The following is a 144,179-nucleotide window of genomic DNA, read 5'->3' on the forward strand; positions in this document are numbered from 1 at the left end:
AGCAAAAAAGCAAAAAGAAACCTAATAAATACTCTATATTTTATCCCCATTTCCAAGCTTTTTAACTTTTCGCTATTTCTCTTTATGTTTTATTATACTGTGTATATGTGTTGAAAAGACGTTGTTATACACTACAATTACAGTGTTATAACATTCTGTGTTTTTCTCTGTGCTCTTACAAGTGAGATTTGTACTGTCTGATGATTTCATCTTGTTCATTAACATTGTTTACTTTCAGATTTAAGAACTCCTTTTAGCATGTCTTAATAGGACAGGTCTGGTGTTGATAAAATCCCTTAGCTTTTGCTTGCACGGTAGAGTCTTTATTTTTCCTTCATGCTTAAAGGATATTTTCACCATATACATAAACTTCTTATACTTGCATGTTGATATATTTTTGTAGGTTTGGGAAATTCTCTGATATTATTTCTTTGAATTAACTTTCTACCCCTATCTTTTTCTCTACTTCCTCTTTAAGCCCAAAAACTTAGATTTTGCCCTTTTGATACTATTTTCTAGATCTCATAGCCTTGCTTTTTTTTTTTTATTTTTCTTCTTAATGCCTTTTTCTTTTGTCTCCACTGACTGCATATTTTCAAATAGCCTGTGTTTAAGCTCACTAATTCTTTGTTCTGCTTGATCAGTTCTGCTATAAACCAATTCTGGGAAACAGGGCCAACATGGTCGATTAGTAGCAGCCGTGGTTCGTGGCACTCATGGTGAGGAATGAAAGGGAAGAGTCAATACAGCACCTTCAACTGAAATACCCAGGTTCTCAGATTGGGAATAATTAGGGAAACAATTTGACACATGGAGAAGGAATAAGAACAGAGTGGGATGATGGCCTACCTGGGAGAAACATGGAGCCAAGGGAACCCACACCTCCAGCCAAGGGAAGTGGTATGGGAGAAATTGAGGCAACTAGGGTCTGGAGAGGATCTCCAGCAAACCGAAGCAGTCCTACAGAAGAGTGGCCAGACTGTTAAACAGAAAAACAAGTCAACAGAAAACAACAACAACAAACACAAAAAACCCCATCAAAAATCAAAAACCTTGAAGATCAAAGGTATATAAGCCCATAAATATGAGAAAGAACCAATGCAAAAACACTGAAAACTCAAAAAGCCAGAGTGCCTCTTTTCCTCCAAATCACCACAATACCTCTCTGGCAAGGGCTCAGAACCAGGCTGAGGCTGAGATGGCTGAAATGACAGAAGTAGGTTTCAGAAAGTGGGTAACACCGAACTTTCCCAAGCTAAAGGAACATGTAGTAACCCAATGCAAAGAAGCTAAGAATTATGATAAAACAATACAGGAGCTGAAAGCCAAAATAGCCAGTTTAGAAAGGGCAATAACTGACCTGTTAGAGCTGAAAAACACACTACAAGAATTTCACAATGCAATCACAAGTATTAATCACAGAATAGACCAATTAGAGGAAAGATTTTCTGAGATTGAAGCCTATCTATCTTTCTGCAATAAGACAAGCAGACAAGAGTAGAGAGAAAAGAATGAAAAATAATAAAGAAAATGTCCAAGAATTATGAGATTATGTAAAGAGACTTAATGTAAGACTGAGTGGGGTGCCTGAAATTGATGGGGAGAATGGAACCAAGTTGGAAACATACTTCAAGATATCATGTAGGAGAACTTCCCCCATGTATCAAGACAGGACAGTGGTCACATTCAGAAAATGCAGAGAACCCCAGGAAGATACTCCATGAGAGCATAATTCCCAAAACTCATAATCATCAGATTCACAAAGGTCTAAATGAAATAAAAAAATATTAAGGACAACCAAAGAGAAAGGCCAGGACTCCTACAAAGTGAAGCCCATCAGACTAACAGTGGACATCTAAGTGAAAACTCTTCAAGCTAGAAGAGATTAATATTAATATTTAATATTCTTAAATAAAAGAATTTTCAACACATAATTTTATATCCAGGCAAACTAACCTTCATAAGTGAAGGAGAAATAAGGTCCTTTTCAGACAAGGAAATGCTGAGAGAATTCGTGACCACCAGACCTGCCTTACAAATCTCCTGAAGGAAGCAGTAAATATGGAAAGAAAAACCTATTACTAGCCACTTCAAAAACACACTGAAGTACACAGATCAGTGGCACTATGAAGCAACCACATAAACAAGTTTGAAAAATAACCTGCTAGCATCATGATGACAGGATCACCTCTACACATAACAATACTAATCTTAAATATAAATTAACTAAATGCCCCAATTGAAAGACACAGAGTGGCAAGAAGGACATTACATAATGGGAAAGGGTTCAATTCAATAAGAAGAATTAACTATCCTGAGTGCATATGCACCCAACGCAGGAGCACCCAGATTGTAAAGCAAGTTCTTAGAGACCTTGAAAGAGACTTAGACTCCCACACAATAAAAGTGAGACTTAATACCCCACAGACAATATTAGACCGATTACCAAGACAGAAAATCAACAAAGACATACAAGGCTTCAACTCAGCTTGGAATGACGTGGACCTAAAAAATATATACAAAACTCTCTACCACAAAACAGCAGAATATATGTTCTCATCACCACACAACACTTACTCTGAAATTGATCACATAATTGGAAGCAAAAGATTCCTCAGCAAATGCAACAGAACTAAAATTATGACAAACAGTTCCTCAGACCACAGCACAAATTAGAAATCAAGATTTAAAAATGTACTAAAAACCACACAACTACATGGAAACTGGACAATCTACTCCTGAATGACTCTTGGGCAAATTATAAAATTAAGGCAGAAATCAAGAAGTTCTTTGAAAGTAATGAGAACAAACAGACAATGTACCAAAATCTCTGGGATGCAGTTAAAGCAGTGTTAAGAGGGAAATTTGTAGCACTAAATGCCCATAACAAAAAACTAGAAAGATCTCAAGTTAACAAGCTAACATTACAACTAAAAGAACTAGAGAAACAAGAGCAAACAAACCCCAAAGCTAGGAAAAAAAAGACTTAACCAAGATTAGAGCTGAACTGAAAACGATAGAGACCCAAAAAACACTTCAGAAAAATTAATGAATCTAGGAGCTGTTTTTCTGGAAAAAAACTAATAAAACAGATTGGCCACTAGCTAGACTAATAAAGAAGAAAAGGAGGGTGAAGCCATTGCCCCACCCTGCTTTTCTTTCTTATCCATGTGTCAAGTTGTTTCCCTAATCATTTCCAATGCAATATTCTATATATTTCAGTTGAAGGTGCTGTATTCACTCTCCCCTTTCATTCCTGTCCATGAGAAGATTCAAATAAACACAATTAAGAATGATAAAGGTGGTATCACCACTGAACCCACAGAAATACAATCAGCCATCAGAGAATACTATCAACACTTCTATTTACATAAACTGGAAAATCTAGAAGAAATGAGTAAGTTCCTGGACACATACACCCTCTAAAGACTGAACAAGAATGAAACTGAATCTCTGAATACACCAGTAACTAGTTCTGAAATTGAGGCAGTAACAAATAATCTACCAGCCAAAAAGAAAAAAAAAAAAAAAAAAAAAAAGCAACCCAGGGCCAGATGGATTCACAGCTGAATTCTACCAGAGGTACAAAGAGGAGCTGGTTCCATGTCTACTGAAACTATTTCAAAATAATGAAAAGGAGGGACTCCTCCCTAACTCATTCATTGAGGCCAGCATCACTCTGATACCAAAACCGGGCAGAGATATGACAAACACAAAAATTCAGGGCAATATCATTGATGAACACTGATGCAATAGTCCTCAACACAATACTGGCAAACCATATCCAGCAGCACATCAGAAAGCTTATCTACTACAATGAAGTAGGCTTCATCCCGGGGATGCTACGTGTGTTAAATACATGCAAATCAATAAAGGTGATTCATCACATAAACAGAGGTAAAGACAAAAACCACATGATTATTTCAAAAGATGCAGAAAAGGCCTTTATTTATTTATTTATTTCCCATTTCCATAGGTTACTGGGTCACAGACAGTGTTTAGTTACATAAGTAAGTTCTTTAGTTTTGATTTATGAGATTTTGGTACACGCATCACCTGAGCAGTATACACTGCACTTAATTTGTAGTCTTTTATCCCTCACCCCATTCCCACTCTTTCCACCAGAGTCCCTAAAGTCCATTTTGACATTCTTATGCCTTTGCATTATCATAGCTTAGATCTGACATACCAGTGAGAACATACGATGTTTGGTTTTCCATTCCAGATTTACTTCACTAAGAATAATAGTCTCCAATCTCATCCAGGTCACTGTGAATGCCAGTAATTTATTCCTTTTCAAGGCTGAGTAGTATTCCATAGTATAAATACATACCACAGTTTCTTTATCCAATCATTGATTGATATCCATTTGGGTTGGTTCCATGGTTTTGCAATTCCAAATTGTGCTGCTATAAACATGTGTGTGCAAGTATCTTTTTTTCTTAAGGGGAATATCATGTGCTTAATTTTAATTATCATTGAATATAAGGCACTACTCTAAGAAGTGAAAAGAAACTCAATAGTTCTTCATGTCACTATGAAATAGGTATTATTGGCCTCATCCTCATTTTACAGAGCAGAAAATGGGAAAAGGAGATAAACTGATTTTTTGTAAGGCCAAAAGATAATTATATGAGCTTGAGGTTGAAGCCAGGTAGTCTACCTGAGTACATTTCCTTAGCCCATGCTACAATCCCTCTGCTATAGTGTGCTGCCTAACTGGCTCACTCATCTCTAAAAAATTTTCAGATCAATCTTGGAATAAAATTCAGTTTTAGATAACAAATCAAGTAAAACCCATCAAACATTATTTTACCCTGTACTGTAAAGTTGAAGCACTTATTCTTCAATTTCTCTTTCTGCTTATCAAAAAAATAACTGGATAAACATTGGACAAAATCAAAACTGGTGAATAAAATTATTATTATTTTAAACAAATAACTTTTTTTTTATTATTTTACTTTAAGTTCTGGGACACATGCAGAGAATGTGCAGGTTTTTTACATAGGTATATCTGTGCCAAGGTGATTTGCTGCACCCATCAACCTGTCATCTATAGTAGGTATTTCTCCTAATGCTATCTCTCCTCTAACCTGCCCACCCCTTGACAGGCCCTGGTGTGTGATGCCCCCACCCCTGTATCCATGTGTTCTCATTGTTCAACTTCCACTTATGAGTGAGAACATGGGGTGATTGGATTTCTGTTCCTGTGTTAGTTTGCTGGGAATAATGATTCCCAGCTTCATCCATGTCCCTGCAAAGAACATGAACTCATGTTTTTTTATGGCTGCATAGTATTCCATGGTGTATATGTGCCACAGTTTCTTTATCCAGTCTATCCTTGATAGGCATTTGGATTGTTTTCAAGTCTTCGCTAATGTGAACAGTGCTGCAATAAACATATATGTGCATGTATCTTTATAATAGAATAGTTTATAATCCTTTGGGTATATACCCAGTAATGGGATTGCTGGGTCAAACAGTATTTCTGGTCCTAGATCCTTGAGGAATTGCCACACTGTCTTCTACAATGGTTGAACTAATTTACACTCCCACCAACAGTGTAAAAGAGTTCCTATTTTTCCACATCCTCACCAGCGTCTGTTGTTTCCTGACTTTTTAATGATCGCTATTCTGACCGGTGTGAGATGGTATCTCACTGTGGTTTTGCATTTCTCTGATGACCAGTGATGATGAGCTTCTTTTCATATGATTGTTGGCTGCATAAATATCTTCTTTTGAGAAATGTCTGTTCATATCCTTTGCCCACTTTTTTTTTTTTTTTTTTTCTTGTAAATATGTTGAAGTTATTTGTAGATTCTGGATATTAGCCCATTGTCAGATGGATGGATTGCAAAAAATTTTTCCCATTCTATAGGTTGCCTGTTCACTGTGACGATAGTTTCTTTTGCTGTGCAGAAACTCTTTAGTTAAATTAGATCCCAGCTATCAATTTTGGCTTTGTTGCCATTGCTTTTGGAGTTTTAGTCATAAAGTCTTTGCCCATGCCTATGTCCTGAATGGTATTGCCGAGATTTTCTTCTAGGGTTTTTATGGTTTTAGGTCTTGCATTTAAGTATTTAATCCATCTTTTTGTATAAGGTATATACAGTTAATTTTTTGTATAAGGTGTAAGGGAGGGGTTCTGTTTCCGTTTTTTGCCTTTGGCCAGCCAGTTTTTCCAACACAATTTATTAAATAGGGAATCCTTTCCCCATTGCTTTTTTTTGTCAGGTTTGTCAAAAATCAGATGGCTGTAGACGTGTGGCATTATTTCTGGGGCTTCTATTCTGTTCCATTGGTCTATATATATGTTTTGGTACCAGTACCATGCTGTTTTGGTTACTGTAGCCTCATAGTGTAGTTTGAAGTCAGGTAGTGTGATGCCTCCAGCTTTGTTATTTGTGCTTAGGATTGTCTTGGCTATACGTGCCCTTTTTTGGTTCCATATGAAATTTAAAGTATTTTTTTTTCTATTTCTGTGAAGAGAGGCAGTGGTAGCTTGATGGGGATAGACTTGAATCTATAAATTACTTTGGGCAGTGTGGCTATTTTCATGATATTGATTCTTCCTATCCATGAGCATGGAATATTTTTCCACTGGTTTTTGTCCTCTCTTATTTCCTTGAGCAATGGCTCATAGTTCTCCTTAAAGAGGTCATTCACATACATTGTATGTTGTATTCATAGGTATTTTATTCTCTTTGTGGTAATTGTGAATGGGAGTTCACTCATGATTTGGCTCTCTGTTTGTCTCTTATTAGTGTATAGAAATGCTGGTGATTTTTACATGTTGATTTTGTATCCTGAGACTTTGCTGAGGATTCTTATCAGCTTAAGATTTTGGACTGAGATTATGGGGTTTGTAAAATACACATTCATGTCATCTGCAAACAGAGACAATTTGACTTCCTTTCTTCCTATTTGAATGCCTTTTATTTCTTTCTGTTGCCTGATTTCCCTGGCCAGAACTTCCAAAACTGTGTTGAATAGGAATGGTGAGAGAGGGCATCCTTCTCTTGTGGCAGTTTTCAAAGGGAATGCTTCCAGCTTTTGCCCATTCAGTATGATATTGGCTGTGGTTTTTTATAAATATTTTTATTATTTTGAAATACGTTCCATCAATACCTAGTTTATTGAGAATCTTTAGCATGAAAGGGTGTTGAATTGTATCAAAGGCCTTTTATGCCTCTATTGAGATAGTCATGTGGGTTTTGACATTGGTTCTGTAATGTGATGGATTACATTTATTGATTTGCATATGTTGGACCAGCCTTGCATCCCAGGGATGAAACTGATTTGATTGTGGTGCATAAGCTTCTTGATGTGTTGCTGGATTTGGTTGGCCAGTATTTTATTGATGATTTTTTCATTGATGTTCATCAGGGATATTGGCCTGAAATTTTCTTTGTTGTGTCTCTGCCAGGTTTTGGTACCAGTATCTTGCTGGCCTCATAAAATGAGTTAGGAAGGATTCTTTTTTTTTTTTTTTTTTTTTTTTTTTCTATGCTTTGGAATAGTTTCAGAAGGATTGTTACCAGCTCCTATTTGTACCTCTGGTAGAATCTGACTGTGAATCGTCTGGTCCTGGGCTTTATGTTGGTTGGTAGGCTATTAATTACTGCCTCAATTTCAGCACTTGTTACTGGTCTATTCAAGGATTTGACTTCTTCCTGGTTTAGACTTCAGAGAGTGTATGTTTCTATGTATTGATCCATTTCTTCTAGATTTTCTAGTTTATTTGCACAGAGGTGTTTACAGTATTCTCTGATGGTAGTTTGTATTTCTGTGGGATAAGTGGTGATATCACCTTTATCATTTTTTATTGTGTATGTTTGATTCTTCTCTCTTTTCTTCTTTATTAATCTGGCTAGAGGTCTATCTATTTTGTAATCTTTTTTTTTTTTTTTTTTCTTTTAAAAACAGCTCCTGGATTCATTGATTTTTTGAAGGGCTTTTTCATGTTTCTGTCTCCTTCAGTTCTGCTCTGATCTTAGTTATTTCTTGTCTTTTTCTAGCTTTTGAATTTGTTTGCTCTTCCTTCTATAGTTCTTTCCATTTTGATGTTAGTGTGTCAATTTTAGATCTTTTCCGCTTTCTCCTGTGCGTATATAGTGATATAAATTTCCCTCTTAACACTGCTTTAGGTGTTCCAGAGATTCTGGTATGTGTATCTTTGTTCTCATTGGTTTCAAAGAACTTTTTCATTTCTGCCTTAATTTTATTATTTACCCAGTAGTCATTCAGGAGAAGGTTCTTCAGTTTCCATGTAGTTGTACAGTTTTCAGCGAGTTTCTTAATCCTGAGTTCTAATTTGATTGCTTTGTGGTCTGAGAGACTGTTCATTATGACTTCCATTCTTTTGCATTTGCTGAGGAGTGTTTTTCTTCCAACTATGTGGTCAATTTTAAAATAAGTGCACTCTGGTGCTGAGAAGAATGTATATTCTATTGATTTGGGGTGGAGAGTTCTGGAGAACTCTATTAGGTCCACTTGATCCAGAGCTGAGTTCAAGTCCTGAATATACTTGTTAATTTTCTGTCTTATTGATTTGTCTGGTATTGACATGTGTTGTTAAAGTCTCCCACTATTACGGTGTGGGTGCCTAAGTCTCTTTCAAGGTCTCCAAGGACTTGCTTTATACATCTGGGTGCTTCTGCATTGGGTACATATATGTTTAGGATACTTAGCTCTTCTTGTTGCATTAATCCCTTTACCATTATGCAATGCCCTTTTTTGTGTGTTTTCTGACCTTTGTTGGTTTAATGTTTGTTTTATCAGAGACCAGGATTACAACCACCACTTTGTTTTGGTTTCCATTTGCTTGGTAAATATTCCTCCATTTCTTTATTTTGAGCCTACGTGTGTCTTTGCTTGTGAGATGGGTCTCCTGAATACAGCCCATCAGTGGGTCTTGACTCTTTATCCAATTTGCCAGTGTGTGTCTTTTACTTGGGGCATTTAGCCCATTTACATTTAAGGCTAATATTGTGTGAATTTCTTCCTGTACTTATGATGGTAGCTGGTTATTTTGCCTGTTAGTTTATGCAGTTTCTTCATGGTGTCGATGGTCTTTAAAATTTTGAATGCATTTGCAGTGGTTTGTACTGGTTTTTCCTTTCCATATTTAGTGCTCCCTTCAGGAGCTCTTTTAAGGCAGGCTTGTTGGTGACAGGATCTCTCAGCATTTGCTTGTCTGTAAAATAATTTATTTCTCCTTTTCTTGCGAAGCTTAGCTTGGCTGGATATTAAATTCTTGGTTGAAAATTCTTTTTTTTAAGAATGTTGAATATTGGCCCCTACTCTCTTCTGGCTTGTTAGGCTTCTGCAGAGAGATTCGCTGTTAGTCTGATGGGCTTCCCTTTGTGGATAACCCGACCTTTCTCTCTGGCTGCCCTTAACATTTTTTCCTTCATTTCAACCTTGGTGAATTTGATGATTATGTGTCTTAGGATTGCTCTTCTCAAGGAGTATCTTTGTGGTGTTCTCTGTATTTCCTGAATTTGAATGTTGGCCTGTCTTGCTCGGTTGGGGAAGTTCTCCTGGATAATATCCTGAAGAGTGTTTTCCAACTTGGTTCCATTCTCTCTGTCACTTTCAGGTACACCAGTCATAGGTTTGGTCTATTCACATAGTCCCATATTCGTTGGAGGCTTTGTTTGTTCCTTTTTATTCTTTTTTTCCTAATCTTGTCTTCATGCTTCATTTCATTAAGTTGATCTTCAATCTCTGATATCCTTTCTTCTGCTTGATAAATTTGGCTATTCATTCTTGTATATGCTTCACAAAGTTCTTGTGCTGTGTTTTTCAGCTCCATCAGGTCATTTATGTTCTCCTCTGAACTTGTTATTCTAGTTAGCAATTTGTCTAACCTTTTTTCAAGGTTCTTAGATTCCTTGAATTGGGTTAGAACATATTCCTTTAGCTAGAAGGAGTTTTTTATTACCCGTCATTTGAAGCCTACTTCTGGCAATTCGTCAAACTTGTTCTCTGTCCAGTTTTGTTCCCTTGCTTGTGAGGAGTTGTGATCCGCTGGAGGAGAAGAGGTGTTCTGCTTTGTTTGTTTGTTTGTTTGTTTTGTTTTTGAATTTTCAGCCTTTTTGTGTTGTTTATTCCTCATCTTTGAGGATTTATCTACCTTTGGTCTTTGACGTTGATGATCTACAAATATGTTTTTTATGTGGATGTCTTTTTTGTTGATATTGATGCTATTCCTTTCTGTTTGTTAGTTTTTTCTTCTAACAGTCAGGCACCTCTGGTGTAGGTCTACTGGTGTTTGCTGGAGATCCTCTCCAAATCTTGTTTTCTTGGGTGTCACCAGCAGAGACTGTAGAACAGCAAAGATTGCTGCCTGTTTTTTTCTTGGAAGATTCGTCCCAGAGGGGTACCCGCCAGATGCCAGCTGGAGCTCTCTTTTATGAGGTGTCTGTCGACCTCTGCTGGGAAGTGTCTCCCAGTCAGGAGGCATGGGGATCAGGGACCCACGTGAGGAGACAGTCTGTCCCTTAGAAGAGCTCGAGCACTGTGCTGTGAGATCCACTGCTCTCTTCAGAGTTGGAAGGTAGTAAAGTTTAAGTCTGCTGAAGTTGCACTCGCAGCCGCCCCTTCATCCAGGTGCTCTGTCCCAGGGAGATGGGGGTTTTATATTTAAGCCCCTAACTGGGGCTGTTGCCTTTCTTTCAGAGATGCCTTGCCCAGAGAGGAAGAATTTAGAGGGGCAGAATGGTTATAGCAACTTTGCTGCACTGCGATGGGCTTCACAAGTATCTTTTTTTATAATGACTTATTTTCCTCTGAGTAGATACTGAGTAGTGGAATTGCTGGATTAAATGATAGTTCTACTTTTGTTCTTTAAGGAATCTCCACACTGTTTTTCATAGTGGTTGTACTAGCTTAGATTTTCACCAGAAGTGTAGAAGTGTTCCCTATTCACTGCATCCATGCCAACATCTCATTTTTGATTTTTTGGTTGTGGACTTGCATGAGTAAGTTGGTATCACATCGTGGTTTTGATTTGCATTTTCCTGATCATTAGTCATGTTTATCATTTTTATGTTTTTTTTGGACGATTGTATATCTTCTTTTAAGAATTGTCTGTTCATGTCCTTAACACGCTTTTTGATGGGATTGTTTCTTTCTGGATGATTTGTTTGAATTCCTTGTAGATTCTGGATACGGTCCTTTGTTAGATGTATAGATTGTGAAGATTTTCTGCCACTCTGCTCACTGTTTCTTTTGCCATGCACAACTTTTTAGTTTAATTAAATTCCAACTATTTATCTTTGTTTTTTATTTTTTGTTTTGTTTTTTGTTTTTGCTTTTGGGTTTTTGGTCATAAAATCCTTGCCTAAGGCAATGTTTAAAGGGGTTTTTCCAGTGTTATCTTCTAAATGTTTTAGTTTCAAGTATTAAATTTAAGTCCTTAATTCATCTTGAGTTGATTTTTATATAACGTGAGAGGTGGTGATCCAGTTTCACTCTCTTACATGGGGGTTGCCTGTTATCCCAGCACATTTGTTGAAAAGGGTGTCCTTTCCCCAGATTGAGTTTTTGTTTGCTTTGTCAAAGTTCAGTTGGCTGTAAGTACTTGGGTTTATTTCTGATTTCTCTATTCTATTCCATTGGTCTGTGTGCCTATTTTTATACCAGTACCATGGTGTTTTGTTGACTATAGCCTTATTGTATAGTTTAAAATCAGGGAATGTGATGCCTCCAGATTTGTTCTTTTTGCTTAGTCTTGCTTTGGCTATGCCGTCTCTTTTTTGGTTCCATATGAGTTTTAGAAATTTTTTCGAATTCTGTGAAGAATGATGGTTGTATTTTGATGAGAATTGCATTGAATTTGAAGGTTGCTTTTGGCAGTATGGTCATTTTCACAATATCGTGTCTACCCATCCACGAGAATGGGATGTTTCTATTTGTTTGTGTCATCTCTAATTTATTTCAGCAGTGTTGTGTAGTTTTCCTTGTAGAGGTATTTTGTCTTCATGGTTATGTATACTCCTAAGTATTTAAAAAAATTTTGCAGCTATTGTAAAAAGGGTTGAGTTCTCGATTTGATTCTCAGCCTGTTCGCTGTTGGTGTATAGAAGAGCTACTGATTTGTGTACCTTCGTTTCATATTGGGAAATTTTGATGTATTATTTTATCTGTTCTAGGAGCATTCTGGAAGAATCTTTAGAATTTTAAAAGTAAAGAATCATATTATCAGCAAACATTAACAGTGTTACTTTCTTGTTACTGGTTTGGATGCCCTTTATTTCTTTTGGTTTTCTGATTTTCCTGGCCAGGAGTTCCAGTACTGTGTTGAAGAGGAGTGGTGAGAGTAGGCATCCTTGTTTTGTTCCGGTTCTCAGAGGGAAGGCTTTCAACTTTTCCCCATTCAGTATTATGTTGACTGTGGGTTTGTCATAGATGGCTTTTATTACCTTGAGGTATTTTCCTTGTAAGCCAATTTTGATGAGAGTTTTAATCATAAAGGAACCTGGACTTTGTCAAATCCTTTTTCTGCATCTGTTGAGATGTTCATGTGATTTTTGTTTTTAATTCTGTTTATGTGGTGTATCACATTTATTGACTTGTGTATGTTAAACCATCCCTGCATCCTTGGTATGAAACCCACTTGATCAAGGTTGATTATCTTTTTGATTTGTTGTTGGATTTAGTTAGCTAGTATTTTGTTAAGGATTTTAGCATCTATGTTTTTCAGGGATATTGGTCTACAGTTTTCTTTTTTGATTGTGTCCTTTCCTTGGTTTGGTATTAGGGAGATGCTAGTTTCATATAATGATTTCAGGAGGGTTCCCTCTTTCTCTATATTGTGGAATACTGTCAGTAAGATTGGTACCAATTATTCTTTAAATGTCTGGTAGAATTCTACTGTGAATCCGTCTGGTCCTGGACTTTTATTGTTGATAATTTTTAAATTGCCATTTCAATCTTGCATCTAGTTAGTGGTCTGTTAAGGGTATCCAAGTCTTCCTGATTTAAGCTAGGAGAGTTTTATCTTTCCAGGAATTTATCTATCCCTTCTAGGTTTTCTATTTACATGTGCATAAAGGTGTTCATAGTAGCCTTGAATGATATTTTGTATTTCTGAGATGTCAGTTGTATTATCTCCCATTTTATTTCTTATTGAGCTTATTTGGATTTTCTTTCATTTCTTGGATAATCTTGCTAATGATCTATCAATTTTATCTTTTCCAAATACCAGCTTTTTATTTCATTTTTCTTGTGTATTTTTTGTTTGTTTATTTGTTTTAATTTTATTTAGTTCTGATCTTATCTTGGATACGTTTTTTCTTCTGCTGGGTTTGGATTTGGTTTGTTCTTGTTTCTGTACTTTCTTGAGGTCTGACCTTAGATTTTCTGTTTGTGCTGTCTCAGACTTTTTGATGTAAGCCTGTAGGGCTATAAACTTTCCTCTTAGCACCACCTTTGCCATACCCCAGAGGTTTTGATAGGTTGTGTCACTATTGTAGTTAATTTAGAATAATTTTCTAGTTTCCATCTTAATTTTATTCTTGACCCAGTGCTCACTCAGGAACAGGTTATTTAATTTTCATGTATTTGCATGTTTTTGAAGGTTCCTTTTGGAGTTGATTTCCAGGTTTATTTTACTGTGGTCTTAGAAAGTGCTTGATATAATTTCAATTTTCTTTAATTTATTGAGGCTCATTTTATGGCCTATCACATGGTCTATTTTGGAGAAAGTTCCTTGCATTGTTTAATAGAATATGTGTTCTGTGGTTGTTGGATGAAATGTTCTGTATATATTGGTTAATTCCATTTGTTGCATGATGTAGTTTAAATTCATTGTTTCTTTGTTGACTTACTGTCTTGATGACCTGTCTAGTGCTGTCAGTGGAGTATTAAAGTCTCCCACTATTATTGTGTTGTTGTCTGTCTCATTTCTTATGTCTATTAGTAATTGTTTTATAAATTTGGGATCGCTAGTGTTATTTGCATATATGTTTAGAATTGTGGTATTTTCCTGTTTGTGGAGGACTTTTATCATTTTATAATGTTCCTCTTTGTCGTTTTAAACTGCTTTTGCTTTAAAGTTTTTTTCGTATGATATAAGAATAGTTACTCTTGCTTGCTTTTGCAGTAGATAGTTGGTTAGTGAATTCTTACCCATTCTGCAATTCTGTATCTTTTAAGTGGAGCATTTAGGCTATTTACATTCAATGTTAGTATTGAGATACGAGGTATCATTCTATTCATCAGGCTATTTGTTGCCTCTATATGTTGGTTTTTTGTTTGTTTGCTTTGGTTTTTTAAATTGTATTTTTGTTTTATATGTCCTGTTAAATTTATGCTTTAAAAAAGTTATGTTTTGATGTGTTTCCAGGATTTGCTTCAATATTTACAGCTGTTTTTAGCAGTTCTTGTAGTGCTGGCTTGGTAGTGGCAAATTCTCTCAGCATTTATTTGTTTGAAACAGTCTGTATCTGTCCTTCATTTATGAATTTTATTTTCACAGGATACAAAATTATTGGCTGATAATTGGTTTGCTTTAAGAGGGCCATAATCCTTTCTAGTCAGTAGGGTTTCTGCTGAGAAATATACTGTTAATCTGGTAGCTTTTCCTTTGTAGGTTACCTGGTGCTTTTGTCTCACACTTCTTAAGATTCTTACCTTCTTCTTAACTTTAGATAACCTGATGACAATGTGCCTAGTTGATGATCTATTGGTGATGAATTTTCCAGGTGTTCTTTGTGCTTCTTGTATTGGATGTCTAGGTCTCTAGCAAGGCTGAGGAAGTTTTCCTCAATTACTCCCCCAAATAAGCTTTTCAAACTTTTAGATTTTTTTTCTTCCTCAGAAATGCCAATTGTTCTTAGGTTTAGTCATTTCACATAATCCCAGACTTCTTAGAGGCTTTGCTCATATTTTCTTATATATATTTTTTGTCTTTGTTGGATTGGGTTAATTCAAAGACCTTGTCTTGGAGCTATGAATTTCTTTCTTCTACCTGTTTGATTCTATTGCTCAGACTTTCCAGAGCATTTTGCATTTTTATAAGTTCAATAACTGATTTTATATAACTGATTTTATAATAACTGATGGTATTTTGACACTAGTATGTGGTTCTTGGAAACTCTTAGGGTGTCTGATGTAGTTTTCCAAGCTGAACTCTATGAGAGACTCAATGGAATAAACATCCTCTTTTTTGAGGCCTGTCTTAAGGAGGCAGCTATGGTATAGTGGACAGTGCTGGGCCTCAGAGTCAGACAGTCTTGGGCTGAAATTCAGCATATCACTTGCAGCTGTATATTCACAGAAAAATCATTAAACCTTTGTGAACTTCAGTTTCTTCTTTTGTTAAATAAAGATTGTAAAGGATGCCTACCACCTAGGAATATCATGAGTATTAAATAAGACAAAGTATGGAAGTACAAAAGCACATGAGCAATAATCACTAAATATTGGTTTTTCATCCACCTTCTCTTTCACTGCACTACTCCTTAGAAAGGCGCTCTTAAGGAAGGTAATTCGCTCCCACTGGAAACCACAAGGAAGAAAGGCTTTGTAGAAGATAGCCAGATGACCACACAGCTGCCCTCAGTGGGGATCCATTTTGTCCATACAGGCAGCATGTGAACTCCTAACACTCATGTGTACACAATTTCTGAGGACTTAAAAGACTAACTGCTGGGTATACAGAAACTTGCCAATCACACTGAGAACATAAAATGCAGCAGTATCATACCAGTCCAGAAATATGCAAGTGTTTTTAGTCCCCAGTGAAAAGGTTATTAACAATCACCTAAGAATCTTGTTTGACAGTTTGATAACTTGTCTGCTGCTTTGATCTATCTATTCACAGAGATCTGATTCCCCATGTCCTTCTGGGGTATAGAGTGGGGACTCACTGCTTTTTGACAGGCACAGACACACACTGAAATGAACTCCAAAACAGACAAGGGTTGCCTAAATGCTAACCCTTTCTATGCCTTTATTGTCATTTATAAATCAGAAGATTCAATTTCTCCTACTGTACCACTATTAATAATTTTATCAAATGAGAATGCAAGGCCCAGTTAGGATTTTAAAAATGCCTTTTCTCAGAGGCATGATAAATACACAAGCCCTGGCCTCTTACCGCCTGGTAATTCCAGTCACTTCTCCCCCATTCTGTAGTGGTTTCCTCAACAAACCCTTCTACAGCCTGTGATAGTATTTCCCAATATATCTTTTCCTATACACACCCCTGAGCCTTAGTGGTTTCCTCTGTCCTTTCTCCTTTGGTTTGAGTGATACCTTCTAAGTCTTCCTCCTCTAAGTTCTGCCTAGATGCTTTCTCTCCCTCTTTTCTCTAGGCTATGTAGGGTGTAGAGAGACTAAAAAGAAGAGAACTGAATAGGACTCAAGTTGTGTCTCTTTCTTTTGCACTGAATTGAGCAATTAAGTGGTGTGTGTGTGTGTGTGTGTGTGTGTGTATGAGAGAGATAGAGAGAGAGAGAGAGAGAGAGAGAGAGAGAAAGAGATTGATTATGGAATCAACCCTGGTTATGAATGTTTTTTAGAAAGTAAATTAGTAAAGCAACAGTAGTCTACTCAGAGATCAGTAATCATAGAATATTTTTTAAAACAGCTTTATTGAGGAATATTCTACATATTATAAAATTCATTCATAATTTCATGTATACAAGTCAATGATTTTTATTAACTTTATTGTGTGGGGCAGATATCACCATAACTAAATTTTAGAACATTTTTATCCTTTAAGTAAGATCCATCATGCCTACTAACATTTAATTTTTTCTCTCATGGCCATTCCAAGGCAACCATTAATCTACATTCTGTCTTGATTAGCATGCTTTTTATGGACATTTGATATAGATGGAATCGTACAATATATGGTCTCTTGTATCTGACTTATTTTACTTGACATGATTTGAGGTTCATCTACAATGTATCATGTGTCAAAAGTTCAATATTTTTTACTGCTGAATAGTATTCTATTATACGTATATACCACAACTTTTTATCTATTCATCAGTTGATGGACACTTGGGTTGTTTCCACTTTTTGGATATTATAAATAATGTTTTTATATTTGTATACAAGTATTGTGTGTACATATGTTTTTGATTATATTGAGTATATATCTAGGAGTGATATTACTGGACCATACTCTAGCTTTAGCTTTTAGAGAAACTGCCAGACTGTTTTCAAAAGTGGCTATGTCATTTTATAATTCTACCAGCAATATATGAAGTTTCACATTTCTCCATATGCTTGCCAGCATGTGTTGTTGTCAAGATTATAGAATATTAAAGATGGAAGGAAACTTGATTTTCCTACCTCTTAAATTATAGTAAAGTATAGCATTCAAAATTAAATAGTGTCTCTTTAGGTGGTCTCTTTCACTTGGTAAGATTATCAACACAAATACAGGCCCTGAAAGGGTAAGGCAGTACTCTTAACAAGTCTAGCTAGAATATGCTTGTATTTTAAGAAATTATGAACAAAATGAACACACACACACACACATACAATCAAATTCCTAAAGATTTTGCAGACCTCAGAAGACGTACACAGTTCCCTTAGGACCATGGAACCCTGTTTGATAAGTATTAGTTTAGAACACAACAGTTTCTAGGAGATTCTTATCTCAGAGAAGAATATAAATGGCATAAACAATTTCAGAAAAAGAAAGAGAGCTTGTACTATAACCCAGATCTCCTGTGTGACAAGTCAGTGAATCCCATCACTACTGATGTCACGTCCAATGATCAGAAACACATTTTTTGCTGTGCTCACTGAGAAAAGACACACAAGCAAAATGATTCACCAGGTTCTCTGAAAGTAGAGGAATAAACAAGGTGTTTGGATATATTTATGTTTATTGGCCAATATGAAATGTTTGCAGAGTGTCATAAACAAACACAGCCCTGTCACTATCTACACATGCATATAGCTCAAGATTTAACAAAATCTCTATAAACCATTTATGAGAAAAAAATAATTAAAATGTACCAATATTCAATGTAAAACACCGAAGACCTAGCTAGTAAGGTGAGGTTGGTAGGGAGGAGGGAGACAGAAGGGATTATGATCTCAATGTGACAGGGCTGTATGTTGTGGAGGGGTATGCTGTAGTGCTGAATCCTTTCCTAGCCTGGATCTGAGAATCTTGGAGGAAAAAATTGTTTTCCCAGACTCACTCCTGTCAAAATTCAAGTCAAAGTATATGGAGAGAAAAACAGTAATCCAAAAAAAAAAAAAACAAAACAAAAAACAAACAAACAAACAAACAAAAAACAATTCATTCTCAGCAAATACCTCCCCTTCCTTACAAACAAAAACTACATTTTTTTTTTTTTTTTGGCTAGTTCATTTAGAGACAACTTAACTACTATTTAGGCTCAAGGGTATGTTGAATATGTTTTTATCAAATGTACTTTGTGCTTCCACTAATAACCCCTTTGTAGAAAGATACATAAAAGCACAGTGCTCAAAGAAATAAGTCTCAGCATTGAAAAGGAAATCTGTAAAAAAAAACTCTCCTGAAGCAAATACTCAACTATGACATTTGCCCTGGCCAAACAGAAATTATAAAGAAAAACATCCTTCAATTCACCTTTACCCAAAATACCCTAAAATACAAAGCCAATTGCCGCCTCCAATTGCTGAACCTCAAAAAGTTGGCATTAAGGTGATGCTGGGTATGACTTGGGCTGTTCACATAACATTCATGCCATGAGCAAGCACACTGAAGAAGGTTTACTCTGTCACTTTATCACATTTTTGTTGTTATTATTATTATTATTATTATTACTGTGTTACAATCATTATCTTTCCTCTAGAGTGGCAGTGTTAAATGTGAGCTTGAACCACTGCCAGCCACATGGCAACCTTTGAATACCTGTAGTCCGCTCGAATCCAATAATCCTCTGTCTGGATACTACTTCTACGTACCCTAGAACTCAAAGTATAATAATAATAATAAAAATAAAAAAAAAAAAAAATAAAAAATAAAAAAAAAAAAATAAACACGATCAGTGTAAGCCAGTGAGATAAGAATAACCTGTTGCTGTTGCAGAAAAAAAAAAAAAAAAACCCCAAAACAGCAAACCTAAAGGCCAAGGCCTAAAACCTTGGTTACCACATATTTGCTAATACCTGTGTGGGGCCAGACTGCTTGCTTGGTACCGGCTTGTATTTCAATTGCATGTAATCCTCAGTCCAGTACAATGGGACCTTTTTGCTTTTTCTCAAGTGCTTTTAGTAATCTGATCAACTGGTTGCCCCAGGGGCCCTTAATCAGTGTTTGCAGATGGACTAACCCAAAAGATGTATTTAATAAAATTCTAAAAGCAAAACTCTTGCTGTAGAGAACACTCTTTTGCCAGAGCGAGAACCTGGTGATGAAGTGCACATTCTGTCTAATGTACTTAATAAACCACCTAATACTTGTGGGACAGGAACTAGCTGTACAAGTTTCAGACAGATTCTCAGGTAATAAAGAATACAACCTCCAAGGAGCTTGTTTTTCTCTGAGCATGAGATGTATAGGTGGGAGCTAAAGGCAAAAAGACGATTGAGAAAGAATCAAAGGGGAACAGTGGTGAGAGAGCTGGGATTGAATTGACATTTCAATAGAAAGATGCATACTCAGATGTCCTTAAATGGATTGGGGGCTGTCTTTGAGGGACTGCTTGGGTGTAGTTTGGGGAACCCAGGCCCCAGAAGGAAGATTATTTTGACTCAGAAATGTTCTGTAAGGTTCCAAAATGGCAAACTTCAACCCTTCTCCCTGCTGAGGGTGGTAAGCACCTCAAATACAGGGTGAGGCCCCGGGGATCTAAAGGGAAAATGTTTGCCCTGCCTCATGCTGCAACGCAGCAGTCTGAGACATGAGCTTGGGAATTATGGCACCAGCCTCCCCCAAGATAGATATTAATACGTGTGTGTGTGTATGTATATTTGTGTGTGTGTGTGTGTGTGTGTGTGTGTGTGTGTATGTTGAGGAGGGAGGCTGTGTGGAGGAGCTAAAAGGGGAGAAGGGCTTGATTTTGTCCCTAAAGTGCTAGGTAGATGTGCTGACACAATTTTGAGAGGCTTACCTGACCAAAAAATGCGGGCATGGAAACTCTACCTCATTCACTGTCCTCTCTCCTCTTCTCTATAATCAAGTTGAGCTAGGAACATGTCTGGTAGTCCCATGAATGTGGAATCTGGCTCCCCAGACTACAACAGGGAAGCAAGAAATGCTCCAGATCAGTCCTGGTGAATGGGACAGGATATGCCACATCTGTAGAGTATTCTGGTGGTATAGGACAGGATATGCCACATCTGTAGAGTATTAGCTCTTGCGGACACCCCATTTCAGGCCCCTGCTGCTGTTGTGGTATAGCAACAAGGAAGCAGAGTCCAGAGAGAACAACTGGCTGCCAGGAGCCAAAGAGACTTAGGAAGGGAGCAGATCAAGTTAGAAACATGTGATTAATGTCACGAGTACCCTTCTCTCTCTACCCCTCCAAATATCACAGGTTAAGCCAATGGTTGAGGATGTAATAGCAGAAACACATTACTTAGATAGGGATATGACAATTCTACCCTATTCTACATTGGTGAAACCATTTATCCTGAAGATGGGTTTAGTTCTAAGCTCCACATACTTTAGAAGAACCTAAAGTGGTATTCTCCAGAGAGGCAATGTTGTCTTCAAGCCTCTGCAGGGCTATCTTAAAGCACAGGAAACTGATGAGGTCTGTCTGGCACAAGGAACAGAGCCAGGATGGATAGGCGGGTACTATAGGGAAAGCTCTTTCTTACATTGAGCTCAAATCCACCAGTCACAATTGTATATGTTGTAATATACATTGAGTAGTAGTCAGCCCTCTGCCACCTCAAGTATGTGAGCAAGGACTACACAAACTCTTAGTGGGGATATTATAAAATGAACCCAAGCCTTGGAAAAAGAACTGGACTAGATAACCTTGAAGGTACCTAAGTTGACTGATTTGATATCAGTTATAACTTTCAAATTTGATATCACTTGTGACTTTCAAATGTACATTTGTTCACATTTTCTTAGGTTGGATGCAGGGAGCAGGGAAGACATTGGGAGAGCTGAAAATGTATTAACTGAAGAAATACAGAATTGAACAGTGCAAGATATTTGGTTAGTTGAAAACTGGGAATCTACCTACTCTTCTACCTCATGCTACATAAGCCTTTGAGAAACCAACATTGGCTATCAAATGGTTGCAATGGTGGAGTTGGACCAACTCTAAAATGTAGTTCTTGCCCAGTTCTAGCCCACTAATTTGCTCTGTGACTTTGAGAAACTAACTTTCCCTCTCTGTGTCTCAGTTCCTGCCTCTGTAAAACGTAAAATGAAGGGATATACGCACAAGGTTTGTATAGTTATTAGGGAATGGAGGTTGATTTGAAATGTAGGGTTTCCAGATGACAAGGCTTGTATATTTTTTTTTTCTACTGTGCCATATTGCTTGTACACATAAAGGGAGATACCTGAATATGACCCTTAGATAGTGGCACCCTGAGACAGCTTGAAAAAGGCCAGAATGGAGAGACTGGTGTCATGACAACCTTGCCAGTTCCCTGACAGCTGCAGACCCAGAAGTGTGATATCTATCTGGCTTAAAAGTATAGCATCACCACTGTTGCCCCTCCACCCACAAGTGTTCCTAGCTTGCTGCTGTTCCTCCACTCCTAGTAAACAATAATATTCCAGAGGGGAATTCCTTGAGGCTAGTCCTTAATTTCTGTTTTGTTTTCTGTTGTTGTTTTTATTTTTTCTGATCCACCTTTCCAGCTCACCTCATTAGAGTTAAGGGCTGGGAACTTCAAAGGTCACATTGAGCTCCAGTCTGTCTCCAGTGCTTTCGGTTGTGTTTCCCCTCAAGGTCTCAGCTCCAGTATAGGAGGCAGAGCTGGAAAACTTTTGCAGGTCCAGCTCTGTGCATTCGATGGGGTTGTGGACCCAGTGGGAGTGGCTCTCTGAGGCGCAGGAGGCCGTGGTAAAGGAATCCTGTGTGGGGAAGCCACTAGTCGAGCTGCAGTCGTCCTCGAGGATAGGGTTAAGTGGCTGGGTCTGAAAGATGCTCTCACTCATTTGGGGCTCAGGACTGGTCTCCTTGCTGGGTGCCATGGGGAAGAGAGATTCCTCCTCTGCTGTTTTATCAGCCTGAAACTTCAGCGAACCTCCTGCACCTCGAAGCAGAAAGCCACTGGGTTACCCAAAAGCAGGGGCTCTTCTCAACTGGGCACTCGGTACTGAGCACAAGATAGGGAAAAGTCTGGGAGCTGATTCTTCCCTTCCTCTCCCTGGGCACTAGAGCACGTAGCACCAGGCTGAGGTGACACAGTTCAGAAACATACTTACATTCGGGTATCAGATTGAGGCTACCTGGTACTGGATCAGGGAAAATAATCAATTTCTCTAGAGAAAAGGACACCTTTGTGGGAAACAGGAATTTGATACCGTCTCCCTTGCCATTTAGTCTGGTCTTATGTCTATGTACATTAAGTTATATGGCAAACTAGACTCTGCAGATGGAATTAAGGTTATGGATCTCAAAATAGGGAGAGAATCCTGGATTACCTTATGGATCCAATGTAATCCTGTGTCCCTAAAAGCAGAAGAGGAAGGCAGAGGAGATAGAGAGTATCAGAGAGATGTGGCATGAGAAGAACTCACCATTGCTAGTTTTGAAAATAGAAGGGGGCCATGAGTCAAAGAATGTAAGTGGCCCTAGAGGCTTACAGCTGGCAAGGAAATGGGACCTAAGTCCTTTAACTGCATAGACCTGAATTCTGCCACCTTTGTGCATGATCAAGCAAACAGATTCTCTCCCAGAGACTCCAGAAAGAAACACAGCCCTGCTAATATCTTAATTTTGGCATTGTTTGAGACTTTAAGCAGAGACCAAATTGAGCCTACTGAACTTCTGAGCTATGGAAACTGTGAGATAATAAGCTACTAAATGTGTGGTAATTTGTTATGGCCATGATAGAAAAGTAATACCCCCTTTATGCATGGGTCCAATTCAACATCAGGTCACAAACTGAGAACCTATGGGATGTGTTTGGCCTCTTTGCTTTGGTTGTGATTTTGTTCTTTATTCAAATTCATTGACTATGTTTTACACAATTTCAGTAAAAAAAATCCAGATTTCTAAATTCTCTTGAAAATGTAGAAGATCTTGCAACATTAAATTTTTCCACGTGGTTACAAAGAGCTGGAGCCAAGTAGTGGGATTCCCCTTTTGATAAGGAATGTGCTCTCTAGTTTGCCACAGTTGCTACTTTTCTCTCTTGCAATCTTACATTGGATCTAATTCACACATACATCTCATCCCTGTATGTGTGTAAGTCAGTGACTCCTGAAAAACAGTTTTCCAAAGTGAGGAAATGTTTAGCCTTCCTACCCCTTATAAAAACAGTGAGGAAACTGCCTGCCTTCATATTCCAAGCAGGTTACCACATTATTATCTTCAGGATAGAAGGAGAGCAGAAAAGGGTTACCCATCTCTCCTCTCCGGAAGCAGCTCTCTGATATTCTCTCCTTTTCATCTTCTTGACCCTGGAGTCCAAATGCTTCATTGTTCATGTTTCATGTCCACACATCCAGGGCCTAAGCAACAACTCTTATCTGGGACACTGGCCTCCAAAGTCAGAAACAGGAATGTCTACCCTGAGTCACAGTATCCCAGGAGCTAGCAAGAAGTAGACTTTGAGAAAAATCATAAAGGGACAACAGTGTTCCCCGTGTATCCTGCAGCCCATGAAATGCTATATTCATCTCCAATTAAGCCAGGGCACAACCAAATATACCTCTTGGGCTTTTCAAGATCAACTGCTAGGCCCCAGAGCCAAACTGACTAAGGCAAATTTACGTTAGCAGGATCTTCCCACACAAATACTGCTGCTTTGGACACAAAGATGAAAAGGAGTCCTTAGCACTCTTTTATCTAGTGAACTTTATCCTCCCTCTTATAAATCAACTTCATTCTCTGATCTGAGTTCCTGTTTCAGTGTCCCTGCCTAACTCTCAGTTCCCTTAATGGCACTGAAGCTGCACTGAACCTTGGTACTCTTGGCTGGAGTTCTAACTCTTTGCCTGGTCCTGACCAGCCACCTTCCCACCTCCTCCATCTTTTCCCTCAGTGAGCTGGATTTTCTGTCCCCCATTCTTGTCTAGTAGCTAAAGTTGTGCTTAATAGAAATAACAATGTTATTGTGACTTTAAATATGATTTTCCATCTGGAATTTTGCATGGCCATCTGATAAGGACTGGACTAGACCTCTTGGACATCAGTATTATCTGAGGGAAAAAGTCTAGGTTTGCCGACTCCTCTGGACATAGGGCTTTCAGTTATCCCCATTTGTGAAGTTATTATACTAATAGCAGTTGCCTTAGGCCTCAATCACTTTTATTACAGTCGTATCTCAGATATAGCCGAGCCTTCCTCATTCATGACATGCTTTATAATTTATACCTACTAGTATAGATATAAAGAATTGGAAAAAATCTCAGAAATTAACAAATCCAATCCTGTCTCTTATCTTAAAGATTAAGAAGAAAGAGGTCTGAAGAGGCTAGATGACTTGTCTAAGGTTTCATGGTGATTTAGAGGTAGATGTAGAACCTAGGTCTCCAGATTCCTTTCCTGAGGGGTTTCCCACCATACCATGTTCCTTTAAAAACCCCTGAAACATAATGAACCAGGTCTTCTAAACTCTCAGGGTTGGCTTCAGTAATCTCTGAAGTCCCATGCTTTCTATTGCAGCCCCAGATAGTTCCCCAGGCCAACAGAAGACTATTCATGGGGTTTTCAAGCATAGTAGAAAAGGCCCATTATCTCTCAACCCCAGAACATTCCTCTATTCTGCCAATAAGAGCCTTGTTCCTGATTCATGTGAAACATGAAACAGCCACCCTTACCACGCTGGCAATGTCTGTTGAAGAACTGCTTGCAGTAGAGGAAGAAGAGCCCCAGGAAGGCCAGGGTAAACACCACTAGCAGGCTGCTCACCAGTGCAACAAGTGCGGCCTCCTGAGGGGGCACTGTGGGTGCATCTGCCTCCACTAAGCTCAACTGGAAGGCACCTGTGAGACAGAAAAATGGGGGAAGTCAGTTAGTGTGGGCAGTAAACAATCACACTGACCCTGGGCCTGGACTTCCTCAGGCTGTCACCCTTCTCCCTAGGGACTTCCCCAATTAGGGTGGCTATGCTCATTTTGCTTCTTTCTAGAGCAGACAAAATCATGAAGAACAAGGCAAAAGAATTTGTATATACTGCTGGTATGTACAAATTAGTACAATTAATCGAAGATGCACATATCCTATGATATTTCTATGCCACATCTAATTATACAATCCAGATCAATGGAAAGAAGCTAAAACATTCATCAGTAGAGCACAAGATAAACAAATCATGATATAATCCTAAAATCTTACAACACTTAGAGACCTTTATGGATCAGTATGAATAATATAGAGGGGAAAAAGAAAGTTGAGAAACAGAACATAGAGCTTGATATCGCTTCTATAAAACATTATAAAATACATAATAATAGCATATATCGGTTATGAATATGCACCTATATCACAAAAGAACCCAAGTATTAAAACATTAGTGGAGAGTATGGCAGAGGCATGGTGCTCACCAATTATCCACATACTCCCATGTGTTCCCCTTATGCCCTTGCAGTAAGGCCATAAGAGTACTTCTGGCCAATGAACTGTGAGTTGAAATGACATGTGTCACTTCCAGACTGAGGCAGTTAAGAACCAATATGTCTCCTCCATCTCTTCCCCTGTATCATCGACCTGGAAGACATATGGTCTAGAGTGCATGGTCAAATGATGTAGGAAGGCCTTTGCACAGTAAAAAGAATAAACTTTTATTGTATAAATTCACTGAAATTTTGCAGTTTGTTTGTTACTGTAGCATAGCCTACCAACAGAATACATACAATTTCAGGATAGTGGTTGTATCTGAGGAGGTAGGGAGGTAACAGGACTCTGCGAGAATCTAAAAGAGAATTCCATTACCTCTGTGGAATCTTCATTCTTTTAAAAAATCTGAAGCAAATATGCAAAATGCTATGATTTATTAACTTTGGATAGATGCTGGGTAATTGCATTTTAATTTTACATTTTTCTGCACTTAAAAAATATTTCTACATGTTTGAAATTTTTCATGATTTAAAAAATATATCACTAATTTTAAAATAGTAAGTAAGCAAATAGATGGTAGACAAAAAAGACAGACGACCTAATAAATGGATAGTGATATAGGCATAGATTGGACCCTGGTTCTTCATTCAGCCTCTTACAATTCCTCAGCTCTAAGGGCTCCTATATACTTTATATAATAGTAATACCTCATAAGTGTACAAATATTATAATTTGTAAAGTGCTTCCTAATATCCATTTTATCATTAGACCTAGACACCCACCACAGAAAGTATGAAGAAAAATGATTATCATGACTCACCCTTTTTTCAGAGGTGGGAAATGAGGTTCAATGAGATTGAATGATTTGCACAGAGTTGCAAAAATCGTATGTTGTAAAACGAGAATTCTAATCTGATTGCCTTGCTACTCTACATGAAAAGGTATGAGGGGATAGGGGAAGTATTTACTACCCTATCTTGATGCCACCCCATGGAATGTGGAGAAAAGGGAAGAAGAGAACTGGGTACACACATTGAACTTCAGAGGTGGGAGTCTGCTTCGTGCACGGGATGCACTCTTGCTCCTGCAGGCCTCCAATGCGTGTCTTTCGGTAGAACCTGTGTTCAGAGCAATTAGGAATGGCAGGGTGATCAAACAAGCAATGCACGTGGACCAGTTCGTCCTGGGAAAGCAGCTCCTAAGAATCTTGCCAACCTGAAAGTAAGTGCCCACCCCTCATTCTGAGTTATCTGCCTCTGTGTCTTATTCTGACTCAGAGACCCAGACAGACACTCTACTTCTTCCCCCATTCATCACACCTTGTAGCCAAACGGAGACCTAATTCCACAAGAGAGGGGTGCACTGCTTTGCTACCAAGTACATCATAGCTTCTTTTAAGTCTACAGTGAGATTTACCTTGAACTTTGGTCTTCGGCTGAGAATGATGATGAAAAAGCTGTCAAGTACTCATCTGTGACTGACAATGTGCTAAGCACTTTATAGAGGGATCTTGGGAAGACACCACTTCTCTCTTCTTGGAGCTTAAACTGAATATTATGTTGATAGGTAGAATACTTCAACTAGGTTCTGAGAGTTCAGGATGGGAGAGACCTCCAACAGCTAGAAAAGCCCAGACAAGCTTGGTCTCATAAAGCAGGCTCACCTGGGCAGACAGTCCCCACAGACAGCATTAGAGGTAGCTGTGCAGTTGACCTTCTGAACACGATTGATGACAGCACAGGTGATGCAACTCTGACATCTGTGGTGGCCCCAACTGCTTTTGTACCTGCGAGGAGGGCAGGCTGTGCAGTAGGCATCTCCACCCTCTCCATAACCACAATCCTGTAGAGAGATGGGAGGTGTTAATATTGCTTTATAGGAGCTTGGAGATGGGATCACCTGTAGGACAAGTGAACATGCACAGAGTAGTATTGTTCAACTTGCAACCCCATTACTAAGTCATAAAACCCATTCACTAGCTTCCAGCCAGCATGGAAAGATAAAATAAAACAAAATAGAATAATATCAACTATAAGAGTATACAGAATGAAGTAAAGCTAAGTATTTGTATCAGTCAGCATAGGCTATGCTGTAGTATGGCAAAAATCAAACCCTAAATCTCAGTGTCTTAAAAGAATAAAAGTTTATTTCTCACTCATCATATTTGCCTACCAGGGGGTTCCTGAGGACTCTGCTGTACATCATCCTCAATGGGGTACCCAGGGTTACAGAAGCTTTATTTTTGTGCTTTTATGATTGAAACATTCTGAACTGTGTACAAGCTCTTAACGTTTTCCCCAAAAATGACCCATATTGCTTTACTCACATGTCCTTGGCCGTACATATCACATCATCATTAATAACTACAAAGGGTACAAGAAAATGCAATTCTACAATGTGACAGAATGTGGGGAGCTGAAATATTTGACAAATAGTCATAAGCACTACCCACATCAGTACTGTTTTATAAAAGTTTTCTAGATAAAATGCATGAAATTATACATTGAGTTGTGACAAAAAGTTATTTCTTACTCTAGGTCATGGTAAAAAAATGTTTGAATGCCAATGGTATAGATGAGAGGCAAACACTCTAGTTGGCTGTTATCTCAGCTCTGGTACTAAGTTTGGCCATACTCCTTCCCCCCAACCCCCAATTTCTGGGCATCAGAAGTCCCAACACTGAGTAAATTGGAATAAATCTTGTCTAAAGATTATTAAAGCTGACAGCCTAACCCCAACAGGAACAAGGTTCCTGCCTGATACCAGTCACAGCTCTTTCTCAAAGAAACAACTCTAGTTGTAGAAGGATATTAATTGTATGCTAGTTGTAGCAGAAGCTGGCTGGTTGTTCACTTAACCTATTTTTTATTTCTCCTGGGAACACCACTAGCCTAAATTCTTTAACTCCACTGCAATGAAGTGGGGGCATGTGCATCATTTTTAGCCAATGAAATACGGATACTAATATTGTTTGCATTCCCAGGCCTGACTCAAAAACATGTCCTGTGTGATACTTAAATTTTCTTCATATATTCATTTTCCAGTGCCTGCTGACACTGCTGGAAACCTTGGAATAAATATATTAAGAATGATAGAGGAAACCAGATAAAATGGAGGAGTGGGCAGCTTCAAGCTCTTATGCCCCCAAAGAAACACAGAAAAACAAGCAGGAACTGGCATAATCAATGTTGTCAGAACTCTGGAAAGCATTCAAAGGCTTACATGAATCATGTAAATGTTAAATCAAGAAAAAGCCACTTGAAAATAATAGGAAAGTAGTTTTCTGCTATTTTTACTTGTACTTGTTACATCCCTCACCGCAGAGCAGTGGCAATCCTAAAGTAGTGTAAGTCTTAAAGTAGTCTCAGCCTGTATTCCTAGTGTGAGACCTCAGTACCTGATTCCAGAGTGAGCTAAGCAAAACTTATTGACAAATTACTGTGTATGTCTGTCCTAACCTCTTTGAGGGCTATTTGACGGTCTGATATAAGGTATTTATGTATGTTCTACTCGATTCAGAATGCAGATTGGAAAAGTGATGGGCACTCTTTCAAGATGCTGCAAGACAAACTAACAAACCACAATGCCTAAGGCAATGATTATGGATTAAGAAATAAAACAGACTGTCTGAATCTGGAAGCAAAAGCTGGACGGGGGGTTCCTTTAGAAATAAGGACATTCAAAAGTATCCACGTGGAGGAATTTAGAAAGGTATGTGCATACAAGACACATGCTCACAAAATACTAGTGGAGACCTAAAGCTTACATGTCAGGCTGATCCCTAAGTTAAGTGCACATCTGGCTAACTGTTTAAGGAGTGCCTCAGCACAGAGCCAATCTAAAAATGTGATAGAAGTGTGTGACTATTTTTTCTTTTGGTGGTGGTTGTCATTTTTTAACTTTTAACATTCAATGAAATTGCTGTCCAAACATTAGCTGAACATGAGCTAAATTAGCATAGGTTTCAATGACGATGCACGACAAAAAATAGTCCCTACAAAAATAGTTTGGAAAAACACCTAAACAAATGGAGTGCTAGCCTAGGCAACATGGCAAAGCCCTGTCTCTACCAAAAATACAAAAATTAGTTGGGCATGGTGGCATGCACCTGTGGTCCCAGCTACTCAGGTGGCTAAGTTGGGAGGATCGCTAGAGCCCAGGAAGTGGAGGCTGCAGTCAGTAATAACCATGACACCACACTCCAGTCGGGGTGACAGAGTAACACCCAGTCTCAAACAAAATAATAATAATAATAATAATAATAATAATAACAGAAGGACTACTATAGCCTTCAACAACACAAATCTAGAAAAAAAAAAAAACAAAAATAAACAAAAATGAAACAGGTAAATGTGAGGAAAAGGGGGAATCTAACTTCCAGAGTTACTTCATTACAATACAAAACTGCCCAGTTTTTAACAACAAAAAGTAAATCACACCGTGTAAAAAGAAACAGGCAACTGTGGCCCATTCAAAGGAACAACAAAAAGAAAGAACTGAGACTATTCTTGAGGAAGCCCAGACATTGCACTTAGTAGACAAAGACTAAAAGAACCGTCTTAAATTTGCTCAAAGACAAACATGGACAAAGAATTAAAAGAAATCAGGAAACAAATGTATAAACAAAGTGAGAATATTGGTAAAGAAAAATTGTAAAAAGGAACCAAACATAAATGCTGGAGCTAAAAAGTAAGATAAATGAAATGAAAACTTCACTAGAGAATCTGAGTAGGTAAAAGAAAAAATGAGCAAACCTGAATGTAGGACAATTTAAATTATCAAGTCTGAGGAGAAGAAAGTAAACAGAACATAAGGAACTTGTGGAACATCATGCAGGTGACCAATATATGCATTACGGGATTCCCAGAAAAAAAATAGGGAGATGAGGAACGAGAATGACTATTTGAAGAAATAATGGCTTAAAACTTCTCAAATTTGATGAAAGACATAAATTTACCCATCCAAGATGCTCAAGAAACTCCAAGCAGAGTAAACATAAAGAGACCCGTGCTGAGATACCCTATCAACAAAATGTTTATAGTTGAAAACAAAAAGAAAATATTGAAAATGAAGAGTGAAATTATTTGTCAAGTAAAGGTATTCTCAGTAAGATTCAAAGCATATTTCTCATCACAAAGTGCAGAGACTTAAAGTCCGTGAGATGACATATATAAGTGCCTAAACAAATAAACTGTTAACCAAGAACTCTACATATAGCAAAAAAACTTCTTCGAAAATAAAGGAATAATTAAAATATCCCTAGATAAACAACAGCTGATTGATATCACTAGACCTGACTATAAGAAGGGAATCCTTCAGGCTGAAATGAACAGACAATGGACAGTAACGCAAAGCCATACAAAGAGTAAATATCTCTGGTAAAGGTAATTGCATGAAAAAATATGATTCCACTTATATGAAATATCTAGAATAGGAAAATTTGTAGAGATAGAGAGTAGAGGCTATCAGGTACTTTGGAGAGGGAGAAATTGGGTTATTGCTTAACGCATATAGAGATTGTATTGGGGTAATAAAAAGTCTTAGAAATAAAGGGGTGATGGTTGCATAACATTGTGAATATGATTAATGCTACTGAATTATACACTTACAGTGGCTAATACAGCAAATTTGAGATTATATATTTTACCATAACCTTAAAAATCATAATGCAGTATACAAAAAAACATGAATTGTAAACTTACATGGGTGAATTGCCTGGTAGGTGAACTGTAGTTTAATAAGGCTGTTTAAAAAATACAGAGCTCCCATAAGCCTGGCTTCCTCAATGGCTGAGAAGAATCCTCCTACTCCCCAACATGGATTGGAATTACATTCAGGAATAAACCCTTAACCTGTTATGTCACCAAACTTTAGTATTTGTTACAGCAGTTAGTATTACCTGAACTAATATTTAAGTTATACTTTCCCAGGAAATGGAAAAAGTGAGCATCAGGCAGGCTCTAAATACTCCTGCCATTCTGTCCCTGTGTTTGCCCACTCAGGTTTTACTCAATGCCTTGCAGCCTCACTCACAATGATCCCATCTGCCAATGGGATCTGATATGAGCGCTAGCCATTTTACTCTAAGTTTCTTGAAAAGGCAAAGGGTTTCTTGTAATCTCTGCTAACTTATGTGCACCATTGGAATGCTGATAGCTTCCATATCTGCTTAAAACAGTGAGCTGAGGGTCAAACTATTAGGAAATATAATGTAGTGACGAAAATCCCTGATCCACGGTAATGAAGACCTATCTGTAACTCCCACTTCTATCACTGACCAGCAATGTGACCTTGGACAAGTCATTGGGCCTGAATTTTCTCATCAATCCAATTGTAAACAATGCTATCTAACTTATAGGTTTGTTAAGATTACATGAGCTGACCAAATGAACAAAGGGAATATCTCAAAGCAATGGAGAATAGCTGGATTTTTAAATAGGTTATGTTGTATAACTGAATGACAGTATGAAAAATGATAAAATTAGATACATTCCTCACACTATACACCAGAGTAAATTCAAAATAGATCAGAAATTTATAGATAAAAATTAAAACCAAAAAGTACCAAAACAAAATATAAATAAATTTCTCTTTAATCTGGGAGTGGAGAAATTTTCTCTAACTGCAATTCAAAGTCCAGAATCAATAAAGGAAAGATAGATAGATCTAATTACATAAAAATTTTACAAAGTTTCAGGGTAAAAGATTCATAAGCAAAATGAGAAGATAAATAACGAACTAGTAAACAGATGTACACCATATCACAGACTAAAGATTTATATTCCTAAAATACAGAGCTAGTATAAATTAACAACAACAACCTTATAAGAAACTAAACGTACATTCACAGAAAAAGAAACACAAACAGCTCTTATTTAGATAAAGGATGTCTCTTAACCAGATACACACACACACACACAAACACAGAGATACATATATAGCTCTGTGTGTGGGTTGTGTGTAGTGCTTGTCACCATGCCTAGAACATAATAATCCTTCAACGAACAGATGAACTTTAGGTATTGTTCTTCTGGAAAGCAAGTTTTTATTCTGTCTATAGCAATGGAATCAGAAGACCTGTGCCTGACTCCTGACTTACTCACTTGCTAGAGAAGGAAATGACAAAAGCAAGCAAGCATTTATTGAAAGTTAACCAATAAGTTAAGTGACTGATTGATTGATTAATTGGTTAGCACTCCCTTTTATTTTATTGGTTAACTCAGAAAACATTTTTGAAGCAACTACAATGTGTGAGGATGCTATTCTGAATATTGTGACTAAATAATTGAATCAATCATACAAAACTCCACACACTCATGAATGTATATACTTGTTTATTTATAAAACTTTATAAGGGTGCATTATAATCCATGTTTCACAAATAAGCAAAATTGAGGCACAAATTGTTTGCCTGAGAAGCCTCTTCCCCATGGGCCTGAGATTCCCCACCCACAACTAGAGACAATAGGCTACAGGGGGCACCAGAGATTCCACCATAATTACCCAGCTCAAATATTTCTTTGTCCTGTGGGTCTGAGATTCTTTTCTCCCACATAGGAACAGGTGGCTGGGGTATATTGGCAAGTGGTATCCTACTAATAATAAGTAGTACAGTATGGGAAATGTTCTTTGACTCCACAACTCAGACACTTCTTTATGCTGACCTAGATGGACCAGTGACCTGGCCCAGGAAATCTTCTATACCTGAGGCAGCAAAGATAAACCCCACAGATTACAAATCACACTACAAAGCTCCTGGAAATTAAATAGTCTTTAGAACTGCAACTCACAAACATAGGCTAAAACCTGTATGCTAAACCTAAACAGATGGCTGCCTGATAAAGTAAAAGATTTAAATAGGACCCTGAGTCTCCTGACATAAATGACAAAATGTCCAGAACCCAATGAAAAAACACCCATGAAAATAAGAATAAGGAAAATCACAACACGAATGAGAAAAGTCAATTAACTGACAGCAACTCTTAGATAAAGCAGATGTTGGAATGATTGAACAAGGATTCTAAAGCACGTATAATAACAATGTTTTAAAAAAACAATTTAAAATTCTCTTAAAAATAGAAAACCTCATCAAAGAAATAGAAGTATTTTTTTTAAAATAAGCAGATGGTAATTATTGAAAATAAAATGACAGAAATTTTAAAAACTCACTGGATGGGCCCAGTAGTAGAGAAGAGACAGATGATAGAAACAGTGAACTTGAGGATAGAACGATAGAATTTATGCAATATGAACAACAGGGAGAAAACGGCAAAATAAAACAAAATGAACAAAGCCTCAAGAACAAAATATAAAACAATCATATTCGCAGAATCTTATGAAAATAAAAATTTTAAAAATGTTTATCTAAAAATATTTTCAAACAAATTGGTAGAAAACTTCACAAATTTGGTAAAAGACCTACAAGTTAAAGAGGATTAACAGACCCCAAAAAGAATAAATCCAAAGAAATGCACACCAACACACATCATAATAAAACTTTTGAAACTAAAGAAACTAAAAAATATTGAAAATAGCCAAGAAGAAATGACATCATCTATAGAAAAACATCCATTCAAATGATACGACAGTGTGTTTCTATCAGAAACCATGGAGGCCAGAAGGAAGAACTACATTTTTAAAGTACTGAAATAAAAAATACCGCCAACTGCAAATTTATATCCAGTGAAAGTATCCTCAGAAATGAAGGTACATAAAAACATTCTCAGGCAAAGGAAAACTAACATAATGAGTTGCTAGTAGGCCTACCCTTAAATAATGCTAAAGGGAGTTCATAAACAGAAATGAAATGATTTAAAAAACAGTGGAAGCGGTAAAAGAAGAAATCTTGGTGCATCAGGAAGGAAGGAACACTGGGAGAGAAAAAATATGGGTGTATAAAATGCACTGTCTTTCTCTTCATACATTTTATAAATCACAGTTGATGATTAAAGAAAATTTAACAAAAATTATATCTGATATTTGTGACAATGATATTTAAAAGTGGGGAAAGTAAAGGAATCTAAATGGAACAGATATTTCAATACTTCACTTGAAATGGCAAAATGTTAATACCAGCTGACAATGAAAAAGTAACGTGTTAGTTTTTCATGTAATATTCAGAACTACCTCTAATAAAATGATATAAAGAGATACACTCAAAAAAACTACAAATAAATCATGATGAAATCTCAAGCAAAATGTTCATGTAACACACAAGGAAGGCAAGAAAAGAAAAATAGAGGGACAAAAAACAGAGAAAACAAACACAGAAACAGAGAAAGCATTTTTTTCATGTGTCTGTTGGCTGTATGCATGTCTTCTTCTGCGAAATGTCTGTTCATATCCTTTGCCCACTTTTTGATGGGGTTGTTTGTTTTTCTCTTGTAAATTTGTTTGAGTTCTTTGTAGGTTCTGGATATCAGCCCTTTGTCAGATGAGTAGATTGCAAAAATTTTCTCCCATTCTGTAGGTTGCCTGTTCACTCTGATGGTAGTTTCTTTTGCTGTGCAGAAGCTCTTCAGTTTAATGAGATCCCATTTGTCAATTTTGGCTTTTGTTGTTGCCATTGCTTTTGGTGTTTTAGACATGAAGTCTTTGCCCATGCCTATGTCCTGAATGGTATTGCCTAGGTTTTCTTCTAGGGCTTTTATGGTATTAGGTCTAACATTTAAGCCTCTAATCCATCTTGAATTAATTTTCGTATAAGGAGTAAGGAAAGGATCCAGTTTCAGCTTTCTACTTATGGCTAGCCAATTTTCCCAGCACCATTTATTAAATAGGGAATCCTTTCCCCATTTCTTGTTTCTCTCAGGTTTGTCAAAGATCAGATGGCTGTAGATGTGTGGTATTATTTCTGAGCACTCTGTTCTGTTCCATTGTTCTATATCTCTGTTTTGGTACCAGTACCATGCTATTTTGGTTACTGTAGCCTTGTAGTATAGTTTGAAGTCAGGTAGCGTGATGCCTCCAGCTTTGTTCTTTTGACTTAGGATTGTATTGGAGATGCGGGCTCTTTTTTGGTTCCATATGAACTTCAAAGCAGGTTTTTTCCAATTCTGTGAAGAAACTCGTTGGTAGCTTGATGGGGATGGCATTGAATCTAGAAATAACCTTGGGCAGTATGGCCATTTTCACGATATTGATTCTTCCTATCCATGAGCATGATATGTTCTTCCATTTGTTTGTGTCCTCTTTGATTTCACTGAGCAGTGGTTTGTAGTTCTCCTTGAAGAGGTCCTTTACATCCCTTGTAAGTTGGATTCCTAGGTCTTTTATTCTCTTTGAAGCAATTGTGAATAGGAGTTCATTCATGATTTGGCTCTGTTTGTCTGTTACTGGTGTATAAGAATGCTTGTGATTTTTGCACATTGATTTTGTATCCTGAGACTTTGCTGAAGTTGCTTATCAGCTGAAGGAGATTTTGGGCTGAGACAAGGGGGTTTTCTAAATATGCAATCATGTCATCTGCAAACAGGGACAATTTGACTTCTTCTTTTCCTAACTGAATACCCTTGATTTCTTTCTCTTCCCTGATTGCCCTAACCAGAACTTCCAACACTATGTTGAATAGGAGTGGTGAGAGAGGGCATCCCTGTCTTGTGCTAGTTTTCAAAGGGAATGCTTCCAGTTTTTGCCCATTCAGTATGATATTGGCTGTGGGTTTGTCATAAATATCTCTTACTATTTTGAGATAAGTTCCATCAATACCAAATTTATTGAGAGGTTTTAGCATGAAGGGCTGTTGAATTTTCTTAAAGGCCTTTTCTGCATCTATTGAGATAATCATGTGGTTTTTGTCTTTGTTTCTGTTTATATGCTGGATTATGTTTATTGATTTGCGAATGTTGAACCAGCCTTGCATCCCAGGGATGAAGCTCACTTGATCATGGTGGATAAGCTTTTTGCTGTGCTGCTGGATTTGGTTTGCTAGTATTTTATTGAGGATATTTGCATCGATGTTCATCAGGGATATTGGTCTAAAATTCTCTTTTATTGTTGTGTCTCTGCCAGGCTTTGGTATTAGGATGATATTGGCCTCATAAAATGAGTTAGGGAGGATTCTCTCTTTTTCTATTGATTGGAATAGTTTCAGAAGGAATGGTACTAGCTCCTCCTTGTACCTCTGGTAGAATTCAGCTGTGAATCCAACAGGCCCTGAACTTTTTTTGGTTGGTAGGCTATTAATTATTGCCTCAATTTCAGAGCCTGCTATTGACCTATTCACGGATTCAACTTCTTCCTGGTTTAGTCATAGGAGAGTGTAAGTGTCCAAGAAATCAACCATTTCTTCTAGATTTTCTACTTTATTTGCGTAGAGCTGTTTATAGCATTCTCTGATGGTAGTTTGTATTTCTGTGGGGTCGGTGGTGATATCCCCTTTATCATTTTTTATTGCGTCTATTTGATTCTTCTCCTTTTCTTCTTTATTAGTCTTGCAAGTGGTCTATCAATTTTGTTGATCTTTTCAAAAAACCAGCTCCTGGATTCATTGATTTTTTAGAGAATTTTTTTTTTTTAGTGTAGTTTTATTATTATTATTATTATTATTATTATACTTTAAGTTCTAGGGCACATGTTCATAACGTGCAGTTGTGTTACATATGTATACTTGTGCCATGTTGCTGTGCTGCACCCATCAACTCGTCATTTACATCAGATATAACTCCCAATGTAATCCCTCCCCCCCCTCCCCCCCCCCTCCCCCCTCCCCATGATAGGCCCTGCTGTGTGATGTTCCCCTTCCCGAGTCCAAGTAATCTCATTGTTCAGTTCCCACCTATGAGTGAGAACATGCGGTGTTTGGTTTTCTGTTCTTGTGATAGTTTGCTAAGAATGATGGTTTCCAGCTGCATCCATGTCCCTACAAAGGACACAAACTCATCCTTTTTGATGGCTGCATAGTATTCCATGGTGTATATGTGCCACATTTTCTTAATCCAGTCTGTCACTGATGGACATTTGGGTTGATTCCAAGTCTTTGCTATTGTGAATAGTGCCGCAATAAACATACGTGTGCATGTGTCTTTAGAGCAGCATGATTTATAATCCTTTGGGTATATACCCAGTAATGGGATGGCTGGGTCATATGGTACATCTAGTTCTAGATCCTTGAGGAATCGCCATACTGTTTTCCATAATGGTTGAACTAGTTTACAATCCCACCAACAGTGTAAAAGTGTTCCTATTTCTGCACATCCTCTCCAGCACCTGTTGTTTCCTGACTTTTTAATGATTGCCATTCTAACTGGTGTGAGATGGTAAGGTATCTCATTGTGGTTTTGATTTGCATTTCTCTGATGGCCAGTGATGATGAGCATTTTTTCATGTGTCTGTTGGCTGTATGAATGAGAGAATAAAATACCTAGGAATCCAACTTACAAGGGATGTAAAGGACCTCTTCAAGGAGAACTACAAACCACTGCTCAGTGAAATCAAAGAGGACACAAACAAATGGAAGAACATACCATGCTCATGGATAGGAAGAATCAATATCGTGAAAATGGCCATACTGCCCAAGGTTATTTATAGATTCAATGCCATCCCCATCAAGCTACCAACGAGTTTCTTCACAGAATTGGAAAAAACTGCTTTAAAGTTCATATGGAACCAAAAAAGAGCCCACATCTCCAATACAATCCTAAGTTAAAAGAACAAAGCTGGAGGCATCACGCTACCTGACTTCAAACTATACTACAAGGCTACCGTAACCAAAATAGCATGGTACTGGTACCAAAACAGAGATATAGAACAATGGAACAGAACAGAGTGCTCAGAAATAATACCACACATCTACAGCCATCTGATCTTTGACAAACCTGAGAGAAACAAGATATGGGGAAAGGATTCCCTATTTAATAAATGGTGCTGGGAAAATTGGCTAGCCATAAGTAGAAAGCTGAAACTGGATCCTTTCCTTACTCCTTACACGAAAATTAATTCAAAATGGATTAGAGACTTAAATGTTAGACCTAATACCATAAAAACCCTAGAGGAAAACCTAGGTAGTACCACTCAGGACATAGGTATGGGCAAAGACTTCATGTCTAAAACACCAAAAGCAACGGCAGCAAAAGCCAAAATTGACAAATGGGATCTCATTCAACTAAAGAGCTTCTGCACAGCAAAAGAAACTACCATCAGAGTGAACAGGCAACCTACAGAATGGGAGAAAATTTTTACAATCTACTCATCTGACAAAGGGCTAATATCCAGAACCTACAAAGAACTCAAACAAAGTTACAAGAAAGAAACAAAGAACCCCATCACAAAGTGGGCAAAGGATATGAACAGACATTTCTCCAAAGAAGGCTTCTCTAGGTCTTTTAATTGAGATGTTAGGGTGTCAATTTTAGATCTTTCCTGCTTTCTCTTGTGGGCATTTAGTGCTATAAATTTCCCTCTACACACTGCTTTAAATGTGTCCCAGAGATTCTGGTATGTTGTATCTTTGTTCTCATTGGTTTCAAAGAACATCTTTATTTCTGCCTTCATTTCGTTATGTACCCAGTAGTCATTCAGGAACAGGTTGTTCAGTTTCCATGTAGTTGAGTGGTTTAATTGAGTTTCTTAGTCATGAGTTCTAGTTTGATTGCACTGTAGTCTGAGAGACAGTTTGTTATAATTTCTGTTCTTGTACATTTGCTGAGGAGTGCTTTATTTCCAATTATGTGGTCAATTTTGGAATAAGTGCGACGTGGTGCTGAGAAGAATGTATATTCTGTTGATTTGGAGTGGAGAGTTTTGTAGATGTCTATTAGGTCTGCTTGGTGCAGAGATGAGTTCAATTCCTGGATATCCTTGTTAACTTTCTGTCTCATTGATCTATGTTGACAGTGGGGTGTTGAAGTCTCCCATTATTATTGTATGGGAGTCTAAGTCTCTTATATCAATGATTTTTTAAATACTCTGTTATCTACTATATGTCTGTCTACTTAGGTTTCTTATGTGAGTAGACAAAGAACAATAAATCATAAGTAGAAAGAATAGAAAGAGAAGCAATCAGAAGCAGATCACAAAATTGGAAAGGCAAATGGGCAAATAAAGACAGTAAAGTTGGTACATTTCCCCTATCAAATAGAAAAAAAAGTAAAACCAAAATTCTCATAAAGTCCTCATAAATTAGTAATTAATATTAAAAGGAAGGCATAAAATTAATTGATGATGAAAATATGTATTATTCATTTGCGGTTAGGCTTCTGGGACATAGGGATTTGTTGCGGGAAGCCAGGGACCCCGAACAGAGGGTCGCAACAGGAATTCTATGCACTGTTGAAAATAAATGTAATGGTAGTGGAAACTGTCATAAACAAAATTCGGAAGTATTATCTGCTGATCTATTTCAAGAGTCTTAAAATCGTATGCATTATTTAGCTCGGCAATTATATGTCAAGAAAAATGTCCTGAGGAAATGGTGTTAATTTTCTGCAATGATTTACTTACGGCGATGTTTATAATTCATAAATAAAATTTAAAAGTAAATAAAAGTAACTTTGAAAAGGGCTGTCAGATGCTTCTAGCTGCTTATTCGAACAATTGCCCCTCTTTCTCCTTACTATGAAAACACTGATTTCATTCTAGGTAGCATGATGACCAGCCTCCAGAACGGATTCTTGATTGGTCTTAATCATACAATCCCATTCTCATTGGCTAGATACTTATTTCCCAAACTCTATTCCAGTTAGAGATAGCTACATCACCCAGTTCTGGACCATAAGATATAAGGAAAAATCTGTTGGACAGCTTCTGGGAAAAGACTTCTTCCCAAAAAAAGGCAAGCTATTTTGACCTTTCCCCTGATTCCTGACTTTGACTATTGTATGAAGATATGATGCTTTGAGTTTTGCAATCATGAGGCCACAATAATGAGAACAAAACAGCAAGAGGTCCAAAATTAAGGATGAAAAGGGGCTGAGTCCTTGATAACATTGCTGATCTGTCCAACAAGCAAAAAGACTGCCTGTCTCCAGACTTCATTATGTAAATAAATATACTTATGGTTCGTGTCATGGTTAAATTTTATGTTACTTTCAAGTTACTACATCTTAATTGATTCTGAGGTGAAATAATTGGCCCACAGCAAAGATGGGACTCATGCCCATGTGTATCTATATTACATATATGTAAGCTTTAATATCTATTTTAATGTCCAGCATGACCTAACCTCTGGCGATCTTTCCTTGGTACTGTGATCCTTTATCAATCATGTGGGTACCCCACTGTGGGACATATACCACGTGTAAAAACTTAAAATTAGTGCTTGTATCCCTTGATATGCCTGTGCCTTATTCTCTTCATTTTTAAAAATACGAAGGTAGGAATAAAGTGGGCTAGATAATTACTATGTTGTTTTCCAGCCACAGGTTCCTGTAACTGCCCAACCCAAAACCCTCCAAAGAGCTCCTAGTGCACTTAGAGAAAAAGGAAAATTTCTCAAAGACCTCAAGCCGCTATCTGGTCTGGTCCATACTTTTCTCTCTGATCTCTTTGTATACCACCCTCCCTCTCATTCACCATACACTCATTGCACTAACCTTTCTCCTTTTCCTTCAAAATGCCTAGTTCATTTTCACCTTGGGACTCTGCACTAGTATCCTCTCCCCAGAAGGTGTCTCCTTAAGGAGACCTTTCCTTGTTTCATAATCTGAAGTAGCCACCCAGTCACCCTAATTTTATTATTCTTACATCTTCACATCTAGATTCTTCATTTATCTTTGTATGTGTCTCAATTATTATTTTTTCACTAATAATAGAAGGTAAGGTCCGTGATGGCAATTAATTTTGTCTGTTTTGCTATATCCACGGTGTCTACAACCATGCCTGCCACTTTGTAAGTGTTCAGTAAGCAACTGCTGAATGAACAAAAATTGCATAAAATAGGGTGTGAGTATGCAGAAACCATCTGATAGCTGCTTGCTTCTGGCCTCTGTAGCCCCAGCTGCAGCCAAAATTTAATACCACCCCCAGGTTCAGGGACCAACAAGGGACCTGAGGAAAGAACAGTTAAGCAGATCCAGACTTGAAAACAAGTAAGTTACATAAAGTCTCTGCCTTGCTGGTCATTTTGTTCTGATCTTTACCTTTAATTGGGATTTTAGACCCTCCCTGGTTCCCTATCCCTAAATTCTCCATTGCACAGCTTCCTCAGTAGTGCAGACCCTCTAGAACAGAGGCCTTCTTGATTCTTCTCTCTTTCTCATTTCTAAGACCTGATATCTGGCTCTTGAACACCATGTGGTTGTGCCTTGCTTTAGTTGACAGATTTCCTTAATGCTGAACAGTCCTCATGGGTCTCTGCATTACACATCTCTTCTTGAAATACTCTGTTATCTCATGGAAACTTCCCTTGACCCTGATCCTGCTAGGCTGACTTCGTGCTGGAATCATGACTGCTATTGCATACTCTGTGGATCCCAGGTTTTACCTGCTAAACTGGATTAGTTATAAGTAAGGCTGACTCCCCTAATCTTGGTCTCTTTCAGTTGCCGGGCTGGTTCCTAAGATGCAACAAAAATAAGTGTACTGAATAGGAGAACTTACCTTGGATAGCTCCTGTCCAGGACCACACCGTTGGCAGGTGACACACCGTCCCCATTGGTCCCAGTACTCATTTTCTTGGCAATCCATGGTGGGAAGGCTGTGGGTACAGAACACAAGAACTAGAAAGCTAGTGGGAAGGGACTATAATTAGTGATTTCCATGTCACTTGGCTTCTGGGTCCACTTAATCTAGTATCTAGATCTGAGATAGTAGGGCCGAGGAAGCCAACACAAAGGAGTTAATGCTTATATAGCTCTGACCATGTGACATGAGCTCTAGTAAATGCTTTGCATGTAGTAACTCATTCAATTCTCAAGACAATCATATTAAGAATTATTGTTAGCTACATTTTACAGATGAAGAAACTGAGGCAAAGAGATCCAGCAATTTGCTCAAATTCACAGTCAGTGGCTATACCAGAAGCTGAATTTGTAAAGAGAATAATAAGACAAGGAGTTGGCTTCTGCCCAGGGGGTAAAGAATAATCACAATCCATCATGTGCAAACAGATCATAACAATTTAGAAAGTACTTTCACATCCATTATTATTTGATCTACACAACATCCATGTGAGGTAAGCAGTATAGGGATTATCATCTTTATTTTATAATTGAGAAAGCTGAAACATGGTTTCTCTTTGCCAACAGTGGCCTCAGTCCCTCTGAGGACCAATAGCTGCCGTAGCTTCTGTCTTAGGCAGAATGGGAGGGGAGAATGGCCCAGCATGTAGACATATTTTGGTGCACAAAGGTGCACAGAAAGGGAAACATTACTCAGATAATAGTTCTTGGAATACAGATGTATATAGCAGTAGAGCTGGCCTTGGACTGAGAATTAGGATATATAGATTCTAATCCTGGCTATAGGACAGCAAATAATCCTGTTGCTCAGGAGGAAGGGGTTTCCTAGTACATGGAACTTTCAGTACTAAAACTGGAATAGTTCTGGGCAAAGTGGGATGGCTGTTCACCACACCTGGCTCTTACCCTTTCAATCTACAATCTGGGATGGATCACTTTATGTGGGGTTGGTGGGGGGGGGGGGGGGGGGGGGGGGGGGGGGTTGTAGTGGGGGGGGGGGGGGGGGGGGGGGGGGGGGGGGGGGGGGGGTAGGGGGGGGGGGGGGGGGGGGGGGTGGGGGTGGTGAGGGTGGGGGGGGGGGGGGGGGGGTGGGGGGGGGGGGTGGGGGGGGGGAGGGGGGGGGGGGGGTGGGGGGGGGGGGGGGGGGGGGGGGGGGGTGTGGGGGGGGGGGGTGGGTGGGGGGGGGGGGGTGGGGGGGGGGGGGGGGGTGTGGTTGGGTGGGGTGGGGGCTTTTCTGGCCTCAGTTACTTAATCTAAGCAAAAAGGATAGTATGTTCTTCACCTACCATATATAGCTCTTGGGAGGGTTAAAGGAGCTAAGGTCCATCAAGCCATTCTAAAGAGCTATACAAAATAAGACAGAGTTAAGTATGCAGAAAGGTTATCTTTTACAAAGAGGAATTTTAATGAAGGGGCTCAAGTAATTCATACAAGGGACGTATCCTACTCAAAGAGAAATGTAGCATGAAGTTCTTTTACTTACTCATGACTTCATACTAGGGTGAATTTCAAGTGGTTTCCAAAGGTGCCAAAGTCCTAAATGTATACTCTTAGTCAGAAGAGAGGAGAGTGTACATGTGTACCTTGAGAGACCACCACTCCTCCACTCAAAGGTCCCCCAAAAGCGATAGGTTAAGTAATTCTAGCTGGCATTCCATAAGTGCACCTTTTTTCCATCATCAACTTGGCCATTCTTTCCCATTCCTTCATTCCAAAGAAAGTGGGCTACAAGATCCATATTTGCATAAGATAAACATACTGTCTTCTGTGCTGATTTGATCGCTGGCCCATGGTGGTGTCCTCAGTAGGCATGCTTCCCTCCCCTTGCTATGCACTCTTCTCATTGAGAACAAAAAACATCTGTATTCTCATAGCCTTCATGACCAGGAAGTTAAGCACCACAGTAACAGGGCCAGGATACTGCTCTGGACAACTTTCTCATGTCCCTTTTTGCCCACAAAACAAAAAAACATTGGTAAGACCCAAGAAGTAGCCCTCCTCTTGAGCTAGGTTCCCAGCATAGGCATTTAAAATATCCAGCTGCTGCTGGCATTTGAGGGTCTGAGACATCCTATTTCATTTGGTTTCTAGAGCTCCACCCACCTAATAAACATCATGTGTCCTAAACTCTGACATGTCTCTCTAACCATGGCTTTGAAACCTCTGTGTAGGCAAGGCAGGCTCGGTGCCAAAACCCCATATCAAGACTTAGAAAATGAACAGATGGCCTTTCCCTCCTGTCTTTCTCTCTTTCTTTCTTTCTTTTTCTTTCTTCTTTCTTTCTTTCTTTCTTTCTTTCTTTCTTTCTTTCTTTCTTTCTTTCTTTCTTCTTTCCTTCCTTCCTTCCTTCCTTCTTTCTCTCTTTCTTTCTCCTTCCTTCCTTCTTTCTTTCTTTATTCTTTCATTCTTTCTTTTCCTTCCTTCCTTTCTTTCTTCTTTCTTTCTTTCTTTTTTTTGATGGAGTTTCGCTCTTGTCACAGTGCAATGGTACAGTCTTGGCTCACTGCAACCTCTGCCTCCTGGGTTCAAGTGATTTTCCTGCCTTAGCCTCCCCAGTAGCTGGGATTACAGGTGCATGACACCATGCCCAGCAAATTTTTGTATTTTTAGAGACAGGGTTTCATCATGTTGGTCAGGCTGGTCTTGAACTCCTGACCTCAGGTGATCCGCCCACCTTGGCCTCCCAAAGTGCTGGAATTAAAGGAGTGAGCCACTGTGCCTAGCTTTCCCTCTGTTTTTCTCATACTGTTTATTCAAAGCGTACAAATTAAATTATCTTTCATTAGAAACTTAACAAATTGACTTTGTTAAAGACAACAAAATCATAGATTCTGGACTCTTTTGAAGAGGTCGAGGAGTATGTGTAAAACTACCTAATAAGGGTTAAATGTCATTACCTAGGGACAAAGTCAGACCTTACATGAATTTTTCCCTGTAATCAGCAGTTTCCTGTAGTATATGTAACTGCTTTTAAAACGAAAAAGTAAGAGAGAGTAATTATGTTTTCAGAAAATTAGAGTTACTCTGAGGTATTCCATACTGCAGCTAGACACTCTTCCAAAGTATCACAAAGGATGTGGCTGAATCCTCTAAACTTCTGGCTAAGTTGGCAATATACACGGACCTATACAATTCCCAAAAGTAGAGACCGCTGCATGTCCAGTGCCTAGCCCTGAACCTGGCACAGAGTGTGTACCTCAACAGTGCTTACTAATTGTTAGCTTGTCAACATGCCACATTCCCTGGACTATGGTTAACTATGCATATGAATCTAGCAACATAGATCATTTCTCTTTCAGATAATGACTTTCCAAACAATAGTAGTAATCTCATATCAAGAAAAGAGCAAAGCTCTTAGTTAGGAACATGTCAACTTGGGTTTGAATCTTAATTCTGCATCCTCAAACAAACGGTTTTACCTTTGTCAGCATCAGTTTCTTCATCTGCAAAATGGAAGTTTAAATAATATACTACACAGTAATTTATAAAATTAAATGCAATAACACATGTTAAAGGACCAAGTATAGGGCTTGATACATATGAGACATTTGGTAATTAGCAGGTTCCCTTTCTTCTTTCCTCTTCAGAAGAGTGAGGTTTATAGTAAAAGGAGTGCACATTTGTCATTCTTGGGATGTGTGGGGAAGAAAAGGGAAAGGCACCCACGCTTCTTCATTGACCTTTCCAGCTGGAGCATGAAGGCCATGTTTAAGATGGGTGCCACTATAGCAGTTTCCTCCTTATTAATCGCAACCACCAGTTACCTGATGCTTAAGGAAAAGATTCTTTATGATACCCTCAGTACCTAAGCCATCTTGGCTAAAATAAACATTGTTCTAAGTGTTTGCTGGATTTTTTTCATCAACGCATTTCTGTATAGGATTAACTTGGTCGACAAACATTTGGAAACTTTTCTGAGACAATTGCCTTTGAAATGGAAGTGCAAAAGAAATAAAATCAGATTTGCAAATAAGTGAGGATGTTATTATGGACTTTATGAAATAGCACATCATGTTCCACAGAACAGTCCCTCTCACCTCCACAACCTAAGGTTGTGGCTGCTCAAGAAAATTTTTTTCACTCCAACTCTGACATGGGGTTGTATTCTCTTTACATTACTGAGGGTTGGGGAGAGGAAGGGAAGTGGCAGATGCCTCTTGTCTCAATCCCATGGAGTATAACACATGATGGAGTTCTGATTCTGCTAAAGTCCATCACCCACTAAGTTGTACTGTTTGTCAGCTACACCCTGAAATACTTTCTCCAACTTCCCAACTTTCCCAGAGAATATCTGATCTGTGTAACTCAGAAGTTACACAGATGAGGTAATGTGGAAGTGCTCTAAAAATTCATGTGGGTAACATGCCGAGATTTTTTGTCTGTCTGTTTCTGATTGCAGTACAACATATACATAGTAAGAAGCACAAAGATTAAGTAAACTAATAAATTTTTACATATGTACATGCCCATGTAAACACCACCCAGATAAATACACAGAACCTTTCTATTACCCCAGCAGGCTCCCTCATGCCCCTTCCTAGTCAATATCGCCTCCTCCCCAGGTAATTACAGCACTGGCTTCTATCATTACAATTAGTTATACCTGTCCTTGAAATTCACATAAATTTGAATCATACAAGATGTGCTCTTCTGTTTCTGGTTTCTCTTGCTAAATATAATGTCTGTGATAGTTATCCATTATGTTTTGTGTAGAACATTTGTTAATTACTATTGTGTAGTATCCTATTGTATGGATATACCACAATTTATATATATTTTTTGCAAATATTGGGCTGCTTTTAATTTGATCATTATAAATTGAGTTGCTATACTATGGCTGATGGATTTTTTAAAGAATGCCAAGAAAATTCATTGAGAAAAAAAGTCTTTGCACAAAAGGGTGTTGGGGAAACTGGATATCCACATGCAAAAGAATCAAACTGGACCCCAACCTCACATCATATACAAAACTAAGTCACAATAGACTAAATCCCCAAATGTAAGAGTTAAAACTATAAAACTCTTATAAAAGTTTTCTTATAAGAAAATATAATAATTCTGTAATTAATATTTTCCTTATAAGAAAATATAGGTATAAATTTTTGTGACACTGGCAGTGGTTTCTTAGATATAGCAACGAAAGCACAAACAACAAAAGAGAAAAACAGAACAATGACATGTCAACAAAATTTAAAAGTTAAAAATGTTTGTGCTTCAAAGGACACCATCAAGAAAGTGAAAAGACAATCCACATAATGGGAGAAAAAAATTTTCATATCACATATCTGATAAGAGACTTGTATCTAGAATATACAAAAAGCTCCTGCAAATGAAATATAAAAAAGACAGATAATTTAAAAATGAGTAGAGAATTTGAATAGATATCACTCTAAGACTTACAAATGGCCCATAAATACATGAAACGATGGTCAGTGTTATTAGCAAAATAGGGAATGCAAATGAAAACCACAATAAGATAGCACTTTATATCCACTACCAAAAACAAAAACAAAATAGCCTGCCAGGCATGGTGGCTCACTCCTGTAATCCCAGCACTTTGGGAGGCCGACGCAGGTGGATCACCTGAGGTCAGGAGTTCAAGACCAGCCTGGCCAACATGGTGAAACCCCGTCTCTACTAAAAATACAAAAATTAGCCAGGCATGGTGGCAGGCACCTGTAATCCCAGCTCCTTGGGAGGCTGAGGCAAGAGAATCACTTGAACCCGCGAGGCAGAGGTTGCAACGAGCCGAGATCGTGCCATTGCACTCCAGCCTGGGGGACAACGATGTGGAGAAGCTGAAACCCTTGTGTATTGCTGGCAAGAATACAAAATGATGCAGCCCCTTTGGAAAATAATTTTGTAGTTCCTCAAAATGTTAAACATCATGTTACAACATGATCCAGCAATTTCACTCCTAGGTGTAGATACCCAAAAGAATTGAAAATATATGTCCATACAAAAACCTGTAAACAAATGTTCCTAGCACATTATTTATAATAGCCAAAAAGTGGGGAAAATCCACATGTTCATCAGCTGACAAATGGTAAACAAAATGTGATCTATCCTACAATGAAAATTATTCAGTCAGAGAAAAGAATGATGTGCTTAACATATGCAGTAATATGAATGAACCTATGAAATGTCCAGAATAGGCAATCAATCATAAACTAGCTTTAGTGGTTATCAGGGCCAGGGGAGAAAGGGAAATGGGAAGTGACTACTTAATAGGTATAAGTTTCTTTCCAGGGTGGTGAAAACGCCCTGGAATTAGATAGTGGTGATGGTCATGTGACTTTGTGAGTATGCTAAAACCAGTGAATTATACACTTTAAAAGGGTAAATCTTATAGTATGTGAATTATATCTCATTTTAAAAGATGGTTCTTTAGCTTCATTTAATACTTTGAATTTATTATTCCAATAGGATACTGTTTAAGTTAGCCCCCACAAAAAATGTTAAAGCTGCTATGAATATTTTTATATAGGCCCCCAAATATAATTTGATTCACCCAATTTCTCACCCAAACTTATCCAAGTATGTATTGTATATACACTGATTGTGTTTACAAGGGGCAACAAGTGGCAATGTGACTAGAGTTATCTCCTTATTTTGCCTGTCTGTCATGTGGCTGCTCTTCACACCCATCCCCCGTCCTGATTCCTCAAAAAATAATGTAGAAGATTAAGAATGCAAGCAGACAGGGAAGAGGAGAAACAATACAGCTGACATCAATACTAATCCCCAAATTAGTTCATCATGCACTGAATAATTGATGTCGGCCAAGTTTCTGCTGGATGTGAGGTACCCAGGCTGCTGGGGGTGCAGCTGCTTCTTGCTGCAGCTTGTGGCTGTTGCTCTTCTCAACTTGCACACATGCCTGTAGGGTGAAACATGCTCTTTCTATATAGTATGGGTAGGCAGTACAGAAGGACAAGTCTAAATTAAGGACTCAGCACTTCAGGATAGTTGCTTTGCCTGGACAGTGCAGGAGGTGTGAGATTAAAAAGGGTGAAGAAGACAGCAGATGGTCTCCTTGCCTTGCCCATTCCTCTCCTGTGAGCCCATCCATCCACCCATATGCACAAGACAAAATCAATGCAGTTGCTCAACCTAGCCTTGAGAGCACTGCTTGCTGGAAAATCAAGCTTCTAAAATGTACAGTGTCATCATTTCCAGATGTCTGGCTTGTAATTCAAATGTTGCTTTACCTTTTGGTGTTGGCACTCAGCCTTTCCCTTTTCTGATCTGACCCAAGGTCACTTCTATCCAAAGTTTATATTGTCTATAACCTCCTTCCAAACTATCAAACATCATATCTTCCTTCTGCTCCACTATTTGTAAAGTTTGCGTTTCCTGTATTATCTCGGCATAGTGGATGGTCCTAGTCCCAGCTCTGCCACCAGGAGAATATTCCTTCCAAATGCTGGAGTCAAGTTCCCCATTCATACCACGAGGGAGTTGGTTTGGCTAATCTCTTGTCAGTCTTGGTTGCACCTTAGGAGTACCAAAAAACAGTGACACCTGGGTCCCTCCCCCAAGATTCTGTTGTAGTTGGTCAAAAATGTGGCATGAGCACGTGACATTTTACAGTTCACCAAGTGATTCTCATGGGCAGTCAATGTTGAAAATCACAGTTTTAAGGGCTCTTTTAGCTCTGACCTTGTCTGTTTTGCCTGAAAATAAAGTGCAGTCAGAAAAAAAGGTTTTTCTGTGTCTCTCTCCCATATTGAGAGAGAATCTGTGCAGGGAGAAACCTGGGGCCTACCCATTTTTTTCTAGGGAGAATAGAAAATAAAGATAAAGGGGATAAAACATGTTAGATCATGTCATTTCCAGCCTCAAAAGCCATTGATGGCTCCGCTTTCATTCATAATAACACACAAGTCCTACACAGTTTTGGATGTAACTTCAAAAATGAATGGGTATGTAAAAACATAAAATATACACAGTGATGTATGGCATATAAAATTAAGTTCTTATAATGGCCAATGGAGACCTTAGATGATATGCCTACCTCAACTTCCCCCATTATTTCTTGACCTTATGTTCTACTACTCTTTTCCTTATTATCTTCACTCGAGCCATGCTGGCCTCCTTGTTGATCTTCAAACTAACCAGAATTGCCTTCACCTTAAGGCCTTCACATCTGCTGTTCACTCAAGCGGGAATGTTTTTCCCCAGATATCTGCATGGCTACCTCCCTCATCTTCTTCAATTCTTTGTTCATATACAGTCTTCTCAGTCAGGCTTCTCTGAGCACTCTTTCAAATTTTCACCTTCTTTCCAGAATTCCTATCCCCATTTCCCATTTTATTCTTTTCCATAGCACATATGACTTTCTGACATATCATACATCTTATGTACTTTATTGCTTGTTTCTTCCCCAGTTAGAATGTAAATGCTGTGAGACCATGGTACCTATTTTGTTGGCTACTTCATCATCAGTGCTTACAATAGTGCCTGGCACACAGTAGGCATTAAACAAATATTAGTTGAATGAGAAAATGTTGAGAATCTACAGAATACTGGGTGGATCACATGAGGTCAGGAGTTCAAGACCAGCCTGGCCAATATGGTGAAACCACGACTCTACTAAAAATACAAAAATGAGCCAGGTGTGGTTGCACACACCTGTAATTCCAGCTTGGGAGGCTGAAGCACAAGAATTGCTTGAACCCGGGAGGTTGAGGTTGCCGTAAACCAAGATTGTGCCACTGCACTCCAGCCTGGGTAACAAAGCAAGACTCCGTCTCAAATAAATAAATGAATAAATATATTAAAGAAGAAGATCACATGTTGAGGAAGGAACAGACAGATCTGAGATCTTTCTCAAGATCTCGGTAAAGAAGTAGAGCTGGGGCATCATCATGGCAGATGGGAGGCAGGACTAGATTGAAGTTCCAACTCGGATGGACAGAGCCGTGTCAGGAGATTTTCATCGTGCATTTTAGCTCCAGGACGACTGCAAGAACAAACCAGGGATCTCGAGAGGACCCACAAACACTCTTAAGGAAGTGGACTGCTCCTGCAGGACTCAGGAGACACTCCAAAACTGTGAGTACTCCAACAGCAGAAGTGGGAAAGGGAGATCCTCCATTCCTTAACACACACCTACACTGAGGAAACTGAAGGTCTAATTTGTAGAAGAAGTTTCTGACTTTACCTGGAGCTCAGTCAATTTAGAGAGCCAAGCAAAATACAGGGGTAGAGGAAGCAGCGAGAAAAGCCCCAGGAGTTTGCTGGGTCCCCAAGCAGGACTGTAACCACAGGGAACCTTCGCAAGGGTGGCCAGAGGCACAGGGGAAAATGCCACAGGGGAAAATGCCACAGGGAAAAGGAAGTCTCCAGCTGAACTTTGTAACAATTTGAACCAGGAGAGAAGCATCCTGGCCAGAACTTTGGGTAGGGCATGAATCTGGTGTGAAGACTCTACAGGAGGGGGAAGAACCAAAGCCTTTTTCTTTCACAGCTGAGAGGTGGGTAACCTGGGGCAGGTTCTCAAGCCCTACTCACCCATTGCCTGGAAACAAACTTGGGACTGTTAAGGGGGCACAGTGGGAGTGAGACTGGCCCTTTGGATTGCATGGGAGCTGGGTGAGTCCTGTGACTGCTGGCTTTGATCCACTTTCCTAACCACCTGCATGACTCGGCAGAAGCAGCCATAATCCTCCTAGGTACACAACTCCATGGATCTAGGAACTTCACCCCCACAACAAGACCTGTCCAAGGAGAGTCTGAGCTCAGACATCCTTAGCCCTACCCCCACCTCATGGGCCTTCCCTACCCACCATGGTAGCTGAAGACAAAGGGCATAAACTCTGTACCACTGATTCCTCTCCATACTACCAAAGCTGATGCTCTCTGAAAAGCACCACCTCCTGGCAGGAGGCCAACCACCACAAAAATGGAATATTAAACCACCAAAGCTAAGAACTGTCACAGAGACCATTTCATCTCCTAACACCTCCGCCAGAACAGGTGCTGGTATCTACAGCTGATAGACCCATAGATTGTTCACATCACAGGGCTCTGTGCAGACAACCCCCAGTACCAGCCCACAGCCAGATAGACTTGCTGGGTGACTAGACTCAGAAGAGATATAGCAGTCACTGCTGTTTGGCTCACAGGAAGCCATGGACAAAGGTAAAGGGGGAGAGTATTACATCAAGGGAACACCCCATGGGACAAAAGAATCTGAACAACAGCCTTCAGCCCTAGACCTTCCCACTGACAGAGCCTATGCAAATGAGAAGGAACCAAAAAACCAACTCTGGTAATATGAAAAAACAAGGCTCTTTAACACCCCCCAAAAAATCACACTAGCTCACCAGCAATGGATCCAAACCAAGATGAAATCTCTGACTTACCTGAAAAAGAATTCAGGAGGTTAGTTATTAAGCAAATCAGGGAGGCAACAGAGAAAGGTGAAGCCCAATGCAAGGAAATCTAAAAAATGATACAAGAAGTGAAGGGAGAAATATTCAAGGAAATAGATAGCATAAAGAAAAAACAATAAAAACTTCAGGAAACAATTGACAAACTTTTAGAAATGCAAAATGCTCTGGAAAGTCTCAGCAATAGAATTGAACAAGTAGTAGAAAGAAATTCACGGCTCAAAGACAAGGTCTTCGAATTAACCCAGTCCAACAAAGACAAAGGAAAAGCAGAATAAGAAAATATGAACAAAGACTCCAAAAGTCTGGGACTATGTTAAATGACCAAACTTAAGAATAATCAGTGTTCCTGAGGAAGAAGAGAAATCTAAAAGTTTGGAAAACATATTTGTGGCAATAACAGAGAAAAACTTCCCCAGCCTTGGTAGAGATCTAGACATCCAAATACAAGAAGCACAAAGAACACCTGGGAAATTCATCTCAAAAAGATCATTGCCTAGGCACATTGTCATCAGGTTATCTAAAGTTAAGACAAAGGAAAGAATCTTAAGACCTGTGAGATGGGAAAGGAAAGGAAGAGGAGGGAAGGGAAGGGAAGGGGAGGGGAGGACAGGGGAGAGGAGAGAAGAGGAGAGGGGAGAGGAGGGAAAGGGTAAAAGCACCAGGTAACCCACAAAGTAAAATCTATCAGATTAACAGCAAATTTCTCAGCACAAACCCTATAAGCTGGAAGGAATTTGGGTCCTATATTCAGCCTCCTAAAAATATACAACTATCCAACTATCAGCCAGGAATGTTGTATCCACTGAAAGTAAGCATCATATATGAAGGAAAGATACAGTCTTCTTCAGACAAACAAATGCTGAGAGAATTCACCACTACCAAACCACCACTACAAGAACTGCTAAAAGGAGCTCTAAATCTTGAAACAAATCCTGGAAACACATAAAAACAGAAACTCTTTAAAGCATAAATCACACAGGTCCTATAAAACAAAAATAAAATTCAAAAATAACAAAAAAGCAAGATACACAGGCAACAAATAGCACAATGGATGCAATGGCACCTCACATCTCAATACTAACATTCAATGTAAATGGCCTAAATGCTCCACTTAAGAAATACAGGACTGCAGAAAGGATAAAAACTCACCAACCAATTATCTGCTGCCTTCAGGAGACTCACCTAACACATAAGGACTCACATAACCTTAAAGAAAAGGGATGGAAAAAGGCATTTCATGCAAATGGACACCAAAAGTGAGCAGAGGTAGCTATTCTTATATCAGACAAAACAAACCTTAAAGCAGCAGCACTTAAAAGAGACAAAGAGGGACATTATATAATCATACAAGTCCTTGTCCAACAGAAAAATATCACAATCCTAAACATATACGCAAATAATACCAGAGCTTCCAAATTTATGAAACAATTACTAACAGACCTAAGAAGTGAGATACACAGCAACACAATGATAGTGGCGGACTTCAATACTCTACTGACAGCACTAGACAGGTCATCAACAGAGAAAGTCAACAAAGAAACAATAGACTTAAACTATACCTTGGAATAAATGGAATTAACAGATATATATAGAATATTTCATTCAACAACCACAGAATACACATTCTATTCAACAGCACGTGGAACTTTCTCCAAGATAGGCCATATGATAGGCCTTAAAACGAGCCTCCATAAATTTAAGAAAACTGAAATTATATCAAGCACTCTGTCAGACCAAAGTGGAATAAAACTGGAAATCAACTCCAAAGGGAACCTTCAAAACCATGCAAATACATGGAAATTATATAACCTGCTCCTGAATGATCATTGAGTCAAATACAAAATCAAGATGGAAATTAAAAATATTCTTAGAACTGAATGACAATAACAACACAACTTATCAAAAGGATACAGCAAAGTTGGTGCTAAGAGGAAAGTTCATAGCCCTAAACACCTACATGGAAATGAATGAAAGAGCACTAACTGATATTCTAAGGTCATGCCTCAAGGAACTAGAGAAACAAGAACAAACCAAACCCAAACCCAGCAAAAGAAAGGAAATAACCAAGATCAGAGCAGAACTAAATGAAATTGAAACAACAACAACAAAAACACATGAAAGATAAATACAACAAAAAGCTGGTTTTTTGAAAGACAAATAAAATTGATAGACCATTAGCAAGATTAACCAAGAAAAGAAGGGAGAAAATCCAAACAACCTCATTAAGAAACAAAAGGGGAGATATTAGGACTGACACCACTGAAATACAAAAGATCATTCCAGGCTACTGTGAACATCATTACACACATAAAGTAGAAAACCTAGAAGAGATGGATAAATTCCCAGAAAAATACAACCCCCCTAGCTTAAATCAGGAAGAATTATATATCCTGAACAGACAAATAACAGGCTAAGATATTGAAATGGTAATTAAAACATTACCAACAACAACAAAAAAAAGTACGGGATCAGATGGATTCACAACAGATTTCTAGAAGACATTCAAAGAACAATTGGTACCAATCCTTTTGACACTATTCCACAAGATAGAGAAAGAGGGAAGCCACCCTAATTCATTGTATGAATCACCCTATTACCTAAACCAGGAAAGGACATAACCAAAACAGAAAACTACAGACTGATATCCCTTGATGAACATAGATGCTAAAATCCTAACACAATACTAGCTAACTGAATTCAACAACATATCAAAAAGATAATCCATCATGATCAAGTGGGTTTCATACCAGGGATGCAGGGATGGTATAACATACACAAGGCAATAAATGTGATATACCCCATAAACAGAATTTGAAACAAAAGAAATCACATGATCATCTCATTACATGAAGAAAAAGCATTCAACAAAGTCCAGCATCCCTTTATGATTAAAACTCTCAACAAAATCGGCATACAAGGGACATACCTCAATGTAATAAAAGCCATCTATGACAAACCCACAGCCAACATAATATCGAATGGGGAAAAGTTGAAAGCAGAGGACTGGAAAAAGACAAGCATGCCCACTCTCACCACTCCTCTTCAACATAGTACTGGATGTCCTCTCCAGAGCAACCAGACAAGAGAAAGAAATGAAGTGCATCCAAACTGTTAAAGAGGAAGTCAAACTGTCACTATTTGCTGATGATATGATCATTTACGTTGGAAACCCTAAAGACTCCTTCAGAAAGCTCCTAGAGCTGATAAAATAATTCAACAAAGTTTCCAGATACAAGATTAAAGTACAGAATTCAGTAGCTCTCCTATACACCAACAGAGACCAAGTGGAGAATCAAATCAAGAACTCAACCCCTTTTACAAAAGCTGCAAAAAATAAATCAATAAATACTTAGGAATATATCTAACCAAGGAGGTGAAAAACCTCTACAGGGAAAAATGCACAACACTGTTGAAAGAAATAAAAAATGATATAGACAAATGGAAACATCCTATGCTCGTGGATGGGTAGAACCAATATTGTGAAAATGACCACACTGCCAAAAGCAGTCTGTAAATTCAACTCAATTCCCATCAAAATACCACCATCATTCTTCACAGAATTAGGAAAAAAAAAAAAAAAAAAGATTCTAAAATTCACATGGAACCAAAAAAGAGCCCACATAACCAAAACAAGACTGAGCAAAAAGAACAAATCTGGAGGCATCATCACACTACCTGATTTCATACTCTACTATAAGGCAATAGTCACCAAAACAGCATGGTACTGGTATATAAATAGGCAAATATACCAATGGAATGAAATAGAAAACCCAGAAATAACCTCAAATACTTGCAGTCAACTGATCTTTGACAAAGCAAGCAAAAACATAAAGTGGGAAAAGGACACCCTTTCAACAAATGGTGCTGGGGTAATTAGCAAGCCACATGTAGGAGAATTAAACTGGAATGTCATCTCTCACATTATACAAAAATCAACTCGAGACAGATTAAGGACTTAAACCTAAAACCCGAATCTATAAAAATTCTAGAAGATAACATTGAAAAAACCCTTTGAGACATTGGCTTAGGTAATGATTTCATGATTAAGAACCCAAAAGTAAATGGAATAAAAACAAAGATAAATAGCTGGGACTTAATTAAAGTAAAGAGCTTTTGCATGGCAAAATAAACAGTCAGCAGAGTAAACAGACAACCCACAGGGTGGGAGAAAATCTGCATAATATATACATCTGACACAGGACTAATATCCAGAATCTATAATGAACTCAAAAAAATCAGGAAGAAAAAACAAACAATCCCATCAAAACGTGGGCTAAGGACATAAATAGACAATTCTCAAAAAAAGATACACAAATGGTCGACAAACATGAAAAAGTGCTCAACATCACTAATGATTGGGGAAATGCAAATCAAAACCACAATGTAATACCACCTCACTCTTGCAAAAATGGTCATAATCCAAAAATAAAAAAACAGTAGATGCTGGTGTGGATGTGGTGAACAGGCAACACTTCTACACTGCTGGTAGAAATGTAAACTAGTACAGTCACTTTGGAAAACAGTGTGAATATTCCTTAAAGAACTAAAAAGGATCATATGTGTATATATATACACACACACATATATATGTATATATACAGACATATATGTGTATGTATATATACACACATATGTATATGTACAGACACATATGTGCATATGTGTACATATATGTGCTTGTACACATACACAGATGTGTCTGCACATATATGTGCATGTATATATGTATATATGTACATATGTGTGTACATATGCATATATGTGTATATATATGGATGAGATTTGAGACTATTATTCTTAGTGAAGTAACCCATGAATGGAAAACCAAACACTATGTTTCCACTGATATGTGGGAGCTAAGCTATGAGGATGCAAAGGCGTAAGAATGACACGGTGGACTTTGGGGACTTGGAGGGAAGGAAGTGAGGGGGGACGAGGGATAAAATACTACAAATAGGGTGCAGTGTATACTGCTCAGGTGATGGATGCACCAAAATCTCACAAATCACCACTAAAGAAAGTATCCATGTAACCAAATACCACCTGTACCCCAATAACTTATGGAATTTTTTTTAATTAATAGATTAAAAAATACTGAGGCTCAGAGGGAATGTATACACCTATCTTTATTTGGCTAGTAAGAAGCAAGACAGAACTCAAAGGTAATTTAGAAGCTATGAGTCTGGCACACTTTTCAAGGCAGTATTGAACTCTAAAATAGAGAATGGAGGTCCCCCCAGTCTTCACTGAAATTTTTTTCTCAGTGATATTTTAGGATGGGCAGAAAAGCATTTTGTGAATGTTAACCTGAGTGCATTTTAAATAATGATTTGAGAGTGTTACTGCCCAAGCCTGAGGAGATAAGGGCCAGGTCAAAGGTGGTTACAATAGGAACAGAGAGGAATGATGGTGGGAGATACAAACCTTACAAAAGTGAGGACAAACAGAATGACCAGAGTCAGAGAAGATTCTGAGAGTTCCTGCCTGGGAAACCAGAAGAATCCAAGTGCCATGAGAAGCATGAAAGGAGAGCTGCTTGGTAAAAGAAAAGAAAATGCACTGTTTTTCAACTATTTTCTGTATAGAGAAGTTGAAGCGGACAGAGGTCATGCCCAACAAGTATATACAATATGTGAAACATAAGGTTCAATGGTCATGCCCAACAAGCATATACAATATGTAAAACATAAGGTGAAGTTGGAGATGTGTCAAATGCATAAAAACACCAGAATAACAGTTCTTGCTTATAGCAGCACATCAGAATCATATGGAGCACTGAAAAAAATCCTATGCTGCAGATTAATTAAATAAAAACCTCTGGGGTTTGATAACCACTGGCCTAAGTAAATCCTGGCAGAAGTTAAATCATGGGTAAAGAAGAATGGCTGGGCACAGTGGCTCCTGCCAGCAATCCCAGCACTTTGGGAGGTCGAGGCAGGTGGATCACTTGAGGTGAAGGAGTTCAAGACCAGTCTGGCCAACAACGCGAAACACCGTATCTACTAAAAATACAAAAATGAGCCAGGCGTGGTGGTGCACGCCTGTAGTCCCAGTAACTTGCGAGGCTGAGGCAGGAGAATCGCTTGAACCCAGGAGGCAGAGGTTTCAGTGAGCCAAGATCGTGCCACTGTACTCCAGCCTGGGTGACAGAGCCAGACTCAGTCTCAAAAAAAAAAAAAAAAAAAAAGAAGAAGAAGAAGGAGGAGGAGGAGCAGGAGGAGGAGGAGGAGGAGGAGGAGGACAAGAACCAAACATTGAGGTCACTCATACTTGAAGCTGGAAGTGCAGAAATACATGAGAGCAACCAAGAAGGGGAAGCCAGAGAAGAAAAAAAAAAGAACCCTGATAGGGTAATATAGGACAAAGCTTTAGGAAGTAAGGGATGAGCAATGTGTCAGCTATTGATACTGGGAGGTGGAGGAGGCCAGGACTGAGGATGTGTCATTTTGATTTTATTTCATGGGCATGTGATAAAAGTAAATTATCTTTTTATGTTTAAGTATACTAAAATCTGTGCCTGGAATAGACATAATTTAGAGACCACAGGTGGGTACTACAGTTTTTAATGAGCTACTTTCAACATTTCCAAAGTGGCCGAAGAATTTTAACTGTTAGTGATAGCAACATCTGGCCCAGCAATGTCAAGAATGGTATATCAACAGAGGAGAATGAACCTTTGCAAAATTAAAGAAGTCTCATCTATTGTTTGTCTTTTATTCTAGCACACAGAGCAAGAGGTAATGCCCCAGCTGGGGAAGAGAAAGAAAAAAAAAATCCTTACTAAAAGCTGTTGTCACTGTACAGACAGAATTAATGACCAACTGAACTAGGCTGCTTCTACTTGGCCAAAAGTAAATGCTAACCATATGAGTCAATTATTTTGTCTTCAAAACATTTGTGTATATGCACACACACAACAAACAAAGCACAAACCTCAAAAGACAAATACAACTTAGAAGACTGTAAATTAAAAATATAAATATTTGGTTAGTGTTTGGCAATTGCTGAAAAATAATTGTTAAAGGAATTGGGAAAAGAAATTGTGTAGCCAAGAATACAAAGATACCATTATAAAAGAAATAGGATGAAATTAAGAACAGCAAACTCTGGGCTGATTTTGAGGGAAAACGTTCTTCTACTGACTGCTAAAATACTCTTTCCAAGTGGGAACAAAAGCACAGAAACTACCCTGGATTATGTTGAAGGGAAAAATGAGATAATGTATATGAGAGTGCTGTGGAAACTCCAGATTGTGCTATGCATGTGAGGAGTTGCTATGATTGTTGTTACTATCCCACCCAGAGCTGGGGAACAAAGGGTATTGGAGACAAGCCACAAGCCAGACCAGCACTCAGCTAACACCCGAAACCTCTTGCTTTGCTCTGCTGTTACCCTAGCCAAAGTGAGTCACTGGTCATGTACCAATCACCACAAGATTCCATAAAATTATGGTATCATAAAAAAAATTAGTTACTCAACCAGCAGTACTGGAAGGGGAGATAAGTTGACTTCCCAAGAAGGCTTTTGGCTGAGTTGTCCCAGTTGGGAATTGAATTCATGGTATGATTTATTTGCAGGGCTGGGACTGGATAAAACTCAGTCAAGTACTCCAATTTCTGATTTCTGTTAAGTTTGATGGTCTTGTCCCACACTCCCTCCACCCTGTCCCAATTACCAAGCAATCTGGAATAGCTGTATCTGAAGATGTCAATAAGAAGAGTTTATTTTTTTTCCCATGGCAATCAAGTACTCCATCCCATCCTCATAGGCCAGGGAATAAAATATCCTAAAAGAGCAGAGATACAAACCAGTGGGCATTTGCAAGCACAACCCAGGTCCACATCTTTACCAAAGGACTGGAAGAATAGAATGAGAACTATAGAATGAGGCTTGTCTGTAGAAAATGAAATGCTGCTGCCAAAATATTTCTTTACTTTTTTCTTAAATGCCCAAGAAAAGGGAGAAAGGTATAGGACTTTGTGAGGTTGTGGAGGGAAGATGAGACTGATAACAAGAAGCCTATGACCTCATATGTAAATGCACATTCTTTGAGACCATTTTTAGACTCTGACAATCTTAGAGTCAAAGGGAGGTTTAAAATTAATCTTCATCCCAGTGGCCTTTTGCCCAGTAAAGAAATACCATCCAGCTCTACTTGAAGTCCTTTAGTAACAGGCACCTTAGTACTAATAAGACAGCACATTCCATCGTTTTTGTTGTTGTTGTTGTTGTTGTTGTTGTTGTTGTTTTCCTTCTCTTTGGCAACCAGTTAAAACTTCAAACTATCAGATAATTGAAAACATATAGTCATGGGATCCTAAAAGTATTATTCAGGACAACTTAACCCCATTCCCTGATGATCCAAGATGAGGAAACTAATGCTCAGAAAAGGGATAGAATTTTCCCAAAGTCACACAGTGTTCAATGGTAGAGCTAAAAGCAAAATTCAGGTCTGCATATTCAGGGCCCAGTGGCTTCTCTACTTCCCATATATGAAGAAAGGAGTTGGCCCAGCTTTAGGACCAGTTACTCAGTGACTATACTACCAAGACTCCAGCTTCTTTTTCCTACCTCCCACAGCCCAATAATGGCTCATTTTATCCTCAACAGAAACAATTCCAAAGGGTAGGCTGGGTCATGGAGAGGTGAATCGTAGAAGGGAAGAAGTGCTGCCCACTCTTTTTGGCTTATCCACAATGGTGACTAGCAATCTCCTGGAAGTAGGACATCTCACTGTTTGATTCCACCATATATTACATGGAAATTCCTTTCTTTTTGAGAATAGCATGATGTCTTTTGGTGGTGTTTGGAGGATATAATAACTGTTGTCATTCCAAAATAGGGATAATTAATTTATGGTCACTCAGCAACCACTTGATGAGTACCTTCCATGCTAGGCATTCTATTAGAACTTAGTGGCAAGAGAGAAAAACAGAGGTGAATCAACTATATTCTCCAAATTTAGGAGATTGCAGTCTGGTGGGGAACACAGAAAATACAGACAGTAAACTCTAATCCAAGACAGAGTATAGCCATCCTCCTATCTATGTGCACAAAATAATAATAGTCGTATTTTATGTACTGATGGTGAAACTGACCCATATCTTTCCTGTTAAGCTCCCAAGAAAAGAATACATGGGTGGAGCTAGTTTCTAGAAAGAAAGAGGTGAAAAGCAGCTTCTGCTTCAATATGAAGCTTCAGCACTGAGGAATGGCTCCAAAAGATGACTCACTCTCTGCAGGAGGCATTTGAGGGGAGCAGGTTAAGAAGACATCTAAAGAAAAGAATTCTCTCAAAAAGGGAATAACTGGTATAAGTTAATTGGAGGATCCATCTTTCTTTTGACTGATTCTTTAGTGCCAGAGTTTGCATAATTGCCCAGCTATCTATCACCTTAAACCCTAACAGCTGTGGAAAATGAAAAGCCCTACTGAACTTGGAGTAAGAAAAATATGTCTTGCAGTTCTGGCACAGATGCTTACTAACTAAATGATCTCTAGCAAGTTTCATTTTCTTGAGACCTGTTTGGCCACCTGTATAATATATATATAAACAAATCTGCAATTCCCTCAGTTGAGGATAAGGAAGCAGTGGGATGATGGATTTGAAAGTATTTAGCACATAGTGGAAAAAAATGATTTATGTTAAGTTTTTTCTTTTTTTTTTTTTTTGAGATAGAGTCTCACTTTGTTGCCCAGGCTGGAGTGTAGTGGCATGATCATAGCTCACTACAGCTTCAAACTCCTGGGCTCAGGAGATTCTCCTGCCTCAGCCTCCCAAGTAGCTGGGACTACAGGTGCCCAGTGTCCAGTGCCCAGCTAATTAAAAAAAATTTATACAGATAGGGTCTTGCATGTTGCCCAGGCTGGTCTTGAACTCCTGGCCTCAAGCCTTCCTCTCGCTTATGCCTCCTAAAGTGCTGGAATTACAGGAATGAGCCACCCTGCCTGACCAGAAAAAATAATTTAAAAAATAATAAATTACAAGGAAATTTGTCACATTTACCCATCCTGTTCCTTTAGCAGTATTTCTCATCACTATGAAGACATATTCATACCCCAATTTATATACTTCGAAACCACAGAGTCATATTTGACTTGATTCCATGACAGACAAGAAATGATACAATAATGTGAGCTGTTTGATCTGGGAGCAGAAGATGCAGGGGGATCTGATTTCTGGTCTTCAGATCTCTGAAAAACTGTCATGGAAGAAAAAGAACAGACTGCTCTAGGTGGCCTCAGGGAGAATGACTAGGATATCCAGGTACAAGCTTTAGGAAAACTAAGTTCAGCTTAGCAAAAGGAAAAACTTTTAACAGTCCAAGGCTTTCCCTGAAGAGAATGGGCGCTCTCAGAAAGCACTAAGGAACCTCCCTCTAGAAGTGTTCAAGCAGAGACTGGCAAGGATATTTTAATGTGGAGCCCATTAGGGTAAAGGAAGATTACAATTCATGAAATTCTACTTGTCAGGCACTGTGCTAGACCCTTGACAGGAAATATCTCTTTTAATCCTCCCAATAACACCATGATGTGAGTACTATTATCCCTCTTTTTCAGGTTAGAAAGCTGAGGCTTAAAGAATTTGACTACTTCTCATTGGGCTAACTACTGGCATGGTGGGTGGGAGGAACAATTATTTGTTGCATCTGTTTGGCAACACGCACACACACACCACATACTTCTAAATATTTTGTGGAAATGCTGATCCTAGTTGGGAATGTCAGGTACATAATGTGCTTCGGATCACAAACAACAGATAAATAGCCGACCCAGGACTTGAAAATAGATATGTCTAGCTCAGAAGGTCCACACCCTTTCTATTGCATTATCCACAGAAGTGAGATGGGAATGCACAACATTGTAAGGTCTAAGCCAACCCAAAAAGATTCTGATTTTCTCATTTGTCCTTTTTCAATCCCATATAATTTATGAATTACAAAGTTCTGTAGATTCAACTTTTGTGATGGCTTGTTAAATTCATCACCTCCTTTCTATTCCCACAGCTACCACCTCAGTTTCAGGACCTTGTTCCCTCTCTGCCCCTAGTTTATCCACCTCTTGTGTTCTCCTGTTCCAATCCAGCTGACTAACCTTTTACCAGATTACTCTTCCTAAAGCAGAGGATCTTTTTTTTAAGCTCAGAAACTTTCAATGGCTTCCTATTGTCTGCCAAATCAAATCAAAACTCTAGCATCCACTGTCTTTTGCAGTTTACCACCAATCTGCCTTGGCAAGTTTAACTTCCATTTTCCCACTAATTGTACTCTAAAATCCACCTCAGCTGGTGTTCTTTTCATATGCCCTGAGCTTCCCCGCCTTAAAGCAGTTGTTCCTGTTATTTTCTCTGCTTAAACTGTCTTCTCTATCTCCACCTGTTGAAATCTTATCTGTGTGCCACAGTCTACCTTAAATAATAATAGTTAATATTTATTGAGTGTTTATTTTGGGCCAGCCACTGTGCTAAGTGTGTGCAAGTATTTTATATGGATTATCTCATCTAATCCTCACAACAGCCCAATGAGGTGGGTGCTATTATTATCCTCTTTAGCCTGAAGTTAACAGAAACTCAGAAAGGGAGAAGTAAGTTTATTTGTCCATGGTAACACAAATTAATAAATGGTGAATATGGGATCTGAACTCAAATAGTCTAGCTCTGGAGGCCTGAAAGGCGTTACAATTTCAAAAAAACAATTAAAAAAAAAAAACAATAAAAAACCTTTTTCTGATTTCGTATGGTTCAACTTGATATGATCCTTACTTGGCAGCATCTAAGCATTTTGATTTAACTTTTAAAACCTTTCTTGTGTTATATTAATATTTATCTGTGTTTTTATATCCAGGATGAGACTGTCAGGCCCCAGTGGGCACAGCCTAGGTCTCAGACAGACATCTCAGTGTCTCACACATGGTGGCACAGACTAGGTGCTCAGTTAGTCTGCTGAGTTGAAGGTAAGTTGGGGTGAAGGAAAGAACAGAGGAGTTATCTAGGGAAGATGTTCCAAACTTTCCTGCCACAGCCACCCAGCATGATACTGGCCAACGCTGCCAACACCTGTCTAAGTCAGACCCTGAAGTCTGTTTTCCTAGCCTGGTCTCTGCCGGGTCCCTTCTTGTCCCCCAGTTCTTGCAGCTTGCTGGGTCTTGGCCAGTGTTTGGGGTGAGGCAGGATCAAAATAACACTGCCAGGGGCTCAGCTTCCAGGAATGAGATATCAAGTGAAACCAAGCTCGGCGGGTGAGGGGGTGGATTGAAAGCCCCCAAACAGAGCCAGCATGCTCTTTACACAAGCCCTGACTTGCCCTCAAGCCACGCGGGCTAGCAGTTCTGCTTTCCTCAGGATGCTCCACAAGTCTGATTCACTGTCCCCGCCTTCACTAACACCCAGCCTCCTTCTCTTCTTCATCTCCCAACCCTAGATGCTCAAGGTTGTTGGACACGTCCAGGCATGTTCCCAGTGGCAATGCAGGTCCAGTAAGAGCCTGCAGGAACTGGCTCGCCAAGATGCTAGAGATGTCAGCCCAGATCCCTGGCACCTCAGAAAGCGCTCTCCGGACACAAATGGATGGACTGACAGCCAGCCACGGGGCGCCTTCCCAATTGTTTTGATTTTGCGATACCCTAGAACAATCATCCTGACCTGATTCTGTACTTCTGCATCTAGATGCCGCAGGTCCCAGCCGCCTTGCTACACCAGGGGGTGTTCCCACACTCACCCGGTAACGGAGGAGTAGATAGCTCTTGCTCCCAAATGGAATTCCCGTACAAACCCACCTCAGCGCAGAGCAAACATCTCTTCCAGCCCCCGCCCGTCACCCCCTGCCGGTCACCCCGCGCCTCTCAGCCCCCGCCCCTCAGCCCCGCCCCTCAGTTTCCGCCCCTCAGCCCCCAGCCGGCATACACACTCACAGTATATGAAATTCCTTGTAATCAAAGTTCCGCTTGACTCATTTCACATCTATGTGCAGCAACAACATCCCAAACCTTCCTTTCATGGTAAGCTTACCTTTTCCGCCCCCCCGTGAAGTTCCTAGAGCAGCTATTGGACTGTTTGAGTGCCTAGGCGTGGCTACGAAAAAGAAACTGCCTTTGAGAGGCATATGTGAGGCTGAAGAACAGTGACTGAGTCACTGGTATGGCAGGAGCTGCAAAGCTCCCGGGACTGAAACGGGGGCCAGAGAGTAGAGGGCCAGGGAGTTGGGTCCAGAGAAACCATCAAGTTGTCTCTTTCACAGCTGAATGCAGCTCAGCTCATCAAAGTTTGTTCGTGACTTAGCAGGCTTGGAGTTTGACAGGGAAAATTATTGTTGGAAAAGCCAAGATTTTCAGACACATGGAGAAGCCACTTTCCAGGTCTGGGTCTGCCTCAAAAAAATACTCCTCCATTCAGAAGGGTAGGTAGGATTGTGACCGGAGGAAGAGAGCAGACATGAAGCAGAGAAAAAAAACCACTACAAATAAAGGAAAACTGGATTCGGCACTCAGCTTTGATCATCCACCTTCTCTGGGCCCCTGAGTGTCTGTACAAGGAGGGGGTTGAGCTACATAGTCCCTAAGGGCACTTCAAACAATGACAGTTTGGGAGTTTATTAATCTATGGTCTCAGAGCCAGCAGTGGATAAATCCTGAAACGTTACTCGTCTCTGACCTTGAAGAGCTTGCAGAGTTGGGAAGATAAAATAGACTGGACAGAGACAGAGAATAGCACACAGTATAGAATTGAGGGCCAAACTATGAGGTGCAGACTGGAAGGGTTTGGGGGCGGGTAGGAAGAGAGAGTAAAAAAAAGAGTTTGACAGGGAAAGCAAATGTTTTTCAATAGATTAGGAGGTTTTAAAATAGGTCAAAGAGGAAATAGTTTAATGCTTAGAGGAAAAGGAAAGCTTGAGCCAAGGTATGGGGGAGAGGACCAAGAAATGTGCCATTATCAGTCTCTGAGGGGCCCCTCCTGTACTGGGCAGAGGCTATATGCCAGCTCAGGGTGGGGTCTCAGTAAAGCAGCTGAAAAGTCTTTGGTGAGAAAGGGCTGAATAGGCCCTAAGCTGAAGTAGAAAAAGTCCTAAATGAACTTCATATCTGTCCCCTCGCTAGAGTTGAGACCAGAATAGGCTACTGTGGGCTCAGGCCTAGTAGGAGGGAAAACTGCCAGAATTGGAATCCTAGGTCTGCCCCTTACTGGCTTTGTGACCTAAGGCAAGTTACTTAACCACTCTGTGGCTCAGGATTCTCTTCTGTAAAATAGGGAAAGTAACAATCCCTAACTCATAGAATTGTTTTAGGAATTATATGAGTTAATATACAAAATAGTGCTCATATGTGTAAGGAGCTTAGAACGATTTCTGGGACATAGTGGTATAGAAGTGTTTATTAAATATAAATAAATAAATAAATAAAATAAATAAATACATGAATGTACTTTAAGGCCCTCTGAAATCATCTCTGAGATTAAAATGAAAATAGATACCCTGGGTACCTCCTAATTCTGTTCTGTCCTTTCCTAGAAAATAGGACCTCTTCTTTTTCTCCATCCTTTCCTACCCAGAGAGGCTGAGTTATAGACAGTTCTGAAACTTTAGTGTAAAGAACCCTAGCTTGGAATGTAGATGTCTTGACAAAACTAAGTGTAACATCATGTAAATCTCTTCCTCTCTCTTAGTCTTCCTTTCTGCATCTGTACCCTGAAGAGACTGTTGGACTGGATGACCTTGAAACTCTAGAGCAGTGCTTCTCTCACATTAATGTGCACACAAACCACCTCAGGATCTTGTTAAAACACAGATTCTGAGTTAGCAGCTCTGGTATGGAGCTAAGACTCTGATTTTCTAACTGCTTCCAGGTGATATTGTATTGATGGTGCTGGGCCACAGACCATAGTTTCAGTAGCAAAGGTCTAGATGATGGACAAGAATAACATTTACTGAGCATCTATAAATCATCCATGTGTGTCCCTTTATACCTTACAACCATCCTATGAGGTTGAGGTTACTATCCTCATTTTGTAGATTAAGAGGCTCCTTGTACTCTGTGATTCTGCCTGGAAATACAGGAGGAAACTTGAGATAGAGGTACCAGGGATATGTCAGAGTTCACAAGCTATTGTGGAAAGTGATTGTAAGCAGCAAATATGAAACTACTGTCCTCCACCATAACTTATCCAATAATACTATAACAGCTGGCCCTCACTAAGCACTTGCCAGGCACGGTTCAAATTTTTTTCATGAATTAATTCATTTTATCTTCACAATCTATGAAGCCACAATCATTAGAATCATCCTCCCCTCTCCTTTTGCTCACACCTCACGTTCACACGTTCAACCCATCAGCACATCCTATCAGCTCTGCCTCCTGCCTCAGAGATAAACTCTGAATTTCACCAACTTCTTAGCACCTTCACTGCAACCACTCTGGTGCAAGCCACGATTACTTTTCACCTGAATTATTGCCATATCCTCCAATAGCTCTCCTTGCTTTTGTCCTTATCCCACTCCAGTCAATTCTCAGCAGAGCAGTCAGAGTGATCCTTTTAAAAGTACATCAGTCTAAGTCTGTCCAAGCAATTCTACTGGTTGGCTTCTTATTCAGAGGAAAACCCAAAATTCTTAACTATGGTCTATAATAGTCTACAACCTATCCCATGCCATCCCACCCTCACTAACCTGCCCCTCTATCTCTGATCTCATCTCTTACCACTCCTCTTGACCACCATACCCAAGCCAAACTGGCCGCCTTGATATTTCTTCCAACACTCAAAGCATGCTCAAGACTCTGGTCTTTGCACTTGCTGCTCCTTCAGCCTAGCCAATTCTTCCCTCAGTTATCAGCATGGCTCCTTTTCTCACTTCCTCCATATCCCTGCTTAAATGTCACCTTATCAGAGGACTTTCTTAAATACCCTATCTAGTACAAGCCAATGGAACTGCCTAGGCCTTTTGAAATCCACTGTGTAGGTAAGCTTTTTCTCAGCATAGCCCCAGGACCTGAGATGCAGTGTGGTGGTGAGTAGGGTTAAGGCTCTCAACTCTGCTCTCTATGGGGGAGTCACTCTAGCTCCATGTGCTTGTGCAGCAGAACTAACTTGGATCAGCTCATTTCATGGGGACTTTCCACAGCCCCTCTTTTTATGATAAACAGGAATCACTTCATGAACCCAAACTGAGTACTACCAGTACTGAGTTTCTCTGCCTACACTCTACTGCTGGAACCGGCCTAACCAGATAGCAGGATAAGCAGGACCAGCCTCCACTCTGCTCATCTCTGGAGCCAGACAGATTCCATGGCTCAGTGAGATTCAGGACTCTCTGATGCCACCCCTCAACTCTCTCTCAGAGGTTATTTAGGATCACTCAGGGGAATACTGGCCTTGGCTGTGTCTCAGAGAATCCTGAATAGCCTCTAATTCTAGTGTCCAACAAAGGCAGGCCAACCTTTCATGAAGGAGCTTCATGGTTATCCAGGCAGAGTGGGGCCCTTATAGCTCCTCTCAAGACTGGGACCAGGGGACATAAAAAGAGGCTGAAAGACTAAGGGGATGCTGAGGCCTGTGGGGCAACCCCTATAAACTCAAACATTGCTAAGGATGTCCCTGAACACAATATCAGCTTCTTGTTCTCTTTAGTCAGCCTGTGAGATGTGTGTAGATAAACTTGGCCATAAATGTCTGATGCAGTGGTGTATACAGGCTTAGGTCTTCTGAATTAGAAAGCTGGGGTATAAGAGTTACTTCTAGCCATGGGAATTTCCAAACTTCACAGAACAGCTCCCAAACTCCTAGCAGATGACTTCAGCTCCAGTTTCACTGAGAATGTAAAAGGGCACCAAACTTGAAGTCTAAGCAACTTCTGACCTCTCCACATTCAAGTTCATCCTGTTTCGTACCTCAGAGTTTCCTCCTGTCCCTCCTGTCTCCATCTGTGTTTACTCCTGTCTATTCCATTTTGCTTTATTTGTATCTTAATCGTCTTTCTTCCTCTGGCTCTTTTTCCTAAATTGTCTTTGCATTCTGAACTAAGATTTATTCCTTTCGTATCCTCACCTCCACCTCTTCATTTCCAAACTCACTGCATTTTGCTCTTCTCAAGGTCACCCATGAATTCCATGCTATCAAACCCAAGGATTCTTCTGTTTTTTTATTTGAATTGTCGAAAACATCCAACATTGTCTGAATTGTTTTCTTTCTGACTCTCTTTCCTTGACTTTCATGGAACTAATGTCTTCTAGTTTCACTTATTTCTCTACAGCATTTTCTGGATTCTCATTCTCCACTTGCCCCTCAAGTGTCGGGATTTTACAGAGTTCCTCTCATCCCCCATTGGCCCTCTGGCCTGATTCAAATTCTCTTGCTGGAGTGTGAACCTATGTGGCAGGGACCTTATATACCATTTCAAAAATTTCCACATGCAAAACAGTACCTAGAGTATTTTAAGTGCTCAATACATTTTTACATATTTTATATATGAATACATCTGTTGAATAAATAAATGGGTGAGTCCAAGGAGGAAAATGTTCACAATTGAATGTATCCTCCTATAATGAGCTCTCAGGCCTCAGGTGTGCCACAATAAAACTAAGATGGCTAAAAAAGAATTGAAGCCCACACCCAGAATAATAATAATAGCCAACACTTCATCATTGCTTGATGAACTCTGTATGTCAGGCCCTATGCCAAATGTTCTATATGCAATAGCTCATTTAATCATCACAATAATCCTATGAGGCAAAACCCACGACATCACTCTTATTTTATAAATGACAAAATTGAGTCACAGAAATGATAGGTAACTTATCTATGCCATCTATCAGTGCCACAACCAATATGGCAATTGACCCAGGATTCTCAAGTATAGGTGATGCCTAAATTATTCACTGACACACTCAAATGTACAACCCTTTCTTTCCCTTCTAATCAGAGGCTCCTCCCATCCTCTCTGGAGAGCTATTCTAAACCTCTACCTTTAGAGGTAAAGGTTAAATTCCTACTCTAGCACTGAATTCTTAGCCCAGAAACATTGACTCTTTTCTTCTTCATCAATATAACAGATTCCGTTAAGCATTTAGTGCCTATAACTTCTTCCCTAATTTATATAAGGTTCTCGCTGTCTTCACTCATCTTGGCCTTTCCTCTTAAAGAAGAAGAGAGAATACCTCCCTTGATCTCTATGAATCTTTCTCCATCAATTACCCCTACTCTCTATGGCATCATTATTTACCTGCCTTCTTGTGCCCACCCCTTTTATCTGTAAACATATTTGAATTCCTCCTACTACAAAATAAAATCAACCCTTCTACCATATTTCCTCTTTCTCAAATAACAGCCTCATCTCATTTTCTTTCTTAGCCAAATTTCTGGCTAGAGTTGTCTCTGATAACTGTTTCCATGTCTTCACTTTCCATTAGCTCCTCAACCTACTATAATCTGGCTTCTAGCCCCATTTGTTCTCCCTGAAGCTACAGGGGACCACTTTATTGCCAAATTTTAGGAAACATTTTCACTCATCTTCTTACTTGATTTATCCACAGCTTTTTCCAGTATTAGTCACTCCTTTCTTTGGAAAACACTCTTTCTAATGTTGAAAAAAAAAACCTGTCCCCTGGTTTCCTTCTGTTTTCTTTTTCTTTTTCTTTTTTATTTATATTTTTTAAATTAATATTTTCCATAAGTTATTGGGGTACAGGTGGTATTTGGTTACGTAAGTAATTTCCTTATCATTACTTCTTGTTATTGTCTGTTCTCACCTTACTCAAACCACTTCAAATGTAATTCTGACTCAGTCAAGTAGCCAGACCTCCGTGCCTACTCTATACCTTAGCAGGCCTATGCTCAAAAGCTCAGCACACACTGACCAGAAGGCTCTGCAATACTGACTATTCTACGCATGTATTTATTAATAATATTACTTTAAAGTAATGTGGGACAAAACCCTTTAAAGTCCTGTACACACATACCTCATTCAATCTTTATAATCACAGGAAAGTGGAATTACTATTATTATAGCAATTTACTAATTGGAAAGGGCAGAATTGCTATCTGTTGGATGTGCATTGTATACAGGCACTATATTGGGTAATTCATGGAAGTTATTTCACTAACCCTTCCAGAGCAGTTCCATAATTAGCTCCATTTTTAAATGTGAAACAAGTAAACATATAAAACATTAATTGGGAGTGACAGCAGCAGCATCGATGGATAGAACTTTTCAGCATTCATCCTCTTGCAGAAACATCAATTTGAAAAACAATCCATAGCCTGGGCAACAAAGCAAGACCCAAATCTCTACAAAAAAAAAAAAAAAAAAGTAATTAGCCTGTTGTGGTGATACGAGCCTGTAGTCTCAGCTACTTGAAAGGCTGAGGTGGGAGGATTGCTTGAGCCCAGAAGTTTGAAGCTGCAGTGAGCTATAGATGATGCCACTGCATTCCAACCTGGGTGATCAGAACAAGACTCTGTCTTACAAACCAAAACAAACAAGCAACAACAACAATGACAATAATAAAAAATAAAACTACCCATAAACAAAAATATGTTCACAAGAGTGACAGTATCCAGGTGAGTGATTATGGCACCTGGACATAGCACAGAAAAAAGAAAAGACACATCAAAGAGGGAAGGTAAGAAAGTTTTTCATTATTCATATTACACCTCCCCCAAGTCTCAGCAAAAGCCATGACATCACTGCTATTTTATAGATCAGAAAATTGAGGCACATAAATGATAGGTAACTTATCTATGATCATATATCTGGCCTACTTACCAGGCCCATCACAGCTATAAGCCAGTCCCTATATATTCAGGTTCCAGGCCCATCCCAGACTCTGGAGAAGCCCCAGCACTAAGCTAGTTCCCACAGCATTAGACTCCATGCTGGCATCCACAGACCCAGCTTCCAGGCCTGCTAGAGTGTCAGAACAGAACTCACAGATCCCAGCTCCAGTTTGGCTTACATGGCACCAGGAATGAGGCCAGCATGCACACACCAAGGTGCTATGCTAGTCCTCATGGCCCCACACTCCAGTGGACGCCAAGACCAGACCTGCTTCAGTAGGCCCCAGCACCAGGTCAGCTTATGGCCTTAGGCTGCAGAACAACCCCCCACAGCGCGAGGATACAGGCTTAGCCCACAGATTCATCCTTTAGACCCAGACCCATACTAGGCCTGCTCCCACAGATCCAGCATCCAGGCCAGCCCCTATAGACCTAGCCTCCAGGCCACCACCTGCAGACTTAGAATCTAGTGTGCCACCTGCAGACCCAGGACACTAGGCCTGCTACAATGAACCCAGGATCCAGGCCTTTTGTGGTGGATGAGTGATATCAGGAAAGCAATACTTGAACAAAATGAGACATTTGCCAAAGAGATAGAAAGCATAAAAAGGAACCAAATAGAAATTCTGGAGCACAATGACTGAACTAAAAATTTCTAGAGAAAGCTGGAAGTAGCAGGCTCAATAAAGCAGAAAAATAAAGCAATAACCACAAGACAGATTATTGGAAATTGCCCACTCAAAAGCAACAGTAACAAAAAGAAAAGAAAAAGGTGATGAAAGCATGTGGGACTTCTGGGATACCATCAAGGAAACCAGTATACAGTTAGCCCTCCATATGTGTAAGTTCAGCATCCAGATAATCAACTAACCACAGATAAAAAATATTTTTAAAACCGAATAACAATAAAACAATACAAATTATGCAGTGGACCAAGATGGCCGAATAGGAACAGCTCCAGTCTCCAACTCCCAGAACGAGCGACACAGAAGACTGGTGATTTTTGCATTTTCTTTTTTTTTTTTTTTTTTTTTAATTTATTTATTATTATTATACTTTAAGTTCTAGGGTACATGTGCATAACGTGCAAGTTTGTTACATATGTATACTTGTGCCATGTTGGTGTGCTGCACCCATCAACTCGTCGGCACCCATCAACTCGTCATTTACATCAGGTATAACTCCCAGTGCAATCCCTCCCCCCTCCCCCCTCCATTCGGTATTGATGGAATGTACCTCAAAATAATAAGAGCTATTTATGACAAACCCACAGCCAATATCATACTGAATGGGCAAAAACTGGAAAAATTCCCTTTGAAAACTGGCACAAGACAGGGATGCCCTCTCTCACCACTCCTATTCAACATAGTGTTGGAAGTTCTGGCTAGGGCAATCAGGCAAGAGAAAGAAATCAAGGGTATTCAGTTAGGAAAAGAAGAAGTCAAATTGTCCCTGTTTGCAGATGACATGATTGTATATTTAGAAAACCCCATTGTCTCAGCCCAAAATCTCCTTAAGCTGATAAGCAACTTCAGCAAAGTCTCAGGATACAAAATTAATGTGCAAAAATCACAAGATTTCTGCATTTCCAACTAAGGTACTGGGTTCATCTCACTAGGGAGTGCCGGACAATCGATGCTGGTCAGCTGCTGCAGCCCGACCAGCCAGAACTGAAGCAGGGCGAGGCATCGCCTCACCTGGGAAGTGCGAGGGGGAAGGGAATCCCTTTTCCTACCAGGGGAACTGAGGCACACAACACCTGGAAAATCGGGTAACTCCCACCCCAATACTGCACTTTAAGGAAACGGGCACACCAGGAGATTATATCCCACACCTGGCTGGGAGGGTCCCATGCCCACGGAGCCTCCCTCATTGCTAGCACAGTAGTCTGTGATCTACCAGCAAGGCAGCAACGAGGCTGGGGGAGGGGCGCCCGCCATTGCTGAGGCTTAAGTAAGTAAACAAAGCCGCTGGGAAGGTCGAACTGGGTGGGGCTCACAGCAGCTCAAGGAAACCTGCCTGTCTCTGTAGACTCCACCTCTGGGGACAGGGCACAGTAAACAATAACAAACGCAGCAGAAACCTCTGCAGACGCAAAGAACTCTGTCTGACAGCTTTGAAAAGAGCAGTGGATCTCCCAACACGGAGGTTGAGATCTGAGAAGGGACAGACTGCCTGCTCAAGTGGGTCCCTGACCCCTGAGTAGCCTAACTGGGAGACATCTCCCACTAGGGGCAGTCTGACACCCCACACCTCACAGGGTGGAGTACCCCCCGAGAAGAAGCTTCCAAAGCAAGAATCAGACAGGTACACTCGCTGTTCAGCAATATTCTATCTTCTGCAGCCTCTGCTGCTGATACCCAGACAAACAGGGTCTGGAGTGGACCTCAAGCAATCTCCAACAGACCTCCAGCTGAGGGTCCTGACTGTTAGAAGTAAAACTAACAAACAGGAAGGACACCCACACCAAAACCACATCAGTACGTCACCATCATCAAAGACCAGAGGCAGATAAAACCACAAAGATAGGGGAAAAGCAGGGCAGAAAAGCTGGAAATTCAAAAAATAAGAGCGCTTCGCCCCCTGCAATGGAACGCAGCTCATCACCAGCAACGGATCAAAGCTGGACGGAGAATGACTTTGACGAGATGAGAGAAGAAGGCTTCAGTCCATCAAACGTCTCAGAGCTGGCCAGGCACGGTGGCTCAAGCCTGTAATCCCAGCACTTTGGGAGGCCGAGACGGGTGGATCACGAGGTCAGGAGATCGAGACCATCCTGGCTAACACAATGAAACCCCGTCTCCACTAAAAATACAAAAAAATTAGCCGGGCGTGGTGGCGGCGCCTGTAGTCCCAGCTACTCGGGAGGCTGAGGCAGGAGAATGGCGGGAACCCGGGAGGCGGAGCTTGCAGTGAGCCGAGATCACGCCACTGCACTCCAGCCTGAGTGACAGAGCGAGACTCCGCCTCAAAAAAAAAAAAAAAAAAAAAAAAAAAACTTCTCAGAGCTAAAGGAGGAATTACATACCCAGTGCAAAGAAACTAAAAATCTTGAAAAAAAATTGGAAGAATTGATGGCTAGAGTAATTAATGCATAGAAGGTCATAAACAAAATGAAAGAGATGAAAACTATGACACGAGAAATACGTGACAAATGCACAAGCTTCAGTAACCGACTCGATCAACTGGAAGAAAGAGTATCAGTGATTGAGGATCAAATGAATGAAATGAAGCGAGAAGAGAAACCAAAAGAACAAAGAAGAAAAAGAAATGAACAAAGCCTGCAAGAAGTATGGGATTATGTAAAAAGACCAAATCTACGTCTGATTGGGGTGCCTGAAAGTGAGGGGGAAAATGGAACCAAGTTGGAAAACACTCTTCAGGATATCATCCAGGAGAACTTCCCCAACCTAGTAGGGCAGGCCAACATTCAAATCCAGGAAATACAGAGAACGCCACAAAGATACTCCTCGAGAAGAGCAACTCCAAGACACATAATTGCCAGATTCACCAAAGTTGAAATGAAGGAAAAAATCTTAAGGGAAGCCAGAGAGAAAGGTCGGGTTACAAACAAAGGGAAGCCCATCAGACTAACAGCAGATCTCTCGGCAGAAACTCTCCAAGCCAGAAGAGAGTGGGGGCCAATATTCAACATTCTTAAACAAAAGAATTTTCAACCCAGAATTTCATATCCAGCCAAACTAAGTTTCAGAAGTGAAGGAGAAATAAAATCCTTTACAGATAAGCAAATGCTTAGAGATTTTGTCACCACTAGGCCTGCCTTACAAGAGACCCTGAAGGAAGCACTAAACATGGAAAGGAACAACTGGTACCAGCCATTGCAAAAACATGCCAAAATGTAAAGACCATTGAGGCTAGGAAGAAACTGCATCAACTAACGAGCAAAATAACCAGTTAATATCACAATGGCAGGATCAAGTTCACACATAACAATATTAACCTTAAATGTAAATGGACTAAATGCTCCAATTAAAAGACACTGACTGGCAAACTGGATAAAGAGTCAAGACCCATCAGTCTGCTGTATTCAGGAGACCCATCTCACATGCAGAGACATACATAGGCTCAAAATAAAGGGATGGAGGAAGATTTACCAAGCAAAGGGAGAACAAAAAAAAGCAGGGGTTGCAATAATAGTCTCTGATAAAATAGACTTTAAACCATCAAAGATCAAAAGAGACAAAGAAGGCCATTACATAATGGTAAAGGGATCAATTCAACAGGAAGAGCTAACTATCCTAAATATATATGCACCCAATACAGGAGCACCCAGATTCATAAAGCAAGTCCTTAGAGACTTACAAAGAAACTTAGACACCCATACAATAATAATGGGAGACTTCAACACTCCACTGTCAACATTAGACAGATCAATGAGACAGAAAGTTAACAAGGATATCCAGGAATTGAACTCATCTCTGCAGCAAGCAGACCTAATAGACATCTATAGAACTCTCCACCCCAAATCAACAGAATATACATTCTTCTCAGCACCACATCACACTTATTCCAAAACTGACCACATAATTGGAAGTAAAACACTCCTCAGCAAATGTACAAGAACGGAAATTATAACAAACTGTCTCTCAGACCACAGCGCAATCAAACTAGAACTCAGGACTAAGAAACTCACTCAAAACCGCTCAACTACATGGAAACTGAACAACCTGCTCCTGAATGACTACTGGGTACATAACGAAATGAAGACAGAAATAAAGATGTTCTTTGAAACCAATGAGAACAAAGATACAACATACCAGCATCTCTGGGACACATTTAAAGCAGTGTGTAGAGGGAAATTTATAGCACTAAATGCCCACAAGAGAAAGCAGGAAAGATCTAAAATTGACACTCTAACATCACAATTAAAAGAACTAGATAAGCAAGAGCAAAGGCATTCAAAAGCTAGCAGAAGGCAAGAAATAACTAAGATCAGAGCAGAACTGAAGGAGATAGACACACAAAAAACCCCTCCAAAAAATCAATGAATCCAGGAGTTGGTTTTCTGAAAAGATCAACAAAATTGGCAGACCGCTAGCAAGACTAATAAAGAAGAAAAGAGAGAAGAATTAAATTGATGCAATAAAAAATGATAAAGGGGATATCACCACTGACCCCACAGAAATGCAAACTACCATCAGAGAATACTATAAACACCTCTATGCAAACAAACTGGAAAATCTAGAAGAAATGGATAATTTCCTGGACACTTACACTCTTCCAAGACTAAACCAGGAAGAAGTTGAATCCCTGAATAGACCAATAGCAGGCTCTGAAACTGAGGCAATAATTAATAATCTACCAACCAAAAAAAGTCCAGGAACAAATGGATTCACCACCGAATTCTACCAGAGGTACAAGGAGGAGCTGGTACCATTCCTTCTGAAACTATTCCAATCAATAGAAAAAGAGGGAATCCTCCCTAACTCATTTTATGAGGCCAACATCATCCTGATACCAAAGCCTGGCAGAGACACAACAAAAAAAGAGAATTTTAGACCAATATCCCTGATGAACATCGATGCAAAAATCCTCAATAAAATACTGGCAAACCGGATTGAGCAACACATCAAAAAGCTTATCCACCATGATCAAGTGGGCTTCATCCCTGGGATGCAAGGCTGGCTCAACCTTCGCAAATCAATAAACATAATCCAGCATATAAACAGAACCAAAGACAAGAACCACATGATTATCTCAATAGATGCAGAAAAAGCTTTCGACAAAATTCAACAGCCCTTCATGCTAAAAACTCAATAAATTCGGTATTGATGGAACGTACCTCAAAATAATAAGAGCTATTTATGACAAACCCACAGCCAATATCATACTGAATGGGCAAAAACTGGAAACATTCCCTTTGAAAACTGGCACAAGACAGGGATGCCCTCTCTCACCACTCCTATTCAACATAGTGATGGAAGTTCTGGCTAGGGCAATCACGCAAGAGAAAGAAATCAAGGGTATTCAGTTAGGAAAAGAAGAAGTCAAATTGTCCCTGTTTGCACATGACATAATTGCGTATTTAGAAAACCCCCTTGTCTCAGCCCAAAATCTCCTTAAGCTGATAAGCAACTTCAGCAAAGTCTCAGGATACAAAATTAATGTGCAAAAATCTCAAGCATTCTTATACACCAGTAACAGACAAACAGAGAGCCAAATCATGAATGAGCTTCCATTCACAATTGCTTCAAAGAGAATAAAATACCTAGGAATCCAACTTACAAGGGATGTAAAGGACCTCTTCAAGGAGAACTACAAACCACTGCTCAGTGAAATCAAAGAGGACACAAACAAATGGAAGAACATACCATGCTCATGGATAGGAAGAATCAATATCCTGAAAATGGCCATGCTGCCTAAGGTTATTTATAGATTCAATGCCATCCCCATCAAGCTACCAATGAGTTTCTTCACAGAATTGGAAAAAACTGCTTTAAAGTTCATATGGAACCAAAAAAGAGCCCGCATCTCCAAGACAATCCTAAGTCAAAAGAACAAAGCTGGAGGCATCACGCTACCTGACTTCAAACTATACTACAAGGCTACAGTAACCAAAATAGCATGGTACTGGTACTAAAACAGAGATATAGACCAATGGAACAGAACAGAGTCCTCAGAAATAATACCACACATCTACAGCCATCTGATCTTTGACAAACCTGAGAGAAACAAGAAATGGGGAAAGGATTCCCTATTTAATAAATGGTGCTGGGAAAATTGGTTAGCCATAAGTAGAAAGCTGAAACTGGATCCTTTCCTTACTCCTTATACGAAAATGAATTGAAGGTGGATTAGAGACTTAAATGTTAGACCTAATACCATAAAAATCCTAGAGGAAAACCAAGTTATTACCATTCAGGACATAGGCATGCGCAAAGACTTCAAGTCTAAAACACCAAAAGCAACGGCAGCAAAAGCCAAAATTGACAAATGGGATCTCATTAAACTGAAGAGCTTCTGCACAGCAAAAGAAACTACCATCAGAGTGAACAGGCAACCTACAGAATGGGAGAAAATTTTTGCAATCTACTCATCTGACAAAGGGCTAATATCCAGAACCTACAATGAACTCAAACAAATTTACAAGAAAAAAACAAACAACCCCATCAAAAAATGGGCAAAGGATATGAACAGACATTTCTCAAAAGAAGACATTCATACAGCCAACAGACACATGAAAAAATGCTCATTATCACTGGCCATCAGAGAAATGCAAATCAAAACCACAATGAGAAACCATCTCACACCAGTTAGAATGGCGATCATTAAAAAGTCAGGAAACAACAGGTGCTGGAGAGGATGTGGAGAAATAGGAACACTTTTACACTGTTGGTGGGATTGTAAACTAGTTCAACCATTATGGAAAACAGTATGGCAATTCCTCAAGGATCTAGAACTAGATGTACCATATGACCCACCCTTCCCATTACTGGGTACATACCCAAAGGATTATAAATCATGCTGCTCTAAAGACACATGCACACGTATGTTTATTGCGGCACTATTCACAATAGCAAAGACTTGAAATCAACCCAAATGTCCATCAGTGACAGATTGGATTAAGAAAATGTGGCACATATACACCATGGAATACTATGCAGCCATAAAAAAGGATGAGTTTGTGTCCTTTGAAGGGACATGGATGCAGCTGGAATCCATCATTCTTAGCAAACTATCACAAGAACAGAAAACCAAACACTGCATGTTCTCACTCATAGGTGGGAACTGAACAATGAGATCACTTGGACTTGGGAAGGGGAACATCACACACTGGGGCCTATCATGGGGAGGGGGTAGGGATTGCATTGGGAGTTATACCTGATGTAAATGACGAGTTGATGGGTGCTGATGAGTTGATGGGTGCAACACACCAACATGGAACAAGTATACATATGTAACAAACCTGCACGTTATGCACATGTACCCTAGAACTCAAAGTATAATAATAATAATAAAGAAATTGTATGTATGCATGTACACATTAACATATAAGTAACATGTGTGTGCATGCATGTGCAAACATATTTCTAGAGAGAAGGTCTTTCATCACATTTTCAAAAATATCACAATCTCCAGAAGTTTGTTTATTGTGTGTGACCCTAAATAACTTTGACTCAAACTCAATTATAATTAAAGTTAAAATCATAAGATTTTCAGAAAAACTCATGGAAGTAGAGTAGACTGGTGATTACCAGTGACTGGCTGGGGGGTGGTCCTGGGGAGGTTTTGGTCAAAGGATACATTTCATGTTGACAGGAGCAGTAAGTTCAAGATATCCATTGTAAAGCATGACTATAGTAATAACAATGTTTTGTATACTTGAAAATTGCCAAGAGAATAAAGTTTAAGTGTTCTCACCACAAAAAAAATACAAATTTTAAAATACAGTATAACAACTATTTACATAGAATTTACATAATATATATTATGCTTACATCTAGAGATGATTTAAAGTACATGAATAGTTATGTGAAGGTTATACGCAAATAGTACACCATTTTATATAAGATGTATATTGTAAGTCTATGGTAACTACATTAAAAAAACAATATTAGATACACAGATGATAAAGAGAAAAGAATCAAAACATGCTGGTAAAAGTCATCAAATCACAAAGAAAGACAGCAAGAGAGGAAGAAATGAAAAAAAGAATTGCAAAAGAGACAGAAAACATAATGGCAGTAGTAAGTTCTTAGTATCAAAAATTATGTAAAATGAAAATAGATCCAATTTTCTAATAAAAAGGAATAAAGTGACTAAATAGAAAAACAAGATCCAACTTATGTTTTCTATAAGAGTCTCACTTTATCTTGAAGGATGCAGATAGGCTGAAAGTGAAGGTATGGAAGAAGATACCTCAAACAATGGGTAATCAAAAAATGATCAGGGATATGTCTACTAATATCAAACAAAATATGGATTTTAAGTCAAAACTGTGACAAAAGCCAAAAAAGCATTATATAATGACAAAGGGATCAGTTCATCAAGAAGGCATAGCAATTGTAAATACATATGCAACCAGCATGACAGCAACTGAGTATATAAAGCAAATATTAACAGAGCTGAAGGAAGACACAGACAGAAATGCAAAAATAGCAGGGAACTTCAAAACCATATGTTCAACAATGGATAGATCATCTGGACAGAAAACCTATAAGAAAACAGTAGATTTGAACAACTGGCTCAATACACATGTACAGAACATTTCATCCAACAGCAGCAGAATATACATTCTATTCAGCACACACAGAACACTCTCCAGAATAGACCATATGTCTGGCCACAAACAGTTCTTAATGAAACATTTAAGAAGATGAAATCACATCAAGTATTTTTTTTCTGATCACAATGGAAGAAGACTAAATATCAACAAGAGGAAAACGAGAAAATTCACTAATAAGTCAAAATTAAACAACTGACTTCTGAACAAGGAGTGGGTCCAAAAAACAAAAATTAAAGAAAAGTCTTAAGAAAAATGAAGGGGGGCGGAGCAAGATGGCCAAATAGGAGCAGCTCCAGTCTCCAACTCCCAGCGCGAGCGACACAGAAGACCGGTGATTTCTGCATTTTCAACTGAGGTACTGGGTTCATCTCACTGGGGAGTGCCGGACGATCGGAGCTGGTCAGCTGCTGCAGCCCGACCAGCGAGAGCTGAAGCAGGGCGAGGCATTGCCTCACCTGGGAAGCGCAAGGGGGAAGGGAGTCCCTTTTCCTAGCCAGGGGAACTGAGACACACAACACCTGGAAAATCGGGTAACTCCCACCCCAATACTGCGCTTTAGGAAACAGGCACACCAGGAGATCATATCCCACACCTGGCCGGGAGGGTCCCACACCCACGGAGCCTCCCTCATTGCTAGCACAGTAGTCTGTGATCTACCGGCAAGGCAGCAGCCAGGCTGGGGGAGGGGCGCCCGCCATTGCTGAGGCTTAAGTAGGTAAACAAAGCTGCTGGGAAGCTCGAACTGGGTGGAGCTCACAGCAGCTCAAGGAAACCTGCCTGTCTCTGTAGACTCCACCTCTGGGGACAGGGCACAGTAAACTAAGACACACAGACACCTCTGCACAGACGCAAATGACTCTGTCTGACAGTTTTGAAGAGAGCACTGGATCTCCCAACACGGAGGTTGAGATCTGAGAAGGGACAGACTCCCTGCTCAAGTGGGTCCCTGACCCCTGAGTAGCCTAACTGGGAGACATCCCCCACTAGGGGCAGTCTGACACCCCACACCTCACAGGGAGGAGTACACCCCTGAGAGGAAGCTTCCAAAGCAAGAATCAGACAGGTACACTCGCTGTTCAGAAATATTCTATCTTCTGCAGCCTCTGCTGCTGATACCCAGGCAAACAGGGTCTGGAGTGGACCTCAAGCAATCTCCAACAGACCTACAGCTGAGGGTCCTGACTGTTAGAAGGAAAACTATCAAACAGGAAGGACACCTACACCAAAACCCCATCAGTACATCACCATCATCAAAGACCAGAGGCAGATAAAACCACAAAGATGGGGAAAAAGCAGGGCAGAAAAGCTGGAAATTCAAAAAATAAGAGCGCATCTCCCCCGGCAAAGGAGCGCAGCTCATCGCCAGCAACGGATCAAAGCTGGACGGAGAATGACTTTGACGAGATGAGAGAAGAAGGCTTCAGTCCATCAAATTTCTCAGAGCTAAAGGAGGAATTACGTACCCAGCGCAAAGAAACTAAAAATCTAGAAAAAAAAGTGGAAGAATTGATGGCTAGAGTAATTAATGCAGAGAAGGTCCTAAACGAAATGAAAGAGATGAAAACCATGACACGAGAAATACGTGACAAATGCACAAGCTTCAGTAACCGACTCGATCAACTGGAAGAAAGAGTATCAGCGATTGAGGATCAAATGAATGAAATGAAGCGAGAAGAGAAACCAAAAGAAAAAAGAAGAAAAAGAAATGAACAAAGCCTGCAAGAAGTATGGGATTATGTAAAAAGACCAAATCTACGTCTGATTGGGGTGCTTGAAAGTGAGGGGGAAAATGGAACCAAGTTGGAAAGCACTCTTCAGGATATCATCCAGGAGAACTTCCCCAACCTAGTAGGGCAGGCCAACATTCAAATCCAGGAAATACAGAGAACGCCACAAAGATACTCCTCGAGAAGAGCAACTCCAAGACACATAATTGCCAGATTCACCAAAGTTGAAATGAAGGAAAAAATCTTAAGGGCAGCCAGAGAGAAAGGTCGGGTTACCCACAAAGGGAAGCCCATCAGACTAACAGCAGATCTCTCAGCAGAAACTCTACAAGCCAGAAGAGAGTGGGGGCCAATATTCAACATTCTTAAAGAAAAGAATTTTAAACCCAGAATTTCATATCCAGCCAAAGTAAGTCATAAGTGAAGGAGAAATAAAATCCTTTACAGATAAGCAAATGCTTAGAGATTTTGTCACCACTAGGCCTGCCTTACAAGAGATCCTGAAGGAAGCACTCAACATGGAAAGGAACAACCAGTACCAGCCATTGCAAAAACATGCCAAAATGTAAAGACCATTGAGGCTAGGAAGAAACTGCATCAACTAATAAGCAAAATAACCAGTTAATATCATAATGGCAGGATCAAGTTCACACATAACAATATTAACCTTAAATGTAAATGGACTAAATGCTCCAATTAAAAGACACAGACTGGCAAACTGGATAAAGAGTCAAGACCCATCAGTCTGCTGTATTCAGGAGACCCATCTCACATGCAGAGACATACATAGGCTCAAAATAAAGGGATGGAGGAAGATTTACCAAGCAAATGGAGAACAAAAAAAAGCAGGGGTTGCAATACTAGTCTCTGATAAAACAGACTTTAAACCATCAAAGATCAAAAGAGACAAAGAAGGCCATTACATAATGGTAAAGGGATCAATTCAACAGGAAGAGCTAACTATCCTAAATATATATGCACCCAATACAGGAGCACCCAGCTTCATAAAGCAAGTCCTTAGAGACTTACAAAGAGACTTAGACTCCCATACAATAATAATGGGAGACTTCAACACTCCACTGTCAACATTAGACAGATCAACGAGACAGAAAGTTAACAAGGATATCCAAGAATTGAACTCATCTCTGCAGCAAGCAGACCTAATAGACATCTATAGAACTCTCCACCCCAAATCAACAGAATATACATTCTTCTCAGCACCACATCATACTTACTCCAAAATTGACCACGTAATTGGAAGTAAAGCACTCCTCAGCAAATGTACAAGAACAGAAATTATAACAAACTGTCTCTCAGACCACAGTGCAATCAAACTAGAACTCAGGACTAAGAAACTCACTCAAAACCGCTCAACTACATGGAAACTGAACAACCTGCTCCTGAATGACTACTGGGTACATAACGAAATGAAGGCAGAAATAAAGATGTTCTTTGAAACCAATGAGAACAAAGATACAACATACCAGCATCTCTGGGACACATTTAAAGCAGTGTGTAGAGGGAAATTTATAGCACTAAATGCCCACAAGAGAAAGCAGGAAAGATCTAAAATTGACACTCTAACATCACAATTAAAAGAACTAGAGAAGCAGGAGCAAACACATTCGAAAGCTAGCAGAAGGCAAGAAATAACTAAGATCAGAGCAGAACTGAAGGAGATAGAGACACAAAAAACCCTCCAAAAAATCAATGAATCCAGGAGTTGGTTTTTTGAAAAGATCAACAAAATTGACAGACCACTTGCCAGACTAATAAAGAAGAAAAGAGAGAAGAATCAAATCGACGCAATTAAAAATGATCAAGGGGATATCACCACCGACCCCACAGAAATACAAACTACCATCAGAGAATACTATAAACACCTCTACGCAAATAAACTGGAAAATCTAGAAGAAATGGATAATTTCCTGGACACTTACACTCTTCCAAGACTAAACCAGGAAGAAGTTGAATCCCTGAAAAGACCAATAGCAGGCTCTGAAATTGAGGCAACAATTAATAGCCTACCAACCAAAAAAAGTCCAGGACCAGATGGATTCACAGCTGAATTCTACCAGAGGTACAAAGAGGAGTTGGTACCATTCCTTCTGAAACTATTCCAATCAATAGAAAAAGAGGGAATCCTCCCTAACTCATTTTATGAGGCCAACATCATCCTGATACCAAAGCCTGGCAGAGACACAACAAAAAAAGAAAATTTTAGACCAATATCCCTGATGAACATCGATGCAAAAATCCTCAATAAAATACTGGCAAACCGGATTCAGCAACACATCAAAAAGCTTATCCACCATGATCAAGTGGGCTTCATCCCTGGGATGCAAGGCTGGTTCAACATTCGCAAATCAATAAACATAATCCAGCATATAAACAGAACCAAAGACAAGAACCACATGATTATCTCAATAGATGCAGAAAAGGCTTTTGACAAAATTCAACAGCCCTTCATGCTAAAAACTCTCAATAAATTCGGTATTGATGGAACGTACCTCAAAATAATAAGAGCTATTTATGACAAACCCACAGCCAATATCATACTGAATGGGCAAAAACTGGAAAAATTCCCTTTGAAAACTGGCACAAGACAGGGATGCCCTCTCTCACCACTCCTATTCAACATAGTGTTGGAAGTTCTGGCTAGGGCAATCAGGCAAGAGAAAGAAATCAAGGGTATTCAGTTAGGAAAAGAAGAAGTCAAATTGTCCCTGTTTGCAAATGACATGATTGTATATTTAGAAAACCCCATTGTCTCAGCCCAAAATGTCCTTAAGCTGATAAGCAACTTCAGCAAAGTCTCAGGATACAAAATTAATGTGCAAAAATCACAAGCATTCTTATACACCAGTAACAGACAAACAGAGAGCCAAATCAGGAATGAACTTCCATTCACAATTGCTTCAAAGAGAATAAAATACCTAGGAATCCAACATGCAAGGGATGTAAAGGACCTCTTCAAGGAGAACTACAAACCACTGCTCAGTGAAATCAAAGAGGACACAAACAAATGGAAGAACATACCATGCTCATGGATAGGAAGAATCAATATTGTGAAAATGGCCATACTGCCCAAGGTAATTTATAGATTCAATGCCATCCCCATCAAGCTACCAATGAGTTTCTTCACAGAATTGGAAAAAACGGCTTTAAAGTTCATATGGAACCAAAAAAGAGCCCGCATCTCCAAGACAATCCTAAGTCAAAAGAACAAAGCTGGAGGCATCACGCTACCTGACTTCAAACTATACTACAAGGCTACAGTAACCAAAACAGCATGGTACTCGTACCAAAACAGAGATATAGACCAATGGAACAGAACAGAGTCCTCAGAAATAATACCACACATCTACAGCCATTTGATCTTTGACAAACCTGAGAGAAACAAGAAATGGGGAAAGGATTCCCTATTTAATAAATGGTGCTGGGAAAATTGGCTAGCCATAAGTAGAAAGCTGAAACTGGATCCTTTCCTTACTCCTTATACGAAAATTAATTCAAGATGGATTAGAGACTTAAATGTTAGACCTAATACCATAAAAATCCTAGAGGAAAACCTAGGTAGTACCATTCAGGACATAGGCATGGGCAAAGATTTCATGTCTAAAACACCAAAAGCAACGGCAGCAAAAGCCAAAATTGACAAATGGGATCTCATTAAACTAAAGAGCTTCTGCACAGCAAAAGACACTACCATCAGAGTGAACAGGCAACCTACAGAATGGGAGAAAATTTTTGCAATCTACTCATCTGACAAAGGGCTAATATCCAGAACCTACAAAGAACTCAAACAAATTTACAAGAAAAAAACGAACAACCCCATCAAAAAGTGGGCAAAGGACATGAACAGACATTTCTCAAAAGAAGACATTCATACATCCAACAGACACATGAAAAAATGCTCATCATCATTGGCCATCAGAGAAATGCAAATCAAAACCACAATGAGATACCATCTCACACCAGTTAGAATGGCAATCATTAAAAAGTCAGGAAACAACAGGTGCTGGAGAGGATGTGGAGAAATAGGAACACTTTTACACTGTTGGTGGGATTGTAAACTAGTTCAACCATTATGGAAAACAGTATGGCGATTCCTCAAGGATCTAGAACTAGATGTACCATATGACCCAGTCATCCCATTACTGGGTATATACCCAAAGGATTATTAATTATGCTGCTATAAAGACACATGCACACGTATGTTTATTGCAGCACTATTCACAATAGCAAAGACTTGGAATCAACCCAAATGTCCATCAGTGACAGATTGGATTAAGAAAATGTGGCACATATACACCATGGAATACTATGCAGCCATAAAAAAGGATGAGTTTGAGTCCTTTTTAGGGACTTGGATGCAGCTGGAATCCATCATTCTTAGCAAACTATCACAAGAACAGAAAACCAAACACCGCATGTTCTCACTCATAGGTGGGAACTGAACAATGAGATCACTCGGACTCAGGAAGGGGAACATCACACACCGGGGCCTATCATGGGGAGGGGGGAGGGGGGGAGGGATTGCATTGGGAGTTATACCTGATGTAAATGACGAGTTGATGGGTGCAGCACAGCAACATGGCACAAGTATACATATGTAACAAACCTGCACGTTATGCACATGTACCCTACAACTTAAAGTATAATAATAATAAATAAATTAAAAAAAAAAAAAAGAAAAATGAAAATGGAAACAAAACATAGCAAAACATTTATGCAGCAGAAAAGTAATTTTAAGAGGGGCATGTATAGCAATGTAAGCCAACAATAGGAAATAAGAAAGATCTCAAATAATCAACCTAACCTACTTCAAGGAACTAGAGACTTCAAGGAACTAGAGAAAGAAGAAAAAATGAAGCTTAATTTCAGCAGAAAAAAAGAAAATAACACAGAACACAACAGAAACAAATAAAATAGATACAAGGAAAAGCAATAGAAAATATTAATGTAACTAACAGTTGCTTTTTTGGAAAAGATAAACTAAATTGACAAACCTTTAGCTAGATTGAGATAAGAGAGAACAAACAAGTAAAATTATAAATTAAAGACACGACATTAAAACTAACACCATGGAAATAAAAATGGCCATAAAAGATTACTATGAACAACTATATGCCAACAAACTGGATAAACTTGAAAAAATGGTTAAATTCCTACAAATATACAGTCTATCAATACTAAACCATTGAGAAATACAAAATCTGAACAAATCAAAGTGGATAAAAATATTGAATTGGTAATCCAAAACCTCCCAAGAATGAAAAGCTCAGAACTGGATAGCTTCACTGGTTAACTCCATCAAACATTTAAAGAATTAAGGCCAATCCTTCTCAAATTCTTCTAAAAAATAAAATAGGAGGGGAGACAAGCAAACTCATTTTACAAGGTTAGCATCAACCTCATTCCAAAGCCAGACAAACACTCATATATATAAACCAAATATTATTATAGCTAAAGAGAGAGAGAACGATAATGCAATAAAAGCTGAGACTTCAACACTCCACTTTCAGCACTGGACAGTTCTTCCAGACAGAATATCAAAAAACAAACATGGGACTTAATCTTCACTATCGACCAAATGGATCTAAGAGATATTTACAGATCATTTCATCAAACACCTGCAGAACATGCTTTTTTCTCCTTAGCACATGTATCATTCTCAAATATAGACCATCTGTTAGGTCACAAAACAAGTCTTAAAATATACAAAAACATTGAAAAAATATTAAGCATCTTCTCTGACCACAATGGAAAAAAAACCTATAATTTGTAACAATATAGATTTTGGAAATGATATGAATAAGTGAGAATTAAGTTCCTGAATCACCAATGTGTCAATGAAGAAATTAAGAAGAAAATTGAGTAATTTCTTAAAAAAATGATAATGGAAATATGACATTCCTGTGGAATACAACAAACTCAGTAATAAGATGGAAGTTTATGACTATAAATGCCTACACTAAAAAAGAAAGAAAACTTCAAATAAATAAACTTAAAGATGCATCTTTTAAGAAAATGAAATAGCAAAAGCACATCAAGCCAAAAATTAGTAGAAGAAAATAAGTACTAAAAATCAGAGAATAAATAAATGAAATTGGACTGAAGAAGACAATTTTTAAAAAATCAATGAAATAAGAAGTTGTTTTTTTAAAAAAAAATTAAACAAAATTGACAAACTTTAGCCAGACTAAATAAAAAGAAAGACAGAGAGCAGTTCCAAGTAAATAAAATTAGAGGTGAAAAAGGAGACATTACAACTGACACCACAGAAATTCAAAGGATTACTAGTGGTTTTCTGAGCAACTGTATGCCAATAAATTAGAAAATCTGGACAAATTTTTAGACACATGCCACCTATCAGGATTGAACCATGGAGAAATCCAAAATCTGGACAGATGAATAATAAGTAACAAGATTGAAGCTGTAATAAAAAGTCTTCTCTCAAGGAAATAATACCAAACCTAGTGAACTTATTCTGAAAACTAGAAGAGGTAAGAATGCTTCCACACTTATTCTATGAGGCCAGTATTAGCCTGGTACCAAAAACAGACAAATACATATCAAAAAAGGAAAGCCACAGGCCACTATCACTGATGCATATTAAAGCAAAACCCTCAACAAAATATTTGCAAACTGAATTCAGCAGCACATTACAAAGTTCATTCATCATGACCAAATGGGATTTATCCCTGGAATGCAATAATAGCTCAACATATGCAAATCAATGTAATATATTTTATCAACAGAATGAAAGGCAAAAAACATTATCATTCCAATTGATGGTGAAAAAACATTTGATAAAATTCAACATGACTTCCTGAAAAAAACCCTCAAAAAAAAAAAAAAAAAAACTGGAGATAAAAGTAATACACCTATACATAATAAAACACAAATGGGAAAGACCAACAGCTAGTATCATACAGAATTGGAAAAAAATGAAAGCCTTTTCTCTAAGACCCAGAACACAAAATGGATGTCCACTGTAACCACTGCTATTTAACATAGTACTGGAAGTCCAAGCTAGAGCAATCAAACAAGAGTAAGATATGAATGGCATCCAAATTGAAAAATAATAAGTCATATTATCCTTTTTTGGAGATGATGTGATATTACATTTGGAAAAACATACAGAAGCCAAAAGAAAGCTATTAGAACTGATAAACAAATTCAGCAAAGTTACATGATACAAAATCAACGTATAGAAATCAAGAGCATGTTTATATGCCAACAGTGAACAATGTAGAAAAGCAATTAAAAAGTCATCTCATTTACAATAGTTATGAATAAAAATTACCTAGAAAACAACTTAACCAATATAGTAAAATATATTAGCAATGAAAATTATAAAACACTGATAAAAGAAATTGAAGAGGACCAACAAATGGAAAGATATCCATGTTCATAAATTAGAATAATCAATATGTTAAAATGTCCATACTACCCAAGGCAATCTACAGATTTAACCCAACCCTTATCAAAATATCAACATTCTTCACAGAAATAGAAAAACCACCCTAAAATTTATATGGAACCATAAAGGATGCACTATATCCAAATATATCACAAGCATAAAGAACAAAACTGGAGAAATCAAATTACCTGACCAAGTTATACTACAGAGCAATAGTAATCAAAAAAGCATGGTACTGGAATAAAAATAGACACATAGACCAATGAAACAGAATAGAAAAACTCAGAAATAAATCTATACACCTTTAAGAGCATATTTAGAATAAGGACAATCTCTTCAACAAATGGTGCTGGGAAAACTGGATATCCATATGCAGAAGAATGAAACTAGACCCCCATCTCTAGCCATATCCAAATCAAAATGAATGAAAGACTTAAAGCTAAGACCCCAAACTATGAACCTATTACAAAAAACTTTTGGTAAACTCTCCAGGATATTGGAGTGGACAGAGACCTCTTGAGCAATATCCCACAGGCACAGGCAACAAAAGAAAAAATAGACAAATGAGATCATATCAACTTAAGAAGCTTCTGCACAGCAAAAGAAAGAATCAACAAAGTGAAGAGACAACCCACAGAATGAGAGAAAAATATTTGCAAACTACTCATTTAACAAGGGATCAACACCATAATATACAAGGAGCTCAAACAGCTGTATAAGAAAAATGTCTAATAATATTATTTTAAAATGGGCAAAAGATCTGAATAGACATTACTCAAAAAAGACATACAAATGGCAAAGAGGTATATGAAAAGGTGCTCAACATCACTGATCATCAGGGAAATGCAAATCAAAAGTACAGTGAGATATCATTTCACCCAAATGCCGGATGTGGTGGCTTACACCAGTAATCCCAGCACTTTGGGAAGCTGAGGCAGGTGGATCACCTGAAGTCAGGAGTTCAAGATCAGCCTGGACAATATGGTGGAACTCCATCTCTACTAAAAATACAGATCTTAGCTGGGCATGATGGTGGGCGCCTATAATCCCAGCTACTTGGAGGCCGAGGCAGGAGAATTGCTTGAACCCGGGAGGCAGAGGATGCAGTGAGCTGAGTTCATGCCATTGCACTCAGCCTGGGTGACAAGACCAAAACTCCATCCCCCCAAAAAATGCTTTTATCTAAAAGACAAACAATAACATATGCTGTCAAGAATGTGAAGAAAAGGAAGCCCTCATACACTGTGGGCATATACATTAGTAAAACTGGTATGGAGAACAGTTTGAAGGTCCCATAAAAAATTAAAATAAAGTTATCATATGATCCATCTATCCAATACCTAGGTAAACACCCTAAAGAAAGGAAATCAGCATATTGAAGACTTATCTTCAGTCCCATGTTTATTGCAGCACTATTCGCAAAGATAAATTGATAAAGTCAATGAGGTACATGCACAAAATGGAGTACTATTCGGTCACAACAAATAATGAGGTACTGTCATTTGCAACAATATGGATGGAACTGTAGCGCATTATGTTAAGCGAAACAAGGCAGGCAGGCACAGAAAGACAAACACCACATTTTCTCAGTTATCTGTAGGTGTTACAAAACAAAACAATTGAATTCATGGATTTAGAGTAGAAGAATGGTTTACCAGAAGCTGGCTGGAGTATTTAGGGTTGGGGAAGAGGAGATGATTAATGGGTACCAAAAAAAGTTAAAAAGAATAAATAAGACCCAGTATTTGCTAGAAAAACAGGGTGGCTATAGTATGAACATGATTTAATTGTACATTTTTAAATTATATCTTATGTTCTAGGGCACTTGTGCACAACATGCAGGTTTGTTACATATGTATACATGTACCATGTTGGTGTGCTGCACCCATTAACTCGTCATTTACATCAGGTATATCCCCTAATGCTATCCCTCTCTCCTCTCCCCACCCCACAACAGGCACCGGTGTGTGATGTTCCCCTTCCTGTGTCCAAGTGTTCTCAATGTTCAGTTCCCACCTATGAGTGAGAACATGCGGTGTTTGGTTTTCTGTTCCTGCAATAGTTTGCTGAGAATGATGGCTTCATTTTAAAATAACTTAGAGAGAAGTGGAGCAAGATGGTGAACTTGAAAGCTCCACAGACCATGCCCACAACAAGGACACCATGTTAACAACTATCTACACATGAAAAACAAAACAAAACAAAACAAAAACAAAAACAAAAAAAACAAAAAAACACACCTTCATAAGAACCAAAAATCAGGTGAGCATACCACCTGGTTTTAACTTCATGTCACTGAAAGAGGTACTGAAGAAACAGAAAAAATAGTTCTGAATTACAGATACCATGCCAGCACCAACCCAGGAAGCAGCAGAATGGTGTGGAGAGCATCACTGGGTGCTGGAAGTGGGAGAACACAGAAATTGTGAGGCATGGAAGTCAGTGCTGTCCTGTTAAACAAGAAAGAAAAACCAGACAAAACTCAAATGATGCCCTCTCATGGAAGGAGCAACAAATAGTTAAAAAAGCAGGGAAATAATGTTAAGTGGTCAAATTGTTATAAGTTTTCTTTTTACCTGTTTGTTTGCTTATGCAAATAGTGTACGTTGTTATCAAGTTGAAATAATGAGATACAAGACAGTATTTGCAATCCTCATTGTAACTTCAAAGAAAAATCATGTAGTGGATACACATACACAAAGCAAGAAGCTAAAAAACGTACCAGCAGAAAAAACACCTTCAAAAGAGGAAGACAGGAAGGAAAGAAAGAAGAAAGAGAAGACCAAAAACCAACCAAAATCAAATAAAATGGCAGCAGTAAGTCCTTACTTATCAGTAATAATGTTGAGTGTAAAAGAACTGAGCTCTGGAATCAAAAGACAGAGGCTGACTGAATGGATTAAAAAACAAGAACCATTGATCTCTTGCATACAGGAAACACAATCCACCTATAAAGATACACATAGACTGAAAACAAAAGGATGAAAAAGGATATTCCATGCCAATGGAAACCAAAAAAGAGCAGGAGTCTCTCTTTTGTGCAGACAAAATAGATTTCAAGACAAAACCTATAAGAGACAAAGAAGTTCACCATAAAATTATAAAAGGGTAAAATTAGCAAGAGATTTGAAAAATGGTAAATATATATGCACCCAACACTGGAGCACCTAGATATATAAAGTAAATATTATTAGAGCTAAAAAAAAGATAGGTCCCATTACAATAATACCTGGAGACTTTAACATCCCACTTTCACTATTGGACAGATCTTCAAGAGAGAAAATAAAGAAAAATTAGACAGGCATGGGCAAGGACTTCATATTTAAAACACCAAAAGCAATGGCAACATAAGCCAAAATTGACACATGGGATCTAATTAAGCTAAAGAACTTCTGCACATCAAAAGAAAATACCATCAGAGTGAACAGGCAACCTACAGAATGAGAGAAAATTTTTGCAATCTACCCATCTGACAAAGGGCTAATATCTAGAATTTACAAAGAACTTAAACAAATTTACAAGAAAAAATCAAGCAACCCCATAAAAAAGTGGGCAAAGGATATGAGCAGACACTTCTCAAAAGAGGACATCTATGCAGCCAACAGACACATGAAAAAATGCTCATCATCACTGGTCATCAGAGAAATGCAAATCAAAACCACAATGAGATACCATCTCACACCAGTTAGAATGGTGATCATTAAAACGTTAGGAAACAACAGGTGTTGGAGAGGATGTGGAGAAATAGGAACACTTTTACACTGTTGGTGGGACTGTAAACTAGTTCAACCATTGTGGAAGACAGTGTGGCAATTCCTCAAGGATCTAGAACCAGGAATACCATTTGACCCAGCCATCCGATTATTGAGTATATACCCAAAGGATTATAAATCATGCTGCTATAAAGACATAAAGACACAAGCACACGTAAGTTTATTGTGGCACTATTCACACTAGCAAAGACTTGGAACCAACGCAAATGCCCATCAATGATAGACTGGATTAAGAAAACGTGGCACATGTACACCTTGGAATACTATGCAGCCATAAAAAAGGATGAGTTCATGTCCTGTGTAGGGACATGTATGAAGGTGGAAATCATCATTCTCAGCAAAATATTGCAAGGAAAGAAAACCAAACACCACATGTTCTCACTCATAGGTGGGAATTGAACAATGAGAACACTTGAACACAGGAACGGGAACATCACACACCGGGGCCTGTCGTGGGGTGGGGGAGGGGAGGGATAGCATTAGGAGATATACCTAATGTAAATGATGAGTTAATGGGTGCAGCACACTAATATGGCACATGTATATATATGTAACAAACCTGCACGTTGTGCACATGTACCCTAGAACTTAAAGTATACTAATAAAAAAATGTTTAAAAAGAAATATTAGACTTCATCTCTACTGTAGATCAAGTGAATTTATAGATATTTACAGAACATTTCACCCAAGAGCTGCAGAACACATATTCTTTTCTGTAGCACATAGATCATACTCAAGGATAGATCATATGTTAGGTCACAAAACAAGTCTTAAAGCATCACAAAATTGAAATAATATTAAGCATCATCTCTGACCACAGTGGGCTTAAACTAGAAAGTAACAAGAGGAATTTTGGAAACTATGCAAAGATGAAATTAAACAATATGCTCCTGAATGGCTAGGATGTCAATGTAGAAATTTATAAGGTAATTTAAAATTTTCTTGAAAAATTGGATAATGGAAAGACAATATACCAAAACCTATGGGATACAGCAAAAGCAGTATTATGAGGGAAATTTATCGGTAAAATACCTACAGCAAAAATGGGAAGACTTTAAATGAACAATCTAACAATGTATCTTAAAGTACTGGAAAAGCAAGAGAAAATCAAACCACAATCAGTAAAAGAAAAGAAATAATACAAATCATGGCAGAAATAAATGAAATTGAAATGAAAAAGATAATACAAAATACCAATGAAACCAAAAGTTGTGCTTTTAAAAAGTTAAAGAAAATTGACAATCCTTTAGCCAGGAAAACTAAGAAAAGAATAAGATTACAAATAAATAAAATCATGTGTCTGTTGGCTGTATGAATGTCTTGAGAAATGTCTGTTCACATCCTATGCCCACTTTTTGATGGGGTTGTTTGTTTTTTTCTTGTAAATTTGTTTGAGTTCTTTGTTGGTTCTGGATATCAGCCCTTTGTCAGATGAGTAGATTGCAAAAATTTTCTCCCATTCTGTAGGTTGCCTGTTCACTCTGATGGTAGTTTCTTTTGCTGTGCAGAAGCATTTTAGTTTAATTAGATCCCATTTGTCAATTTTGGCTTTTGCTGCCGTTGCTTTTGGTGTTTTAGACATGAAGTCTTTGCCCATGCCTATGTCCTGAATGGTACTACCTAGGTTTTCCTCTAGGGTTTTTATGGTATTAGGTCTAACATTTAAGTCTCTAATCCATCTTGAATTAATTTTCGTATAAGGAGTAAGGAAAGGATCCAGTTTCAGCTTTCTACTTATGGCTAGCCAATTTTCCCAGCACCATTTATTAAATAGGGAATCCTTTCCCCATTTCTTGTTTCTCTCAGGTTTGTCAAAGATCAGATGGCTGAAAAAATGCTCATCATCACTGGCCATCAGAGAAATGCAAATCAAAACCACAATGAGATAGTATCTCACACCAGTTAGAATGGCGATCATTAAAAAGTCAGGAAACAACAGGTGCTGGAGAGGATGTGGAGAAATAGGAACACTTTTACACTGTTGGTGGGATTGTAAACTAGTTCAACCATTATGGAAAACAGTATGGCGATTCCTCAAGGATCCAGAACTAGATGTACCATATGACCCAGCCATCCCATTACTGGGGATATACCCAAAGGATTATAAATCATGCTGCTCTAAAGACACATGCACATGTATGTTTATTGCGGCACTATTCACAATAGCAAAGACTTGGAATCAACCCAAATGTCCAACAGTGACAGACTGGATTAAGAGAACGTGGCACATATACACCATGGAATACTATGCAGCCATAAAAAAGGATGAGTTTGTGTCCTTTGTAGGGACATGGATGCAGCTGGAAACCATCATTCTCAGCAAACTATCACAAGAACAGAAAACCAAACACCGCATGTTCTCACTCATAGGTGGGAACTGAACAATGAGATGACTTGGACTCAGGAAGGGGAACATCACACACCGGGGCCTATCATGGGGAGGGGGGAGTGGGGAGGGATTGCATTGGGAGTTATACCTGATGTAAATGACGAGTTGATGGGTGCTGACGAGTTGATGGGTGCAGCACAGCATCATGGCACAAGTATACATATGTAACAAACCTGCACATTATGCACATGTACCCTAGAACTTAAAGTATAATAATAATAATAATAAATAAATAAATAAATACATAAAATCAGAAATAAAAAAGGAGACATTACGACTGATACTGAAAAAACTGAAAGGATCATTAGTGGCTACTCTGAGAAATTATATGCCAATATATTAAAAAATATACAAAAAATGGACAAATTTCTAGATTCATGCAACCTGCCATGACTGAACCAGGAAGAAATCCAAAATGTAAACAGAGGACACAAAATCATGGAAAAATTTTTTATGTTCATGGATTGGAACATCAATATTGTTAAAATGTCTGTAATACAGAAGGTAATCTTCAGATTCAATGCAATCCCTATCAAAATACCAATAATATTCTTCATAGAAATTTTAAAAATCCCAAAATGTATATAAATCCCCCCCCACACACACACACACACAAAAATAGTCAAAGCTATCCTAAGCACAAATAACAAAACTGGAGGAATCACATTACTTGACTTCAAATTATACTACAGAGCTATAGTAACCAAAACAGCATGTTGCCATAACGACATACATGTAGTCCAATGGAACAGAGTAGAAAACTCAGAGGAAAATCCACACACCTACAGCAAACTCATTTTCAAAAAAGACAGTCTCTTCAATAAATGGTCCTGGGAAAACTGTATATCCATATGAAGAAGAATGAAACTAGACCTGTATCTCTCACCATATACAAAAATCAAATCAAAATTAATTAAAGATTTAAATCTAAGACTTCAAACTATGAAACTACTGGAATAAAACTTTTGGGAAACTCTCCAGGACACTAGTCTGGGCAGAAATTTATTGAGCAATAGCCCGAAAGCACAGGCAACCAAAGCAAAAATGGACAAATAGGATCACATCAAGTTAAAAAACTTCTGCACAGCAAAGAATACAATCAACAAAGTGAAGAGACAACCCACAGAATGGGAGAAATATTTGCAAACAGTTCATCTCACAAGGGATTAATAATTAGGATATTTAGGAAACTCCAACAACTGTATAGGAAAAAATCTAATAATTTGATCAAAACTTGGGCAAAAACAGCTGAATAGATATTTCTCAAAAAAAGACACACAAAAGGCAAACAGGTATATGAAACGGTGCTCAACATTATTGATCATCAGCGGAATGCAAATCAAAACTACAATGAGATATCATAGCACTCCAGTTAAAATGATTTCCATCCAAAAGGCAAAAACAAATGCTGGCAGAGATGTGGAGAAAAAGGAACCCTTGTACAGTGTTGAGAAACTATATTAGTACAACCACTATGGAGAACTCTTTGGAGGTTCCTCACAAATCTGAAATTGCACTACCATATTGATATGTTTTGGCTCTGTTCCAACCATATCTCATGTAGAAGTGGTAATCCCCACATGTCATGGGGTGGGGACCTGGTGGGAGGTGATTGGACCATGGGGGCACATTTACCCCATGCTGTTCTCATGCTAGTGAGCTCTCATGAGATCTAATAGTACAAAAGTGTGTCACTCCCTGCCTTGCTCTCTCTCAGTCCACCATGTGAGATATGCCTTGCTTCCCTTTCACCTTCTACCATAATTGTAAGTTTCCTGAGGCCTCCCCATCCATGCAGAACTCTGAGTCAATTAACCTCTTCTCATCATAAATTACCCAGTCTCAGGTAGTTCTTTATAGCAGTGTGAAAACAGAATACACATGTGATCCATCAATCCCACTACTGTATATATACCACAAAAAAAGGAAATTGGCATGTCAAAGAGACACCTGCACTTCTGTATTTGTTGCAGCACTGTTTACAATAGCTGATTTGGCTAACCTAAGTTTCCCTCAACAGATGAATGGATAAAGACAATGGGGTACTTACACACAATGGAGTACTATTCAGCCATAAAAAAGAATGAAATCCAGACATTTTCAGCAACATGGATGGATCATCATGTTAAGTGAAATAAGCCAGGCACAGTAAGACAAACATTGCATGTTCTCACTTATTTGTGGGATCTAAAAATCAAAACAATTAAACTCATGGACACAGAGACTAGAACGATAGTTACCAGAGGCTGGGAAGGGTGTTGAGGGGCTGGTGAGGAGGTGGAGATGGTTAATGGGTACAAAAATATAGTTAAAAATAATAGATAAGACCTGCTATTTGGTAGTACAATAAGGTGACTATAGCCGATAATAACATAGCAGTACATTTTAAAATAAAAAGTATAATTGAATTGTTTGTAACTCAAAAGATGAAATGCTTAAGGGGACAGACGGACCCTTCTACATTAATGTGTTTATTTCACCTTGCATGCTTGTATCAAACATCTCATGTACCCCACATACACATGTACACCTACTATGTACCCACAACATTTTTTAAAAGTAATACACAGAAAAAATAAAATAACTTAAAGAGTATAATTGGGTTGTTTGAAACACAGAGGAAAAATGTTTGATGTAATTATTACACATTGCATGCCTGTATCAAAATATCTCATGTAACTCATAAATATACACACCCACTATGTACCCATGCAAAGTTTTTTAAAAATTAAAAAATGATGAAAAACTAGTGTTGGCATGAATGTTGAGAAAGAGGAATCCTTGTACTCTGCAGCTGAAATGTAAATTAGAGTATAGACATTATAAAAATATGGAAATTTCTCAAATAATTAAAAATAAAACTACCATGACTCAATAATCCCACTAGTTAGTATACATCTAAAGGAAACTCATTCATTACTGGCAAACCTGAGAGATATTGTGGGTTCAGTTTCAGACCACTGAAACCAAGCAAAAGGAGCAATAAACCACACATATTTTTAATGACATTTAGAGTGGTAAATCATCTCCAGAAGGTTTTCAATTTACTTCACCCAGATCCATCAAAGGAATCACTATCTATGGAAGCTATAGCCTATGAAATCTATTTTTTAAATAATAAGACTTGAAATTCAAAATTACCCTTTAATCTATGGGCTGCAGAATGGATATTGTGCTAACAGGCATGAAAACAACATTAATTTCCTATACATCTTCATCAGAGTTCTTGGTTGACTAGGTGCATTGTCAATGAGCAATATTATGAACTAAATCTTTCTGAGCAGTAAGTATCCAGAGTGGGCTTAAAATATTCAGTAAATCATTTTGTAAACAGTTGTGCTGTCATTCAGCTTTATTGTTCAATTTATAGAGCACAGGCCGAGTAGATTTAGCATAAATCATAAGGTCCCTAAGATTTTAAGAATGGTAAATGAGTATTGGCTTCAACTTAAAGTCACCAGCTGCATTAGTCCCTAACAAGAGAATCAGCCTGACTTTTGAAGCTTTGAAGACAGACATTGAGTTATCTCCAGCTTTGAAAGTCCTAGATAGCAACTTTTTCAATATAATACTTTTTCATCTATATTGAAAATCTTTTGTTTACTGTAGACCCTTCATCAATTATCTGGGTTTATCTGGGTAACTTCCTGCAGCTTTTACATCAGCACTTGCTGATTCATCTTGTACTTTCATGTTATGGAGATTGCTCCTTTCCTTAAACCTCATGAACCAACCTCTGCTACCTTCCTACTTTTCCTCTGCTACTTCTTCACCTCTGTCAACTTTCACAGAATTAAAGGGAGTTAACGCTTTGCTCTAGATTAAGCTCTGGCTAAAGAGAATGTTGTGGCTGTTTTGATCTTCTATACAGACCAATAAAACTTTCTGCCTATTAGCAATAAGGCTGTTTGACTTTGTTATCATTCATGTGTTCACTGGAGTAGCAATTTTAATTTCATTCATAAATTTTTTCTTTGCATTCACAACTTTACTGTTTGGCACAAGAGGCTTAGCTTTTGACCTATGTCAGCTTTTGACATGCCTTCCTCAGTAAGCTTAATCATATCTAGCTTTTGATTTAAGGTGAGAGACATGTGACTCTACCTTTCACTGGAACACTTTTGGCCATTTTAGGGTTACTAATTGGCCAAATTTCTATTTTGTTTTGTTTTGGGGGATAGAGAGGGGCAAGGAGAGGGAAAGCAACAGGGAAGTAGCCAGTCAGTAGAGTGGTCAGAACACACATTATCAATTTTGTTCACTGTCATATGGGCATGGTTTGTGGTGCTCCAAAACAATTACCAGAATAATATTAAAGATATCTGATCATAGATCACAGAAGAGAAGACTTAAGAGGTAGATGGCATAGGAAACAAATCGGTTGCCACCTTCAGGTGTCAGAGGACCTGTCATGAAGAATGGGGAAGATAAGACTTGTTTAGTGTTGCCTTAGGTAAAGGAATGAGGACAATTGTTTAGCATGTATAGAGATAAGACTACCCACGTGGTCTCCACTGGTAACACAGTAGAGGTCACTGGTAACGCAGTGGGTGGTGTTAAAAGTTCAGGGCCCCCACCTAGCATTCTAGAACTAAATAAGGTATACTCACGGTGGAGGAGGGGAGTTGGGGGGCACCTTGTTAGAGCCTGGAAAGGATGAAACTCTATGCTCCGCATCTGGCCATTGCCACAGTAGTTGTTTTTCCTCTGGTGTTTGGTTGTAGTAGAGCTGTCATTTAAAAATGTTGTGTGTTGCTGGGCTGCTACTTTGGATGGCTTTTGGAGGGGCTTTTTCTATCTCCTTTGGCATTACCACATTGTTAGATTCTCCATTATCCAATCTGGGATATGTGAGGCAAAAAGAAAACACAAAGAACTTACTGTGCTGTCACTCTTTAGATTTCAAAGACACTAGTCATTCTTCCTTTCTTTCTCCACCTTTCAGAGTCTTCTTATCCTTGTTTTATATATAATGTCCAGAGTATTTAGCTGTACTCACTGGGAGAAATAGAGAAAAGTATGCCTACTTATCTAACCCTTTCACAAAACTGTCCATTGATCAAATGGGCAACTGAGAGATAAAACAAATTCCCTTTTATTAGAGATATTCAGAGTTGGGAACAGTCGATTTGGCTAGTAATGCTATAGACATAAGTTAAGCATTAAATGGTGAGTTGAACAGAAAGATCTCAGAATTTATTTCTAATCTATAGGTTTTATGCTACCATCATTTTATACACATTTAATCCTTTCAATCAAGTATTTACTTAGTGGGTTCTGTATGCCAACCATTGTGCTGAGTGCTGGGGACATAGCAGTGAATAAGAACAAAAAATTTCTCAATTCTCACATAATTTGTTCTAGAGAGGGGAGGCTGACAAGTAAACAAATATTATCAAGATAATTTCAGATATAAGTTGGGGGAAGGGGTGGAAAAAAGCCACTTTAAATGGGGTAGTCCACAAAGATCTCTCCAGGAGGTGATATCTTAGCTAGTATTTTAATAATAAGGAGGCAGTCCTGTGAAATTGAGGGGAGAAGGCTGCATACAGATGAAATAGCAATTTGCAAAGGTGGGAACAAGTCAGTTGGGTTAAATGAACAAAAGAAAGCCAATGTGATTTTAGCATAGTAGATAAGTCGAGAGATCATGTTGGGCCTTATGTACCAAGATAAAGGATTTTTATTTTATCCTGAGTTAGATGAAAGACACTTGGAGAGTTTTGAGAAATAACATGATCTGATTCATGTACAGCAGATTTGGTGAACAGTGCTACTTGGCAGAATACAAGTATAAAACAGTTTTGCTTTTCTTCACTACCTTCTTGTTATGTCAAATCCTTTATTTGCTGAGTAACAAATCTCTTCTTAATATCTTGGGCAGATTCCACAACTACCTGGTCACATTTCTTATTAAAAGTTGACCCAATCTAAAATCATAATTTCATATGAGGTGCAAATCTTTCTCTTCTGTATCACATGCCAGATCTGTAGCTTGAGGTGTCTAAATTGTAAAGATGATCTGGAATCATTTCTTGTCTGTCTCCAGTAGTTTGGAATTGTGCATGTGTGTATGCCTGTGTGTGTGTGTGTGTGTGTGCGCGCGCGCGGACGCATGTGTGGGGGGCTGTGTCAAGTTCTGTAGTTCCCTTTTCTCCACTTTCCTTTTCAGGACCCAACTACTCTGGTCTTAGGGGAATGGGAAAAGGGAACAGGGAAGTAAAGGCAAACATCTCCTAACTGCTAGTATGTGTGGTTCTCTCTGCTGGTGTTCTTGTCTTCTCAGGATAATTGAATATTGATGCCTTTTGAGTTAAAAAGGTTCTCCTATGAGTATTGGGCGCTTCCCTACTGTTTTGTTTCCTAAAGTGGGAAATCCAGCTGCAGTTCACCCTCTTCAGCCTCTCTCAGATGTTACTCCCACCGCAAACCCCAAAGTTTTCTGCTGCCGGGGAACACTTGCCTTGTAGCAAGCCCTCTTGTATAAGGACCCAACAAAGCAGCTCAAGTTTAGCCATCCTCTGGGGTGACCACTAGATACACAGGAAACATATTTATCCTTGCAAACTGAGTAATAAAATGTTAGGTTTTTGTTTTGTTTTGTTTTGTTTTGTTTCTCTATTTTGAAGGCTCCCACAATTGCTTTGAGTGATTCTCTTGTCTTGAAGAACACCTCCTCTTGGCTCAAGGGTAAGGACACTTTTACAACTGACCTGTAAAAGTGAGAAAAAAAGCACTATATTGTCCATTAGGCCAATGATGCACAAGTCTCAGAGTCCTTCCTCCTACCCATTATATGCTGCTAACATGCTAGGTGATAACCGAGGTACTTGGATGGATTGTGACAACGATGGTGTTGCTACTTTCCAGAAAGCCTTTGGGAGAGTATTTGGTCCCAGTTGTCAGCAATATTCTTTAGCGTGAAGCACTTCCCATCCCTCCTTATTCTTCACCTCATCCTTTCTCATTTTCTTCGTGTTCTTCTTCTTTCTTTTCTTTTTTAAAGTTCCTTATCTAGGCAATCATTATCAAAGTCAGGGCAACAGGAAAATTCAAACTCACCACACTGTAATATATTTTTATTTTTAAAAAAAGATTACTCTGACTTCTGTGTAGTGAATGAATTGTAAGGGAAAAAGTGGAAGTAGGGATATTATTAGGGAGCTGGTGCAGTAATCCAGATGAGATGTAATAGAAGCTTGGACCAGGTTGGTAGCAGAGTTGATAAGCATTAGTAGTAGTTATATTCAAAAGACATTGTATTTTGGATGTACAGTTGACCTGACATGTCAATAGAATGCATATAGTAAAACACAAATAAAGATGACTACTAAGTTTTTGGCTTGAACAACTGGCTGGAAAGTGGTGCTAATTACTAACATGGATAACAATAAGAGAAGAACTGGTTTGGGTGAGAGCTGTGTTTTGGCCATGTTAGGTTTAAGTTGCCTATTAATCACCAATGAGAGATATCTAAATAAGAAGAATGGAACAAAACTAGATTTTTGTGTCACTGAGGTGGCTACAGCAGAATCTTTATAAGTATCTGGCTAATCTGTAATGAGATACCCATGTGGTACCTAGTTCAACCTGTGAGCCAGAACTTCAGTCTTTACGATGACCTATGCCATGTTTTCTTCACAAATGCAACCATTCTGGCTCACCATAATACCTAACAAAAAATCTTCTGTGAAATAGTAAATATCAATACATCGAGGAAAAGGTTATTACAAACCTCAGTGTAAGGACACCTTGAGAATGGCATTACTGAATATAAACCACCCTTATTTTTAACTGCCCTGCCATCCACAGCATAGAACTTTGCTCAGCTGTAGAAAGACAAAGGCATAAAGATGGTCACCGGGGACAGCTAGAGATGAGACAATCTACATAGTGGGGCCAGGTGGACAATGATTGCCAAATAAATTTGTTGGGTATGTGAGAGTCAATCAGCTCTACAATGGCTTCCCTTATGACTCCTTTATAAGTAGTCCTGGTTCCAAATATCTTCCAGGGTGTCAGCTTCAGATAAGCCGATCCCATCAATTAGGTCATCAGGTACATAGAGCTGGAATCCTCTGGCAATATTTTCAATTCTGGAGGCCAGAAAAGCAATAGTAAATACTATTACACCGAGCAAGAGACTCTGGCAGATCTCAGGCAATAGAAGATCTCCTCTGCTAAAAGTTTTCTCTTTGAGTATCTTTATGACTATAGTGTGTTGTATGATGATCTCCCAAAAGAGGAAAAGTATTAAGTTAAGGGTCTTCAGATGAGATGAAGATTATCCAGGTGGCCCTATCTCCAGTGGCAAATGTTTTTATAAGAGACACACAGCAAAAAGGAAAACGCCAAGTGAAGGCTGAGGTAGAGATTGGATTTATGCAGGCACAAGCCAAGAAACACCTGGAGTCACCAGAAGCCAGAAGAGACAAGGAAGGTATTCTCCCCTAGAGCTTTCAGAGAGAATGCATCCCTCCTAACAACTTGATTTCTGACATCTAGCTAACCTCCAGAACTGTGAAAAATATGAATTTCTGTTGTTTTAAGCCACCATGTTGTGGTAGTTTGTTATGTTACCCTAGCAAATACTGACTCACTTTCTTTGTCTCCCTTATTAAAACATAACATACATGCATAAACATATACATAAGTGTACAGCTCAATAAATTTTCACAAACTGAACATGCTCAAGTAATCAGCACCCAGATCAATGTACAAAAGCTTCAACACCCTAGAATTCCTCCTTGTGCTCCATTCTAGTCTACCCACCCTAAGGGTAACCGCTATTAGAACGTCTAATAGCATAGATTAGTTTTAACTCTTTTTGTGACTTATATGAATAGAAACATACAGTTTACATTCATTTCTGGCTTCCTTTGCTTGATTGTGAAATTATTCCATATTGTTGCACATATCTGCAGAGGTTTTTTTTTTTTATTGCTGTAGAGAATTCCTCACACAGAATGTTTTCTTTTTCTTTTTTTTTTTTTTTCTTTATTTCATCTAAAAAAAAAAAAAAAACAAAACAGGATATATATGCGGAACGTGCAGGTTTGTTACATAAGTCTATGTGTGCCATGGTGGTTTGCTCTATCTATTGACCCATCCTCTAAGTTCCCTCCCCTCACCCCCACCCCCCAACAGGCCCTTGTGTGTGTTGTTCCCCTCTCTGTGTCCATGTGTTCTCCACGTTCAACTCCACTTAAGAGTGAGAACATCCTGTGTTTGGTTTTCTGTTCCCATACAGAATGTTTTTATCCATTTTATCCATTCTACTGTTGCTGTGCATATGAGGAATTTCTAGGTTTGGGCACTACAAATAGTGCTGTTATGAACATTCTTGAACGTGTCTGTTGATGAGCATATTTCTGTTAGATACCTAGGAGAAGAATCAGTAGGTCATAGGGTATGCTTATGTTCAGTTTTAGCAGGTATTGTAAAACAGTTTTCCTATGTGGTCATACCAATTTGCATTCCTACCAATACTGTATGAGAGTTTCAGCTGTTCCACACCCTCACCAAAACTTGACATTTTCCAACTTTTTAATTTTGGTAATTCTGATGAGTGTCAGTGTTACATTACAATGGCTTCAATTTGTATTTCTTTGATGGCTAATGAAACTGAGCACTTCGTATGCTTATTAGGCATTTGAATACATTTCAGTCAAATATCTTCAAGTCTCTTGTCTATTTCCCTAATAAATTGTCTTTTTGTATTAACTTGTATATGTTAATCATATATTCTGCATATGAGTCCTTTGCTGGATGTATTGCAAATATCCTCTCCAAGTTGGTGAGCTGCCTTTTCTCTCTTGGCATAACATCTTTTAAAGAGCAGAAGTTTCTGATTTTAATTTAGTTGGCGTGATCAATTTTACCTTTAAAAATGGGGCTTTTGTGTCCTGTTTTAGAAATTTTTGCCTACTCCAAGGTCATAAAAATGTTTCACATATTTTTAAAAAAGATTTATTGTTTCGCCCTTTACTTTAGATCTGTATATATCTGGAGTCGGTTTTCAGTTATGGTGTGATACAAATTAAGATACAGTTTTCAGTTGGGCATGGTGGCTCACACCTGTAATCCCACCACTTTGGGAGCCTGAGGCAAGAGGATCACTTGAGGTCATGAGTTTGAAATGAGCCTGGGTAACACAGTGAGATCCAGTCTCTACAAATAGACTTGAAAAATATATATATATATATGGGCATGGTAGCACACTCCTGTGGTCCTAGCTATTCAGGAGGCTGAGGCAGGATGATGACTAGAGCACAGATTTCAAGGCTGCAGTGAGCTGTGATAGTACCACTACACTCCAGCCTGGGCAACACAGGAAGGCCCTGTCTCTTAAAAAAAAAAAAAAAAAAAAAAAGAGATACAGTTTTCCCCATATGGCAACCCAATTGATGTAACACCATTTATTTAAAAGACCATTATTTCTCTGTTGCACTGCAGTGTTACCTTCAGCGTAAATCAGTCGACTATAAATATGTGGATCTGTTTCCGAATTTTACATGCTCAATTGATCCGTTTGTTTATCCTTGCACCAGTATCAAACAGTCATATTTATCATAGCTTTGTACAGAAAATGAAATCTGGTAGTATAAGATTTCCAGCTTTGTTCGTCTTAAAGATTGCCTCGGTTGTTTCTGGCCCTTTAAATTTCTATATGACTTTTAGAGTAAACTTGAAAATTTTGGCCAAAACCACTTTTTGCTTAAGATTCTGTTAAATGTATTTGTTAATTTGGGGAGAACTGACATCTTTATAATACTGAGTCTTCCAATCCATGAATGTCCTCATTTATTTATGCCTTCTTTAATTTCTCTCAATCATGTTTTGTTAGTCTTGCAATTCTTTCATTAGATGTGCTCCTAGGTATTTGATAGCTAATGTAAATGTCATCTTTTTAAATAAATTTAAATTCCTATATGTTGCTGCTATGTAGAAATAAAAGTGACTTAGTATACTGACCTTGCATCCAGTGACCTTACAAATTTTACTTCTTAATTGTAATAATTTATAGATTCTTTTGAATGTTATACATATGCAAATATGTCACCTGAGAATAACAGTTTTATATATTTTTCTAATTCTTATGCCTTTTATTTTTCTTATCATAATGCACTGGCTATAACTACAGTATAATGTTGAGTAGAAATGCTGATAGTAGGCATTTGTCATTTATTCTTGATTTCAAGAGGAAGGCTTTTGATACTTCATGACTAAGTGTGATGTTTGCTGTAGGTTTCTGTAGATAATCTTTATCAGATTAAGAAAGTTCCCTTTTATACCTACTCTACTAATAGTTTTTATCTTGTATGGGTGTTTAATTTTTTTCAAAAGCTTTCCTGCATCTCCTTAGATGATCATATAATTTCCTACTTTTTATGTTAATGATTTTGAATGCTAAACCACACTTGCATTCCTAGAACAAACCCCACTTGCTTGTGATGCATATTCGTTTATATAAAGCTAGATTTGATTTGATAATACTTTTAGTGTCTCAGCATCTATGTTCATGAGAGAGCACTTTGTAGATGTGTTTTCTTGTAATGTCCTTACTGCTTTGTTTTCCATGTTGATCCAATGGCACAATAACTAAGTCAATGAAGCATATCCTAAGGAAGGCTGCCTCATCCTTGGAATGTCAGGCCTTACTCTATAAGCATCTTTGGACTCCCACACTTTCTGCCTCAGGCTCAGCAACTTGATCAGTAAAGGGCTTTGCCTTTGTGTTGGTCACTCCCTCTCCCTACCTTTTATATGGCTAATGGGAATGCTAGGCTCTTTTGAAATCTCTTGGGTTGATTTTCTCCCTCCTGTAGGTAGGGAGAGGGTGAAAAGGCTATTGTTCTTATTCCTGTCTTCTGTGTAGAGGAGCCCATCTTCTTTTTGGGGGCAATATTGAGGTTGGGTTAGCTTATCCCTTGCAAACTTCCTACATATCCTCCCCTGAAGAGTTGCACCTGAGTCTAACCCTCAGGTTTCAGTCAAGTGGTCCAAAGTAAAGAGTTTTGCTGACCCTATTTCACCACAGGGAAGCCTGGCCTGAGGGCAGAGTAGACAGGCCTGGCTCCTTTCTGATGCATATGACCTATCTTGGTCTAAGTGAAAAAACTGAGACTTCCTCTTTACTCTTTCACCACCTAACTTTTTCCTTAAAGCTAATGGAGTTATCTTTCAAGATTAATGAAGCTCCTCATTTGAAGAGGTTTGCGTACAGTGATATCAGAACACCTTTTCACTTCAAAGTCGAAGATCACTTCTGAACAAACAAGCTTATTTAATTGATTGAAACATCTAGGAGGGTTAGAGTATAGTTTAAGAGGCTACGTAGGTATGGCAAGAGGAGGCTGACTTGATTCAAGAAGGGCTGAAGAAGTTTCAGTGGCTTGTTATTAAGCTCAAGCTGCTAGACTACACTTGCCATTTTGGCTGGTGATTCCCAGGTCTGATTTATATGGTGGAGGCCTGGCAGGTTTCTTATGCTCATGAGTAACCCCAGAATGTTTAAAGAGATAGGAATTATAGAAGGTTTCCCTGCCTGTAGGTCAGCTGATCTGTTAGATCTTGCCATTGGGGAAGGAAACTCACATCTTCTGAACACCTATCGCACCCTGCACCATGACTCTTATTTTATGTCTATCTTACCTACATATCACAAAAACTCTACTATGTATATATTATTGTCCTAGTTTTACAAAGGAGAAAAACTGAAGCCCTGATGGCATGATGTAAATTGCTCAAGGTCATCTAATTAAGAAATGGGATATTAATTTCATTCCACTTGTACCGAATTTCAAAACTGAGCTCTATTAGAATAGGCTGTGTTTGGTTATAGGCAACAGAAAATCAGTTTAACTTAGACACAGACCAGGTAAACAAAAAGGCATTTATTGGCTTTATTTTAGGAAGAAATTGCTGGAATAATCTAGGAAGAAGTAGTAGGGTAATTCATGGAATTGAAGAACTGTAAGAACCAAGATTTCGGTGAGCAGAACTAGGGACTCAAAGCTGCTAGTACTCTCCTTTTCTCTGTATATCTCTTATCTTTGATTTTCTATGCAAATTTATTTCATGCTCTTTTACTTCAGACAGGGTTTTGTCTACTTGGCAGGAAACATGGCTGACAAGAGCTTCATTTCAGCAACTTCAGTGGGTAAAAATCTTCCTTTTTTCCTAGAATCTACATATCTCAGTAAAAGACTGAGATTGACATGAATTGGGCTTGATCAATCACTGCTGCCAGAGAAAGTGGGATATTTTCCTTGGCAAAACCTAAATCATAGGCCTACCCAGATTTGCGAGAATCTGTTACAAGAAAAGGAGAAGAAAGAAAGGACAGATTAGAAAAAAGTAATTCCCACAGACTATTAATTACATGTGCTTTTCCTACTCACTAGGGACTAGTGCAGAGTATGACAAGCATATTTTCTCAGGGGTCAGATTGTAAATGTTTTTAGGCTTTGTAGGCCACATACTATATCTTCTACTTCTTCTTCATTCTATTTTTCTTTTCCTTGCAATTCTTTACATAGGTGAACACCAGTTTTAGCTGATAGGCCATACCAAAAGAGGCTTCAGGCTGACTATGGTTTGGCTGGCCAGTTTTCTGAGCTCTGGTTTAGTGAAGTTAAATACGGACCCAAGACTGAGCCATTTTGAAACACAGCATGCTACAGTATCTTAGGATCTAGTCAACTACACACTGGGAATGTTCAAACCCTTAGCTAAATTCATTAACTGAAATAAGGTAGATACTTTAGTGAGCAAGGCAAGAGGAAACTAACATTGGAGTGCCTTATTGGTGTGAAGTGTCAAGCTAGGCGCTTTATATAACATAATCTCATTGAGTCTTCACAGTAATTTTGTGAATCAGGTACTATTATTATTCTTGTCTGAGAGATGAGGAAACTGAGACTGAGAGAAAAGTGACTTGTTAAAGTCCGCCTAGCCAGTAAGTGCCACAGCCAGCTTCAGACACAAGTTTCTCTGGTTACCAAACCAAAATACTTTACAGTAATTTTAGCATGTCAACTGCAGGTTCTGTGGTTGGTGGGTTGGGGAGGTGGTTCAGTCTAGCAGCAACATCAACAGCAATAGTTGATACCTCCCTAGGGTCGCAAAAGGGTGGTAGTCATAATTATCTTTGGGCATCACATCTGTTTCAATGAACTCACCTGGTATTTTTACAGTTTCTTATATTAGACTGACTCTTAATAACCAGCATGGAATATCTTTTCCCCAAGTAATGCTAGCCAAAGGCCATAGGCAAGGTGTTTTAATAGATAACAAAGGATAGTCGCTTCAGTGTTAATAGAATTTTATTCCTTCGAGCTCCTATGGTTGTGTGCTATGTTGATTTGTGGATAGGGATATTTAACCCAAAGTAGATTTTGAAACAGCAGAATATTGTTTTGATGAAGGAATATAGTCAGGTAGACCTCTTCTTTCTGTTTTTCTGCTCCCCCAAATAAGAGAGAACTTGAAGTAGATAGCAGATTCACGTTATGTTTTCAGGAGTGTCTTTTTTTGACAATGACAAATTTGTAGCCTTTGAAATATATCCTTCCAAAAATAAACCAGCACATATCTTCAGAAGTCATCTGACATTGAGTTTTCTGCTTTATCTTTTGAGGTCTGGCAAGGGCCACTAAGTGAAGAAAATGAAGAAAACTTATTTACTGTGTATCTACTATGTGTCAGGTGCTTTCCTAAAATAAGTTTGTAAGTTAGGTAGTATGATTATCCCATTTTAATTTTAATGATTCTTAGTGTATGCTAAGCCTTTCACACCTCCATTTATGAAGAAGTTGAGACTCAGAGAAAGGAAGTGACTTTCTCAAGGTTACACAGCTTAGCAGATCCAAGATAATGATCTCAAGCTAGACACACAAACTCTGCTCTTTTCCCAATAATATACCATACTACAAGCAATTGTTCTCTGGTCCTTACAACTCCTGGACTAAGGCAAGAAAGAGGGTTTATATTTATGAAGTTTCAACATTAGCATTTTGGCCTATGGGGGTTTCTGGAGTTCTCCATTATAGGGATTTGGAGCACAATGAATCATAAGGCATTTTTTGGCATGTAACATACCTTTTTTAAAGATCTATTTATCCCCTGTAAGCTAATGTTTTTGCCCACAACACGCCATGCAAAGTAACTGGCCCAAGCCCACCCCTCTCGCCTGACTTGGTCCTCTCGCAATTCTCATGTCTGTACTTATGGTGCATCGCAAGGTGAAGCCTGTAAAGTTTCTCTTGGGAAAGGTCCCAGTCCCTTCCCTTGGGCCTAGAAAAATAAAATTTTATTTTAAGGTGTATTATGCATAAATAATAGAAGCAGAAATAGAGGGAAGGAATATGAATGAGTATATGCAATAATAGATAATAGCTTGCTTGCTTTTCTCTCTATATAAACCCTATAGTTTACTTTTGCCTGTTTTTTAAAGTTTATGTGAATGGAATCACATGCTATGTTTTCTTTTCTTGTCTCATTTCTTTCACTCAATATTATGTGTATGAGATTCATTGAATATATATGCATTCATTCATGTTGCTAATCATTTTATTGTACAAATATAGAGAAATATAGCATATTTTATGAATTTATGTGTCCTCCCTACATAAGGGCGATGCTAATCATCTATTCATTTCTTCAATTTTAGTTTATGTGCGGTGGAAGTGAGCATGAGCATTGGTTTCTTCGTCTGTAAAGTGGAGATAACAGAACTAGCTAACTCATCAGTTTATTGTGAGAATTAAATAAGACAGATATAGGTTTAGCATTCATAGTATTTGGTTGTTTTTTTTTTATTATTTCCACAATGAGAGGCTTTAATGTACAGAGTATGCGGTTTTGGAGCCACAGATACTTGACATTGATTTCTAGTTCCATTGTTTCTTTCCTTTCTCAAGTATCAGTTTGCTTGTCGGCAAGATAGAAATGAGTAATATTCCACAACCAAGTTTTGTCATAGGAGTCCTGATAAAAATGCAGAATATCTGGCACATGGTAGGCACTTGGTATAGTTTCTTGATCTGTACTTCATTTTTAAAAAGTATTCGAAACTGCAGTGTTTAGAAATCACACTGATGATGACAGAGTATCAATTTCCCAGTTTAACATGGAGAAATAGAACTGGAACTCTGTGTGTATGTGAGTATATATGTGTCTGTGTGTGTGTGAAACAGAGACAGACAGACACGCACACACACACACACACACACACACACACACAGAGAGAGAGAGAGAGAGAGAGAGAGAGAGAGAGAGAGAGAGAGAGAGAAGGAGAGTGAAAGAGAGAAGTGATTCAAGGAGAAATAGTGAGACTGTTTTTCTGCGTGTGGCTTTACAGTCAGAGACCTTGCCTAGGAGCATGGAGGAAGAACCCTTGTGAAATAGAGCCTATAAAAGCAATTTTTAAAAATGCTAATCCAAGATGTAGTTTTTCCCTGGGTTGGGGTTCTGATGAGTGATTTGAGTGAGAAAAATGTACTTATTGCTACATTTGTCTCAGTGTGACAACCAGGCATGAACTACACACCACTGAATGGGAAGAGTTACCCTTGGAATACATGCTGACTAATTAGAAACAATTTTGCCAGATGTTATTAATTGCAGAAAAGCTCCCCTTTCCTCCTCGGGAAGTTGACTCAACCCTTTCAGAACTTTCTGTTGGTTTTGATGGCTGACAAGGAGGGTGAGATATGGAACTATTTTATATCTATTGTGCTTCTTTTGTGTCCTAAAAGGCAGGACCTGAACCTTATCCACTGAGCTGGGTGATCCTTAACAAACATCAAATCCTGAAGATAGTTCTAGCTTTTTCTCTACACTTTTCTTCTCCCGTTATCACCCTTACCCCTTGCTGTACCCAACTCCACTTTATCTCCCAGATGTGAATAAAACAGCTACTGAAAAGCTGTGATATCACTGAGTATAAAAGGCTAACCAAAGGCCAAAGGAAGGCTGGACTCTTCCATTAGCTCACTTTTGGTAAGTCGCTTCCTTTTTCTGGACCTCACTTTTACCATTTGTCAAATGGGAATAAGACACTTCCCAGTTCTCATAGGGTCGCTGAGGAAATTGTTAGTACAAGTTGTGCAAACTGAAAGCCTTCAGTATACCTAAGGCATAATAAAAACAACCAATACTTATTGACTCATTAAGTTCTTACTATGAACTTGGTACTCTTCTAAACTCTTTATTCAAAATAATTTGCTTAATGTTCACAACATGAGGCAAATATGATTGTCATCTTAAATGTATGGAAGAATTAGGTGAGGCTGAGAGAGGTGAAGTCACTTGCCCAAAGTCATATGGTCTAGTAAGTGGGAGAGCTGAGTTTAAAGCCAGAAAATTGGACTGTCTATATTCTTAACCAGTTTGCTATTCTGTCTCTTTGCTGTTATTACTACATCACTCATGCCTTCTCATTTGCTAAAGTTCAACTGAAGTCCCATCCCTTCAGAAAGACTTGTCTAACCACTCCAGCCATTAGCTAAATACCCCCTCCTGAGTTTTTAATGATGCTTTGTTACTAATTTGATGCCTAACCCTATTGCCTTATGATTCCCAACATACTTCTACTTGAGATTTTTATAGATGTTAAGCTCATTTGGTCAGATATATTGTAAGCTTACTGTGAATGCATGTTGTATCTCATACTTTGGTATCCCCCATAGTATTGAGGATAAGGTAAAATGAAGAACTTTCAGAAACAGAAGGACTCTGAAAAATTTTTTAGCCAAGGCTCTCTTTAAATAATTGTCTGACTATGGCAAAATAAAAAAAAGTAATAGAAACAGGATGATCATCTTTCTTGCACCTAATGGTGTACATTTTTATTAGTGCAGCTCATGAGTGGTTGGTTAATTCATGCATTTCTTTGACCAACAATATTGTGGTATTATATGTTATAACAAGCAGTGAAACAAAACAGAGTGAAAACAGAAAGGGATCATAACAAAGTCCCTGCCCTCAAGGAGATTACAACTTAGTAAGGGAAGGTTGATATGTATATTAGTACATGGGACAACATATTTAAGAAAATATTTAAGTATTTAAGTAAATATGTGTAGGAAGAGTGGGGAAACACAAAATTGGAGCAAAAGGTAAAGCAGCCATGGCAATTTTCCTGGACGAGGTGAATCTGGAGCTAAATGTTGGCCATTGAGTCCATGCTTATTAGAAGGCCAAGGTGAGGAAGCATTTCCAGTAAAGAAAGTAGCATAAGCTATTTGACATGGAAGTGTGAAATCATTGAAGTCCTTATATATCACACTAAAAATTTTGGATTTTATTCTATAATCATTAGGAAGACAGTAGAAAATTATTTTAGCAGCAGTTAGAGAATGGGCTAAAAGGGAACAAAGCTGCAGGGGACAGGGAGACCAATTAAAAGACCAGACATATGAAGGGAGAACTAATTAGAATACTATGTACATGAAGGTCTTGACTAAGGCAGCAGCATGGAAGATTGGGAGGAAAACACAGACAGGACATATATTAACAAGAGAGAAAAAGAAGGGCTTAGTTGCTAGCTGAACATGTGGAGGGTGATTTAAAGGGAGAAATCTAAGAGTATGCATGTGCAAGTTTATTACAGCTTAGGTGACTGGATAAATGGTGGTGTCATTTACTGAGATTGAGAACACAGGATGAAAAACAAAATGGGGGGAAACAACTATGAGGATAGGTTTGGACATAGTGAGTTTTAGATTTCTGAGAGTATACAGGTAGATATTTTAAGTAGGCAGACAGTTATATGGAACTGAAGTCAGGAGAAAAGGTTGGGCACTATCTCATTTAACCCTCACAAAGAGTTTATGATTTAGGAAATATATTTGCCCCCTTTTTACTAACGAGGAAAACAAGGCTTAGAAGAGGTTAAGTAATTCACACAGTTAGTAAGTGGCAGAGCCAGATTTAAACCCAGGTCAGTCCTACTTTAACACCTGCATGCTCAATCACTGCTGTAAATAAAGTACTGGCAGTGGATGTGATTGTTGAAGGTACACATATAGACTGCAAAAATAAGAGGGTCAATAGGTGAAACCTCTAGGCACAACAAACTTTTAGGTGTATGAAGAAGAAAAGAATACAGAGGGAACTGTGAAGGAACTATCAAAGAGGTAAGAGGAGAAGCTGGCATGAGAGGTATGGCAGAAGCTGAAAGTAGACCACAGTCAAAGGCCATGGAGCAGGGGTCAAATAAGCAAGGTTGCTGCAAAGAGACCTCAGGATCCAGCAATAAGGAGGTTGTTGATACCTACTAGAGCACTCTCAGAGGAGTGGTGAGAGTATAATCTGGAGTGCAGCAGATTGTAAAGTGAGGGAATTGAGAGAATGACATGATACCCTTTTGAGGTGCTTATCAGTAATGAGGAAGGGAAAGACAGGGTGGCAGTCTGACAAAGACGCAGAGTAGAGGAATATTTTTTTCCAACTGGAAAGTGGTTGGGTGGAGTGGGATACATGGTTTGAGGAGTGGGCAAAGATAAAGAATATCAAATATGGGGGAAAAATCAGGGATCTGACACATTAAAAGCACTGCCAAGTGCAGCACTAAAGGCCTCGCTGATGATGGAGCACATGGATTTGTAGGTGCCCTGATGCGTCTTGTTGTATGATAGCTGTAGCCTCACTTAACAGCTTTATTGTGGGAAGGACACCACACCAAATTTGTTCTCAAACTTGTTCCAGCCCAATGGTCCTGAAGGGTATGACATGAATAACTAACAATTTCTGTGCACTTACCATCTCCAAGGCACTGTTTTAAATGTTTTACATATGTTAACTCATTTAATCCTTGCAACAACCATACATTTTAAGAGCCTGTTTTCATTCCCATTTTACAAGTAAAGGAACTAGAACACATTATTTCTGAGGGCTCTGTTCTGTTCCATTGGTCTATTTCTCTGTTTTGGTACCAATACCACGCTGTTTTGGTTACTGTAGCCTTGTAGTATAGTTTGAAGTCAGGTAGCGTGAGGCCTCCAGCTTTGTTCTTTTGACTTAGGATTGACTTGGCAATGTGGGCTCTTTTTTGGTTCCATATGAACTTTTAAGTAGTTTTTTCCAATTCTGTGAAGAGAGTCATTGGTAGCTTGATGGGGATGGCATTGAATCTTTAAATTACCTTGGGCAGTATGGCCATTTTCATGATATTGATTCTTCCTGTCCATGAGCATGGAATGCTCTTCCATTTGTTTGTGTCCTCTTTTCTTTCACTGAGAAGTGGTTTGTAGTTCTCCTTGAAGAAGTCCTTCACCTTCTTTGTAAGTTGGATTCCTAGGTATTTTATTGCCTTTGAAACAATTGTAAATGAGAGTTCACTCATGATTTGGCTTTCTGTTTGTCTGTTATTGGTGTATAAGAATGATTATTATTTTTTCCACATTGATTTTGTATCCTGAGACTTTGCTGAAGTTGCTTATCAGCTTAAGGAGATTTTGGGCTAGCAAACTGAGGAGACAGGATTTATACAGGAGTGGTCTAAGTATGATTCCATGCTTATAACCACAATGCTGTAACTATGACTCACTATAAGGCAGTGATTATCCACTAAGGCTAGAGTGGGTGTGGAGTTTAGCTCCCACTTACAAGTGAGAACATGCAGTATTTGGCTTTATGTTCCTGTGTTAGTTTGCTGAGGATGATGGCTTCTGGCTTCATCCATGCCCCTGCAAAAGACATGATCTCATTCCTCTTTATGACTCCATAGCATTCCATGGTATATATGTGCATATTTTCTTTATCCAATCTACAGTTGATGGGCATTTAGGTTGATTCTATGTTTTTGCTATTGTGAATAGTGCTGAGATGAACATATGTGTGCTTGTGTCTTTATGGTAAAATAATTTACATTCCTTTGGATATATGCCCAACAATGGATTGCTGAGTCTATTGGTAATTCTGTTTTTAGTTCTTTGAGGAATTGCCACACTGCTTTCCATGATGGCTGAACCAATTTACACTCCCACCAGCAGAGTATAAGCATGTCCTTTTCTCTGCAACCTCGTAAGCATTGGTTATTTTTTGACTTTCAGTAATAGCCATTCTGACTGGTTATTGTGGTGTTGATTTACATTTTTCTAATGATTAGTGATGTTGACCACTTTTTCATATGCTTGTTGGCTGCATGCATATCTTCTTTTGAAAAATGTCTGTTCGTGTCCTTTGCTCACTTTTTAATAGGGTTGTTTGCTTTTTGCACTCAAATTTATGTCCTTTCAGATTCTGAATATTAGAACTTTTTCAGAAGTACACTTTGCAAAAATTTTCTCCCATTTTGTGGGTTGTCTGTTTACTCTGATAGTTTATTTTGCTGTACAGAAGCTCTTTAGTTTAACTCTATACCATTTATCAATTTTTGCTTTTGTTGCAGTTGCTTTTGGCATCTTTGTCATAAAATCTTTGCCAGTTCAGATGTCCAAAATGGTATGTCCTATGTCTTCTTCCAGGGTTTGTATAGATTTAGGTTTTATGTTTAAGTCTTTTATCCATCTTGAATTAATTTTTGTATATGGCATAAGGAAGGGGTCCACTTTCAATCTTCTGCCTATGGCTAGACAGTTATCCTAGCACCATTTATTGGGTAGTCCTTTCCCTATTGCTTGTTTTTGTCAGCTTTGTTGAAGGAGAGATGGCCGTAGGTGTGCAGCATTATTTCTGCGCTCTCTATTCTGTTCTATTGGTTTATTTGTCTGTTTTTTTTAACAGTAACATGGGATTTGGTTGCTGTAGCCCTGTAGTATAGTTTGAAGTTGGGTAAGTAATGTGATGCCTCCTGCTTTGTTGTTTTTGATTAGAACTGCCTTGGCTATTTGGGCTCTTTGTTGGTTCCATATGAATTTTAAAATATTTTTTTTCTAGTTCTGAGAGGAATATTATTTGTAGTTTGATTATTTGTAGTGTTATTTGTAGCATTGAATCTTTAAATTGCTTTGGGCAGTATAGACATTTTAATGATATTGATTATTTCTATTCACAAGCATGGAATGTTTTTTCTGTTTGTGTCATAACTGGTTTCTTTGAGCAGTGTTTTGTAATCCTCATTGTTGAGACATTTCATTTCCCTAGTTAGCTTTATTCCTAGGTATTTTATTCTTTTGTGGAAATTGTGAATGGGATTGCATTACTAATTTGGCTCTTAGCTTGGATGTTTTTGGTGTACAGAAATGCTACTGGTTTTTTATGCTGATTTTGTATCCTGAAACTTTGTTGAAGCTGCTTTTCAGACCCAGGAGCTTTGGGGCAGAGACTATGGGGTTTTCTGGATACAGAATCATGTCATCTGCAAACAGGGATACTTTGATTTCCTCTCTTCATATTTGGATGCCTTTTATTTCTTTTTTTTTGCATGATTTCTCTGGCTAGAACTTCTCATACTATGTTGAATAGGAGTGGTGAGAGAGCGCATCCTTGTCTTGTGCCAGTTTTCAAGGGGAATGCTTCCAGCTTTTGCCCATTCAGTATGATGTTGGCTGTGGGTTTATCATAGATGACTCTTATTATTTTGAAGTATGTTCCTTCAATGCCTAGTTGGTTGAGGGTTTTAATATGTAGGGATGTTGGATTTTATCGAAATATAAATGCTGTTTTTGATGAGGTGTTCAGAGAAAGCCTCAAAGTGACATTTGAACAGAGAGTCGAATGATGTGAAGGAATCAGCCATGAGAATAAATCTAGCAGAATGGAGTTCTTAGCAGACTAAATAGCAAGTGTAAAGACCATGAAGTGGGAACACATTTGACTTGTCTGAGGAACAGCAAGAAGGCCAATGTGGCTAGAGCAGGGTGAAGGAGGGGAAGAGTCATGCCAGATGAGACTTGTGATGTGAACAAAAACTAGTTTTTCCTCTTCTGTAAACTGTGGATACTTATAGAGCTGGAGTAAGGAATAAATGAGATAATGCATGTAAAAATCCTGATACAATTCTGGCACATGGCAAGTGCTCAAAAACTAATATATGCCATCATTGTTATTGTTATCAGACCGAACATGCCTAGTTTTACCACGCAAGTGGCAGAGTTTGAATTAGACGTATGAGTCAGAGCAGGAGCTTCTTCATGGAGCAGGCAGAGACAAGAGCATGAGCAGAAATGAAGTAGCCATAAATAGGAAGCAAGATACTTCATTGGCACAAACAGACTAGAGTGGTGTCACACAGAATGACTGATATTTAATATGGGGGGAACATTGACAACAGGGCTGGAAACCATTAAATCAAGATGGCTAACAAGGAGAAGATCACTAATCTGAGAGTCAGGAGGCTTTGTCTTCACATCCATAAAATAGAAAAGGTAACTACTTCCTAAAGTTGATAAGATTAATGAAAGCACCTAGCACAGAGCTGGGCATGTAAGAAGGGTAGAAAATATGGGCAGTTGAAAATTGTTAAGAACTAGGATGCATGAAGAGGCTTCTTGGGCTAGAGAATAGAGAACTCTGTTGTCCATGCCATATTTGCTCCACAGGTGCAAGTCTCAATTGCTAAATGGCATTCATAATGATTGCTTCACATTCCTTCTGTTTTCATCCTCATTTGTTTCTTAAATTCATGGCTTTATATTCTGACTGTAGTCCACTGACTCTGACCCCATCAGAATTCAGTATTATTCCACACTTTCTCTTCCTGCATTTGGACCCGTGGCATGCCATTTTGGTTTTGTATGCACCTCTGGTCTCCTGTGCAACTGTATTGTTTAAGGGGAAAATGAGGATTCCTTGGACTTGAAGAATCTATCCTCAATCCTGGTCCCTTAATAAGACAATGAAGAAAGAGAGTAAAATGCAGGCATCTGTCCATACAGGGGTCCCACCATCATTACAGGACCAGCTCATTATCCCCAGATGCTCGCTGTTCCTGAATCCATTTAATAATGAGGTTGACTCAATACTAAGCCTCTGCACTCCACCCCCACCCACTATACATAAATTTTTAACTGTTTTGTACTTAGGGTAGAAAGGGAAAAAGGAAGATATTTATTTGGCACTTCTTGTCTCAGGCAAGAATTAGTCTGCACTAAGGGCAGATAAATTAGTTTAAAAAAATTAGTAGAGTCAGCTATCAACAAAGTCAGTAGAGCAGAGCCAGAAGGAATGATGCAAGAGACAAGTCATTTTAACACTTTCTGGAGCTAAGTGGGACATAAAAAAATAGTTTGAAAGTATTTTGAATTAGGGGATTCAGTTTGTGCCTAACATCTGTCCAAACCTGCTTCTTGTCCTCTGAGTCAGAGTTAATCTGATCTTGGCTTAAAACCCCTGGAAAAAGAAATTAACCAGCTAGATCACTGCTGCTTGGGAATATATTATACCAGGAACCAGAATAATCAAGAAGAATGTATTGGCCACATCATTCTGGAAGACTTGCTGTTTGAAGTTTGACAACTCTGTAAAAACAATAACCATTGGACTCTGGGCTCTGGCAAACAGATTCCCAGTCCATTATACAACACTGAGGAAACTGTATAGCATTTTGGGTCTGAATAAGGAAAAGATTTTCTGTAAAATTATTTATTTTTCTGTACTCCATTTAGGCTATTTGTTTATGTATGGGGTTGATGTGTGTAGCTGTGGCTTGCTAAGATAGTTGAAACTGTTTAAAACAATGTTCATGTTGATATGGAACTCATATCAATATGATGGCAAAGGGTCTGGTATATGTTATCTTGTGAAGAGATGCAGGATTGGAGTTTCAGGAAATGATGGAATTACCTAGGTCTCTAGAAGAGAGGGAAGATAGGAGTATAAACAATCTATTTTAAATTCCAGTAAAAATTTTGGCTGAAGATCAAGCACATTGGAAATTAACCAGCAGATTTAGGGAGTTACATATAACCTAAGCTGTCTGGCAATTTCAAAAAGCAACTATTTCTGGTGTAACTCTATTAGCTGACACTTGAGACAATATAAAATGCTGTCACCTTGCCCTTGCACTATTCCTGCAAGAAAAGATCTAAGGCCCTTTCATAATAGTCACTTGCCAAGGTGCAAAAATATACTGTCTTTCAGGTATCTATCTCACTTTGTTACAAGGCAATCATATTGACACACATTTTCTGGAAGGCGTGTTCTGGGAGAAAATAAAAAATCTTAGAAATATTCATAGGTTTTGATCTAGCAATCCCCACTCTGAGACTCCAGCCTAAGGAAACATAAAAAAACCTATGTAGTTAGGGAGTTTTGTCAGAAAACATTTTTAACCTGCAGTATTTAAAAGAATATTTACTGTTCCCAAAATGCCATTCAAATGCATGTATTGTCTATTGTTTGGGGATGGGAACTAGTTTTGCAAAAAAACACCTAATGTTGTATAATAATGCTCCAGTGATCTTGCTGGTTAAAAATACAGTATTTTTGGCCATAAAAAATATAGTAGGAGAAAACTTTTGAAGGTGATGGATGTGTTTATGGCATTGACTGTGGTGATGATTTCATGGGTATATACTTATCTCCAAACTCATAAAGTCGTATACAATAAATATGTACAGCTTTTTGTATGTCAATCATACCTGAATAATGTGGTTCAAAAATGATATACATATACCTTTATGCATAAGATTGTTAATTACAGTGGTGAGGATTTTCATAGTAACACATTTCAAACAATCTTAATGTCCAATAACAGGAAAAGACTAAATGAATCATGTTGTGATGAAATACTATGCAGCCAGTAAAATGATGTTTACATGGTGTTTTAAAAAATGAAATTAGACTATGTTTCTAATGTAAAGTTACATAAAAATTATACAATTGTACATATAATATAAACTTAATTATGTAAACACATTATGTATTGTGCATTAATGTATGCATATATGTATGGAAAATATATTAGAAGGAAATATACCTAAACATTAACAATGATTATCATTGTTTAACAGTATTGTAAGAGATTTGTATTTTCTTCTTTATTTTGTGCATTTTTCCTAGAAGCAGAGTGTATATGGATTGTTAACAGGGTCTGGAGGAGGCGGGGAGATTGGGGACATGTTAGTCAAAGGGTACAAAATTTCTAATAGACAGAAGTAATAAGTTCAAGAGATTTATTGTAAAACATGGTGATTATAGCTAACAAAAATATATTGTATACTTGAAAATTATTTAAGACAGAAGGTTTTAAGTGTTCTCACCATGAATAACTGAAAAGTGTATGAGGCAATGCACATGTTAATTAGCCTGACTTAGACATTCCACAATGTGTTTCTGTTTCAAAACATCGTGTTATACACTGTAAATATATACATTTTTATTTGTCAATTTTGAAATAAATTTTAAAATAGATATTAAAATAAAGAATCATGTTACTCTCAATCTCATGACTGTATTACTTTTTATGACCATAAGGATTTTGCAGATATAATCAAGGTCCCAAAATAGTTGATTTTGAGTTAATCAAAAGGGAGCTCATTCTTACTGGGTCTAACCTAAACAGGCAAATCCTGTAAAAGCAGTAAGCATTCTCCTCTTGTCTTGAAGGAAGAAAACAAACATCTATGTTGTGAACTGCTTAAGGAAAATAGTTGACTGAAAGAACTGACAGAAATCTCTAGCAGACACTAGTAAGAAAACAAAGGCCACAGCCATACAACTGCAAGGAACTGAATTCTGCCAACAACCTGAATAAGACTGGAAGAAGATCTTGAGACCTAAATGAGAAGCACAGGATTGGCCAGAACCTTTATTGTAATCTAGTGAGACCTGAGCAGAGCAGAAGATCCAATTAAGCTGACTCCTGACACATTGAAATTGTAAGATAATAAACGAATATTGCTTTAAGTTGCTAGGTTTATGGTAATTTGTTTTGCAGAAAAGGATAACTAATGCAACAATAATCAAATGATCAAACTTAATATTACCAATAATATGCCTCCTTATGTTATACACTGCGGAAAGTACATTACTAATGCAGCATTTCTGTCAAAAATGTTTAACCAGGAACCAATCATTAGAAAACTACCAGACATATCCCAGTTGTGATGTATTCTGTCAAACAACTGGCCTGAATTTTTAAAAAATATCAGAGTCACAAAAGACAAAAAAGGACGGGATACTGCTTTGATTAAAGAAGACTAAAGAGACATGACAACTAATTGCAACACATGACCCCTGACTAGATTTTAGATAAGAAAAAAAAGACAGGTGTAATAAAAATTATTAGGACAAATGAGGAGATTTGAATATAGGTAATAGTATTATATCAATGTTAAATTTCCCAATTATGATGATCATATTAAGGATATGTAAGGGAATGCCCATATTCTTAGGATATACATGCTCAAGTACTTCATGAATACAGGTCAAGCATCATGATGTCTAAAATTAACTCTCAACTGTCTCAGGAAAAAGTATAACAACCACTATAAAATACACACACATATACACACACGAATACACACTAAGGTGGGAGGAAAGTCGGAGACTGCTCATGAGCATATATGAGGAAAAATGCTAACCATTAGTGAATTTAGGTAAAAGGTATATGGTGTTCATTGGACTATTCTTTCAATTTTTCTGAAAGTTTGGTATTTTTCAGAATAGTGTTATGAAAAGAAAATAAAAGATTAAATCATGTATGCGAAATGTATCTACTAAAGTACCTGACAAATAGTACACATTCAATTAATGGAGATACTGTTATCACTGAAAAAAATACTCGGATAAAGTCACATACGACCTGTAATCCCAGCACTTTGGGAGGCCGAGACGGCCGGATCACGAGGTCAGGTGATCAAGACCATCCTGGCTAACACGGTGAAACCCCGTCTCTACTAAAAATACAAATAAACTAGCCGGGCGAGGTGGCGGGCGCCTGTAGTCCCAGCTATTCGGGAGGCTGAGGCAGGAGAATGGCGTGAACCCGGGAGGCGGAGCTTGCAGTGAGCTGAGATCCGGCCACTGCACTCCAGCCTGGGCGACAGAGCGAGACTCCATCTCAAAAAAAAAAAAAAAAACAGTCACATATGAAGCTCTCTACCCTCTGAGGACCCAAAATACAGAACTAATGAAACATGAGCCCATGATAGTCCAGTCCACTTACTGCAAGAGCCAAAGTATACATCCTTCCATTCTAGATGTACATTGCCTAACAGTCACTAGACATTCGCCATCCCGAGTCCACTCTGACTTACCTTCAAGCCCTATGATAAATGAGACCCAGAGAAAGTGCTTCCGTGCTGTTGATGGGACCAGGTCATTCTGCTGCTGCTTGGGACATATTACAGGGTCAATCGCAGCAGCTGACTACTGTCTACTCATATTGGAACCCAAGTCATGAGCCTTACAAGAGTTATTCATGGGATGAAAGTGATATCCTTTCATCTGTCCCTCTTTGTCCACAAATGCCCTTGTCCTCTTCATAATGAAAACCAGAGAGGTAACCTTGACTGTGGAGATTGGAGTATAGGGGTCAGGCAGCAAAAAGGGGAATGGAGTGTCAAGGAATTAGATAAGACAGAGTCACATATCACAGAGGGCCCTGTATGTCAAACTGAAAAATTTTGACTTTTTACTATAGGTCATTCTTATCAAATTAGGGCATAAGGTTACCGAGCATGCATAGTAACTATTAGGGTGTATTCTAATTTATTTGCCATATAAATTTTGAAATGACACTATTATTTAATAACAATAGAAACTACTTTAATATTTTAGAACATACAAGGATATATTATAGATTAGAATATGATCTTTAATATTTAGGATAAAACACAAAATTACAAAGAAATCTCATGCCTTCAAGATGTCCACTTCAGGCCACATTTCTAGGTCTCTAGGGATAAAAGTTCACAATACTTTGCCATTAGAGGTATCATTGCAGATGTGTAGGCAAATCACATTGTAGAAGACAGGGGGAGCAGAAATATTTTAAGCAGGTGAGCGAAATGACAAAATGAACATTTGGAAGATGACTCTGATAGCTACTGTGGAAGTGAAAGAGACCAGAAGCCAAGTAGGAGATTATTTAAATTGTCCAACAAAATAGAAAGGGAGCTAACCCCTAAAGCAGTGTAGATGGACATCACAAATACTATACATACCTGAATATAAGATGACCCCTGAATTTAAGCAATTCCTCATTCTCCTAAGAAGATCCCCTCCAAATATTTTTTCACAAACATAAATAAGTACCAATATTTAGAGATAGAAATAAACTAATTAAATATCTTTTATTATTTTTAATCTAGCTACACATATAACTGTAAAATTGTACAGTTTATTATCTTAAAAGAATCCATAGGCAGAATGAATAAATGAAAGGACAGGTGGGCATCTAGGGTAGATCTGGGATAAGTCTAGAATTTCTAGCTTGGATCAGAGAGTGATTGAAATGATAATATTGCCAATCACTTAAAAGGGAAACATCGGGTATCAGACTTTTTGAAGAAGTGGAGGGTGAGTTTCTGAATATGATAAGTTTGGTTTTTAACATATTGAGTTTGAAGTGCCTGAGAAACATGAGGGGGAAATGTTCAGTAGGCAGTTGGCAATATAGGTGTGGAACCTAGGAGGTATTGGGGAATAGAAATGTTGTATTTATTGATAAGTAGTCATAGAAATGGTTGATATTATTGAAGGAGTTTTTCGAGTGAGAAAAGGAGGGATCTACCCAGAATCCTAGAAAACCCCAACTCTGTGCAGGGGAAGGAGTGAAAGAAAGGAGTCAGTGAAGTAACCTGAGATGAAGTGGTCAGAGAACCAGGAAAGGAGAAGAAGAACCAGGAAAGAGAACAAAGAAGCAGAGAAAGGAGATTTTACAATGAGGTAATCATGGTGATTTTTGATTCATTGATCATAACAAAAATAAAAACATTTCACAAAACTTGTAAAAGCGGAAGCTAAACTAAAGCAAATATGGAATCATTGGAAAGGGAAAAAGTAGACACAATGTATAGACAATTTTTTTTCTGTAAGCTTGGCTGTGAAGGAAAGAAAAAAGAGAATTTGAAGAAGAAAATGTACACTCAAGGAGAGTGTTTCTTTTTTGACAGGTAACATCATAATTTTTAAAAATATATTGTAAGGCCGGGCGCAGTGGCCCAAGCCTGTAATCCCAGCACTTTGGGAGGCCGAGAAGGCCAGATCACGAGGTCAGGAGATCGAGACCATCCTGGCTAACACGATGAAACCCCGTCTCTACTAAAAAATACAAAAAAAAAAAAAAACTAGCCGGGCGAGGTGGCGGGCGCCTGTAGTCCCAGCTACTCGGGAGGCTGAGGCAGGAGAATGGCGTGAACCCGGGAGGCGGAACTTGCAGTGAGCTGAGATCCGGCCACTGCACTCCAGCCTGGGCGACAGAGCGAGACTCCGTCTCAAAAAAAAAAAAAAAATATATATATATATATATATATATATATATATATATATACACACAGTAAGAAAAATTTCAAATAAAAATCAAAAGAGTAGCATATTGAACTACCATATAGTCATTACCCAGTTTCAACAGTTAGTAATTCATGGCTACTTCTGTTTCATCCAAGCTTACCACGCATTTTCTCCCTTTTTCATTGTAATCTGAAGAAAATCCCCAAAATCAAATTACTTCATCTACAAAATATTTCAGTATGTATCTCAAAATAAGATTTCCTTTTAAAAGCCTATCTACAATTGTATCACACCTAAAATATTAATATTTCAAACATATGACAAGTGTCCAAATGTTGCTCATCTTCTAACTTCCATGTGTTTATTCAAATAAGGATCCTACTAAGGTCCGTATGTTGCAAATGATATGTCTCATAAGTCTCTTTTTATATATAGATTATCAGGGAGTTTATTTTGTCTTATTAAATTTTAAAGGTACCCAAACGTATTTCTAAGAGAAACAGGATAATCTCTGTAGAAGGGATGCTGAGGATATTGGATGTGGGATGGATATGGAATTACATAACTATTTCTTGAACACTTATGTGTCAGGCACTGTGCTAAGTACTTCATATACAAATATTATCTCATTTTAATTATCATGAACACCCTGAGAAGTTACTATTATCATGCTTGTATTGGTCAGGACTATTTCAGTTGATGTGAAAAAAAAAATCAAATTGATTTAAGCATTTAAGCAGAGAAATGAATTCACTGACCTTCATAATCAAGTTATAGAAGATCATGTTTGCCTTGTTTCCTGAAGTATCTCCATGCCTAAAATAGTGCCTGGACTAGTACAGACACTAAACAAAAATTTGTTGAGTGAGTAAACTGAAATAATCAAAAGGTATATGGCTTCAGGCATGACTGTAACTAGGGGTTCAAACTATATCATCAAGAGCCAATATCTTGCAGTCATGTTTTCCTCTGTGTGAATACCACTGTTATTAAGACTTCATCTATGGGGTGGTCCCTAGTAGCAAGATGTTTATATCAACCCATATTCTGGTCCATAAACAAGAAGTCTCTTCCTGCATTGTTCAAAGAAAAGTCTTAAAGTTTACTGGAACAAATTGGGTCATGTGTCTATCTCTGAACCAACTCCTATGGTACACACCGATTGTTTAGAGAGAGATCCAGTGTTCATGTAAGGAACAATCACTGTAGCTAAGAAGATAAATTTTTGAATAGTCATGCCTGGGGGACAAGCCCATTCCCACAATCAGGAGTGAAATAAGTTTCCTCTCACCCAACCATGTAGGCTGAAAGTGGAGAAAGGGTCGTTCCTGGAGGAAAAAGACAGGTTCTGCTACCAGAAGGAGGAATAGAAGCTGGGTAGGCAGAAACAACAAATGTCCCAGTTTTACAGAAGAGGAACTTGAGTAAACTGCCCCAAATAGCAGTAGAGAAGAATGGTTAGGAGCACACGTTACAGAGTGACAAATCTGTATTCGACTCCTCATTTTCCACTTCGTGGTCATGTAACCTTGAACAAGTCCATTACCCTTATAATCCTCAGTTGATCATCTATAAAATGAGGGTAGTGATAGAATCTGCTTCATATGTTTGGAGTGAAAATTGAGTGGTAGTAATGTAGGAAAAGCATAATAATGCAGTATAATGATACTATAATATAGTAAGCACTCAAGAGTAATAGCTATTAATAGCACTCAAGAATAATAACTATTAGTATTGCTCAGAGTGACGCAACTACTATTGGACAAAATAATGCACTAAGCTACAAAAAAAAAGAAAGAAAGAAAGAAAGAAAGCTTGGATGGGTGCATGCCCTTTTATCATTTCTGAGAGAGAACACCTGGCAGAATATGATTATAGACTGAGAAAAAGATACTACCACGATCAGTACATGTTTAGAAATCTAGTGTTAATGTCTAAAGGGAAAATCAGCACCCACTGGCAGTTTTCACTGATCTTATAACTTTCAGTATTTTTCCATCAAAGGCCTGGGACCTCACCTGTCACCGGCGACAGTCTAAGGCTTTTCATCCAAATAATTTATATCTGTAGATACCAGAACCACTGAAGTAATCTGAAAAACGCAAGAACTGAGCCACCTTGACCTTGGAATCTAAAAAGCTAGCCTAGAGGGAAAAAAAATAGGTTATTTAGTCAAGTAGTCATATAGATCTTGGTTAAAACTTTGGCTCAACCCCTTTATAGAATTGTGAAATTCAATTTACTTCTGAGAGTATCAGTTTTTTTTCAATGTGTAATAGTGGGGATAACAACTCCTGCCTCACAAAATTTTTCTAAACATTGGATGACGTCAACATATATAAAGTAGCTTAGTACATTGCCTGCAGAAACAGTGTCCAGTAAGTGAAATTTTCATCTCTACTACCATCAAAGCATTGGCCATCCCCTTAGGGGGTCTTGTTGACTTTCTTACAGTCCTACCTTCACTTAGATACTGCACATTCTTTTTCAGTCTTGAAAGATACACTCATCAAGATTACTCACTTGGGAAAAAAAACCAAGATGAGATTGGCATAGCTTTATTTGCTTTTCTGTTTGGGTTTTTTATTTTGGTTTGACTCAGGATTTAAAAATTGAAACAGTGAAGATGACAGCAGTTGGTTGAAGCAAACTTTCCCATAATTCTACAACGTGACCAAGGGCTTTGTACTTTTTTTAAATAGTCATTTCAAATGTTATAAAATGCAGTGTTAAAGAAAGTCCCTTGAACTACAAAAAGCTGCCCCATTTCACCAGAAAGACAATGGCCCAGTTCTCATGTGAGTCCAAACACAGAAAGTGACAAAATTGTTTTTGTGTAAATTATTTTAATCTTGGGCAATTTTTAAACCTATGCCTTAATACTTTTGTACTTTTTAAAAATGTTGTTTTATTTTGACTGATCAGCCATCATGGTCCTGCCTATGAAGGTTATTGGTTTCCCCTAGAGTAAGTAGAGGTGTGGAGGCAATCAAGGTTTACCTGTACAGTGACAAGACCAGTTCAATAAAAGTGTATGCCTTTTAAATATTTCTCACTTGTTTCAGCCTACAATACACCAATAAAATTTTGACTTTTTCTGACATCTGGCTCCATAGCCCCTGGATCAGATAACTGCAGATGCTGAACCTCTTTTTGTGTCTTGTTATCAGACAGGCCTCTTTGAGAGCTTTTTTTTTAAAAAAAAGCATTCTTTATTTTTATTTTTTATTTCCATAGATTATTGAGGAACAGGTGGTGTTTGGTTAAATGAGTAATTTCTTTAATGATGATTTGGGAGACTTTGGTGCACCCATCACCCGAGTAGTATGCACTGCATCCTATTTGTAGACTTTTATCCCTCACACCATTTCCATTCTTTCCCCCTGAGGTCCCAAAGTCCATTATGTCATCCTTATGCCTTTGCATCCTTATAGCTTAGGTCCCACGTATAAGCGAGAACATACAATGTTTGCTTTTCCATTTTTGAGTTACTTTACCTAGTACAGTAGTCTCCAATCTCACCTAGGTCACTGCAAACGCCATTAATTTGTTCCTTTTTGAACAGAAAACGAAACACCACACGTTCTCACTCATAAGTGGGAGTTGAACAATGAGAACACATAGACATGGGGAGGGGAACATCACACACTGGGACCTGTCAGGAGGTGGGGGGCAAAGGGAGGGAGAGCATTAGGACAAATATCTAATGCATGTGGGGCTTAAAACCTAGATGACAGGTTGATAGGTGCAGCAAACCATGGCACATGTATACCTATGTAACGAATCTGCACTTTCTGCACATGTATCCTGGAACTTAAAGTAAAATTTATTTATATCTATATATGTGTGTATATATAATATATAATATATTATATTATATAACATATATAGATATAAATATATATTATATAAATATATATAAATAAATATAAATATATATAAATTCCTTCTTATGGTTGAGTAGTATTCATGTATATATAGATATATCTATATATCTATATATATCTATATATATCTCTCTCTCTATATATATCTCACAGATTCTTTATCCACTCATTGATTGATGGGCATTTGAGTTGATTCCACTATTTTGCAATTCTGAATTGTGCCACTGTAAACAAGCATGTGCAAATATCTTTTTCATATAATGACTTATTTTCCTCTGGAAAGATACCATGTAGTGGGATTGCTGGATTAACTGCTAGTTCTACCTTTAGTTATTTAAAGAATCTCCGTAGTTTTTCATAGTGGTTGTAGTAGTTTACATGCCCACCAGCAATGTATCAGTGTTCCCTGTTCATCGCATCCATGCCAACATCTATTATGTTTTGATTTTTGGATTATGATTCTTGCAGGAGTAAGGTGGTATTATATTGTTATCAGGGGAAGCAACCCCCCGTAATTCAACTTGAGTCCTTTTCTATTTTTCTTAAGTGCTGGCTTGTCTGAGAAATAAAGGGAAAGTGTACAAAAGAGAGAAAGTTTAAAGCTGGGTGTCCGGGGGAGACATCACATATCGGCATGTTCTGTGATGCCCCCCAAGCTGCAAAACCAGCAAGATTTTATTAGTGATTTTCAAAAGGGGAGGGAGTGTACAAATAGGGTGTGGGTCACAGAAATCACACGCTTCACAAGGTAATAAAATATCACAAAGCAAATGGAGGCAGGGTGAGATCACAGGACCGGGGTGAAATTAAAATTGCTAATGAAGTTTTGGGCATGCATTGTCATTGATAACATCTTATCAGGAGACAGGGTATGAGAGTAGACAACCGGTATGACCAAAATTTATTAGACGGGAATATCCTCATCCTAATAAGCCTGGGAGTGCTACGGGAGACCAGGGCTTATTTCATCCCTTATCTACAACTGTAAAAGACAGACGTCCCCAGAGCAGCCATTTTAGAGTTCTACCCCTAGGCACTCATTCTCTTTCTCAGGGCTGTTCCTTGCTGAGAAAAAGAATTCAGCGATATTTCTCCCATTTGCTTTGAAAAAAGAGAAATATGGCTTTGTTCCACCTGGCTCTCAGGCAGTCAGACCTAATGGTTATCTCCCTTGTTACCTGAACATCACTGTTACACTGTTGTTTTTTCAAGGTGTCCAGATTTCATATTGTTTAAACAGTTTGTGCAGTTAATGCAATCATCACAGGTTCCTGAGGCGACAATCATCCCCAGTTTATGAAGATGACAGGATTAAGAGATTAAAGACAGGCATAGGAAATCACAAGAGTATTGATTGGGGAAGTGATAAGTGTCCATGAAATCTTCACAATTTATGTTCAGAGATTGCAGTAAAGACAGGCATAAGAAATTATAAAAGTATTAATTTAGGGAACTAATAAATGTCCATGAAATCTTCACAATTTATATTCTTCTGCCATGGCTTCAGTCGGTCCCTCTGTTTGGGGTCCCTGACTTCCCACAACGCATTGTGGTTTTTATTTGCATTTCCCTGATCATTAGTGGTGTTGATCATTTTTTCATATGTTTGTTGGTCATTTGTAAATCTTCTTTTGAGAATTGTCTATTCATGTCCATAGCCCACTTTTTGATGGAATTGTTTGGTTTTTCCTTGCTAATTTGTTTGAGTTTGTTGTTGATTCTGGATATTAGTCCTTTTTCAGCTGTATAAATTGTGAAGACTTTCTCCCACTCTGCGGGTTGCCTGTTTCCTCTGCTGACTGTTCCTTTTGCTGTGCAAAAGCTATTTAGTTTAATTAAGTTTTGGCTACTTCCCTTCATTTTTATTATATTTGCTTTTGGTTTCTTGATCATAAAATTCTTGCCTAAGCCAATGTCTAGAAGGGTTTTTCCAATGTTATCTTCTAGAATTTTTATAGTTTCAGGTCTTAGATTTAAGTTATTGATCCATCTTGGGTTGATTTTTGTATAAGGTGAGAGATGAGGATCCAGTATCATTCACCTACACGTGGCTTGCCAATTATCCCAGCAGCATTTGTTAAGTAGGATGTCCTTTCTCACTTTATGTTTTTGTATACTGAGTCAAAGATCAGTTGGCTGTAAGTTTTTGGATTTATTTCTGAGTTCCTGCAAAGCAGCTGCAGTGTCTTTGAATAGAACAAATATTTATTCCCATTCCTGAGGGTCTAGGTTTTGCTGTAAGTTTGTAATGACCTCAGTAGAAGCATTTTGTTGATGCGAAGTCAAAGTCTGTTTTTCTCACAAGACTAGAATTTAGAGAGGAAGTTGTAAGTACCAGAAACAGTCTGCAAAAGGAAACCTACTTTTTTTTGGTGAATTTAATTTATTTATTTACATTTTTTTTTTTTTTTTTTCACTGAGTCTCACTGTTGCCCAAGCAGGAGTGCAGCGGTGCAATCTCTTCTCACTGCAACCTCCGTCTCCCAGGGTCAAGGGATTCTCCTGCCTCAGCCTCTGGAGTACCTGGGATTACAGGCACCCACCGCCACAACTGGCTAATTTTTATATTTTTAGTAGAAACGGGGTTTTGCCATCTTGGCCAGTCTAGTCTCGAACTCCTAACCTCAGGTGATCTGCCTGCTTTGGCCTCCCAAAGTGCTGGGATTACCGGTGTGAGCCACTGTGCTTGGCTTTATTTATTTATATATTTATTTATATCTTTTTATTATATTTTAAGTTCTAGGGTACATGTGCACAACACATAATAATATAATAATAGTTATACGAATAATAATAATAAATACTGGCACAGATTCAGAGAAAAGGGAACTCTTATATACCATTGGTGGGAATGTAAATTAGTAAGCCATTATGGAAAATAGTATGGAGGATTCTCAAAAATCTAAAACTAGTACTATTACATAATCCAGCAATTCTAGCACTGAGGATCTATCCAAAGGAAAAATAAATCAGTATATAAAAGAGACATCTGCATCCTCATGTTTATTGTAGCTCTATTCACAATAGTAAACATAAAGAATCAACCTAAGTGTCCACCAATAGATAATTAGATAAGGGAAATGTGGCATATATATACAGCTGAGTACCATTCAGAAATAGAAAAAATGAAATACGTCATTTTCAGCAACATGATTGATCCTACAGGACATTATGTTAAGTGAAATTTCAGGCACAGAAAGATAAATACTGCATGTTCTCACTCATATGTGGGAAGAAAGAAAATTAACTTCATAGAAGTAGAAAGTAGAATAGAGGTTATTAGAGGTTGGAAGTGTAGAGTGGAGGAGAGGATAAGAAGAGTTTGATCAACAGATTCAAAATTACAGCTAGATAGGAAGAATAAGTTCTAGTGTTGTGTAACAATGTAGGGTAAATATGGTTAACAACACTTATTGTGTATTTTTAAAAAGCTAGAGGAGAGGATTTTGAATGTTCACAACAGAAAGATATAAATATTTAAGGTGATGGCTATGCTAACTATCCTGATTTGATCATTACACATTCTATACATGTATCAAAATATCACTCTCTATCCCACAAATATATATGTAATTATTACATGTGAACTGTAAATAAAAGGGGAAAAAATGTAGAGTCTTAAGTCCTTCTCTGACCTACTAAATCAGAATCTGAATTTTAATAGGATCTCCAGGTAATTCATTGGCATGAATGCCTGCCAGGCAATAAACACTCAACTTTGGGGTTTGTTTTTTCTTACTGGATACAAACACATAAGTTAGCATGTAACATTAGAGTATGCGCCCTTATTTAGTAGTAATTAACACATCACAATTGTATATTCTTACCAGCAAGCCTATTAAACCATACTTAAGGCATGTAGTTTTTATATTGGCCTCTTTTCTAGGTTTTTGCAATATTTCTTCATGATAGATACCCCTGGGAAAGTGGCTCTCGAATGTTAACATTACTGGGACCAAATTTATTAGCTGCTATGTGTTTCTGTTAGAGAAAGTGCTGGAACCATGTAAAGCTTCAGGGGAAGGAAAAAATAAGAGGTGCATAAAAAGAGTAGAGGATGTGAAAAGTAGCTAAAATAAAAATATACACTAACAGTTCAAAACAAATAAAAAGGTGGGTTTTCAGACTATAAATAAATAGTTAGAGGGCAAGCATTAGAGAAATGATAGGGAACTTCTGTTTTCTTCTGTTCTACATTCTCTTAGGAAAATATGGTAAATATAAGTTGTGTCTCTACTCTACTTCCTGTGCCCATGACAGATGTCAATAACTGACTGTGTTGGTCTGTCCAGCTCAAATGACACAACCTAAGAATCCTTCTATATAGAGACTCCAATCTTCTACCACTAATCAAGAGGAGTTGGCAAACAAGACACTCAATGGATGTGTTGAGGCCGATTAGAAGGGTGGGTGGGCAATCCCCATCTCTAGGTACACAATATGATTGACTCAGGTACATCAGATTAGGATTTTTGTTTGTTTTTGGTTTTTTTTGCTAAACTTTGGTGAAGAGAATCCAGATACTACTCATTGCAACTCCAAACTGCTTCCAAATCAGAATTCTACCTGAATGCAGAGTAAGGTAAGAACATGAAGCATCTAACATGGTCCCAAATCTGAAATTTTCTGGGCACCAAGATAACACTAAAAGCTCATTGGAACATGTTGGATTTCAGAATTTTGGGTTTCAGATCTACTACATTTTATCCATTCAGTATTTTACCAACATCGACAGGTTACATATAAGGTATCAGAAGTCCTAGATTAAGAGAATTCCAAGAAGATGAAAGAAGTCTAATAATTCATATGGTTAACCTACGATTCTGCCCCTATTTTTCACCGTGACTACATCAATAACCAATCTACTTAACAAAATTAAAACTGTGGCATTCTAGGAGTTAAAATGCTATCTGATTGTACTTATCCTGTAATATCCCTACACAATCTAGTCTTTTTTTTTTTTTTAATTATACTTTAAGACAGGTGGAGCAAGATGGCCGAATAGGAACAGCTCCAGTCTCCAACTCCCAGCGCGAGCGACACAGAAGACCGGTGATTTCTGCATTTTCAACTGAGGTACAGGGTTCATGACACTAGGGAGAGCCAGACAATCGGTGCTGGTCAGCTGCTGCAGCCGGACCACCCAGAGCTGAAGCAGGGCGAGGCATCGTCTCACCTGGGAAATGCAAGGGGGAAGAGAATCCATTTTCTTAGCCAGGGGAACTGAGACACACAACACCTGGAAAATCGGGTAACTCCCACCCCAATACTGCGCCTTAAGCAAACAGGCACACCAGGAGATTGTATCCCACACCTGGCCGGGAGGGTCCCACGCCCACGGAGCCTCTCTCATTGCTAGCACAGCAGTCCGCGATCTAACCGCAAGGCAGCAGCCAGGCTAGGGGAGGGGCGCCCACCATTGCTGAGGCTTAAGTAGGTAAACAAAGCCACTGGGAAGCTCGAACTGGGTGGAGCTCACAGCAGCTCAAGGAAACCTGCCTGTCTCTGTAGACTCCACCTCTGGGGACAGGGCACAACTAAACAACAGCAAAAGCAGCAGAAACATCTGCAGATGCAAACGACTCTGTGTGACAGCTTTGAAGAGAGCAGTGGATCTTCCAACACGGAGGTTGAGATCTGAGAAGGGACAGACTACCTGTTCAAGTGGGCCCCCGACCCCTGAGAAGCCTAACAGGGAGACATCCCCCAATAGCGGCAGTCTGACACCCCACACCTCACAGGGTGGAGTACCCCCCTGAGAGAAAGCTTCCAAAGCAAGAATCAGACAGGTACACTTGCTGTTCAGCAATATTCTATCTTCTGCAGCCTCTGCTGCTGACACCCAGACAAACATGGTCTGGAGTGGACCTCAAGCAATCTCCAACAGACCCACAGCTGAGGGTCCTGACTGTTAGAAGGAAAACTATCAAACAGGAAGGACACCTACACCAAAACCACATCAGTACATCACCATCATCAAAGACCAGAGGCAGATAAAACCACAAAGATGGGGAAAAAGCAGGGCAGAAAAGCTGAAAATTCAAAAAATAAGAGCACATCTCCCGCGGCAAAGGAGCGCAGCTCATCACCAGCAACGGATCAAAGTTTGACGGAGAATGACGTTGACAAGATGAGAGAAGAAGGCTTCAGTCCATCAAACTTCTCAGAGCTAAAGGAAGAATTACGTACCCAGCGCAAAGAAACTAAAAATCTTGAAAAAAAAGTGGAACAATTAACAGCTAGAGTAATTAATGCAAAGGAGATCATAAACGAAATGAAAGAGATGAAAACCATGACAGGAGAAATACGTGACGAATGCACAAGCTTCAGTAACCAACTCAATCAACTGGAAGAAAGAGCATCAGCGATTGAGGATCAAATAAATGAAGCAAGCCAAAAGAAAAAAGAAGAAAACGAAATAAACAAAGCCTGCAAGAAGTATGGGATTATGTAAAAAGACCAAAGCTACGTCTGAGAGGGGAGCCTGAAAGTGAGGGGGAAAATGGAACCAAGTTGGAAAACACTCTTCAGGATAACATCCAGGAGAACTACCCCAACCTAGTAGGGCAGGCCAACATTCAAATCCAGGAAATACAGAGAACGCCACAAAGATACTCCTCGAGAAGAGCAACTCCAAGACACATAATTGCCAGATTCACCAAAGTTGAAATGAAGGAAAAAATCTTAAGGGCAGCCAGAGAGAAAGGTCGGGTTACCCACAAAGGGAAGCCCATCAGACTAACAGCAGATCTCTCGGCAGAAACTCTCCAAGCCAGAAGAGAGTGGGGGTCAATATTCAACATTCTTAAAGAAAAGAATTTTCAACCCAGAATTTCATATCCAGCCAAACTAAGTTTCATAAGTGAAGGAGAAATAAAATCCTTTACAGATAAGCAAATGCTAAGAGATTTTGTCACCACTAGGCCTGCCTTACAAGAGACCCTGAAGGAAGCACTAAATATGGAAAGGAACAACCGGTATGAGCCATTGCAAAAACATGCCAAAATGTAAAGACCATCAAAGATAGGAAAAAACTGCATCAACTAACAAGCAAAATAACCAGTTAATATCATAATGGCAGGATCAAGTTCACACATAACAATATTAACCTTAAATGTAAATGGACTAAATGCTACAATTAAAAGATACAGACCGGCAAACTGGATAAAGGGTCAAGACCCATCAGTCTGCTGTATTCAGGAGACCCATCTCTCATGCAGAGACATACATAGGCTCAAAATAAAGGGATGGAGGAAGATTTACCATGCAAATGGAGGACAAAAAAAAGCAGGGGTTGCAATACTAGTCACTGATAAAACAGACTTTAAACCATCAAAGATCAAAAGAGACAAAGAAGGCCATTACATAATGGTAAAGGGATCAATTCAACAGGAAGAGCTAACTATCCTAAATATATATGCACCCAATACAGGAGCACCCAGATTCATAAAGCAAGTCCTTAGAGACTTACAAAGAGACTTAGACTCCCATACAATAATAATGGGAGACTTCAACACTCCACTGTCAACATTAGACAGACCAACGAGACAGAAAGTTAACAAGGATATCCAGGAATTGAATTCATCTCTGCAGCAAGCAGAAACAATAGACATCTATAGCACTGTCACCCCAAATCAAGAGAATATACATTCTTCTCAGCACCACATCGCACTTATTCCAAAATTGACCACATAATTGGAAGTAAAGCACTCCTCAGCAAATGTACAAGAACTGAAATTATAACAAACTGTCTCTCAGACCACAGTGCAATCAAACTAGAACTCAGGACTAAGAAACTCATTCAAAACCGCTCAACTACATGGAAACTGAACAACCTGCTCCTCAATGACTACTGGGTACATAACGAAATGAAGGCAGAAATAAAGATGTTCTTTGAAACCAATGAGAACAAAGATACAACATACCAGAACTTCTGGGACAAATTTAAAGCAGTGTGTAGAGGGAAATTTATAGCGCTAAATACCCACAAGAGAAAGCAGGAAAGATCTAAAATTGACACTCTAACATCACAATTAAAAGAACTAGAGAAGCAAGAGCAAACACATTCGAAAACCAGCAGGAGGAAAGAAATCACTAAGATCAGAGCAGAACTGAAGGAGATAGAGACACAAAAAACGCTCCAAAAAATCAATGGATCCAGGGGTCGGTTTTTTGAAAACATCAACAAAATTGACAGACCGCTAGCAAGACTAATAAAGAAGAAAAGAGAGAAGAATCAAATAGAAGCAATAAAAATGATAAAGGGGATATCACCACCGACCCCATAGAAATACAAACTACCATCAGAGAATACTATAAACACCTCTACGCAAATAAACTAGAAAATATAGAAGAAATGGATAATTTCCTGGACACTTACACTCTTCCAAGACTAAACCAGGAAGAAGTTGAATCCCTGAATAGACCAATAGCAGGCCCTGAAATTGAGGCAATAATTAATAGCCTACCAACCAAAAAAAGTCCAGAACCAGATGGATTCACAGCTGAATTCTACCAGAGGTACAAGGAGGAGCTGGTACCATTCCTTCTGAAACTATTCCAATCAATAGAAAACGAGGGAATCCTCCCTAACTCATTTTATGAGGCCAACATCATCCTGATACCAAAGCCTGGCAGAGACACAACAAAAAAAGAGAATTTTAGACCAATATCCCTGATGAACAAGGATGCAAAAATCCTCAATAAAATACTGGCAAACCGGATTCAGCAGCACATCAAAAAGCTTATCCATCATTTTCAAGTGGGCTTCATCCCTGGGATGCAAGGCTGGTTCAACGTTCGCAAATCAATAGACATAATCCAGCATATAAACAGAACCAAAGACAAGAACCACATGATTATCTCAATAGATGCAGAAAAGGCTTTTGACAAAATTCAACATCGCTTCATGCTAAAAACGCTCAATAAATTCAGTATTGATGGAACTTACCTCAAATAATAAGAGCTATTTATGACAAACCCACAACCAATATCATACTGAATGGGCAAAAACTGGAAACATTCCCTTTGAAAACTGGCACAAGACAGGGATGCCCTCTCTCACCACTCCTATTCAACATAGTGTTGGAAGTTCTGGCTAGGGCAATCAGGCAAGAGAAAGAAATCAAGGGTATTCAGTTAGGAAAAGAAGAAGTCAAATTGTCCCTCTTTGCAGATGACAGGATTGTATATTTAGAAAACCCCATTGTCTCAGCCCAAAATCTCCTTAAGCTGATAAGCAACTTCAGCAAAGTCTCAGGATACAAAATTAATGTGCAAAAATCACAAGCATTCTTATACACCAGTAACAGACAAACAGAGAGCCAAATCATGAATGAACTTCCATTCACAATCGCTTCAAAGAGAATAAAATATCTAGGAATCCAACTTACAAGGGATGTAAAGGACCTCTTCAAAGAGAACTACAAACCACTGCTCAGTGAAATAAAAGAGGACACAAACAAATGGAAGAACATACCATGCTCATGGATAGGAAGAATCAATATAGTGAAAATGGCCATACTGCCCAAGGTTATTTATAGATTCAATGCCATCCCCATCAAGCTACCAACGAGTTTCTTCACAGAAGTGGAAAAAACTGCTTTAAAGTTCATATGGAACCAAAAAAGAGCCCACATCTCCAAGACAATCCTAAGTGAAAAGAACAAAGCTGGAGGCATCACGCTACCTGACTTCAAACTATACTACAAGGCTACAGTAACCAAAACAGCATGGTACTGGTACCATAACAGAGATATAGACCAATGGAACAGAACAGAGTCCTCAGAAATAATACCACACATCTGCAGCCATCTGATCTTTGACAAACCTGAGAGAAACAAGAAATGGGGAAAGGATTCCCTATTTAATAAATGGTGCTGGGAAAATTGGCTAGCCATAAGTAGAAAGCTGAAACTGGATCCTTTCCTTACTCCTTATACGAAAATTAATTGAAGATGGATTAGAGACCTAAATGTTAGACCTAATACCGTAAAAATCCTAGAAGAAAACCTAGGTATTACCTTTCAGGACATAGGTATGGGCAAAGACTTCATGTCTAAAACACCAAAAGCAACGGCAGCAAAAGCCAAAATTGACAAATGGGATCTCATTCAACTAAAGAGCTTCTGCACAGCAAAAGAAACTACCATCACAGTGAACAGGCAATCTACAGAATGGGAGAAAATTTTCGCAATCAACTCATCTGACAAAGGGCTAATATCCTCCTTCAGTTCTGCTCTGATCTTAGTTATTTCTTGTCTTCTGCTAGCTTTTAGATGTCTTTGCTCTTGCTTCACTAGTTCTTTTAATTGCGATGTTAGAGTGCCAATTTTAGACCTTTCCAGCTTTCTCTTCTGGACATTTCGTGCTATAAATTTCCCTCTACACACTGCTTTAAACGTGTCCCAGAGATTCCGGTATGTTGTATTCTTTGTTCTTATTGGTTTCAAAGAACATCTTTATTTCTCCCTTCATTTCGTTATGTACCCAGTAGTCATTCAGGAGCAGGTTATTCAGTTTCCATGTAGTTGAGAGGTTTTGATTGAGTTTCTTAGTCCTGAGTTCTAGTTTGATTGCACTGTGGTCTGAGAGACAGTTTGTTATAATTTCAGTTCTTGTACATTGCTGAGGAGTGCTTTACTTCCAATTATGTGGTCAATTTTGGAATAAGTGTGATGTGGTGCTGAGTAGATTGTACATTCTGTTGATTTGGGGTGGAGAGTTCTATAGATGTCTATTGGGTCCGCTTGCTGCAGAGATGAGTTCAATTCCTGGATATCCTTGTTAACTTTCTGTCTCGTTGATCTGTCTAATGTTGACAGTGGGGTGTTGAAGTCTCCCATTATTATTGTATGGGAGTCTAAGTCTCTTTGTAAGTCTCTAAGGACTTGCTTTATGAATCTGGGTGCTCCTGTATTGGGTGCATATATATTTAGGATAGTTATCTCTTCCTGTTGAATTGATCCCTTTACCATTATGTAATGGCCTTCTTTGTCTCTTTTGATCTTTGATGGTTTAAAGTCTGTTTTATCAGAGACTAGTATTGCAACCCCTACTTTTTTTGTCCTCCATTTGCTTGGTAAATCTTCCTCCATCCCTTTATTTTGAGCCTATGTATGTCTCTGCATGAGAGATGGGTCTCCTGAATACAGCAGACTGATGGGTCTTGATTCTGTATGCAGTTTGCCAGTCTTTGTCTTTTAATTGGAGCATTTAGTCCGTTTCCATTTAAGGTTAATATTGTTATGTGTGAACTTGATCTTGTCATTATGATATTAACTGGTTATTTTGCTCCTTAGTTGATGCAGTTTCTTCCTAGCCTCTATGGTCTTTACATTTTGGCATGTTTTTGCAATGGCTGGTATCGGTTGTTCCTTTCCATGTTTAGTGCTTCCTTCAGAGTCTCTTGTAAGGCAGGCCTGATGGTGACAAAATCTCTAAGCCTTTGCTTCTCTGGGAAGGATTTTATTTCTCCTTCACTTATGAAACTTAGTTTGGCTGGATATGAAATTCTGGGTTGAAAATTCTTTTCTTTAAGAATGTTGAATATTGGCCCCCACTCTCTTCTGGCTTGGAGAATTTCTGCTGAGAGATCTGCTGTTTGTCTGATGGGCTTCCCTTTGTGGGTAACCCGACCTTTCTCTCTGGCTGCCCTTAAGATTTTTTCCTTCATTTCAACTTTGGTGAATCTGGCAATTATGTGTCTTGGAGTTGCTCTTCTCGAGGAGTATCTTTGTGGCGTTCTCTGTATTTCCTGGATTTGAATGTTGGCCTGCCCTACTAGATTGGGGAAGTTCTCCTGGATGATATCCTGAAGAGTGTTTTCCAACTTGGTTCCATTTTCCCCCTCACTTTCAGGCACCCCAATCAGATGTAGATTTGGTCTTTTTACATAATCCCGTACTTCTTCCAGGCTTTGTTCATTTCGTTTTCTTCTTTTTTCTTTTGGTTTCTCTTCTCGCCTCATTTCATTCATTTGTTCCTCAATCGCTGATACTCTTTCTTCCACTTGATCGAGTCAGTTACTGAAGCTTGTGCATTTGTCACGCATTTCTCGTGTCATGGTTTTCATCTCTGTCCGTTCTTTTATGGCCTTCTCTGCATTAATTACTCTAGCTATCAATTCTTCCACTCTTTTTTCAAAATTTTTAGTTTCTTTGAACTGCGTACGTAATTCCTCCTTTAGCTCTGAGAAGTTTGATGGACTGGAGGCTTCTTCTCTCATCTCATCAAAGTCATTCTCCGTCCAGCTTTGATCCGTTGCTGATGATGAGCTGCATTCCTTTGCAGGGGGAAATGTGCTCTTACTTTTTGAATTTCCAGCTTTTCTGCCCTGCTGTTTCCCCATCTTTGTGGTTTTATCTGCCTCTAGTCATTGATAATGGTGATGTACTGATGGGGTTTTGGTGTGGGTGTCCTTCCTGTTTGTTAGTTTTCCTTCTAACAGTCAGGACCCTCAGCTGTAGGTCTGTTGGAGTTTGCTTGAGGTCCACTCCAGACCCTGTTTGCCTGGGTATCAGCAGCAGGGGCTGCAGAAGATAGAATATTGCTGAATAGCAAGTGATCCTGTCTGATTCTTGCTTTGGAAGCTTCCTCTCAGGGTTGTACTCCACCGTGTGAGGTGTGGGGTGTCAGTCTGCCCCTAGTGGGGGATGCCTCCCAGTTAGGCTACTCAGGGGTCAGGGACTCACTTGAGCAGGCAGTCTGTCCCTTCTCAGATCTCAACCTCCATGTTGGGAGAGCCACTGCTCTCTTCAAAGCTGTCAGACAGAGTCGTTTGTATTTGCAGAGGTTTCAGCTGCTTTTGTTGTTGTTGTTGTTGTTTAGCTGTGCCCTGTCCACAGAGGTGGAGTCTACAAAGACAGGCAGGACTCTTTGAGCTGCTGTGAGCTCCACCCAGTTCGACCTTCCCAGTGGCTTTGTTTACCTACTGAAGCCT

At 38.6% G+C, this 144,179-nt stretch overlaps 1 protein-coding gene and 1 non-coding gene across 4 annotated transcripts; both read right to left on the minus strand.

Annotated features, from left to right (window-relative positions):
• Positions 1–20,284: 20,284 nt before the first annotated feature.
• EDA2R (ectodysplasin A2 receptor) lies at positions 20,285–65,690 on the minus strand. Of its 3 annotated transcripts, none has more exons than XM_050777007.1 (6): positions 65,593–65,690; positions 42,204–42,300; positions 27,331–27,509; positions 26,700–26,785; positions 24,929–25,093; positions 20,285–22,194 (listed from the first exon to the last, which is right to left on the minus strand). In XM_050777007.1, the coding sequence occupies exons 2-6, from the start codon at positions 42,288–42,290 to the stop codon at positions 21,812–21,814; spliced, it is 900 nt and encodes a 299-aa protein (XP_050632964.1). In that variant the 5' UTR covers positions 42,291–42,300; positions 65,593–65,690; the 3' UTR covers positions 20,285–21,811. The 3 variants fall into 3 exon arrangements, with proteins under 3 accessions (XP_050632964.1, XP_050632963.1, XP_050632965.1); XM_050777006.1 differs by lacking the exon at positions 65,593–65,690 and adding an exon at positions 65,400–65,493; XM_050777008.1 differs by lacking the exons at positions 26,700–26,785; positions 65,593–65,690 and adding an exon at positions 65,400–65,487.
• Positions 65,691–112,597: 46,907 nt separating this feature from the next.
• Positions 112,598–112,704, minus strand: LOC126947000 (U6 spliceosomal RNA). The gene has a single exon (XR_007722857.1). It is a non-coding gene; the product is annotated as a U6 spliceosomal RNA (small nuclear RNA).
• Between the last annotated feature and the right edge of the window lie 31,475 nt (positions 112,705–144,179).

Source organism: Macaca thibetana, chromosome X (genome assembly GCF_024542745.1).
Source record: "Macaca thibetana thibetana isolate TM-01 chromosome X, ASM2454274v1, whole genome shotgun sequence".
Taxonomy (NCBI): Eukaryota; Metazoa; Chordata; class Mammalia; order Primates; family Cercopithecidae; genus Macaca; species Macaca thibetana.

Excerpts from the sequence above, each read along its gene's own strand:
- EDA2R (XM_050777007.1), bottom strand. The coding sequence starts at position 42,290 with ATGGATTGCCAAGAAAATGAGTACTGGGACCAATGGGGACGGTGTGTC. Across the intron at positions 25,094-26,699 it reads TCCCACCTCTGAAGTTCAAT|GTGCCTTCCAGTTGAGCTTA; the intron begins GTGTGTACCCAG and ends TCTGTCTCACAG. Across the intron at positions 22,195-24,928 it reads CAACAGACATTGCCAGCGTG|GTGCAGGAGGTTCGCTGAAG; the intron begins GTAAGGGTGGCT and ends TTCTGCTTCGAG.